We start from the raw sequence: 144179 nt of genomic DNA on the forward strand, positions 1-144179 counted from the left end.
TTCCCCATAGTCTGTAGGTAGAACAATGGCAATACATCAGAACTTTAAATGGTGGAGTCAATCATATAAGCTCAGGTGTGTATATTTTATATTTTCAACAATGCCACGTTCTACTTTGCTTACTAAATTATTAAGGCAGCTCATGTTGCTGTGTAGCTCAATTTCTATCTTTATTTTGAGTAATAACTAGGAGAAAGCAGCAAAATCAATGGATAGCGTCAAATAGATGGCCTAGAGAAGGAGGTGTTTGTTATGTGGGGGTTCAATTTATTTGTTTACAAATAGACAGAAAGCTTTCCCACTCCCTCAGAGAAATGCCTCTGAAGGATGTTGAGAAATGCGGCCTCTTTTTTTTTAAAAAAAAGGGCAATCTCTACCTTCAGTAGAGCAGGAACACTGTCACTGGTGTAGGAGTAAGGGGCTACTTTACCTCAATTAAGGGATATGTTACCAACACAAAGGCAGCTGGGGAGCACCTTTCCTGGTTAGAACTGGGGCCCAGATCACCCTGATTTGTAAGGAACAGGTCCCAGGCAAAAAAGGGGGTAGATGTGCGTATCTTCCTCTTTTCAGACACAAAGGGGCAGACAATCTGCTTTGGTCCTCTGGCACAGTAGTGATGACCAGTGAAGTGGGCAGAGGTGTAGGTATAATTAGTGCAGCATGCACAGGGGCCCAGGAGAGTGAGGGCCCAACCAAACCCCTATTATTGCGGCTGTACTTCCATTCCTTGCTTGTATTGGGTGGCAGTACACCATTGCTGTGCCAGTGTTGTATTGGGCATCGGACCAGTGTCCAAGAGGGGAACATTGAAGCAGAGGAGGCACCCTACCTTAGGCTTCAGAAAGGTGGCAGAAAGGAGGACTGAATGGGTTTAACAAGGGGCAGAGGAGACTGCCCGCTTCGCAAGGAAGTTGCTTTCCTTATTAAGGTTGATGCAGGGACACTGGAACCCTAGAGTCTGAAAGGCCCACTGCATCACCATTATGACTATCTTACTTTACAATAGTGACAAAGGGGAGAGCATTAGTGTTGCGGGGACTCATGTTGAAAAAAGCAGACAAAAAATGGTATCTCTTTTCTTCTGAAAGGGGTAGTGTCAGTTTCAAGATTGGAGTGATGGCCAGGCTTGGTGAGGGAAGAGTAAAACAGAAGTCTGCAACTCCGTGCCACATATATCATTCCTTCAGAATGTAGAGTTGCATTTCGGCCCAGGAGTGTAAAGAGCTCACGAGACCCCAATTAATGAGTAGTGTTTTGTTTTCATCTATTTCAGTCTTAAGTATTTGCTCTTTTAGAAGTCTTACATTTAGGGTGGGTTATGAGCAACTGAAAAGGTACTCCTGCAATTATCTCACAAGTACCACCTCCTCTGCATCATCCAAAGCACCTAAAGATAGCTCAGGTGATGTGTTATACAAGAAAAATCATTGTAGGAGAAAAGGTATTTTTCCACTCCCCTATCTCCTTTAGCAAAACAAGCTAACAATCCTTTAAGAGAAGCACCAACCATTTGAGGGAAAAAAAGGTTGTAATGTTGGGAAACAATTTGTCTTGGACACTAAAGGCAATACAAAGAACAGCACCTGCCTAAAGGCAATTTGTTGTCACTAGGACGGCAACTGACTAGCAACAGTTATCCTTAGTTCCTTAACATCAGCATAACAAGCGACTGTATGTAGGTGTGTTATGTCCCGTCTTGTGTGTAGTGCAGGTTAATGTCTGCATCCATCGTGTCTCCGATGTACCAAGGATCAGTGTGAAGGGGATTCCACCAGTCAGTTGCAAGGCTTCATTACTCCTATGGCTTTGCTGGTGTCTAGATATTCCTAGTGGTATTCTTTATACCTATTCCTGTAACTATGCAAAAGAAACCTAGCTGAACCCACCAACTAAAGTAGACTTTCGTAGCAATAGTGAGAATGGTAAATAACTATTTTCACCCACTTCAAGAGATCTAGGAAATAGCACCAGAAGCATGCTGAATGCTAACGGCTGTACTACAAGGTGAAGCATAGCAGACCGACATGCTAAAAAATTGTTCTGAACTTCATTCAGCTTGGAAGCATTAGTCAACAGAATTAATTTGTTGGCCTCAACACAAAATACTTCAAGGAGACATGCACCGAGATAAATAGCAAATATTAAATCCTAACCAGCCTTATAAGTAAAACATGTAATCACCATAGTATCTAGTGTAAGAGACCTGAACGTCAAAGTAATAAAAAGCCTGAAAGCGCAACACTAAACATTTTTCTTAAAACAGCAATCACTGTTCATTTCTTTTTAATGCAGGAAAAAAAGAATTCAAATAAACTATACATGCATCCTAAAATACTGCAAGGACAAATGCTTGCAACCGATTCCGAAAACCTGCATATCTAAGAAGCTGAGGCAGTTACAAGCCACATGACTAGCAGAATCCTGCAGAATTGTAACTTGTTTGGAATTCAAGGGTTGTACAAAAACTGTCTTGTTTCAACTGAATGCAACAAAGAGATATTGGAATGATTGATACGGTCTATTACAGTAATTTAGGCCTTTAACTTCGAGAAAAATGACAATCGCAAAGGATTAACGCTTTTCGGTTTCTGGTGAAGCTTTTGCAAATAGTTCAAGTGCGTCAAACACTTTCTTTAATTTTAACTCAAAGGTAATAATGGTTATGACCAACAAAGAAGAATTTATGTAAATGGCCTCATGTTTAAAATAAATTAATGTACCCTTATGCACAAAGTACTATATAAAATAAACTACACAGAAAAAGAGGGGTCGAACTGTTGCAGCCCAGTTAATGAGCCCAGTGCAATCCAACACTCTGCTCCTAAGTTGCAAGGTGGTGTCCATGTTGCATGATGGACTGGAGGTAATAGAAAAATTAGATGTACTCTGAATGAGATTTAAAAGTTTTCCGAACAAACTGCAATTCAATAAACTGCAAATTAATGCTGAAATAAATGGACTCAAATTTAAAACGTGCAAGAAGTTCTCTAAAATGTGCTATTGACTTAAATTGCAAGAGAACTCAGGTACAGTAGAAGAAGCATTTTAAATGCTTTAGGCTCAACCAAAGGATGGCAGATTGACCTGCTATTGTTTTGCCGTTTTCAATCATGTGGAGGAATCTGGCATCCAAATTATAACTCGTATTATTTCGTCACTTTCGCATGGAACCCTAAACTTGATTGGAATGCTGCCACGTTGCGAAAAGGGCAAACAACGTAAGAGGATATTTCACTAGATGATGCAATTTAAAACCAAGATACTAAAATCAGTGATACCTATTTAGGCGAAAGAATTACCCTATTGGGTTTACCTCTGTATTGTATTGCAAATATATCCGCTCCAGAGCGCAGACTGCATCATATTAAACCCAAAACAGGTTCTATGTCATGATTTCATAACTACGTTTTTAACACCACAACAAACCTAGAAATAAAAACTTGACTTAAATGGAGTGGTGGCAGACTTTGGTAATCTGTGGACAGAACTACCAAGAAGCAGAATTATCCGTGGAGGAATGTGGTCTATTTAACAGGGCATAAAAGGTGCGTCCCTTTTGGTGCTCGAGAAACACATTGAAGGTGGTAATAATGGGAGCCTAACCTTAAATCATGCTTTTAAAATAACAGGTCAAAAAGCATACCATTGTAAGACGTGCAATCTTAACTCCCAATTAAAAGAGGAGTCAACAGCAGTTGCATCCTTAAACAGCTGGATGACTCCAAATGAGAAGTACTAGAAGGATGTTTTGGATAGATCGTACCAAAATATGCACAATTAACTAAATATGTTGACTCATATTTGTTGAGATAAAACACCTCTATCATATACTGTCCATCTGGCTTCAGACGCACTATACTTCGGAAGAGGAAAGGAGATTAGGAGCTAGAAAAACAGCTTCCAATTCCAATATATTAGCAATTTTGTTCAGAAATTCTCAAATCTATCTTGGTAAGTGGTCTACAACAAATGCATCTAAAATAAGCTTCTGCAGAGGGGAACCACTTTACAGGTAAAAAATTTGGGCTCATCAAGCTATGGTGTTTTGAAGATGCAGCCATCTCAGATCATTGCCAAGCAGTCCATATCCAGGGAATGCCGAATTTGAGATTGTCCTCATTGTGGCTTGTAAGAAAGGGTTATATGTATGCAGTTATCAATCCTACGGTTATATGGAAAAACTGGAACTGTTGTCTTACAACCAGCATCAAAACAGTTCTAACCTGATATCTGGACAGGGCAACAGATAATACGTTTGGCTAGGACCATACGATCATCCTAAAACAAAGGAGCCACTTTAGAAAGGACAAAAACATAGGTCAGTTGTTCTCTTGTGGCAGTTAGCTGTGGTCACCCAATGCACCACTGCCATCAACGTGATAACAGAGATAAATGATTTTGACCGCCCTACAAGTAAGTTAGCCTTCTGAGATCTCCGCGCTAAAGCAGTAGGGAAATGTTAAATTATTATTGATTCCGAGTCCTAAGGCTAGTGAAACCGAAAGAGTCAGGTGTCGTCAACTGTGTTGGAAGTTACTCGAGTCTTTAAAATTAAGACAAACTGCCTGTGCAAACTGGAGACTAGGAATAGTGAGAAAACAGGTTCCCAGCAATAAAAAGAATTTTCAGAAGAATATTAAGATGTTTAAAAAAAGGAATGTTAAAGTATAGCGGACAAACTAAATAATTTTCAAACTGATAATTCCACCATCCCTACTTCATTAACAATTAGTTATCATTCACATTATTTTTGTAACGGCTTAGTGAATGGTTTGGAAAACAAACTCTTCCACTTGAATGTTAATAGTTCAAAATAGCCGCCTTTTTTCATTCGGTTGTATTTTATACCAAGGAAAAATATTTTGAGGATATATTCAATAATGCCCTAATCTGCTTTTGATTCTAAAAGAACCATGGACATTCCCCTTTACAAGGGGCAGTGGACAATCATAACATACGAAAGTACATTTTATTCATAACAAACTGGACAGTCAATACCCTTTCCATGCAATCTTTTTAGTGCCTATTTAATTTATGTTAGATAGTGGGTGTTAGGAGGAATTCACATCACACTATTTTGAAATGTAAACGTGGAAGTAAAAGAATTGCACTTTTATCAACGACGCAGAAATCCTAACAAATTATTTTTGTAGGAGGTCCAACAATATTTCAACTCCACTCTTTTCAATTGCTATCGGATAATCATCAAATAATGGATTAGTTTAGAAAAACTAACAGTTTCTTATGTTGAAAAGTATAAAATTCAACATAACATGAAACTAAGCATTTAAGAACCAGAGCACAAATGCTATAATGACTCTGGCAGTGTAGTTGACACGTTTTCTTGGGTCGACATTTATGAGCCATCAAGTGTCTGATCTTTAATCTTAACAGGTTTCTAATTTCTGACATGTATAAAAATTCACATCTAGAAACATTACAATACCATACAGTTATAATCAAACTGTAGATGGCATAAACACCAACCTAAAATGGGCTAGCAAGGCGTTTACTTGACTTCAACGAATGAAGCCAACAAAAATGGTGCAGAATAATATACTAATCATCAATTGAAACTGGGTCAAAATCCATAGTAGCACGAGTTTCTACTCTTTATTGATGAGACTTTAAACATGTGGGCTTAAAATGGTGAAGTAATAATGGAGATACTCTAGGTCGGTACCAGTATCTTTGCTATGGTGAGAACAAGTTATGGTGAAATTATTTCTTTAAAACTTACTTCAATAATTTTTTCTGCAAATAAAGGAAAATGTTACTTACTCTGTAACTATCATTCTGTAGTTTGTAGGGCTTTAGAATGAATTGCTTTGTGGACTCCTGACATATAGTGCTAGGAGTGGATGTTTGCAAGCTGTGTTTTTTTGAAGTATGACTTTCAGTTTGGAGAGAACTTTTACTTCCTCCCTGAAATACACGTTTCAGAACATAGACTTAACCTCAGATTATTTTTCCCCGTCATTGGGTTCAGATGCACTTCGAGCTCTGGGACTACTGAGCTACAATCAACATCATTTAACTCTAGTAGCCAGAATCACTAGAATCGCAAGTTCCAGCAGAGTCAAATTCAACACTATAAATTTCAAGGGGATTTGTTTTGGAGTGGGGGAGTAGGCATACATTGGCCAGTTAAGGAGAACACTTTATTCCAATTGTGCACTAAATTCAATTTGAGTTCCCATCGTCAGACCATCACAGAGTTTGAAAGGACTTCTTGCTTCAAATTGATTGGTCTGCTAGGATTTTAATAATTAAGACCATCTGTTGTAGAAGAGAGCATCTGTGGAAGTATAATAAAATACAATGTTACAACCATATAAAGTCAACGCGGAGCTTCAAACCTGAAGACCTCAAAGGCACTTTGATGAGGAAGGCCAATCTGACCTCCCAACTGGCCAAGAGGAACTAACTCCATAAACACTCTCCAGAGATATTAGGAAAGAACAAGCTTCGGGATTGAACAGATGCAGACTGTGGTGGAATTTGTGAAGTATGTCTGAACCAGATGGCAGAAAAGGAAAACAATCAGAGGTTAAGACTCTGTCTTGGTGCATGTAAGTTTTTCGAACAGTTCACAAATAATCTCATAACTAAAACTTGTGTTGACGAAAACTAACTTGCAAACATTCATGCCCAATACTAGAAGGCAGGAGTGTGCAGAGCAGGATTAGCCACAGCAGCACATACTACAAACTGGCGTCTTACTTTAAATCCTTTATAGGATTTAAGATTTTATGCCAAGGGTAAAGTAATGCTCAGATATGAACTGGACTACTGTATTAATCCGATTCCGTGGTCACAGCTTTTTCGAAAAATTATTTGAACCACTTGACAAAGCTCCACCTGCTGCACAATTTGTAACAAAAAAATGTTCTACCTCAAAAAGATCAAATAGTAAGTCAAATACTGCATGTGAAATTCATTAAGTCTATTGACATTGCAAAAGTAAGCGTCACCATTCATTTGATGATTACTATTTTTAGGAATTAGGGTGGTGAACATTTCAACCTGCTTGTCTTACTATCCATGAGGGATGATTTAGATAGGAAATGGAAAGGAGGAACCCTGCGTATGTATTCACTTTTATCCTTGCATGCAGTTCGTTAGCTGTCAGGGACCACTTTAGCATGGTTCAGAAGGGTTTGCTTTTCCTGAACATAACTCCAATTGAGTGTTGTTGACTGGAGGGTATGGCAGAAAAGTGCGGACTTAAATTTGTTTTCTATGTGCAACATTTTATAAACTTCAGATAAACTGCTTTATCAGGAGAGGTAAACAGGAACGTACTAATAAGTGGTCCTGTGTGTCCACTGAGAATAGGAGTTGGAAAAGTATATTTGCTTAATGTGTGAAGTTTTTATGTAAGAAGCCTTCATTCATCAAAGCAGTAGTTTCAATTAATATGTTTGAAGAAACGTAAAAGTAATTAGGTAAATAGGCCTTGGAACACGCCACAATTTGTCTAACAACAACATAATTCAGTAACGTGGTGCTGTGTTTCCTGCTAAAATCTCAATGGCCTGGTTATAATCAATGCAGCTGACCATTTGTTATTAAAGTGCACAAAACTGACAATTAAAACTTGCGAACGGCTTGAACCAAATCTAAATCCATGTTCGCTTCAAAATATAAATTGGTAATATGGAGGAAAAAAAGTGATTTTTTGGGAGAAAGAATTCACTTGATGTGACATGAGTGAAACTGATTTTTCTACATATTGCTGATGTGTATTAAATTGTTTGAGTTCCCAGCTGTTTTTAGATGCCTCTGGATAGAAAGGTCATGTCTAACATGCATATTCAGAGCGATCAAGCTGGATAAATCTTAGTTGCTATTCCAGAAAGAAAGTGAATGCAACCCTTCAAAGGCAATCAAGTAGTTTTTGGAGAACCTACTAAAAAATAATAATTTAAAATAAAAAACGAAAACAAAATTTGAGCAAAACAAAATCAAATTTAATGGTCTTAAATGCAAAAGTAAAACGAACAAAAACAAACACAAAAAAGCAAAAGAAAATTAACAAACAGAATAACTCAAAATTCAAGGCAATCTGCAGAAAATTTAGGGGATTATTTTTCATATCTACAAATCAAATATTTTGGTTAATAACTTGAAAGTTCAGAATGTATCATAGGTAAAACATTATCAAAACAAAAAGCTATTAAAATAGAAAACTAGAGCTCACAAGGGATGCGAGTGACACAATGCTCAAATGTTCATGAAGTTTTTTACATTTTACAAAATGGAACTATTCTTATGAATTCAAACTATTTTTGATCTCTGAAACCGTGACATATCTTGAAGTGTTGGGTATCTGATAGAAAACTACTGTTTGCAGCCGCTGGGCAGAGACAGCTCAGTCGGATTAGGAATCAAAATATCACACTTTGTATAGTTCAAATTGTGATATGGAACCTTAACGGAGTTTCAAAGAAACTTTGGTCCTCCCCTTCCAAAAAATGGGATAATGAAAATATTTTAAAACTTATGACAGGTAGGATGTTTACGCTTAGAGTAACCTACGTCATTCAATGAGTGATTAAGAAAAAATTAAACTGGCATGCTGCTTCTTACATGACCCTTCTTTTTAGAAAGCCAAAGCATCTTCTGAGACCACTACTGAGAAAGCAATTAACAGCCAATTGAATTCTTGGTGATGCAAAGACTTTTCAAGGTATAGAGAAGGAAAAACTAGAACAGAATATGCCAGAATAGCAAGTTCTATTTAAGTAACAAAAACTTTTCTAGTTTCTGAAAAACGCAATGTTCCATGGATCAACCTAAGAAGTCTTATAAGTTAAAGCATGCGTATTTTTACCACCATCAATATGGTATAATTTATGTGATCTACTCATTTCATTTTTCATACTTAAAGTAAATAACTTAAGGAAATTAAAATTGGTCTAAAGTTGTGGGATTTCGCAAACATTTGAACATGTAAGTTGCATCCCAGAGTATAAAAAACCTTTTCACTTTTCATTTAGACTAAGACAAACACGTGAAAATTGGCGCAAAATGAGTTTTACACTAACAAAAATTATCCAACTTATGTCAATCTTAATTCTTCAGTACAAAATGGACGAGCAGGTTATTTGTGAGATTTGCTGGTTTTGAAGGAAACCTGTAAAATTTTCTCTCCCAGGCGATAGCCATTCAGACTGGCTATTGCCATTGCAGCTTCGTCATAGTTTGTCATGGTCACAAAACCAAAGCCTTTGCACTTGTTGGTGTTGAAATCACGAATAACCTTCACATTGGTGACTGCGCCAAATGGACCAAACATCTGCCATAAGATTCCCTCATCAGCATCTTGGCCAAGGTTGTAGATGAAGATGCACCAGCCAGCTGTACTTCCTGGTACATTTACGTTAGATATTCCACTCATGTGATCTACTCCCATAGGGGAAAACCTATCAAAACAAAAAGATACATTTCACACAATTGAAAATAATATTTTTTTTAAAACGCCAATGAGTAGAAAATATTTTTTTTTAAATACCAATGAGTAGAAAAGAGATCTAAACGACTTATGAGCGAGGACGCACAAACAGCAGTATCACAGAAGAGGTAGTATTGGTACCGTCAGTACTGCCGCTCCTTTCGGGTGCTGGCAGCCACCCAGTGGAACAGCCTTCCTGCTGTGATCAGACTAGCCAAAACTGAAACTATGTTCCGGAAACTTTTAAAAACACATCTGTTTGCCCTCTAGGGATGGATGCCTCTGCCCTCTTGACTCTCGCTCCACAGCGCGGGGATACGCCGTGATGGCGTCACCAGGCGCTTTAGAAACCCCTTTATTATTATTATTAATTAGAGGTTCAAGGTCAGGTTCTTGGAGAAATCATGGCCCACCAAAATGCATGTGCTTTATCACAACTTAACCTCTCCTGCTTTAAAGAAAAAGGAAAAAGCTTACAGCATTCAACCTACAGACGAGTGCCCCACTGTGCATGCACTTTAGCTTCAAAAGAATTAAATAGTTCAGAATTACTTTCAATCAAGGGAGTTAGTTGAATCTCACTCATTTCTCTCGCTGGCTCACAACTCATAAATGTAATCAATGTAAAAAAAGTCTTGCTCAATGCAATTGCATCACTATTTATCCAGAAAGCCACTCAACTGCACAAACTTTCTAGCATTCTGGACTTTGAATTCCTGTCAACCTTCAGTCCCCAGGCACACGAAGATTGTACTGGGACTATTTTTCTATGTTGGTGATAAAGGTTAGAATTAACTCCAACATAATTTGCTGAAGATTGAGGATCACTAAACCTTAGCTGCTCAAGTCTTTTCTCCTTCCGATCACTTCTTGTCCATCTCCTCCCACCCTTTGTTTCAGTTACCCAGCTGAATAGTCATGGCATTCCTATATACCCACTGCTATCGCTGCACTCAACACAAGACTTCACACAAAGAAAATCCTTTTTTGGTCATCAAGTACTTTTCAAATGAAGTGAATGTGAGGTTGGAATTGGCTTTAACCACTGCTGCTTTGTTTTAGGCCCTATTAACTAAGCACGACATTGGTGCATAACACTTACATGAGGGTAAGAGTTTGAAGGAAATACTGTGAGATGCAAGCATTAATTGCTTTGCTCACTGTGGTTCCAATATGAAAACGAGAACACATTTGCAAAATGTAACAATCTGGGACTCTTCATGATGCTCCCAAAGTGCTCCTTTACTATATTCAATTACATGAAAAGGGTTTAAAGGAAACGATGGAAGAAGGCAGTTATCCTGTAACAATCAGTTTGTAGCTTGTACTGCTGGAGATTACAATGCTCTGCACAATCCAGCCATGTACTGTTCCACTCTGCAAGTTTTTTCTTCAAACTTTTTGTTGGGCCAAGAAATTGTATGACTCCTCCCTGAAGCCCAAAATACAACAGGACAACTTCTCCACTTCAGATGCCCCCCCTCACCACCGAACGAGCATGAATCAAGTGGAGTAACACAAAGCAGTGCATTAACTGTGTACAGGTCCATTATGAATGAATTTATGTGAGAACGACATGGCATAAGCATACAACAGGGGAAGGCTCATCTATACAATTACAATCTATGAACCAATATTCACAGATGAACATTTTTGGTTTGTAGCAAGTGTTGCTGTGGATCACATGCTGTGCATACACTATAAAGCCCTGCACGGTCTTGAATGTGGTGGGTAACACGCAATATGGAAATTAAGCTTTAAGCTGAGTTTGCCCAAGTTGAGCCTTATGCAGAATGCATACCCACTGAATGATACCAGTAAATGCGTTTGATTTCATTCGTTATATGGAAGACTCAGGGTACATCTCGGATTGGCGTCTTTTCCACTTCTAGCTCTTGCTTTAATATGAAGGAGATGACGTTCTTCTTTTTTAAAATTGAAGCGCTGGAGACCGGGTTACCAGGCAGGCGGCGAGGAGCTTAAACCACGGAGATAAAAGGAACCCTCTTCAATTTTAAAAAAGAAGAACGTCATCTCCTTCATATTAAAGCAAGAGCTAGAAGTGGAAAAGACGCCAATCCGAGATGTGACCTGAGTCTTCCATATAACGAATGAAATCAAACACTCCTACTACCAGCTATAGAGTTACTTTAAGGAACCAGCTTGATTATTAACAGTGGACAAAGAAAAAATTTCCATTTGGTTGATATCAACACAAGAAAATAAAACCCCAAGGCTCCTACTATAAAATACAAAGTCTTTTAAAGGAACAAAGCAGAAATATAAGAGTGGATAAGATTTATCTATCCCCAGGATTGAGACTGACAACGCAAATTAAATACTGCGAATTGAATTGAAGAAATTTGATTGTAGTCCTGAGGAAGGTGTATCATCAATCTTAAACACCGAAACGCGTCGACAACTTGGCTATTTTAACTATTGTGAATATATATGTGTGCAATGTCAATGTATTGTGACTGTTTTTACATGCAAAACTGTTGATCATATATGATGCTGTTTTTTGACTAAGTTTTTAATAAATTTGATTTTAATGAAAATTATGTTTAGTGGAGATAATTGTGGAACATGTCAAGATATACATTATTGAGATCAGAAATGTTTTTGGTGTCTTACTCCTCAAAGCGTTTGGCGCTTTAATTCAGGAACCACAGAAGGGAACCAATTCCCTTTTGATTCTTGGTGAGGATAATACAGAGGTTCCTTGTGGGGAACGAAGTTCAAGTTCAGAAATTTATATAGCGCACTACTCACCCAGAGGGTCTCAAGGCGCTTGGGGAGGCGGGTGCATTTACTTATCGAATATCCAAGTTTATAGTTGCTTTCTGAAGGAGAGGTGGTTTTGAGTAAGACGGAGGTGGGTGGGGAGAGAATTCCAGGTCTTGGCCGCTAAGTAGGAGAAGGATCTTCCCCACATGGTGGATCTGTGGATGCGCGGAATTGCGGCGAGGGCTTGATTGGAAATCGAAGTTGGCGGGTGGGGGTGTAGAAGGACAGTCTTGTATTGAGGCATTCGGGTCCTACGTCATAGAGGGCTTTGTGTGCGTGGGTGAGGAGACGGAACGTTATTCTCTTTTTGACGGGGAGCCAGTGGAGATCTTTCAGGTGGTTGGAAATGTGAGCTTGACGAGGGATGTCCAGTATGAGTCTGGCTGATGCGTTTTGGATGCGTTGGAGTTTTTTCTGTAGTTTGGCTGTGGTTCCGGCGTAGAGGGTGTTTCCGTAATCCAGCCGGCTGGTGACCAGTGCGTGGGTGACTGTCTTTCTTGTTTCAGTGGGGATCCAGCGGAAGACTTTTTTGAGCATGCGTAGGATGTTGAAGCAGGATGATGAGACGTCATTGGCTTGTTGGCTTGTCTGGTCATCGAGAGGGAGGAGTCCAGGATGAAGCCCAGGTTGCGTGCGTGATCCGTTGGTGTGGGTGCGGTTCACAGGGCTGGTGGCCACCAAGAGTCATCCCAGGCTGAGGGGGATGAGGACTTCCGTTTTGTCAGAGTTCAGTTTTAAACAGCTGTTCTTCATCCACTCGGCTACTTCTTTCATTCCTTCGTGTACGTTGGTTTTGGCGGTGTTCGGGTCTTTGGTGAGGGAGAGGATCAGCTGGCTGTCTGCGTAGGAGATGATGTTGAGGTTCTGTTGGCGTGCGATGGATGCGAGGGGACTCATGTATACGTTGAAGAGGGTGGGACTGAGTGATGATCCTTGTGGTACGCCGCAGATGACTTCGGTGGCCTCTGATTTGAAGGGGGGGGAGGCGGACTCTGGGTTCTTCCGGCGAGGAACGATATGATCCATTCCAGTGCTTTTCCTTGTATTCCGACGTTGCTGAGTCGTTGTATGAGGGTGCTATGACAGACTGTGTCGAAGGCTGCGGAGAGGTCAAGTAGGATGAGGGCAACTGTTTCTCCGTTGTCCAGTAGTATCCGGATGTCGTCTGTTGCTGCGATGAGAGCGGTTTCGGTGCTGTGTTTGGCTCGGAAGCCGGACTGTGAAGGGTCGAGGGATTTGTTGGATTCGAGGAAGGCGGCTAGCTGGCTATTGACTGCTTTCTCAATGACTTTGGCGGGGAATGGGAGGAGTGAGATGGGGCGGTAGTTCTTAAGTTCGGTGGGGTCTGCTGTGGGTTTCTTCAGAAGGGCGCTGAGTTCGGCATGTTTCCAGATTTCCGGGACGGTAGCGGAGTTGAAGGAGCAATTGATGACATTGCGGAGATGGGGTGCGATGATGGAGTCTGCTTTGTTGAAAATGTGGTGGGGACATGGGTCGGTTGGCGATCCTGAGTGGATGGAGTTCATCAGGCGGATGGTGTCTTCGGTGGAGATTGGGTTCCAGGCGCAAAGGTTGTTAGAGGACGGTGTTGGATCGGAGATGGGTGGAGTGGACAGATCTTCGGCCTGGTTTTCAAAGCGGTTATGTATTTCGGCGATTTTGTTGTGGAAGAATGAGGATAGAGAGTTGCAGAGGTCTTGGGACGGAGAGATGTCGTTGGTGCCGGTGGTGGGGTTAGTGAATTCTTTGACGATGTTTAATAGTTCCTTGCTGTTTTGGGCATTGTTGTGAAGTCGATCCTTGAATGCTGATATCTTGGTGAATCTGATTAGTTGGTGGTGTTTGCGGGTGGCGTTCTTGAAGGTGGCTAGGTTATCGGTGGTTGGGTTCAACGATGATCTCAAGAAATCCAAGAAACTATGCCGCTCCCTTGAAAAGGCCTGGAAAAAAGACCCATCCACCAGCAACAAGGACGCCTTCAAAAGCGCCACCCGCACTCACCACCAACTGATCCGAAAAGCCAAGAAAACAGCATTCAAGGATCGACTTGACAACAACGCCCACAACAGCAAGGAACTTTTCAACATCGTCAAGGAATTTTCCAACCCCTCGGCCAACTCCAACGACATCACCCCCTCTCAAACCCTCTGCGACTCCCTAGCCTCTTTTTTCCACAACAAGATCGCTGACATCCACAATAGCTTTGACAACCAACCCGGAAGCCAACCCACCCTACCATCTGCTGACCATCTCCCCCCCGGAAACACCCTTAACGCCTGGAACCCAATCTCCACTGAGGACACCATCCGCCTGATGAATTCCATCCACTCTGGATCCCCCACAGACCCTTGCCCTCACCACATCTTCAACAAAGCAGACTCCGTCATAGCACCGCACCTCCGAGACGTCATCAACTGCTCCTTCAACTCCGCCACCTTCCCGGAAGACTGGAAACACGCTGAACTCACCGCCCTTCTGAAAAAACCAACAGCAGACCCCACCGAACTCAAAAACTACCGCCCCATCTCACTTCTTCCATTCCCGGCCAAAGTCATCGAGAAAGCCGTCAACAACCAGCTCGCCGCCTTCCTCGAAGCCAACAAAGTCCTCATCAAGTCCGAGGCCTCTGAAGTCATCTGCGGCGTACCTCAAGGATCCTCACTCAGCCCCACCCTTTTCAACGTATACATGAGCCCCCTTGCGGCCATCGCTCGCCAACACAATCTCAACATCATCTCTTACGCGGATGACACTCAACTGATCCTCTCTCTCACCAAGGACCCCAGCACCGCCAAAACTAACTTACACGAAGGAATGAAAGAAGTCGCCGAATGGATGAAACAAAGCCGTCTGAAACTGAACTCAGACAAAACAGAAGTCCTCATCTTAGGTACATCCCCCTCTGCATGGGACGACTCCTGGTGGCCGGAAGCCCTCGGAAAAGCACCCATCCCGACAGACCACGCACGGAACCTTGGCGTCATCCTGGATTCCTCACTCTCAATGAACAGACAAGTCAGCGCCGTATCCTCTTCCTGCTTTAACATTCTTCGCATGCTCAGAAAAACATTTCGCTGGATCCCCTCCGAAACAAGGAAAACAGTCACCCACGCTCTAGTAACGAGCCGACTGGACTACGGAAACACCCTCTACGCAGGTACCACCGCTAAACTCCAGAAGAAACTACAACGAATACAAAACGCCTCAGCCAGGCTCATATTAGACATCCCACGCAACGAACACATCTCTGGTCACCTTAAAGACCTCCACTGGCTACCGGTCAATAAGAGGATTACTTTCCGACTGCTTACCCACGCACACAAATCACTCTACGACATCGGACCAGATTGCCTCAACTCTCGACTGTCCTTCTACACCCCCTCCCGCCAACTCAGCTCTTCCAGCCAAGCCTTCGCCACTGTACCTCGCATCAACAAGACCACCATGGGAGGCAGATCCTTTTCATACCTGGCTGCTAAAACATGGAACTCACTCCCCGCTTACCTTCGCCTCACCCAGAACCACCTAGCGTTCAGAAAGCTGCTTAAAACGTGGATATTTGATAAATAATCCTCCTCCCCTCCCTAAGCGCCTTGAAACCCTCTGGGTATGTAGTGCGCTATACAAATTTTTTTGACTTGACTTTGACTTGACTTCTCCAGGCTCTCTCGAGAGTACGACAGAGCTTCTTGGATTTCTTAAGGTCATCGTTGAACCAGGGGGCTTTTTTGCTACCTTGCTTGATTAGATGGTTTTTCAAGGGTGCAAGTTCGTCAGCACTCTGGGTGATCCATTGGGTGAGGTTAGTGGCTGCTTGGTTTGGGTCCGATGATTTGGTGGGGGGGGGGGGTTTTGGCGAAGCGATGTGAAGAGTTGTTCGGTGGTGATTTTGTTCCAATTTCTTCGCGGAATAGGTAGTGGGGGGTTGTGGGTCGTGGACTTTTTGTAGTTTAAGTGAACGCAGCTGTGGTCCGTCAAATGGAGTGCTGTGGTGTGATCGAAGGAGATGTGCTTGCTGGAGGTGAAGATAGGATCGAGCATGTGTCCGGCGTAGTGGGTGGGGGGTGTCTACGAGTTGTTTGAGTCCTAGATTGGCCAGGTTATCCAGAAGGGTGGAGGTGTTGCTGTCGTTGTTCTTTTCCAGGTGAAAGTTGAGGTCTCCCAGTAGAATGTAATTCTCGGAGAGGAGGGCATGTGGGCTGATTAAGTCAGCGATGTCTTCGCTGAATTGTGTGCGGGGTCCTGGCGGTCTGTAGATGAGGGTGCCTCCGAGTGTGGTTTTGTGGTCGGTGTGAATCTGGAAGTGGAGGTGTTCGGCGGAAGCGAGGTGGTCGCCGAAACTGGTCGTGATGCGGATGGTGTTCTTATGGACGATGGCTGGTTGGTGCGGTCTTTTCGGATGATCTTGTAGGTGTCCGGGATGGCTATGGCGATGTCGGGCGCCGATGAGGCGTTCATCCATGTTTCTGTGAGGAAGGCGACGTCCGGCAATGTAGAGTCGAGTAGGTTCCAAAGTTCAATGGAGTGTCTGTGGACTGAGCGGGTGTTGATCAGGATGCACTTTAGATGGTTAGTGTCGGAGCTCTGTTTGGAGTTAGTGGATTTGGTGTGGGTCCTGATGCAGTCGAACTTGCAGGAGTGGCAGGCGACCTGGGGCGGCATGGTAGCAGTTTGGAAGTCGGCCGGGGTTAAGGGCTGAGAGGGTAGCGGCGTCATAAGTAAAGCGGGCGGTATGGGATTTGCGGGGAGCAGGGGGTCTGGCGCTGGGCCTGGTCCAGGCGCTGACGGGCTTACCTTTGGCGCGCAATGGGCGCGACCGCTGCGCGTGAACGCTGCACGCAAAAGCATCTGTCATAAGAGGGAAGTGGAGGGCGAGGGAGGAGCAGCTGGGAGGCGGGAGCGGGGTGGAGACCCGGGCAGGGAGGCACAACAACAACAACAAAATGGCAGGCAGCCTAAAGCGAAACAGTAAGCAAATGCGATGCAAATGGCAGTGTCACCGGTACAATCAGGCACACCTCAAAATCTACAGGCAGCGCAGCACAAATGAAACTGTACTAACAGCGCACTTTGGCAATCTAGCGCTACGATCTAAAAATGATTTCAATGCATACACAATCAAGGCAATCTAGCGCTACGATGTAAGAATGTATAAAATGAATAAACAATTAAGGCAGTCTAGCGCTACTATGGAAATGTGCAAATTAATCCGGCAATAACAGCAGTCAGGCGGTGATGCACTACGATACCAGGCTGCAGGCGGGGCGGGGAGCAGCGTGGGGAGCGACCGTATTCCCAGGATATATACCTTGATAACTGGAATTTTGAACAGAGATCTACGTTGTCTGATCTGTATGCAAGTAGCTACTGCTGTAGTCGAATGGATGTGTATGCCAATGCACTGAGGCTTTATGGGTTCTGTTTATACAGTTAATGAACAAAATACTTCTCATCATGTACTCGGAGGTACCTAAACTTCAGATACTCGGAATTTCCTTGACGTTTGGATGTCTGTGTAGACCAGGGCCCGTATTACATAAGATGCCCTGGGGGGCGCAACGAGCACTTTGTGCGCCCCCGGGGCATTTTGGTATTATAGAAGGGGGACGTAGACGCTTGTGGGTGCCCTTCTATAATACCGATAGCGCTGGCGCATTTATAGCGCCAGCACTATCAACAGAGGGTGTTCCCTCATTTGCATAGGGGTGTGCCCTATGCAAATGAGGGAATTCCTTTGACGCTGCGCCCGCACCATATTACAGAGGCGGGCACAGAGTCAGATAAGCCCTCAGGAGGCGCACTGACAATGCGCATTGAAAAGGTGGCGCACTGTCAGTGCGCCTCCTGAGAACAGGCCTCAGCAAGGGGAAAAACTGGGTCCCATAAACCCCCCAGACATCCCCTTGCAGGCAGGTGCAGTCAATGACGGCACCCGCCTGCAAGGGGATCTCTAAACCCTGAAAGTGCAGGCGGGTCCTGCCTGCACTGTGAGAACATGTTGCAGCTGCTCTGTTTTCACATAAATGCGCTGATCCCATGGGGCGCATTGGTAGGGTTTGCACCCAGCGCACCTTTTCAAAGAGGCATCGGGGGCAAACAATGCCAATAATGCAACCACGCCAAAACATAATACGGCTCCATATGCTCTGTAGGGCAGGTTATTGTGTGGGTGGAATGATATTTCTAGAAGCACCAAGTACCAGGCCTGCCTTGCCCACATTGGTGCTACTAGTGTGACATGTAAGTCTGCTTCAACGTGCACAATACAGAGGGGATCAGAGGCAGTGTAGGAAAGTGTAAGCAAATGTTTGTCTACAGTGCAATTCCCACGTTCTGTGGGTGTGGATCCCTGCGAGTAATCTTTCAGCATGTTTGTGTTCTGGGGGTGGGGAATACATAATCTGTGGGAGTCTAAAGTTTGGGCTCTTTTACACAAAGAGGGTGATATGCTACAAAATGAGATGAGGCCTATTTTTCTCTTTTGTTTCTATGATTATGTTATTTTTTTTATTTACCGAGGCGCCCATTCCGACGACGGGGAATTATACAAAGCATGGGAATCTATGAAAGTTCCAATACTGGGGTAATGTGAAGGACCTGTGGATTTATCTTCCACTTGTGTTCTCCACCCGACAGATTATCCCCTAAGTTCTGTATCTGATTGAACTACTCTAAATGCCAGGTTATTTGAAACAATGCTACGAGCTGAGAAGAACAAGTTACTTACCTTTGGTAACGCTTTTTCTGGTACAGTATCTGCCTGTGGATTCCTCACCTTGTGAATATCCCCTTGTGTCAGCAACATTCGGAAATTCTTTCATAGCTTCGCGCCGACGCCATAGAGGCACGGCATCGCGCGCAACTCCGCTGACGTCACAGACACCATATTAGGCCCACGCCAGCATGATGACATGAGTTCCGCCCTTTTTTCCATGCCTTCGAGGCACACGGACGGACCGATGATAGTAGATATATACACAGTACACAAATGTCAACATAATACACACAGTGTGAAGCCAATGCAGGAAAAACATCTACAATAAAACATTTCCTTTGATATATATATATAGATATATATAGATATATATATATATATATATATATATATATATATATATATATAACCTTTGCTGAACGCTATTTTGTATGCACCATCCTGTTTTCACATGTGGGCACAATTGGAACTTTATGTGTTAACATATTTTAATGTAACTGAAACGGTTTAGTTAGTTAATTATTTTTTTTTTCCCATACCCATCGATGTCTTCCTGTCTATTCAAGTAGGACATCTCAGCACTCCCTCACCTTAAATAATTTTTCTTTGAACTTTTTAAAGCGGTATGGTAATACATTATTCTCAAGATGTCCAATATTTATTAAGCCATAGCATTGATCTCCAATCTTAATTCCACGGGTCAAGTGAAAGGATTGCAATAATAGAAGTCTTAATATGTCGAGCATTGCTAAAATGTGATAACCAATGGAATCTCTCTTTTTTCTAAAAATTGTGATAATTATCAACAAGGGTACTAGCAGTATATTGCAAGGAATTGATTTTAAAATTGTGTACATAAATGAAATTACAATAATTGTTTGCAATCGTATTTGTACAGATAATATGTTGCGTATTGGCACAGGAAAAAGAACCTTGCGTATTTGCACATGTAATATTTGCACAGGTACAGTATTTATGCATTTGCACTTTAGATCAGATATTTCCTTTTAATTACACCCTTGTCCTCAATAGCATCTTTTGATTCTTATGAATTGTTATCACATTAAGCGCTTAACAGCAACGACATGTTTTGGTTATATATATTGGGTTACCATTCCAAAATGGCTGAACTAATTGCAAGGTGCATCAGCACTGAGTTTACATTGTAGTCCTCTGTCTATGTCACTTGACCTCATGAGGAGGTTTTGGCGCGATGAAACAATTAAGTAATGTATTATTTAAATGGATTGTAAACCGCTTACCCGCTGACAGTGAGCAAGGGCGTTCGCGCCCGAAACGCGTCTGTTTGGCAGTGTGTTGCACCTCTGCACTTTAATGCAATAAAGGAAGAAGAATATCCTAAGTAAGTCTGGCTGTGGATTCATTCACCTGTGTCTGCGCACTGGGTTTTGTGTGAAGGCGTTGCACAAACTTTCCGGTTGGAATTTATATATATATATATATATATATATATATATACACACACACACACACACACACATACATATACACACACACACACATTACAATCACTCAGGAATAGAAGAGTGAACAACGGGGAGGTGGGTTGGTCAGTGAGGAATCCACAGGCAGATACCAGAAAAAGCGTTACCGAAGGTAAGTAAGTTGTTCTTCTGATAGATACATCTGCCAGTGGATTCCTCACCTTGTGAATAGATTCCCACAGCAGTCCCCACTCCCGGAGGAGGGTGTCCACTCTGCTATACCAAGAAATCTTGGACAGAGCGTGCAAAGTGTCCGTCCCTCCTCACCTTGGAATCCAAGCAGTAATGCTTCGCGAAAGTGTGGAGGGAGGCCCAAGTCGCGGCTCTGTAAATGTCCTCTACAGGCACACCTCTAGAAAGAGCAGATGTTGCAGACTTAGCTCTAGTAGAATGAGCCCTTATACCATCTGGAGGTTCCTTACCCGCCAGAGAGTAGCAGATCTCGATGCATAAATGTATCCATCTTGAGAGCGTGCGCTTGTGCACAGTCTTTCCCTTCGTGCAGCCAGCAAATCCAAAAAAACAGCTGGTCATCCGACCTGAACTCTCTCGTCCTGTCCAGGTAAAAGCTTACCGCCCTCTTAGGGTCCAGGCAGTGAAGTCTCTCCTCCTCCTTGGAAGGGTGAGGGGGAGGATAAAAGGTAGGGAGGGTAACGGACTGCCCCAGGTGGAAAAGGAGTTACCACTTCGGCAGAAAAGCAGCCCTGGTCCTGAGAACCATTCGATCAGCATGAATTGATAAAAACGGGGGCTTTGAACTAAGAGCTTGAAGCTCACTTACCCTCCTTGCCGAGGTAATTGCTACCAGAAAAACAGTCTTGAAAGACAAAAGCCCCAAGGGACACTTGTGTAACGGCTCGAAAGGCGAACCCATCAGGAAAGTAAGTACACGGTTCAAGTCCCACTGAGGCACAATAAAAGGAGTAGGAGGAAATTTATTGGTAAGGCCCATGATGAACCGTAAAGCGATAGGTGACTTACACAAAAAGGGCTGGTCCGGCAAACGAAGGAAAAACGATGTGGCCGACAAATAACCCTTAATAGTTGCCACCGCAAAACCCTGCTGGGCCAAGGAAAGAGCAAATTGAAGAATTTTGGACAAACGAGCCCTTAAAGGGTCAATGGACTTCTCCCAACACCAAGCAACGAACTTAGACCATCTATAGGAATAAATAGACTTAGTGGAGTCACGCCTTGCTGACAAAATGACATCCATCAAATCGTGTGAGAGAGAAAAGGAACTCTGGTTGCCCCGTTCAATCCCCAGGCATGAAAGTGTAAGGTCTGGAGGTGGGGGTGTAGAACCTGCCCCTCCATCTGGGAGAGGAGATCTGCCCTGTGAGAGACTGAGCGACGAGCACGAGGAGAGGTGGAGAAGATCTGTGTACCACACCCTTCTTGGCCAATCCGGGGCGATCAATATAACTTGGGCCCGGTCTTGGCGAACCTTCCTCAGAACCCGAGGAATCAAAGGTATGGGAGGAAACTCATAAAGGAGTTGCGAGTCCCAACTCATCTGAAACGTGTCCCCCAGTGCTCCTTGCATGGGAAACTGAAGACTGCAGAAAGACGGGCAGTGAGCATTCTCGCGCGTGGCAAACAGGTCCACCTTAGGGGTCCCCCACATCTGAAAGACAAAGCGAACCACCTCCAGGTGAAGCCTCCACTCGTGGTCGGCTGAGAACTGCGGATTGAGACTGTCTGCACGTACGTTTAGAACTCCGGCCAGATGATTTGTCATCAAACAAATCCAATGATCCTGAACCCAGGACCAGAGACGCAGAGCCTCTCTGCAGAGACACCGCGACCCTACTCCTCCCTGCTTGTTGACATACCACATCGCGGTAGTATTGTGCGTCAGGACTTGAACCGACTGACCGGGAAGAGAGGAAGGCCTTGAGCGCTAAACGTATGGCCCGTAATTCTAGAAGGTTTGGATTGAAGCAACCTTTCCTCTGGAGACCAAAGACCCTTGACCTCCAGATGAGGTCCCCACCCTAGAGTGGATGCATCTGTTACCACTGTGGACACCGATGGAGGCAGTTGAAAGGGCTTTCCTTGCGACAGTTTGCCCTCAACGCTCCACCAAGACAGATCCGCCGCAGTTTCTCTGGAGATCCTGACTGACTCCCTTAGATCTCCGTTGTGCTGATACCACTGCCTGCGGAGGCACCACTGGACAGACCCCCCAGGATATAGCGGCATGGATTAGCAAATTTAGCGGCACAAATATGGAAATTTAGCGGCACAAATATGAAAATTTAGCGGCATTTTTGCGGCACTTTATTTTACTCATAACCATTCATTCTCAGCCTTAAATCAATGGTGAGGTGGCTGCAAAAGCTGGGTAAGATACAGTAACTTGGCCACTGCAGCGCTCCGAAGCCATTCAGGCATAAAAGTAAGACTGTGTACTGCTTAAAAGTCAATTTGAGAAGGGTGCAATTAAAGAACAAACGATGGACCATGGAATCAAAAGAAGATGCATCCGGTGAGTGTAGCAGGGAAATGCATAAGTCTGTTTGACTTTTCTCTCTTTTACATAGTATTTGCATTGTGCCTTATGGCCACTTCGTTGTGCCATGCAACACAATCGAGTATGTTGTAATGTGAGTCAACTGATAACTAAATACATGGTGATTAGTAATGATTGACGAGGGTGATATATGGATGTTCTACATTTGTACTGGGTGGGTCAAAGATAGTCTTAGGGATAAGTAGATGGACTTCAGGTCCGTACAATGGCTTAGTTAATATAGTTCACGCAAAGCTGCATTTCTTGATGTCTATGCAGTGTGTTCCATGAGTACTGCAGACCATGTACAGCATGAACGGTGTCCTACTGAAGGAGAACAAGATAAGTGGCTTCTCTTTGAATGTAACAACATACGTGTAGCTTAACCTAGGCCACACTTTTGCGAGCTGAACCAGGTGAAGGAGCAGCTCTGCAGTCGATCTGCTCGGGCGTTGCGTCGTCTCCCCTAGGTAAGCCACGATATCACTGTCTGGTGATAAAGGTGTTGGATTGTTCGTAGGATGGGGTAGATGGCTGGGTGAATAAGGGAAAAATACTGATCTGGTAGTCCCTAACCCGATAGCCTCACAGGAGAACTCTTACTCCGCGGCGCTCCTTGGTGGAGAGCACCCACCCACCTGCATAGACTCCCAAGTGAGTAACTGTCAAGTGGCCCCAGTGCGCTGGGTTAAGAAGCAATATAAGAAACCACAGATAAATAGCAACGTGTTAGCCTACAGCAAACTGCATTATGGAGTTTGCAGTTACTAATATAAATCTATGCACATTTTCCTACCCACTGCTTCCATGGTATTACGTATACCATGGATAAGTGAGCAGTAGTCCCCACTCCTTAATTTGTAATGCTTGCATATTTTCCATCTACAATAAACCTCCGAAAAAGTATTGTGGCTCAAAAGTTTAGCATTCCCTAGGAGTGGGCAGTAGGTTAAACCCAAGAAAAGCAGCATCTGTCGTTTACAGAGGGCACAGGCCCTACTGGGATGCCCTTTTAAGTCAATAAACATTGTGTGGATTACTGCACAGTGCAAATCCCCGTGCGGGCGCCCTAATAGCTCATCAACAATCCGGTGGGAAATAAATCCATATTTTTCCAGATGGTCACAGCAGGGTACCAATAGCCCTGAAAGGGTAGCATTGAATATGAGCCTATGTTCCTTAATACCCAGTGGGCATTAGGGAACATAGGCTCATATTGCCCACAATACAGAATACAATTGAACCAATGGCATATGTGCTCCCCTAAAACAGGTCCTGTTGGAGGGACAACACACATTTAGAGTTGTCAATGTAAATGCCGCTTTTACAAGACACATTACTTTTGCAAACTCGATTGGATCAGACATCTCCCCCTCCCTTCAAGTGTGCATGCTTCTGGGCACCCCAGGGGACGGGGGGGATGTAAACTACTGAGTACAGACCTGCACAAAATTAAAAAAATACATGGGTTGATACAGGGGTGTTGTTTTTTGGCCGAGGAGTGGAGGCTAGCCATTGGAAGACCGAGGCGTCCGTCATTCTGTGAGGCGACTCGTGGGTGTTCCTGAGATTTTTTCTCATCCAGCCCCTTTGTGACGTTATTCCGGCGGTGGGCGGATGTTATTTTTTTTTTTCTCCTCCTGTTTTGGTCAGTTTCAAAGTGTCCTTTGCAGGAGTGGGCTGCGAGATTGAAGTTGCCAGGATGCGGTGGGCTGCGCGATTTCTTACCTTGCAGGTAAGCGGCATTTTTAATTATTTTATTTATCCAGTTTTTGCCCCCCCTCCCGTTGTCCGTGTGCCCGTTACCGCCCCCCTCCCGTTGTCCGTGTGCCCGTTCCCGCACCCCCATCCTGCTGTCCGTGCTTTTCCCGCCCCCTCTCCCGCTGTCAGTGCCTTTCCCGCCCCCCCTCCCGCTGTCCGTGCCTTTCCCGCCCCCCCTCCCGCTGTCCGTGCCTTTCCCACCCCCCCTCCCGCTGTCCGTGCCTTTCCCGCCTGTCTTGGTTTCTGTTGACCCCCCAATCTACCCCATGCAATCCCCGAATGTTTCCGCCTTCAGTGTTGTGAAGTACTAATGTAATGGGATGCTTGTTCTGACTATGTTGGGGCTGGTACGTCCGGCATCTGGGGCCGTCCTGGCCTTCTCCTCCATCCGCTGCTGTGGTCTGGTTCCTTTCCGCAATGTTATGGGGCTAAGCTCCCATCATACATCTGCCGGGCATACTTTTCTGTCCCCCACCCCCGGGCCCCCCCACTCCCCTATGCAGTACTGTCCTTTTTTCTTCTATTTGTGATTCCGCCGGGAGCACTCTTCTCACCGCTCTCCCCACTATCCTAAAAACAACGCTGTTCCTGCGTTCCTTAAAGACCCTATGTGGGTGTTCCCAGTTGGTATAAAATGCAGAAACCTGCTGTCTAATTGTGCGCACACGCTGTTACCGTTGACTGTCTGATTTGCTTCATTTGTGTATCTGTGCGCAATCTGTGTCGTCAAGGGCATTGGGCGAGCGAGTGGCTTTTCTTGCTGGGTTGCGACACATATGGGCCTTGTCGCTATCCTTTTTTTTTTGGCTCCTTATTCCTAATTCTAGTTCCAGCACGGGTGGCTTTTTACCAGGATGAGTTTTTGTGATTTCACTGCCTCAGTTTTATGGCAATTTGTTGAGGTTTTTGGAATTGATTAGGTGCCCCGTCTTCATTGGTTGTACTAGCGCCATGTTTTAGGTTGTGCTAGTTGTTGTATCTGCGCTGATGCTCAATCCAGTCCATGCGTGAGCGCTTGTAGTCCCAGTGCTGTGACAAGCTGCACCGATCTAATGCCAGCCGCCACCGTGCCACCGCCAGGAAATCGCAGCCTAATACCAGGAGCCAATCACTCACTGCATGTTCTACCGCAATTCTTTGTGGGTTCTCCGCTACTAAGCTTCCTCCATCCGCCTGGACTACTCCCTTGTTACAGTCAGTCAGCCTTGACTGTCTTTAACCTCTTCTCCTTTTGGCTGAGGTCTTTTAATAACCAATGTTTGAGCGCTTTAGGTTCACTTGGTCAACTTAAGTGCACCAGGACTACAACTCCCAGAATTCACTCTGTTCTTAAACTAAAACCCAGCAGCAGAGCGCTGTGTCCTCATTGACCGAATAATCTTGTAATCTTTTAATCAGGGTGATGTATAGCCTGGGGCTGCACATATCTACATAAAGTTCCTCGGGGAAGGCCTGGACAGGTGTGAAAACAAATTAGAGAGGAGGACAAGGCGCTGGTGTTAACTTTAATCCAGTCACTGCTCAATAGGGTGAAATTTACTCCAATCAGCTCAACAATAACAGGCACACGGAGTATTTGTCCATCTTTGCAAAATAGGTCCCTTTCATTTCTGCCAGCGCACACCAGTCCTTAATGTGTTGACTACTGTCAGCCAATTAGAAGCCACACGACTGTATCCCTGCACTATTATAATCACCTAACACTAAAATCTACACATAGCAAAGAAGGCCTCGTCAATGTAAACATTCTGGCACACAAGTCTCCATCCATACACGAACCAGCCCTATCCGGGGGGGTTCCCCGGGCCTCTCTGCTGCATACCGCACGTGCATCCTTCCATTTCTTTTTACAGCAGCGCCGATGGTTCAGCCCGGAGCCATCAAATCCAAATGTAATTTCTTTTTGTTAGGTCTCGCATTTGCGAAAGATTAAGCTATTGACATTGTAAATGACAATGCCATTTATTTATCTGTTTTCAAAACCAACACATAAATAAACAATTTGTCATTTGCAATGCCAATAGCTCTAACTTTGTCAAAGGCGAAACCGTTGCATTGTAAATGCTTGTTTCAAGCATGATGTCAAGGCCCCAAGGTGTTCAAATTTAAAGAGAACATTGATAAGGTGTTGATTGACTACTTGACAGAATCCGGATACCCTTAGCCATGCATGTCTATGTAGGGTGAAGCTGGGTGTTCACTTCCCTGGATTCAGTTTCATCTAAGGCACAACAGATGTTTGCGCTAGTCTTGCTCTCCTGACCCAACTCACTACTTCTTTTGCGTTATAAGCCCCTGGAAGACGCTTGAGAGGAGCCCTACCGCTTTGACTATAGGCCATTGTGTTGCTGCTCCCACAGCAACATCCTTTCTAGCATCAATCTTCTGACTCATCAAGAAGGGGGTGAATCTCTTGTGCCTTGTGCAAACACTGATTTCCGTGCTGTGTGTATAAATAATGGTTCAGAAGGAACAAAACTGAAGAAGGCTTAGAGGAGCAGCTGTGCCTGGGGCTCCAGATGCTCTGGCACAGGTGGGCGTAAGCCTTTAACTCCAGTCGGGAGGCAGATCCTGGGAGTCCCCTTGGAAACAGATGTGAACCACAGCAGACTCTCCCCAAAATCAGGACAGGCTGCCTGGGCCGCCTGCATCGCGCTGCTAGCAGTCCCAACCCAGAGGAAAGCAGCATGGCAATAGAATAGCAGAAAGGTGGGGCCTCCTTGGATATCAGGCACCAGCAGGCATCGTCCCATATTTCCAGTTGGGGGGGGGGGGGGTAAGGACCTAGGTTGCCCTGGCGAAGTCAGGGAGTGTTTGGCTGTTTCTGGTGCCGCTCCCTCCTGACCCTTTCCTGTGGGGCCCAGAGGGTCTTGAGGAGGTGAGCGTCAGCCCCATGCTCCAATCAGGAGGCCCCTCACACACACACACACACACCTGGGACTGCCAGTTACGGAGAGAGATTCCCATGCTGCCAGCTATGATGGCCCAGACCGACTTCTATCCTGCAAGCGATCCAAGACCTGCAATCCTTTCTAGAGGGGTACATTGGGGGGGGGGGGGGGGGGGGGGGGGGGGTGAAGGTTGATGTGTTGTTGCTGCGGCAGCATGAATCTTATTTCGACTACTGAAGGCACCCTCCACATGCCTTCCACTGTGGTCTCAGGTCTCCAAATAACAGTGCGCCAAATTGAGCTTTGTGCCGAGTAGAGTTGCCCAAGGCGCAATAATATCAGAATAGTTTGGATCCTGGAGGGTGTAGAGTGCTCATGCCTGACCCAATTTGGGACCAAGTGGTTTACCGCGTAGATATGGATACCGAAGGGGGAATTGTCGCCATGCTTCGTGGTGGAGAGGGCGCGCAGGTCTGTGGGGCAAAGCTGGGTGTGCCAACTCCACCAGTAAGTCCTCGTATCACTGACAAAATCCTTATCGCCTCTCTGCTGCAGAAGTCCTTGGTTTGTGAGTCTGCCTGGGTTATGATCTCTCTGGGCTAAACCCTTATGGTCAAACAACAGCGACAATTTGGAGGTCAAGTGGAAACTAAGTGCACATTAAATCCAATGCATGCTCTATTTTCCAACACGGTTGAAGGACATCTTCCAAAACAAATTGGTGTTCCTCGAGACACCTCAAGTGGCTTGGTCTTGGCTGAAGTAGCGATCATCCTTCTGGCGGGAGCCACCTTCTTTGCACACCCATCGGGGTGGGCCAGAACAGGGCAGGAGTTGGGGACAGCTGCTGCGCTGGGCCCCCGGTACATGGGAATCTCTGGGCCCCCGGTACATGCCGCTCAATCCGGCTTCATGCGAGAGTGCCACAAAGCACAACATCAAGCGTCTGCATAATGCCCAGGCTTCCGCTGGAAGATTTCCAGGTGCAAATGCACTTCTTTTGGTCAATTTCGACAAGGAGTATGAGTCTGTGCGGTGGGACTATTTGTTCTGCTTACTGCACAGAACTGTAAGTCGGTCCCAAATTTGTCAATAGGCACTACTACTGTGAGTTGATCTCCAGGCGAGGGTTAGGGTGGGAGGCTTGTTGTCCACCCCATTTCAGCTTCATAGGGGTACGAGGCTGGGTTGCCCATCGCACTTCTGTTCGCAATAGCGATTGAACCTTTGGCAGGGTGGCTCCCTGGTCAGGGGATTTGAGTGGGCCCTGGTATCTCGGATAGGATCGCACAGTTGTGGACGATGTCCTCATAATTCTTGATGATCCACAAGAGTCCAGGCCCTTGTGCTCTAGATACTGGGAGCCTTCAGGCCTGTATGCGGCTTAGTCAAAGCCAAGTCCTCCATTTAACCGAGCGTGCCCCCACCCGCCTCCATCAGCGCTTAGTTGGGTGGACGGCATACTTTTCTTTTGGGTGGGCTTCCAATATCTGGGCGTGTATGTACCGATAGCCCTCATTGAGCCTGGGCATGCAATATCCAACCTCACTTGGAACAAGTGTCATTAGGACTTTGGGTTTTGGGAGACACTGCAGCTCTCCCTATTCGGATGCGCAACTACATACAACATGACAGGTCCCTCATGGGCGGAGATGAAAAAAGCACAATTAAATAGTAACCTAATGAAAATCTGGCTCAACATTGAATTCTGCGTCGGAAAGAGGTGCACCGACAACAGACCTTCCTTTGAAAAATAACATGTCTTAACACTTAGCTTATGTGCAAATGACCAATTTTTAATCAGCAGGCTTTAAAATAGTTCCCATATATTTTCAGCCCAGACAACCCAAGAAATAATCTGACAGAAGCAACAAAGAAAGAAGTTGACTTTATGGAGAAAATAAACAGATGCACTAAGGTAGCTGCAGCACTAGTAAGCCTGGTGAAATCTTGATAGTAGCATAAAAAATACTCAATTTCAGATTTCAACCAGAGTTCTTCCTTAAAACAATGTGCTGTGAAAATCTGCAAGCCGGCTTGCTGGAATGTGATTATGGATAGGTCTTCAGTGGCTGGATTTCAATATATGAAAGCAGTGCATTCTTAACTTACTGAGCAATTTCGCCACCTATTGTATAAAATGTGTGTTTAATTTTGACAAAAGTACCAGTGATTCTGAGCCTGCCACTAGATAATTTATAAAAAATTTGATGTGGTAAGTTTATGGTTTATGAACTGAACATGTCCATAATGGCTAACATAGGATCCAGCAGAAATTAAAGTTCCAGCAACTACATAGTTTCGTAAAGATGTGCAATATCTTCATTTCAACAACCAAAACTTCAGAAGTACAATCTGTGTACACTACTAAAATTCCAAAGCAGCAACATTTCTACCTTGAATTTTATTCTCTTGGGTCTACTGTTTCTCACAATTTAAACATACCTGAACCTTTGGGCCTGGTGATGAACCGGGCCTCCAAATCTTCTAGCTGGTGACTGGTATAGCTGAGAAAGAAGTGCCATGTTCTTATTCTGATTGGGATTCGCTGCAAACTTCACAGTAATAGGTTCTGATGCGCCAGGTGGCTTATGACCATTGTAAGTCGAAATTGCTTCTTCCGCTTCACCCCTTTTGTCAAATCTGATAAAAGCTACCCCTCTGGATGAACCTGTTATTAGAGATAAGAGCAGGTAAGGGTCCATGAGCAAAGTAATGTACTAAAATCAAGTTACATGCATACTGAAATGCCTGCTCTCTCATATCTAAATATATTGGTTGTAGAACATCTTGGAAACCTCAAAACGCACTTTAGCATACACACCTTCGTAATGTAACCTTACCCTCTATTTACAATACAAATACTGCCTCTTCAGAGAATAGAAGTTAGACTAGAGCAGAGTACAGAGGGTTGCTACAATTCTGTTGGGAAAGTCTGAGGCAAGACAATCATGAAGAGGCTTTGTAAAGTGTTAAGCACTGAACATGAAGAACTATCCGTATGAAAGGGTAATAAACTACCATGACAAACCAAATACCAAGAGCACACAAATAAACATAGATGTGGAGTACAGCTCATTTTCGGCATTCACGTTTGAAAGATCCCCCAAAAACATCAGCAGTTATGGTATACAACAGACTATTTTTATTGAAGAATCCAAATTAAACAAACCACACAGAGAATTTAAGAGTGGATACAGTGACTGGTGATCTTAAAAAAAAGACCTCTGGTAATCTTTAAAATTCAAATTTACTTCCCAGAGAACATGTCATTTTTTTTACAGCAGTGTCGTAGGGTTGGGTGTAAACATCCAGTCTTGTATCAAGATGGCTACCTCTAACAGGATGCATAGAAACAGTGGTTTAAGAGACAGGTGATATGTCCCATGATTACGTCTTGATGCTTCAGTTTTTCAATTTTTCTACGAGGTAAAGTCTGCATGGTAGATGAAAGAACTGCAGAAGTACGTTTTTAGCTATGGGCTAAACCGACAAATTTTCTTCTAGCCTAAGGGCAAGACACCGGGAAATTATGCCATGGAAGGTGAATCTGAGGCAAACTAGCACCCAAAATTAAAAAAAATAATAATAAAAAAAGATGTACTGTGAAGGAACCCTGCCTCATGTTATTGACATGATATACTGCAACCCCTTTTTCATCAGCATATTTCTATCAAATGAAGAAATGTTAGTCTCTGCAAAAAATTCCACATTTAATATCACCTATCTGCACACAACAGAGAACATAGGAGAGTTAATTCCAAGTACATTATCAAAGTCCTTGTAGAAAAGTAAAACGGTTCTAAAAAATGACTTCTTTAGGCATGCTTCAGTTAGCATAACTGGGCTGCACCAGGCTACATTGGCAGTCATACACAAAATGCTTCAGAAAATGCATGTTTATTTAAGGCGTTTTAGCATTTCATGCGCACGGGTCTCTTCAGAAAATCAATAGAAATACAGCTTCAGCATGGTCTCTGTGCTTACGTAATGTATAATTTGTTCTGCTGGAGGAAGGATGTGTGCCTGCTAAAACTTCAATTTACCAATCTGTTGGTAGTTGTACCAATCTATTGTATTCCTGTGTTTCATAATGTAGGACTATCTCCTTAATTAAATATGTACAGCTATGACCATAAGATGCTTTAAGTAGGGGTTTCTAGTGGTGTTGTACTACCTGATAGATGTATTGGCTGTCATGAATTAAACACTTAATCCAACCATTATTATAAGTAATGCTATTCAATGAATGAGTGAGTCTTTTGTTCTTCAAACATTATAAAAGGTTTTTGGGGAATAGTCAATTTTTAGTTCATTTTGCTACTACTTGGGAGATCAAGAAGCAGTGATTTTCTGGGTTTTTATTTACAGGGCCTTTTTTGCCAGACTGCTAGCTAACACTTGATTCATTCACCAACTACTTTTTTTTCTGTAATGATACATTTTTAAATAAAATATAAGAGGCTAACTTTAGAATCTTGTCATTTGCAGATATTAATAATAGCCTTGGACTAAGTCTACGAGAGACTAAGTCCCATACATGCCTAATGACCCTTTAATGTCCTAAACTGTTAACATCCTCAATGCCTAAGAGAGATGGATATTTGGATATTTTTTGGAGGGGTATTTATAAAGCGCAGCGTTCGCTCCGGAAGGAGCATCATGGCGCTATAAGTCCTTGATACCAGATCACAGAGAGGTATGGGGGGGGGCTAGATTGAAGCTTTGGTCCAGTCATCAGAAAGATTAAAAATCCAAGTTTTGAGGAGTTTCCTAAAGGGTTTCTCGAGCGTCTGAAGTCTGAGATGTCTTGGCATGCTGTTCCAGGCTCTAATAGCCAGGGTACTAAGGGTTTTACCGCCTTTAGATTTCAGGTTGAACTTGGCAGAGGTCATGAAGTTTTCTTGTGAGGATCGGAGGGAACGACTCAGGTTGTAGTGAGGGAAGCGTCTGGTGAGATAAGAGGGGCCTGATTTGTTAAATGCTCGGAAGGCGACGGTGAGAATCTTGAAGAGTATTCTCTTGTGCAGGGGGAGCCAATGTAGGGTTTATAGGGCTGCGGAGATAGAAGATTTACGTGGAAGTTTTAGAACAAGGCGGGCGGCAGTGTGTAAAACACTTTGAAGTTTCGAAAGAGTGGACTTCTTGGTCCCTGCCAGAAGGCCGTTACAGTAGTCCACTCGTGAGAGAATGAGGGCCACTGTAACTGTCTTTCTGGAGTCGAGGGGGAGAAAATCAAAGAATTTTCGCAAGGATTTGATTATGCCGAAGCATTTTCCTGCTACGGACGCGACGTGGTGATCGAATGAAAGGTCGGAACCAAAAAGGACTCCGAGGTTTCTGGCAGAGGTGACCGTCTGAGGGGGAGCTACAGAGTTGTCAGGCCACCACAAGGCAGGGCAGAATGAGGCATTCTTTCCAATGGGGAGGATCTCAGTTTTATTTGAGTTGCAGCGGAGGTGGTTAGCGTCCATCCATTGGAAAACTGCAGTTAGGCAGTGTTTGAGGTTGAGCTCTGCCTTGTTGGAATGGTCGTCAAGGGGGATGATAAGCTGGGTATCATCGGCATAAGAAGTTACGGTTATGCCGAATGATTCTATCAAGGTGAGAAGAGGGATAAGATAAATGTTGAAGAGGAGGGGGCTTAGGATAGACCCCTGAGGGACTCCGGAGGACACCTTTTTCTCGCTGGATTGGAAGGAACCAAGGGTGACGGTTCGGGACCTATCGCTGAGAAAAGATCTAATCCATGATAGAGCTGAGTTGGAAATGCCGATGTCAATAAGTCTGTTGATCAGGATGGAGTGGGAAATGGTATCGAAAGCTGCCGTGAGGTCAAGAAGGATCAGAATCGCCTTCTTCCTTTGATCTTGTAAGGTTTTAATGATGTCGGTCAGTTCGATTAGGGCGGTTTCCGTTGAATGTTTGGACCGGAACCCGGATTGCTGGGGATGAAGTAAGTTGCGGGATTCCAGAAAGGTCTTGAGCTCTTTGTGGACTAGCTGTTCTGTTATTTTACCCAGAGCGGGTAGCAGGGTGATAGGGCGGAGGTTGGTCAAGTCCGTTGGGGAGACAAAGATGCCATAGTAGGTAGTAAGTCCTTTATTACTGACAGAGGGGTAGGTCAAAGATCAAAGCAGTTCCAACTCATCTATTCCAGTTTCTCCTCCATTTGCTTTCTGCTCTCCCAAGACAGTCTTATCTTGTCTTTTCTTAAGGATTTATGAAAACCAAGAGACCAATAATGTCACTACTAAAGACTAAGGCAAATGCATTATAAAGGTGCAGAAACCACTTATTGCACATTCATTGTTTGCTTTGCGATAAATATCTGCGTGTTAATTGTGGTCCATGAGGATTTGGAAAGGAGCCAGGGAAGAAGAGGCTGGTATTTACCAGTAACACGAGGCAAATGGTGAAGTAAGCACCAAAAGCCACATGTAATTCCCCAAAAGCTAGTGACCTGCAATAATTAGAGCACCCACAGAAAACTGAACACTTCAGTGATTATTTTAATTAGATAAAATAATGGGCAAGTCCTACTGAGAACCTAAGAGGAATTGGTCTATCGAGAGGGAATGGAGGGGAGCACCTTTCAGTACCTTGCAGTTTAAACAAATAGTTTCTTATCCGTCGGTGTAGTTTTGCAGCTTGAAGACTTTCTAGATTCACTATGCTGTGCATTATTCCGCAATCTAGTGGTCGGGTATGGAATTGTCTTTTTCCGTGGCCCAGGTATACGTCGACATACCACCGTTTAGTGTCCTTTGTGACGTAGAAGTGCTTCCTCCGGAAGCTCCCACCTTTGTCTCCATCTTCTGCTTCTTTTTTCTTGTGTTATTCTTGTTTTGCCTTTTATTTTCCAAAGTCTTTTCCATTTTTAATCCCTTTCCTCCAGTCTCATCTTTCTGGCAGAGGAGGGTGGGTTCACTAGTGAATCCAGAGAGTCTTCAAGATGCAAAAATATACCGAAAGCTAAGAAACTATATACGTTTTGCAGCGTGAATCTTTCTGGATTCACTATGCTGCGCATAGACTTTGTAGCGGTTTGTCCATATTGTGGTGGCTGGGTGGAAGATGAGCACTGGTTACTTAATGTGTTGTAAGACCTTCTGTCCCACTTGTGCTTCTTTGTTCATTTGGTTATCTACACAGTAGTGCTTAGTGAACGTGTGCCCTGAAGACCATGTTGCAGCTTGGCAAATGTCTTGAATTGGAGTGTTTGCTAGAAGCGCAATCGTTGCTCCTTTCTTCCTTGTTGAGTGAGCATAAGCTGCTCCTTGTAACAGATGCCCTGCTTGTTTGTGGCATAGTTGTATGGTTTATGTAATCTACAGTGCAATGGTATTTTTGGTAACTTGTCATCCCAAAAAACTGCTGGCGAAGGAAACCGAGTTGCTTTGTCTTTCTGCACTCCTTTGTCCTTTCCATATAGTGCATCACAGCCCTCCTGACTTCCAGTGTGTGCAGCGCACTAAACTGTTGGTAAACTAGGTATCTAACCTTCATACCAAACTCTTACTCTTAACTTGCATCAGGGTCCAAGGTATCACCATGGAGGAAATTCCAATTTTGGGTGAAGGGCAGTAACTGCAGAATCACATATGAAGTGCTACAGCATAGCCAAGCACCTCATTTTCGTTAACTTTCTTAGATGTCAAGATAAAAAAAATATATATAACATGAAAGGTGCATATACCATTAATAAAAAGGAGCTCAAAATTGGCAACAATAGGGTAGGTGCCGTATGCAAAGGAAATATCTGGTTTTTGACATGGAGGTAGCAAGCATTCCAGCTGGCCCTTGCCCTTTTCAGAGTCAAGCTTTGAAAGATATGCCGTCAACTATATTCTCTCATGGTTTTTAGAGTATATCTGCTCATTCCCAGAGAAAGATTAGACTGCACAACCACAACAAAGGACGGCTAATGGGGGTGACCGGAGTACTCCTTGGAATTCAGCTTTGGAAGAATAGCCAAGGCCTCATATTAAGAAACATGTTAACAGAGGAGTTTGAGTAGACATTAATGTACAGTAGTCCATTTTCAAATAAAGAAACATAAATGAAGCTTCATTCTATGACAGCACAATAGCCTCACTTCAACATTGGATCTTTAATTCACACTGCAGTAAAACCACAATGAAGGTATATTAACAGGAACACCTATCTCTGTAAGGTAATGCTGACAAGAAGTCCATGGGCCCTGGTTTCGTCAGCAAAGGTGCGACAAACCATTAACAATGAATGCTTTAATATATTGCCTTCCATGGCTAGATTTTGAAAACTTTTAAAGAAGACTACTTCTACAATAAAATGTAATACCTCTGAATGTCTTTAGTATCACTTGTTCATTGAGATGAAAATCAAACAATCTTTAGTATCAATCTCAGATTGGTGAGCACAATCACTTTTGTAAATATAAAATTTCATAAAAGGGTCTTTAAACAAAGACCAGTATTTTGCCACAGTACAGCTGAAAAACACAATGTACCGACTATCCAAGATAAACTTCATGCCAATCCTATGAAAGGGTTTAAAGAAATTTTCTTCAGTCTGCTTAGAATTGTATTCAGCTCCTATTTAGTTACTAGAAGTCTAAAAGCTAGGAAAATCCTAAATTAACAAGTTACTTACCTTTGGCAAAAAAATAATTGGTGGACACAGTATCTACAGGCGGAATTCTCATCTTTTGAAAATCTCAATTTGAAGCATTCAACAGAAACTTATCTTGACAGCTCTCCCACAGACAAGGGAGCCACAATGCACACGAGTACCTTAAAGGCAAACAGATGAAACCACCATGCCAAAGGCAATTACAGATTCTAAACTACAAATATATACTGGGAGGTGGGAGTTCAGTGAGGAATCCGCAGGTAGATATTGTATCCAGAAGAAAAAGCGTTACCGAAGGCAACTAACTTGTTCTTCTGATGGACACATCTTGCAGATTACTCACCTTTTGAATAGAATCCCCAAGCAGTCTTGCAACTGGAGGGGACGGCCTAGTACAAAAAAATCTTGCAGCCTTACAGATGTCAACTACAGGGACCGGGGTCGGAGGGGGGTAGAACCTTCCCCTGCGAGCGGAGGTCTGCCCTGTGAGCGAGACAGAGCATAGAACACAGGGAGAGGTGAAGGTCTGTATATAACAACCATAGCGACTAACCCAGGGAAATTACTATGACTTGGGCACGGCCAAGGCGATTCTTCCTCATAACCAGAGGAATCAAGGAACTGGAAAATGCGAAGAACTACTTCCAGATGGAGACGCCACTCGTGATCGGCTGAAAATTATCAGACTGTCCGCATGCACATTTAGCACTCTGGTCAAGTGATTTTCTACAATACAAATCTGAGCCCAGGACATGAGTCGTAGAACTTCTCTGCAGAGTGAATATAATCCTATCCTCCTTGTTTATGTACCACATTGAAGTCGTAATGTCTTAAGACCTGCACTGACTGCAAATGGGAGGAAGGCCTTGAGAGTCCGATGTAGCACCAGCACCAGCAACTGCAACAGATTGATACGACATAATCGTTCCTCTGGAGACCAAAGTTCTTTGATCTCCAGATCCCCAGATGAGCTCCCAACCCTAGAGTGGAAGCATCCATTTTAACGTTGGTCGCTGGAGAAGGGAGAAACAGCTATCCTTGAGACAGATTGCCTGACACAACCCACCATAAAAGATCTGATGCAGTGTCTCTGGAGATCTTGACTCCTTGAGATCCCCTTTGTGCTGAAACCACTGCTTGCAGAGGCACCACTGGAAGGCCCTCATGTGCCAGCATACATGGGTGACCAACAGAATGCAGGAGGCTAACCAAACCTAGCACACACCAAAACTTCAGGATTGGAATCATAGCTCCCTTCTGAAAGATCAGAATACTAGCCTGAATATCCAGAATCCTCTGAGGGGAGGCTCGATTCACTGTAGTGTACAGTACTGCCCCATATAAACACAGTGCGCTGTGAGGGCTCTAGGTGGGATCTGGGCTTGTTGAAGGAAAACTCTAGGTTGAACAACCACTGAGTTGGCAACTGCAAGTGATGCACCAGGGACTTGGCTTTGATCAACCAATCGTACAGGTAAGGGAAATACTGGCACTCCCCACCTTCTGAGATACGCTGCATCCACTGCCATCACCTACATGAAGACTAGAGATGTGGAAGTAAGACCAAATGGAAGGGCCAGGTTTAGGAACAGATGCCAACGACCGTCCTTTTTGGGAATCAGAAAATAAAAGAACCAGCATCCCTGACCCAGTTTCTGTTCGTGAACGAAATCCACTGAACCCTTTTGAAGCAAGGATTGGACCTCCTGAAGGAGGGGCAGAAGATGGTGTTCGAATAAGAAACTTTGTTCGAGCAGAAAGGGTGGGGGAAATTCCTGGCAGGGTAAGGCGTTCCCCTTTTCTACAATATTTAATACCCACTGTTCCGATGTTATGGATTTCCACTGTTGATATTGGCAAACCCATCCTCCCACTGGTAAAGCATGCACTAGGATGGGAAAACTAGAGCCGCTTTCATGTGATGTTCGCAGACGAGGGGGAAGGGAGACTCCTCAGCTGTCTACTTCTGTAATGCCCCCTATAACTTCTATAGAGGGGATTGGATGATTGCCTGGTACGGCTACTTTCCACAAAAGGAGAAGTTCCTGCCAAAACCACAGAACCTCCTTAAGTGTATGTAATACTTGGGCAGAGACTGAAGGGCCAAAGATCTAGTTGTTGCCTTGCTATCTTTATATGTTGTCATAAATCAAAGAGGGGGAGAATTAAACCCCAAATTCTTGAAACCAGAGTCTCAGGAATATGGTCTTGGAGACCCTCAACCACACATTCACAGTCTGTGGTGTATATGATCTCCACTTAATGTGGTTTGGTGGATAGTGTCATCATTGGGTCTGTCCCTTGAGTGTCCAGTTTTCTAAGTGACAGCAAAAACTCCACCAGGAGGGAGACAGGATGTTGACATTGGTGGGTAAATTAAAATCATCTCCTATCCTGTAGGTAAATGTTGAGGGAGGAAAATAAGGATAAGACTAAAAACAGGACGGTGTTATGTGGACGGGTCAGTGATGCAGGGAAACTAGTGGTCGGGTCGACATGTTTCGGCTTGGAACTGCCCATGTGGATCTATGGCCTTTGTCAGGACTGGAAGCAGGGAGACCTTACACTTTAGGACTACTTTGTTAGTTGTGCAGATAGGTGGGCCAACTCATCCGTCTTCGTCAACAGCACACTTTGCTCAAGACAGAATATGGCGCCATCTATGGCCTATAACTAGGAGGAAATTAGAAGATAAAAATGAATATTAACAGTTATGTATGGCTGAAAGCCAACTCATCTAGTGAGATACTAATACAAACTATAAGTAATGATATCACTGTTAATGGTATAGTGGTACTGGAAAAACATGCATGAGTGGGGGAAAAGGCTGTTAGTCCAAGGCTAAAGGACAAAGCGACTCAACCTCTATGTTTGGGATCAGTGTATAGTAACATCTCTTATTCTGGACTGCACACACCTTAAATATCTTATCGGTGAAGGACATTACATAGAAAGATAGTGAGTTTTTAGGTAAGGTCTCCCCAGACCATTCTAAGATTTGGGTAGAGATAGACAAGCAGCAGCTCTGTGAAGGACAGTTTTAAGCCAAGTGTAATTGACAGGATTTGTACTTGAACACTCAGTGGATCTTATTTATATATTGCCAAGTTTAACTTTACTCTCCCTAACTTACCTGCAAGCTAACACACGTGTCCTTAATCCTCCATTCCATGATTTAATTTGAATGTCTGCTTAAAGTAATAACCCATTTTTTTTTATCAGACATTGCCTATGTTTTTTAAAAACAGACCGTAGTTTCTCTCCTGCCCAAAATAAGGCAATGTGCTAGCAGACTTGAAAATTTAGTGAGGTCAGAAAACAGATCGAAGAAGTAAGAGCAGGATTTTGATGGGATACTGTTTAGCAAGAGCCAAGTTCGAAAATCTGTTGTATTGTGGCATTTGAGAATGTGGTGTTCAGGGTTCTGGAAGACAGCTGGCTGATGTTTCTCACGAAGGATGTTGGATGTTTCTCACGGAGGATGCAGGATACTAAAGGACATTGTTTACAGGCCTCACAGGTATTTATTAAGGCATATTGCTATCTGAAGATTACTTTGGTACTCCCAGATGTGTGACAAGCAAGGAGTCAAAAAAGTGAATCTTTAAAAGAGCCAATGCAGATAACGTCCTTCAAAATACTTCTAAAGTGTTAATCAAACTTGTGTTAATTTTATCTGTTTTGTGTACACATTTTTAAGCTTTATATAGAAAAAAATTAATTTAATTCAGGAGAGACCTCGTTGCAAGTACAGTATACTGCTCTTAATAGATCATAAAGCAATGTATTGGTAATCTATTACTTTTAATCATGATCATGATGGGAAGCACACTTCCTCAATTCATATATAATATATCAATACAGTACTCTGAAGTGAAGATTTCCTAGAGTGACGTGCCAAAAAACTCTACTTCATAGTTAAAAACTGCTACTATGCCATTTTCCAAATTAACAGTTTTATGAGCTTACCTGTGGCTTGATCTACAAGAACACGAGAGTTAATTATACGCCCAAATTGTGAAAACATGTCTTCCACATCCTTCTGTGTCATCGTCCTTGGAAGGCCACTAATGTACAAGTTGGCATCTTTGATATTTTCTGAACTGGGACGGGCAAATGACACCTTGAAAATAAAGTTTCAAATAAAAACTGCAAAACTAACTTGCAAAGATAACATTACATGCATGATTTGGATTTTATTAATACCATCTTTTTATTTCTACATTTTGCACAATTTCTGGGCAATGTGCGACCCTCATTGCACACAACTGCTATTTCCCACTTCTCATTTAGTGAGGGCTTTACATAGAATGTTAAGGGGCCATTTCAGTGAGTCAAAAAACAGCAGGCACCTTCAACGTAAAGCAATGCACTGCTGAGGTACATTTTCTAAAGATCGGGCTTATATGTAAGATTTCTGTAACCATGTTCTGATGTGGGTTTTAAAACTGGGTACTTGTGTACCACAGTTATCATCAATGCTAAGATTTTAAAAACTATTTATAGGTCTTTCGTTTCAATTAATCCCAGCAGTTTTCCAATGTGCTATTTTTCTTCTTAAACATTTTTCCAGTTTCATCCTAGAATTTGAGAAAAATACGAGCAGCAGCTTTTGGCAGCCTACAGTGCTTGAGCTACAAACTCTAGCTCCTCATGGACAGGATTCTATCCATTAGCAAATATGCCAGTTACTTTTAAATATAGTTTTGTATGTTACTCTTATAGACTGACTTTCTGGCCATAATTCAGCCACTCAGTAGTTGGTTTTGGAAGGGTATGTATTTTTTTCCCCTATGGGCAGCGACTAGGGTGAAGTCATATGGTTCATTAAGACTATGACCGGAACAAGACTTCCCTTAAAACGTTTTTGCATCTTCTCCCACCATCACCAAGTTGGAGAGTCACATTCTAATCTAAAAGCTTCAAGTTACAAACCATATTCATAAGTAACTGGTTTCGTTTGCAGTATGAAATCTCTTCTAAATTCACATGCTTGCAGAGATTATGAATGGTATCATCCGCCTTGGAGGAGTCTAATGAGTGACTTGTGCTAGATAACTTTACAACGGTCTGGCCTACTATGAAGTGGTTTTTGCTGGAAAGTCTACTCAATGTTTTGAGTTTGGTAGAAGTGTAATTTGTCGATCATGATGCATCATTACGAAGGTCTCATTGACATGGTCAATAAAAGCCAATATCAAATCTTTCTTCACGTAGCATAAGCCTTTAGTTAAATTTCCATTTTGCAACCGTACCTTTGTTATCTGGAGACCTGAAGTCGGGCCCAGTGGGGACGGGGCAACGGAAAAACTGCATTTATAAAATTTCCAACAATGAAGTGCACTACAAGGCTGATGCTTCTAATACAGTGAATCAGGGTACACCTTGAAACTATGGTCCTTTGTTTTCAGAATAATCTTTCACTAACTATTTCTACAACTTAAGTGCAAAGAACTTGTGCTCTGTTTAGAAGGCTTCTGGAAGAAGTCAGTTGACTGACTGATATACGCAAACACGTCACAATGTTAGGTAAGACGCATAAATGTTCTTACAATTTGATCAAGTTAAGCACATTGAGATTCACAAAGTCAAAATTCTGCTAATTCTCCAAGCACTCATTAAATCAGTTGAAGTATAGCACCAGTGAACAATACATTATAAAAGGAGTGCAGCAAACCAGTCCTAGCTAAATGAAACCCCTATTGGGCTACCGTTAATTCCTAGCAAGAGACTGAGGTGCCCATGACCATGGCTGCAAATACAACGCAAGTAGTTCACAATTTTGTGCACAACAGGCTTAAAATGCTTTGTTAAAGGATTTCCGGAGCCTGTTCTATAAAGGTGAGCTGGATTCAGATTTAGCATGTCACTTCATATGGATAGTAGACATGCCTTGAAACAATCCGCTGAGACATGTAACACTGCTTAGCTCTAGGTCTGTTCTGCTAAAGGAGTATGACACACCAGCCCTCCTGAACTGCTATTACATACAACTGGTGATTAAAATGTACAATGATGTGCTGCACTATTTGGATCAGAGAGCAGAACTGGCTATGTAGGTTCTTAAATCTGAGTGAGCTACAAGTCTCCGAAATGGAATACGGAGGTTGCAATCAGATTCGCATGTCAAATTCAGTATTCTGCATTAGAAAGCATGACACTGGGCCACAAGAGGAGATTGTGATCCAGTCCAGTCTACACTTATGGTTTAGTATGTCTGACATTCATGCAAAGGTTTCTTTAAAGACAATAAAAATCAAAACGCCTAATGGATGGAACAGTGTTTTCAGCATTAAAGAAAACATGGGATACTGAACCTACTTAAGAAATGACTGGCATCAGTCTGCAAATGGGAAAAGCAGAACTTAAGGTGCCTATGCCCAGTCCCACAAACTGCACATTGGTCTAGAGATCAATTAATATTGTTCCCAATTTGTAGAATAACTCGGATGTGACTAACCCAACATCGTCTGAAGGAAAGTCAGGATGTATGCCCTAAAAAAAAACATCAGCGCACATTTAACTGGTTAACTTAAAACTGTAAAACTCCTGAAGATCCTGTGAAATTGTATTAAAGATATGGGTATTATCCTCGTTCAAAGTGACCAGGATTCTTTTTGACTGACAAAATATTTTTTCCATTTGGATTCATTTGTTCAGATGCCTCAAAAAAGAGATGGTCTTTGAGATCTCATTACTTTTTGCCCCACAGCTCTGATAATGCAACACATCTATAAAGCATTTTAACAACATAATCTAAAGTGGTTCCTGCAAAAGTATTAAGTCTTTATTTTGACCCTTGACCTCAAAGAAAATGCCAACGCTGATAATTATCAAATAAATGAGACAGGCGGAGGTCTGTTATAAGCAGCCGTGTGGTGGCGGCAATTGTTGGTCTTCGGGAAGCCCATGTAGCATCTGTTTTCTAGAAGGCCCACATTCCAATAACATTTATGTAAGATGGATCTTACTTAGACCCGAAGAATTTGCAGTGGTAGTCATTAACATTAGTATCATTTGTCAAGCGGCATTTGACATTGAGGTTTGCTCAGAAAAAGGCTAACACCACATAAAAGCTGGGTCTATTTCAGTGAAGACAGCTTTGCCAATGCATGCCCAAACATTTATTTGTGGCACTATCATGTGGCATACTTGAGTGGTATGATCATATACAATACATGCAGGGATTGCATATAGTTCGTGTTGGAGCAACATAAGCATTAGTCTCAACTCTAATCTTTAGGAAGAACTTTACCAATTTCGGCAGGCGTTTTGGAAGGTCAAGGTAACCACACCCATGTTGTGAACATTATTGAAAAGACGCTTTGCCTGTACAAATCCGTTAACACTTGAATGAGGGTTTTGTACTGAGCTGGAGCAAAGTTGGCAGCGGCGCTTCCTTCAACATTTGTGGTTTGTGCCCATGAAATGTATGCCATAGGGGAGTAATGGGTATACTTTTACAGTCATGTTTACACACACACACACATACACACCACTGACATGGTTACCTTAAGACATGATGAGACCCTATTGTTGACATGTACTGTTACTAATTGACAAGATGAAAGTGAATAAAAGCTCTTTAAATAAAAAAAACACAGATGGTTACAGAATCATACCGCCGGTGGTTTAGGCACTAAACACTCACTACACTAGTAAACGATTAAGATTCAGCAGAATCAATTTCTTGTACACGGTGATTAAGGTTAACCTAAACTCTGTCCCAATTTTTTCCCTTGCTGGTTAAAACTGTTGGCAGAGATCAGAGTATGGAGAAAGAATTTGCATAAGCAAACATCTTTTTTTAGATACAATGGATGCCTTCAAACTTTGTTAATAATGCTGGGCAGCATATACACTAAAAAGGCATACCCTGCTTCTACATGGAACTCGATACTTTTATAGAAAAGGCTGGATAGCCTTATAAATACACTTCATAATCAAAAGGTTGACTGGAAATACTGTACACAGCTTATGCATTATGTAAAGTGCATTAGCAGAGCAAGCATGGAAAAAGGGGTGTGTAATTCTAATATTTGGGATGACTTCCTGGAAGGGTATACTTAAGAACTGAACAGCACTGCTCATGAGCCAGAGGATGTGTCAGAGTTGGTGCCAAAGACGGAGGACCTCTAGAGTACCCAAAAGAAGGGGTGTGGAACTGGTGCGAGTGGCTCAACTTTCATTTTGTTGTGGATTAAAGATTTTTTTTAACACGGCCCTTCCTGTCCTGTCTGCAGATCCAGGTATTTAACCACTCTGAGTGGATGGTAGAGAATAACAGAGGTCCAGTAGTAGAAGGATGGTTGAGAATACAGCCTATCAAAACTTCACTACTTGCACCACCACGGATGTTAGAAAATAAAATAAAATCAGACTCAAGAATGACCACTTAGTTTTGAAAAAACGAAAAGCAAGATGTAAGAAAACAATCTACATTATTCATAATTTTTTTATGAATCAGAATGGAACAAAGCATTTGCACATTTTATAAACAAAATTTGCGTCACTGGTTACCTTTATTGTCTTTGACTGAAGTCTCAAGCCATTCAAGGTGTTAATTGCTCTTTCAGCATCTTTTGCATGAAGATAGTTCACAAAGCCATAGCCAAGGCTGTGCCCTGTAGGGGGGAAATCTACGAATTAATAGATTAATAGATTGGCAAAAATTGTCCACCTACTGTTGCAGAATTGTAGGACTAACATGCACATCTTTGTACTAAAGGTGAATGCAGTATAGATATTCAAGGCATCGTTTTGTGTAAATCTATGTATCAAGTCAAGACAAAATGGTACTTAAAGCACAGAAAAACGTTTCTTTGCCATCTACATATAAATATATGAAAGGTTTAAAAACCCTCTGATGCATGTATGTAGCAAATAAGGGCAGTTTTAAAGCCCCTCAAAGACATGGATTAGGTACAGCACTCACAATAGTACATGTCCAAGCAAAACAATGCTTACTCCGGGCACAGCAGCCTAAATCTAAAAGTAAACATAACAAAACAAGAAAGAAAAATGTAGTAAAGTAAAATATCAATGAGCAAATTAAAGGAGCAGGACATTGTCCAATGTAAACTGACTCCAGGCCACAAGAAGATTAATATCTAGTTATGTAAGTGGTGTGTATAGACATGAGGCACTGCTTATACAAATAGCCACATACCAAATGAAAATGAATTAAACCTTGCCTACTTCAGGGCACTTACTTGAAAGGTAAAGCCACCTCTAAGGGCAGATGCACCACGTAAAACAAGCAAGAGCGTAGAACAGCAATGCAAAGACAAGCATTGGCATAGCCAATAGGTCTCGCCTTTAGGGCCTTACAAGTCTTTAGACAGATGTGCCTTTGTTAATTTCTTTAAGCTGTGTTGTAGAGCATTGTGAATGTTGTGCAGCATGTTTAAAAGTTAAAATAAAAAAGTGTTATAACCTTTTTTGTCACCCTATATATAACCAATAAAACATTATATACAACTGAACTACCCTAATAAAAACAGAACACAAATAATGTGTTCCCGTTTTTGTTCATGGCAAATGGCAAAATAATAAAGTAATACTATCACAGAATGTGCTGCATAATTTGCCTTTTCTTGCCACATAATTTACTTAACCCTGCTGCATAATTTGGCCCTCTCCTGCCGCATAATTCCAGTGGCCCTGCCTATGAGGTTCTCAGTGCGATATACTTTTCAGTCATTTGACAAAGTCTTTAAACAATGAAAACAGAACAATCAGGGAATCTTGGTAGCTGACCATTGGAAAGAGTAAAAGCCCTCACTCCCGCAAGAAACTAAAGAAAAGAAAAAAATTAAAACGCCATAGGTTTGCCATAGGTTTTTGGGGCCGAGACAAACAGTTCATTGCAGTATTCAATTGGCTGTCAATAAATATTTCTTTCACATGACGTTCCAAATAAACCATAAAATATGAAAAAATACGAGTAGCACATGTCTTATGGTCCAATAAAGGCATTGCCATGTTCTGGTCATCTTTGGCATTTGTTAAGTCACAAAAAATCTGGGTCCGAGGAAATTAATGAACGATGATGAACCAGTGAATGACCAGGTGTCTCTTCTCACTAGAAAGAGAGAGGCAAAAAAGAGGGTGATGGGAGAGAAGAGAAGGCGAGAGACAAGACAGAGGCACAGGCAGCTGGAGAGAGCGAGGAGGAAGAGACAGTGATAGGGGACAGAAAGTAAGATGGAGAGAATTGATTAGAAAGACGGGAACGATTAAAGCAAAATGAGCAAGTGCGCAAAAAACAGCATGAGGCTAGATTTACCATCAGCGCACAGACTCGACGCAGATTCGTATGCACAGTGCTGTTTGCCTGAAATACCTGTTCAGATAACAGTGTCCCCAAATGGCCCTCATGGTTCCTGCATTTCGCTGCCCAGACTGCAGTCAGAGACCCGTGGTTTCCTTGCTCTTACTAAGGTATGTGACGTGGGTCTTTACGGCACTGGTAGCAAACGTGTGTCTGCGTGCACCACACTTACAATGAGACCTCGGGCGGCGCATTTTTGGCTGTAGGGACCAGTTCTGTGAAAGGGGAGGGCCCGGGCCTTTGTTTGGTAACACACTGGGGAACTGTAGGGGGACAGTGGATGACAATGGGGGAATGCCACTAACAGCCGCGAGGTGTTCGGTATACACGCTTGAAAGTGATTAGCAATGGATGCCCCCTGGAGAAATGTGTGGCATCGGGTAGTGTATACATAGCAGCAGGGCACAGACGAACCTACTCACAGCTTTTCCTCAAGTGCTCAAGTTCAAACGGCCGACCTTGTTCCTTCGGATAATGAATATCACAACAAGTGCAGATTGCAGCCACATCAAAGCGTGACAGTGTGGTCATAGTTGGAAACAGATGGTGTCAGGAATGCAGTAGGCACAGTGCAGGCCGCTACTCGCTCCCGAGCTCCCTAGGCCAGGGGAGAGAGAAGGCGGGGCATGCACCCGCCTTTGGCCAATTGCGTGCGGTCTGTCTTTCTTAGAAAGACGCACGCAAAAGCCAATAGCGTTTGAGCGTTTGAGCAACAAAACGCTCGTGCGTGTGGTCCGAGTTGAAAGTGATAAATAGAAGCCTTGCAGAGCAGCGCATGCGCGCTGGCTCAGCAGAGACCTGAAAAATCTAACCAAAGAGGTGCATTGAAAAAGTCAGATTTTGTATTCCAGGAAGTCCTCAGGGCAAACGTGGAAGAAGAAAGTGACTGACAAACTAGCCTACATAATACCTGAAGATAGGAACTGTTGAAAAATCACAACTGTATGGTGTTCCAGACAATGAATGTTAGTCGGTAAATAATACCCGAGATTCAGTTATTCGCTGTATCAGAAGTCTTTATAGTTCATTGTAGGCTAAAGTTAATTTCTCATGAGTAAGACGGCGGCTCCGTCTAGCATGTATGCCCTCTTCAGTTTCTCAACCACAGCCAGCAGGATGGAACACTGACTGGACAAGGAATGGGATAGTAGAAAAAACGGTCATACACAGTGTATGTGTCAGAATAAGAGTTCAATCATAAGACCTTTAAGGAAAACATGACTTCTTTGTAACAATCGGTCTGGGGCTTGAAGTGTTGCAGAATAACTTTAAAAAAAGTAAATTAGTTGATTGCCAGCCCAATAACCATTACATCAACTCACATGTATGCAATCTCTACGTGTAGCATTCCCTTCATTGGGGGTGGATATTGCCTTCCTACACATGTGTATACATATAACAGTAAATGATGTAAAGCATTTGGTGGTAAGCACCCATAACTGCAGATCTTTTGACTACTTTACCAACATAAAATAGAACCAGGTGCATGAACAGGTTCATTTACATATGTCCCTAATCACCTTCATCACTGTACTGAGTTATTCTATCATATGCTACACATCACAGCTGTCCCATATGCATTCTCTCAGGCACTACACAACGATTTTTTGGAATGGCAGTAATGGCCACCTTATGTAAAATGTAAATTGTAAATGGAAATTGATACTTGTATAGCGCACTACTCACCCGCAAGGGTCTCAAGGCGCTTGTACGAATACCGCTGTGGAACCCATCCTTGCTTTCCCTGTGAGGTGTCCACTCCTGGGCACCCCCAAGGTGGAGGCCAGGCATCCTTAGCATTGTGGGGGCCGTTGTGGAGATTAAGCAAGCTATTACTCCATGATTGGAATAGGCACCGAGGCGAGAATTATCAGGTCTGTGGAATTTTGAGCCCAAGACCCGCCGAGGCGGGGAATTGAACCCTGGTCCCGGGCTAGACCTCTGCATCAGGGTCTGCCGCTCTAATCATTGAGTCACACTTCACCTTTACACTCCGCTATTAACAGACATGCCATACCGACTTCCCATTCTACAATAAATCCACTCGCAAAAACTCCATATCTGCAAATACCTGCCTTTATTTCATTCATGCATGGTGGTTTACCATAGCAGTTTGCTTCAAGTGTCAGTAAATATGTGACACATGACCGTATTGGGGTTCTGCCACCAAGTATTTAATTTAGTTTAAATTTCTGAAATAGGCAATTTCGGCAAGTCCTTAATCCACATAATTAAATTAGGTGACCTTAAGGTCTTCCACAACATGACTATATGCATTTTAATCAGTACCAACGGTAAGTCCACATGCATGTTAACCGGCTTGTCTTTTTTGATTTGTCCACGAATCCTAGCAAACACCAATGGGTCACCCACTATTATTTTCACTTTTACTATACCTTTAGACCACTGCTATAGCATATGATAAAAGTCTTAAGAATTAAAACCCCGGAAGTTAATACATGCATCTTCAAACGTGTGACCTATACGCTTTGGGGTAAGATAGGTCTGGTGTATACATAATTCAACAGAGTACATTTAAGTCTTGGTTTATCTACAACTCCTATATATGCACTGTTTGGCAGATGCCCATTGCCCGTCAATTCCTCCACCAACCTTTTCAGATCCTCTAGTCCAAATGCTTATGTTGTGGATATGCTGCTAATGCTGCGTACAATAATGTCACCGCCTTTTTACCACTGCGACAAGTAAGAGGAGCAGCGCGTGGACTCTTGCCCCAAAGTTATGTTGTATAGAAGTCATGGCGTTATACATGAAAATGGCCGGTGGCGAACCCTTAAAACTCTTTAGAAAACTTTTTGGGGGAATTGTAGTAGTATTCTGCATTCATACAAGTTCCCCACTGTCGTCACTCCTACCTCCTCCCAGATTCTCTTGTCTTGTACGGCAACCAGTGTTCTAATGTATACCAAGGACCACAATGGCATCGTTGAAGTCAAAGGGCACTGCCGCAATTTTGGCTTAATGTACCACTTTCAACAACACTTGACAATGTCAGCTAACTCGTCCAACATGTAGGATACAGAATGTAACCCCCCCCCCCCCATCACTGGCCAATGGTGTTGTGCAGCCGCCTAGTATAACTCATAACCTGGGGCATAACTTACATAGGGGCATGACCCTTTCTCAGAACTTCCCTCTTCCGCCCTGAGCTAGATATAAGTTTGGATACGGTAATTTCGTTTTTTAAAAAGCCTGTAGCAGGGGCGGATTGGCAAGGCGGGCATTCGGGAATGGGCCGAAGGGCCGGTGCCTCAGTGCCCTCTGTGGGCCGTTTTTTTTCTCCCCTGTCCCAGTCCACAGAGAGTAGACTAGGAAAGGGGAGAAAAAAAACCGGCCCACAGAGTGCACGGAGACGGAGACTGAGAAAATGAAAGCAGCCTCGCTGTGCGGCCAGACAGCGATTGTCAGCTGTGGGCTCTCCTTCACCCCTACCCTGCCAAGCAATCAAGCTGAGGCTGGGCTGGGGAGGGGTGATTGTTTGCAATAATCGGCCTCCCTGGGGGCCAGGTGTTTCTCAGGCCATTGAGCCATTTGCACCTCGGCCCCCTGGCACCCATGCAGCCCAGAAACGGTGGTAGTCTTAACACCTCGCCCACAGTCCTTCACATTCAGGGCATAGTGGGCGAGGAAGAATGGGTCTTGCTGTGGGGGCCTGGTGATGTTTGGAATTTTTTTGTTTTATTTATTTATTTATGCGATTTTATATAGCGCGGACTTTACCCGAAGGTGTCAGAGCGTTTCACACTAGGAACAGCAATAATACATGAGGAGAAAATTATAAGTGGACAAATTACAAAAGCAAACGTTAAGTTACATGAATCAAAAGTGACAATAGTGAGCAACCAAAATACAAGAGTAGCAAACGATACATTACAGGAGGAAAAAGAGATGTGTGCAGGTTACAAAAGCATACAAAATACGAGTAGAGGTATAATACTGCAATTAATGGCAGACACTCCAGCACAAGAACAAACGTTACGTAGGCAATGGTGGCACTTGTGCAAGTATCTAAAGCAAACAAAAGTGAGAGGTAACAGTGTGTTACAAGAGAAAAGTGACTTGCGCAAGTTACAAAAGGGTACCATACACAGGTACAAGGGTAATACTACAGTAAATGGTAAACACTCAAACTGCCAGAACACACTGGGAAGGCACTTCCCATGCACCAGCTTCACCTCAGCCTCCTCCCCCCTGGCTACCTGGCTACCTTGGATGACCCAGAAAGCTGTGTTTTGTACTCCCCTGCCAGGACATTTTCCCAAGGCCTGGAGGGTTGATTAATTTACTAATTGCAGGGGCCTTACCTCTGTTCATGTGCTCCTGAGCTGAAGGTCTCGGGAGGGCTGAGTAGGTTAGTAATAGCAGGGGCTTTGCTGCTTTTCAGGTGCTCCTGTGCTGGAGGGCTGGAATAATTTTGTGACAAAAAGGGGCCTTGCTATTTTTTTTAGTTGCTCAGCATGTAGGCCATTGTCACCTTGGCCCTGTGTCGTGTGCAAGAACAGTATCCTCCCACTTTCATTCCTTGTCTGTGCAAATGGTGTTTCATGAAAGGGCACGCCCCTTGAATGTGGGCCACGCCCCTTAAATATGGGCCACGCCCCTTAAATATGGGCCACTTTTTTCGTCAGTGCCCGGGCCGAATTGTGATCCCAATCCGACCCTGGCCTGTAGAACATTTCAGATGGTGAAATGATTGAAGTGTATGATAATCAAAGTTTGTAGAGGCAACAAGGAACAGAAATATCTGGTAAAATGGTTTGGAGGGTTTGTTTCCTGGAGCAAGTGTGTACAAATAGTTTCCAATTATTCTCATAAGCCTGTGGCTTAAAGGCTGATTATTAATTTGCATGTACTGTTTCAGGAGCTGAGGATCTCCAGACTCAGACTTCAGGTGCCAATGTGTAAGATTCATTGTCCTGAAGAGAAGGGTGTTACAATGGTCCGTGATATTCTGTGAGGAGGCTCGAGTGTTGAGGCAGACATTTGTTGTGGATGTACAGACTTATTCAGTAGCTTTGAGTACCATATTGCCTCGTCCAAGAGTGTACTTTGAAAGAGTCTCATGGGTGCTCATCTTATTTTCTTCTCTACATAGGGTGTCAGTGAGTGTGGAGGAAAAAACTGTCAGACAAGATAACTTACAGGGTATTAACTGCAGATTATGTGTACCTGGAGGTGGAGCTTTGGCATTTTGTATTCTCCCCAGTGGCTCCTCAGTTGATAGACCAGTAGAGTATCTCCTATTTAATTATATTGCTGAATTACAGGGTGTTCCTCTCCTATTCGTGTGTTTGTTGATGTGCCCTACTAAGCAGGTCAACAAGTTTGTCTACGCTCTGTAATACATTGCCCGGGCAAATAAGTACTGTTAATTATTGTACTGATTAAAGACTGTTTTTGGCCCGGGATTGTCAGTTGACCCAGATGCGCTCCCACCCACTCAAAGACTGTGCTCACCTACAAATGGTGGTCGAGAAACGGCCTTGCCCACCAACAAGGTCCTGATGTTGCGCTGTAACAGTCTGTGCCCAACTATGATCTTGAGAAAGCATAAGACACAAATGATGGATGGAATGCCGATGAATGCGGAACAAATAAAGCATTCACCCCCAGTAAACAGGTCTGGTTTAAATCCATTGTTCTTTTGCACACCATGCCACTCCAGTTTAGACCCAGCCGTAAGCAAATCAGTCTTGACCCTGCTCCTCCTGGAAATAGTCCAGCCCTTACTGCCAAGCCAAGCCCTCCCTGGACCAGAAACAAGCATCCTACGACCGATTTTGGGGTATCACCCCTCATCAGCCAGGCTAGCTTGTCCAGAGGCACAATGAGCCTGTGACCCACATCTGGGCATATCAGGTGCACTTAGGAGTTACCTCAGAAAGTGGCAAACCTTTAGGCACTACTAACTCCCACTCAGGGGAGGTATCCAATCCACTTGCATCCTGCAGACCTCCGAAATCGGGATACAACTCCACAATTTCACCGTCATGCTATTCCTGATCTCTCCTCTTCGAATAGCTTTTGTGCCTCCCTACGGGATTTGATTCTCTACATCGGCGGCTTCAAAGGCGGCATCAGTGACTTCGGAACTGGCATTACAGGAACATCCAATGGCTGAGTCGATGGAGCCGGTTGTGGATGAACCAGTGCCGGATCGGATCCAGACGGTGCTGGGGATTAATCATTCAACAAAGGATCACGACCTTTCTGCAAAGTCACCGGCAATCTATGTGCCGGAGGAGGCAAGGTCAAAGGAGACGTGGGCATGAATGGCAAGACAGGAGCCTGCTGGAAGTTAGGTGGGAAACCAAGCGAATAAAGTAGCAGACCCATGTGGCATGCGGACACACCAGTCAGGAATGCTGGATAGACCAAATCCCTGTTCGAGGAGTCCGGCACCATATGAGGAAGCACCAAATCGGAGTGAGTTCTCGGCCCTGGTGCTGGAGACTGAGTTAGATTTCATCTCTACGATGCAGTCTTGGACTTGAGCACACCAACTTTCGGAGACCCGCCCTTAGAAGAGCGATGCAGACCCCCATGGTGCCGCTTCTTATGCCTTGAAGTATCAATCAATCAGGACATTTGTAAAGCAAGCTACATACCTGTGAGGGTCTCAAGGAGCTGGGCGGGTGGGGGGTGCTGCTATTGGTCGAAGAGCCAGGTCTTGAGAAGTCGTATGAAGGCCAGGAGGTCTAGGGTCTGCCGTAGGTTGGTGGGGAGGGTGTTCCAGGTCTTGGTGGCGAGGTGGGTGAAGGATCTGCCTCCGGCGGTAGTTCTTCAGATGCGCGGCACTGTGGCGAGGGCGAGGCTGGCGGGTAGGGGTGTAGAAGCTGAGTGGTTTGTTGAGGTACACTGGGCCGGCGTTGCGGAGGGCCTTGTGTGCGTGGATGAGGGGCTTGAAGGTTATCCTCTTTTTGACGGGGAGCCAGTGTAGGTCTCAGGTGGGGTGTGATGTGGCTGCCGCGGGGGATGTCGAGGATCAGCCATGCCGATGCGTCTCGGAGCTTGTTTGATGATCCTGCATAGAGGGCATTTCCGTATACCAACCTACTGGAGACGAGGGCCAGGGTTACTGCTCTTCTCGTTTCGGTGGGGATCCACTTGAAGATCCTGCGGAGCATCCGTAGGGTGTTGAAGCAGGATTGAGGAGACGGCGTTGACCTGTTTGGTCATGGAGAGGGTGGAGTCTAGGATGACCCCCAGGTTGCGTGCTTGGTCGGTGGGTGTCGGGGCTGTTCCCAGTGATGTCGGTCACCAGGAGTCATCCCAGGCTGAAGGGGTGGATCCGAGGATGAGGACCTCCGTCTTATCAGAGTTCAGCTTCAGTCAGCTGTTCCTCATCCATTTGGCGACGGCTTTCATTGAGGTTGGTTTTGGTGGTGTGAGGGTCTTTGGTGAGGGAGATGATCAGCTGGGTGGCGTAGGAGATTATGTTAAGGTTGTGCTGACGGGCGACGTAGGCGAGGGGAGCCATGTATATGTTGAACAGCGTTGGTCTGAGGGAGGAGCCCTAGGGTACGCCGATGATCTCGGTGGCGGTGGAGCTGAAAGGGGGGAGGCAGACGCTATGCGTCCTGCCGGAGCGGAAGGATGTGGTCCAGTCCAGGGCCTTCTCTTGGATCCCGGCGTCATGTAGGCGGGTTCCTAGTGTCTGGTGGCAGACCGTGTCGAAGGCGGCTGACAGGTCCAGGAGTATGAGGGCTGCTGTTTCTCCGTTGTCGAGCAGGGTCCTGATGTCTGTGGCGGCGAGGAGTGCGGTTTCGGTGCTGTGGTTGCTGCGAAAAACGGACTGGGATGGGATCAGGATGTTGTTGTCCTCGAGGTAGCGGGTCAGTTGCTTGTTGACGATTTTCTCGGTGACCTTCGCCGGGAGCGAGAGCAGGGAGATGGGATGGAAGTTCTTGAGGTCCTTGGGGTCCGCCTTGGGTTTCTTGAGTAAGGCGTTGATCTTGGCGTGCTTCCAGCTTTCTGGGAAGGTTGCTGTCTCGAAGGAGGTGTTGATGACTTTCCGGAAATGGGGTGCGATGATTGTGCTGGCTTTGTTGAAGACGTGGTGTGGGCATGGGTAAGACGTGGGACGGAGCTCATGATTTTGATGGTTTCACCGTCGTGGACGTTGGACCATGCAATGTGGGGGTCGCAGGCATCCGCGATCCGATTGGATTGGTACCTAGATCTTAGATGACCCCTCTTCTGCTTCTTGGCCCTAGCCATAAACGTAGCCTCCCTTTCTTTCAAGGCCATAAGATTCATCTGCTTACACAATGAACAATCTTCAACGTCATGGTCTGATGAGCACCAGGGGTAGTCCTCATGCGGGTCTGTAATGGACATTTGTCCACCGCGTTCCCTACACAGCTTGAAATGTGACTTCCTCGGAGACCTCTTCACCAGCTACAAAAGGTGCAGCAAGAGAATGAAGAAATCTCCCAAAAATAGAGAGTCTGGAAAAAGTGTTACGAGTTGAAGGCCTGGAAAATAGTCAACGGACGTTAACACACAGACAAGGTCCTCTGATGGCGTCATGCAGAGTTGCGTGCGGAGCAGATGCATTGCGACGTCCTCATCAACCTGGGAGAGCTATGGAGAAAGGTTTTCATGGAATGCTGTGCATTGGGATAATTCAAAAGGTGAGGAATCCACAGGCAGATATATCCATCAGAATCAGGAGTGATAATAGCCGGTAGGGGCAGACAGTGGGTCTCGGTCCCGGCTTGGGCAAGACCACGATTAAGGCTTCTTGCATTATGTCAGGGAGTGTCCTATCGTCCTAGCCACGTTGAACATCTCCAATAAATATTGAGCAATATGGGCTAAGAGGGTGGCATACTACTCGATTGTCAGCCCATCTGTGCCCAGCGTCTTGTTCCGGGCAATTAGGGCATTTGCAACCCACATTTCTTCCAATTGAAGAGGTTCATCTAGGTCAGCCCTTTGCAGGGGGAGACGGGGGGGGGGGGGGGGGGGGGGGGAAATAAAGTCAGTGTTAAGTCTCGAAGAAACCCATGTGTCTGCTTTGGAGGTGGAGTGTCCACCATCTTGTACATCGATTGGTAATGACCACAGAACTGCGTTGATGGTCGCCTGCGCTGTGATCAGCGATCCCTCGTCTTTCCTAATTACACAGATCGATGACAGTCGTTGATCGTCCTTCACAAGCCATACTAGTAGCCTCCCCGAGCAGTCTCCCTCTATGTGGGACACGGTTATGCGCAGCTTATAATTGTGCTTTCCAAGTTGCGCCTCTGCTTCATCCTGCATCTTATACACCGAAACAATCTACTACAGTTCAGGAAAGAACTCAAAACCTGGTTATTCACTTGTACTAAACTGGCTGGTTGAATTCCCGGTTGCCCTCCATGGTAGTAAGCGCTAAAACGCCACGGCATACATGCGCTCTATAAAAACCTACATTTAATTTCATTGCTTCGTTTACACATCTGCTGAAACTGCTCGAAGTTGCAGTGCGGTTTGCCACCTGTTTCCAAAGGTCGCAATTCCCATTCAAGAGCCATCAATTCTCCCTAGTGGAGTCCCCCACGGTTGCCACACAGTGACCCCACATTACTTTTTTACATTCCACTCTAGTGCTCAGAAGTGTGTAGAGCCATTGTTTAAGTCAAAATATTGGGTAATGCACTTCGCCATGTCTTGCCTAAATGGGGGGTCTGACAGCGCTTCCATTTGCCTCTTTGTCTGCATCTTCCAAGTAGTTATCCTTGGCCGCGGCCTACCCCACTCCAGGGTAACCTGTAGGGGGGCAGTGATCCAAGAGGGTAAGTACCAAGTACTTCAATAGTAGCATTAGCGCACCCAGGTATGAATATCATGGACCAGAGAGTAAAACACAAATTCTCAATCTAGCGGAGGCCAGAGTCTCCGAAAACCATGGAGGTATTGCTGTGCCAGCCATCTTTTGAAGTTTTGGGTTGTGCAGACGCATGGAGCATTATGTGGGGCGGTGTTGACAGAGCGCTCAGTGGCATTATCTGCCCCCAGAGTTAGAAGAAGTCTGGACCGCAGGAGGGTGAAGAGATGTGGGCTGTGTTGTGAGGATGTCGCTACTGCTCAAGCCAGTTCTGCAGCTGCCTGGTCTAAGATTGGTCTTGCTCTGGCGTGCCCAAGTTTCCTGCTATACCTTTGGCCGAAAGGTCAGGATAAGCTGCAATCACTACATTTCTGTATTGTTGCAGGATTAGGTCTTGGTCCCTGTAACGGAGTAGCGGGTAGATGAGTTGTCGAGGAGGCGCTCGGGGTGGTGGCGGTCTGCCAGGGATACGGTGCACTCGCTCCAAGGAGCACATTTTTGGGGCTTTATTCTCCAGGACCGTGGTTATCAGCCAAGTTTCCATGAACAGCTGTACAACTGGGTCCCTCTGAGCACTCGGGAAGCACAGGAAAGTGATATTGTGGCGCCTCAAGCGTCCTATGCCCTACAATGGAACAAGGCCACCTCTTCTTTCATGGTACTCAATTAAGTTTGTAGTTCTCGGACCGTGGGGTGCATGGATGTCAGAGTGGATTCCACATCGCCTACGCGGTTCATTGGCTTACAATGGTCCGCCCTCAGGAGGTTCACACAGGAGACGGCATCTATTTTCGCCTTTGCGACGTCTTGGTTTCCATAATAGTACAGAGAATCTTCTCTAATAGGGCGCGCGCATTGAGGGCGACTCCTATTTGCTGCAGGGTACCCACTGCAGTGTCTGTGGAACCAGAGGGCGGCGTTGGTTCGCCATGACTGGGTGTCAATCTTTGTGGATCTGGGCTTTCCCATCATGATCACATTAGATGGAGAAGTGACAGCTAGATCACAGGAGGACTGTCCAATTTTCAGGTCTATTTTTCTGGCATTACAGAGGCAATCAGTGGAGTCAGAGGAGAGTATGCTGCCTCGGGGGCCTTCCCGCAGAATTATTGGTCAATGAGAGATCACCCGTCAACTAGTCGCCCAGAGTCAGATGCTTAGCTCGTACATCAACACAGTCTTGTAGGGCATTGCCTCTGCCTTGGCCCTGCAGTCCTTCGAGCCACAACTGTGGGGGTTAGGGGAGGGGGAAGCTGGACTTTGTTGGTGCAGGCAAATGGCGAGTTCTGGAAAATCGTCCTCCTCGGGCACTCGCACAGATAGCACCAAAAGAGGATCGTTGGAGCGTACATCTGATCCATCCAAAATGTTCTCCCAGGGGCAGGAGTGCGCAGCGGAGGTCTAATCCAGGTGAAGCAATGGCTAGGGCTTCCAACAAGTGCAGTGCCCCAGCCTCAAGGGGCCAGGCTCTCATGAAGTGCTAGGCCCCCACAGGAGTCCCCAGCCACCTGGCCACTCAGGTACTCTGCTAGCAGGGGCGATGCCAGTCCAATGTGGGTCTTCCTGCAGCTGTGGGGCCTCTCTGGGGCTCCTAAACACTCATTATTTAAGGATGGCCCCATGTCTCTTCAAGTGCTTCACTCAGCCACCAGCCTCTGCAAGCTCACTTGGGCACAGTCAAACAGTTGGAGGGAGAGTGCCCTACCATGTCTCTCTCAACCCCCCCCCCCCCAACCCAGCCACAAAGGTACCTCAAAGACTTGGGGGAGGGGTTGCTGTCCTTTCATTCCTTGATAGTTGGAGGGCCCACTCCAAGTATCATGCGCTGCAGGCATCCCTTCTGCAGGGCTGCCAGTCGTCCACTGCACAATCTTGCCGACGATCCAGTCACCACCTCTGCAGCACAGGGCTTTTGCAGCTGAATTTTTGGCAGGCCTCGCATGATTGTTGCACAACAAATCATGGCGTGCAAGCAAAGTTAACCCCCATGGTCAACACAAACTGTGCCTGCCCCGTGCAAAACCACCTCAATTAGTCTGGGCCCCAGGTACCATGCATCGCTTGTGATCCTTTTACAGAGTGTTTCATTGCTCCCACTACCAGCAGGTATTGTGGCTCCAACACATCCTCATGGTTAGACCCGTCCTAGGTTCCCGGATGTTGATCGTTCCGCCAACTGCAGCACTCTGGCACCCACATGTACTCAGTCCTGGGGAGGACCGTTTCAGGCAATCGGTGAAATCGGCAAGCTGGCTGGCCTTGATTGAGCAGGATTATCGGACTAACTCTGAGCTCACTTGAAGCCTCCGATATACCGCCATCTTGCCACACCCCCATGACTCTTAAGGTATTTATGGCTAAACAAGACAATAACATTTTTTTTATTAGATAAGCAACATGCAAATAACCACGTTTTGGGGGACTTTTTCATTAAATGCAGCATAGTTTTAAATAACTGGTGAAGAGAAACTGCACTAGGGAAATTTTCAGCAAAGCAGACAAAAATGATTTCAAAGAAAGAAAAAAGCATTTCAATAGGAACTCAAGCACAGCTCTAAACTATATCCACTGTCCATTATCCTTGCACAAAAACAGACGGTTTACTGTGTGGCTAAGCTTTGGATGGGAAAGTATGCAAAAGTCAGCCTCTGCTATGCAACAATGCTATCGGATCCTGCTCTTTTATTGTTGAAGAAAGTATGAGGACTTAAAAAGCCATTTTAATTGGACTGAACTTGGAAAATACCTTGTTTCAAGTTTTCATGCATAGCTGCAATATTTTATGACAAATCTTAATATAGAAATCTAGAATATCATGGGCGCGTTTAGTAACCAAGAGGGATTCTTCAAGGGGAGGCTTCAAATAAGATTTTTTTCCTCAACTCGAGCTCTAATATGCCTATTCATGAAGATATGCATTTATTACCAACTTTAAAGAATAATTACAACTCATATGAAATGATCCAGTATTATTTCAACATAACAGGTTGAAAATAGCAACCCAAAATCTTCCCATGTAACTGAATAATGGAGCGCAAAGTTGCAGAACAAATGAGGAATGTTTAGAATGTAAATATCTTTGAGGTCAAGCCAATCACAAAGTATGAGATATTCGGGATAAAGAAATTAGCATTGATAAAGCCAATAGGTCTTGCCTTTATGATGCTTTGCCAATGCTTGCTTGTAAATAAGTTAAAAAAAATAAATTCAAAATACCGCAGATCAAAATAATTTTTATGGTATCCTGCAACTCTCCGCTAAATTCAATTCTTACCAAAAGGTACAAAACTAAATTTAAAAAGAATAAGTGTCAGAATTTAAAGGAAACCCCTATCCAAGGTCTAATTTACTTTCCTCGGAACTGAAACAAATGCTAGCACTGTTTGGCCCTCAGCAGCAGCCAAGTGAACAGATTTACGGGCCTCCAGAAGACACATCTTTGCAGTCATGTTAACTATAACTTTAGCATCAAAGGCCAGTTATTTGAGAGCTGCTGCTCAATTTCCCCCCAGTACCATGAAGGCTGCCTTTGTGGTCCAATGAATGAACTTTAATGCAACAGGTGGAATGCAGGGGATAAACTCAAATAAATATATATATATAATGTGTGCTTTTTTGTCAAACCCTGCTTAAAATAACCATTTCTGTGCAGACGAGTTGGGAGGAATGGGGAACAACAGTGCCTAAGTGGTGGCGATGTGATGGGTGAGGTAGCACCTGCAGAAGAAAACACTTGCTCTCCCATTAAGTCCACTAAGAAAAATAAAAAGCATTTGTAAGGCAATAGGTCTCGCATTTGCGAGAGTTTGAGCTATTGGCATTGTAGATGACAATGCCTTTTATTTATGTGTTTTGAAAACTTGCAAGCGGTGTGTAAATACGCACTTTGTACTTATTGAAGCAAGGGAGGCAGTAAAAGAGGCGCAGTTACTGCCAGCCTTGCTTCTCGTAAGCAAGGACTATAAACACCGCTTGCGCGTTTTCAAAACACAAATAAAAAGCATTGTCATTTACAATGCCAATAGCTCAAACTCTCGCAAATGTGAGCCCTATTGCATGCTTGTTTAACTTCCCATGCTGTCTGCTCAGATGTTGGCTTGAAAATCATTAAGGTGAGTGCTAAAAGTCTCACAAAAATCCAAATTTTCTGTATTTTCCCCGATCCAAATTTTCTGTATTTTCCCCGCTTTAAAAAAAATATATACCGACAGGAAACATTTTCTGTCTCTATCTGTAAAAATCTGTAAAAACGGAAAACTGGGAGCTGTATGATTATAAAAAAGTGTGAATGAGTAAAAAGTGTGTTTCCCATCCTTCCACGAAGCTCCTGGGACTTCCCCACCCCCCTTTCTAAAGGACAGGGCCCAGAGAAGTAGAAAATGACCCCCGAGGATAAAGATTGAGTAACCCACAGGTCACGCCTCTTTTTTCCTCTCACTGGGTCACGAGGTTTGTAGTTGAATGGCTTTCTTGGATATCTCAGCTATATTATGCTACGGGTGTCTTTGAATCGGTATTTGTGTAGCAATGTTAACTGCTGAAAAAGTATAGCTTCAGACAGCTCGAGGTAATAAACTGCTGAGACCCCTGAGGTACAGATCTTAGCTCGTGATGCAGTCAGAAAATACTTCAGATGGAACTAGACAGTTCTGTTTAATGTTAGGATTGTTTAAAAGAGACAGATGGGATAATATGTAGCTGTCTCTTTAATAAAATCATGTTTTTCCTTCAGTAAAGTGAGGAACGTTAGCATTTATTAGCAGAAAGTGCATGAATCATACCATGATCACGTTTGGTACCCAGAAAGAGCCCATGGCGACAACTGCGCTGTCGCCGACTGTACCCCTGCGCAAACTCCCGAAGTGGTAGTGACAGCTCGCGCTGTTCTTCCAAACTCTGCTGCACATATCTCAGTGAGTAGCGTGTGCTGCGGACAGTGCGGATTTGCTGAACACGTATGCATGCTCCGCTTCAGGTCACGTGCACGGCAGGACAGAATGGTTTTGCTTCCCCAGGATGTGAAACGAGATGTCGTGTGTGGCGACTGTGGAGTGATATGGCATTCCTAGCTGGACCTAAAGTACGTTGGCCCGACTTTGACTCCCTTACTTGGAACTCTCGTCACTTCCTGGTGCTCAGGGGAGCAACCTTTTAAGTACGTGCATAAGATAAAATGTTCACATGGCGGTGAACGCTCACAAAGCGGCACCGGATTAAAAACTGAAAGGCTGCGCATTGAGGGCGCGCTATCAGGTGACAGCCTGTGGTGGTGAGAGCGTCACGTAATTGCTTTCGGGAAGGCGCGGTTGAGGTAGAAGGTTTTTAGGAGGCTTTTGAATTTTGGAAAGGAAGGGGTGGTTCTGATGTTGACTGGGATGGCGTTCCAGATTTTCGGAGCATTTCCTGCAAAAGAGCAGGCAGCAGTCTGGTTCACGTGTTTTTTGGGGAATGAGTAGGAGGAAGTTGGAACTCCTGAGGCTTCTTGCTTGTCCGGCTTTCTTGAGTTTGGAGGCTAAGTATTTCGGTTTCCCTGTGTGCAGGGCTTTGTGTGTGAGCAGGCAGTTTTGAAGCTGGCCCGCATTTCAACTGGGAGCCATTTAAGATCTGAGTGCAGGAGTAATGTGGTCAAAATTCTTGATTCTGGTGACCATTCTGGCTGCAGCATTGAGGGTGGTTTTGAGCGGGGCTAGGTGAGAAAGAGCTGTACCAGAGAGAACTGCGTTCCCATAGTCCAGTCTGGACAACACCAGGGATTGGGTGGCTTGCTTGAGGTCAGCGGGAGGGATGAGGGGTTTGATTCCGTTGAAGGGCTTCAGATTGAGGAAGGCGCTCTTGGCGGAGTTCTTGATGTGATTTGACATGGATAGTTTGTGGTCAAGGTTGCCAGGGTGAGATTTCCGTTGAGGGAATCAATGGCTTTCAACCATTCAACAATTTGCGGGTTTTCTTCCTTGTTGGAGACGAGGAGGATCTCAGTTTTTTCCTGATTGAGTTTGAGGTGGTTTGTTGATAGCCATTCTTGGACTTGGAGGGTATTGTTGAGTCTTTGAATGTCATTAAGGGAGGAGGTTTCCAGGTAGATCTGTGCATCGTCTGCATAGAGATGAAAGGGAATATTCACTTTTTTTTTAGAACGGAGGTGAGAGGTATTTAAGAGGGAATAGGGACGAGGTTGTGAGACGATGGCTTGGAGGAGGAGATAAATTTGAGGATCTCCGCTTCTGAGATGGGGTCAAAGGAAGACCAGGTTGTTGCTGGTCGCCTTTGAGGTGATTTCGCTTGTTGGAGAGCAATCTTTAAGGTCCAGAGAGTTCCATCAAGTTGATTTTTTCGTTAAAGAAGCTGGCGAAATTGTCGCATAAGGTTTTTGAGGGCTGGACGAGGCTAGTCGTTGGCTTGGATGTTTGTTTTCTAATGATGTCAAAGAGTTCTCTTGATCTGTTTTTGGCCTTGTCTAGCACGGAGCAGAAAAAGTTGGATTTTTCGTTATTGATATTGTGTTCAGGGCTTTCTAGCGCCGGTGCAAGGCGGAAACGCCCAACATAAACGTTCCGCAGAGGCGACATCTAATCCAATAAGCATTTGAGCTGCCGACTTTGGGAGCCAGGTTCGAGTCTCAGCATCAGCTCAGCACCCTGTAATTGTGGGCAATCACTTAATCTCTCCGTGCTTACTAAAAATAAATGTGTCCTTGTGTAGTGCAACCGGTGCTCATGCCGACTGGTAGGAGGAGGCAAATACAGCCCTTTCGTAGTGGTCTCGGACAAGCCGAGCAGACCTGCATCATGGGAACTCATCCGGACAGCGCAAACCGATGATTGCATCGGGCAGTCTCCACAGAATCCGATCCTAGTCACTCCCACACGCGGCTGCATCAGTGCACCATGCAAAGCCTCCTGACACTTTCCCCGCCTCCCGCCCACCACAGTCCCTGTGCCCCCATCTGCTCATCAAAGTGCATCAGCGCTTCACCTACTGAAGCAAGCGGAGTCTTCTTGTATCTGTGATAAACTGCCTTCTCCCCTTGGATTTTTCCCACTTTCGTTCGTACAAGCACGTAGCTATACTACTGGTGGTTGTTGCTTCATTTTTGTACTCCAGGTCAGAAATGCAAATACGACGTGTGTCGCATTGTGAACAAGGGAAAGTGAAATAGCACCATGCACGCGGGAGCGCGCACATCGGCGTGGCCTGCGGCTCGTGTCCAGTGGCAGCGCCTGCAGACTTCGCCGTACTCCTATGGGTGCTGCGCAGCTCGTGCGGCCCAGAGAGGGGGCCGCTAGGGCGCCCAAGGCGGGGACACATGGCACCTGTACTACCATCATAACCGCTCCGCCTTTCTTCCACCCTGCGCACCAGCTAGGCTCGGGGACATGGAGAATATGAAGCTTAAGTTTCCACCCCTGCTGCAGTCTGGAGAGGACTTCGAGGTAAGAACCCCAGAGGTGCTGCTGCTGATGATCAGGGGTGTTGTGGGTATTTGTGAATGATGCCAAGGTGTGCTGTGATTGCCAGAGAGGAGCACTTCGGCACGCGCCGACGGGCCGTGGATCCGGGGGGTGGGTAGAAATTAAAGTAACGCTTTATGAGGCTTGCGAGGACAGAAGGGCGACAGGAGACTGGCACATCGCGCTACGTGCGCGTTCATGGCGCGTTCCCGGCCTCCATTCGCCCTGCGCGTGCCCATCTCCTGTCCCCCTTCCGAGGCAAGTCGACAACAGATCTCGCTGGTGACGCAGCGCGAACAGGTGCGAGACCTTAAAAAGTAGTTCCCTGATGTGAGCCATAGAAGCACAGCAGGCATCCAATCAAAGGATGATTAAAATGCTATGCTTCAGGGAAGAGACCAACGAGGAGGAAGGAAAGCCACTGAATAAGGAGCACACAAATATGAGAGACAAGTCAACTAATTACAAGCAATGGGCTGACTTAACGTGTATTGGTATTGTTCGCAACAGGTCTTTTCAACCAGATGTAGCTAACAACTGTCGACAGGAGATACCTAAAAAGCATGATACACATGGATACATGGAGTTACAGTAAGTCTTGGTTCCTAGGACTTACCCCCTCCCCCACCAAAAAGGAATCCTACCCCTCCCCCACCAAAAAGGAATCCTACCCCTCCCCCATCAAAAAGGAATTGTCCTTCAAGCTGTTCTTATTTTCCTTATTCCTAGATGATTTTTGAAGCAATATAATTAGTTGAACTTTCAGCGCAAAAACCACCCTGTTCTTGGAAAACGATGCAAGAGAACGACTGGTGCCGCTGCTGCCTTAATGCATATACAATAGTATGTAAAAAATAAAATTAAAATTAAAAAAATGTGCCGACAATGCCTTTAAAAGCTTTGAGTAATCAACTTTTTGCTCATGAAATGTTAGAGTTCTTGAAACTTCCAGGTTTGGCTTCGTTTCCACCTTCTGGTTGTTTATGGTAGGAATTTTGGTGCACGATTGGGTCTTTAGAATACTGTAACATATAATGATATGTTACAATATGTTAAAAAAAATATTCACACCCCAGCTTTCTAGAGTCAGTTATTTTGTGCTGTATGGTTGGCCTTATGGTAGTGGACAGGGTGCTCAGAAAAAACCCACTGGTACAACCTGACTTGGATATAGTGGTCACTGTCAAATCAGCAAAAACTGTTCATTTCAAGCTTTGAAAAGCACAACCATAGCTGTCCAGGTTCGTGACAGTGTCTCACAGTATACAATCTACATGGAGACAGCGAGAACATATTTTAACACACATTTGGTGGACTGAGCACAGATTGCTCCTTGGAGTCTGGGAAGAATCTTTTACCCATCATAGAAAGCAAGGTATTTCCGACACTGTACTGATAAGTACACTTCTTGTGACATTTCCTGTCACAGTCTACCACATTCAAAACAGCGCTAGTTCATCCAGGGTGCCATGCCATGGAACGTGCAGTCATCTCGATGTCAAAGGACTTTTCTATACCTCCAGTGAACATCGCTAAAGGTAAATCGAAGGGCATTGAAAAAAGAAAGGAAAATAAAGTTTCCTCCGATGTGACGGCAGCAAAACCATAAGGTTAGCCAAATAACAGGCTTTATAATTTGTAATTCCCTGCAACTATATCAGTTTAACAGACTGAACTGTAGCAAGATAACATTTCTGTAAGTTTCGTGCAATTTGGTGTTTCAGGCTTCATGAGTTTAACACGAGTTGAGAAGACTCCCTTGTTTTTTGTGTCTATATACTTAATTCCTGGAACTACTTTTCAGAGTGTTTGTGTAGAGGTAGAAGTAAATCGTTAAACCAGTGGTGCATTTAGGTCATAGCGAAGTAACATTTATGAGGCACTTCCTTAAATGTTGATGGAATCACTTTATCAGAAATACTTTTCAAGTGGATAGTTTTAGTAATAATACTGGAAATCAGTTTATACTAGTTGTTGTTTATCTTGTTTGATAGCATTATCTGCTTAATTTAAAACTGGCAGAGGTCAAAATGGAAAACTATTACAGCACCACGGCCTGTTTTTAACGTCTCCTGGGGAGTCCCCACTCAAATTGAGGAAATGGGAGAATGTTTTTGGTCATCATACCTAGTTGTGGGGAAGAAAGGTAAAGCCAGAGAAAAAAAACAATTTTAAGGACGTTCTGATAGGGAGCAGACAGGTAACTTATTTTTACAACTTACCCGATCTTTCAACAGAGGAAGGTGCAGATGTGAACGTACAATCTTCAACTGCAGTCATTTGAGAATGAGGAGACAAAAGGAGGGTGAAACTATGAAGGTGTATCCTACAGTTCTCAGGAAATTATGCGCACTTTTGGGTCATCAACCGAGGAACGTATCAGCGATCAATTTATGTTAAAGTAGACTTTGGATAAAGTCCATGAACTACATCTAAAAGATGACCTATCAACAAGTAAAGTTTTAACCACTGTAAAGGGGAAGAATTTGCTCATTTGCTTATATTCATAAATCATAGAGGAACAGACAACAAGGTAAACATAAAATCTGTTTATATTAAAACCAAGGATCTAGAAAAGTAGAGATACTCAAAATCACACAAATCCCCATGCTTTCGTTGCGAGTTAGTTGGACAATGGGAAGATAGCAAAGAATGGGCAGTTCTGGACTCAATTTATAATGCTTGCAGCAAAAGGTGACATTAGGTTTGTGAAAAGAACATATTGCAGTGGAAAATGGTAAGAATGGGAATCATCCAATTGAAATTAGGGAAGTAGAATAAATTCTAGATTTTTTGTGTGTAGTTTTATGTAGCGCAATCTAGACCCGAAGGTATCAGACAGTTTTACATGAGCACCAGTTACTTTACAGGCAGACATTCATTTTAGTTGCGCACTGGGAGATTAAGTGATTTGCCCAGAATCACAGAATGTTGAGCGCCCCTTATGACATTCGAACCAGATTCCCCAGCTCAGTCGACCACCCTAGCCGTTTGGCCACATTCTCTCCCCAATTATAGAGTCTTGATGCCATTTCAAGGTTAAAGGGTCTGTAGAAGATCTGAAACCTAATGTATGTCCTGGGGGTTAAGGGTAAAACAGATAGGATTGCAAGTCTTTTTTTAAATTGCGAACATTGAGTTGAAAGGTTAATGTGAAGAGTGCTAATGTGCTGGGGTGGCCACTTCAAACAGTTAGGAATGGTAATAGACCATACTACTGATCTGCTGGTTTGAGTATAGGTCAAGATCCAAGGAATAACCAGGTGGAGTTTGTCATTGTTCAATCTAGTAAATTTGTATGCAAGATAGTTCCATGGCATTTTCAGCAAGACTCTTTGGCGTTTTACATGGGTATGCCCATAAAATAAATCGAAACATGTGTCGGTTCCCTAGAGAGGTGTGCTCTATTTTTGTTGAGGGGGGAGCCATGCCTGCAGACCTGAAAAGCTTCTTCGATGCTGGCTTTATCGAGGCATGTGAAGGTACAGACTTTTGTCCTAGCGATGCAGATAGGTAAACCATCTGGAAAGATGTTTGTGTTTACCTACGTTCTCTCAACAAGACTTAAACATTTCTTAAAAATAATATCTGTTGGCAGGTGCAAAGTTCTTTCCAGCCTGTATTTAGCATCGACCTGCCATGAGCTTAATCAAAGAGTCTCAGGTGTTTTATAGCCACCTTTTGGGTAATACAATGGCCTTCTGCCTCCTATCAGCAGCGTTGGTGTTTTAAATGGGGAATGGAAGGCTTTTTTTTTAATTGACATGAGGGATTAAATATTACCAAGATGGCATTCTGAATTTATGGAATTAATGAAGAACAGCATTATCAATGCCACTGAAGTTCAACAAATGGCATTAGACCAACAGAATAGTTCTATTAGAGTAATACCAACACCAAACTAGGTGGAGGTATTGCTTTTCCTAGGAATGTATAGATCTGGCTACTAGAACAGTACCCATGAAGGATTAAGGAAGAAGAGTTTTACCTCAGTGGGGATCAATGCATGTTCAATTCTTTGAAGATGGATCTTAAGGTGGCAACAGGTTTTCAGAGTGTAAAATCATCACTGCAACACTATGATTACATAGAACACATGAGGTTATGTAGTTTTACATCGAAGAGGAATGGGGGTGACAAGACTATAATCTTGTGAATTTAGGAGACTTGGAGGAAGTTAAAAGTATTCCTCTATTATCAAACATGAAGCTCTGATTGTATTTTTGGTGGTTTAAAAACTCCATTTGTGGGGTGCAATTTTTAAAATGGAAAAGTCAAAAATCTTAGCCTTCATAAAGAAAGATTCTTCAAGAATAAGTAGATGATCGTGGTCTTATAAGAACAGGATTTCACAGAGCAACATGTTCCAGGAATTTATAATCAAACTACAGATGACAGTCTTGGTCGGTGACGAAAGGCGATCTGGGTTAGGACTGTGATGTCTTCTACAAGTCATGCTGACACTTTTGTCATGACCGATGGAGACCTATTTAAAGAAACATGGGAGAAAGAGCTAAAGGACAACTTGTTGCAAAAGGTAAGTGATCAAACAGTAAAGGTTGGGGATAAGAAGTGTACCCTTAAAATGGTAGGATACTGGATGGCCAATGAAGAATTGTCAGAGGCTGGTATTTATATGAGAATGCACTTAATTCTCGTTTCTTCTGCAAGAGAAGGCTATTTAAATCACTCACGAAGGACACTATAGGTTGAGCTAAAAAGGATTTTAGAATGCTATTGGTAGCCTGTGGTAAATTTTTAATGTGTAACAGATCTCCGAAGAACCAGTTTCTTAGCCAAAAAAAACTTTACCTGCAATGTCACTGAATGGTACAGCAGCAATGCTTAAAAAAAAAAAAACAAGCAATAGAGCTCCAGCGTCGACCCAGTCAGCGCTTCTTTTTTAGGTCTTGGTTAGTCACTGCATGCGCCGGAGACATTTTCTTTACATACTTTCCTTCCACTGCTCCCATTTTAGAGCTACTTTTACTTGTGCACCAGCACTTAATATGCTAGTGTTTATAAATGGCTTGAAAAATATTTAGAAAAATATGGAGTAATGTCATCAGCTTTCAGTCATGATGTTGTACAGCATAGTTAAAAGACACAAAAGCCATTAGCTATCATGTAGGTGAGACCTATTGACTTTGCCAATGCTAGTTTTATTTGCTTTCAAGCTGCAGTACAATATGGCAAAGCTAATAAATCTTGCACAGAAGAGACCTATTGGTTTTGTTTACCAATGCTTTTCTTTTAACGTGGCATAAGTCACTTCTTGTCTGGTCTTGTGCTCCTAAATCTGCAGCCTCATTTAAAGTGAGGGCAACTAAAGAAATGTGGCGAGAAAAGAGAACAAAGTAGGGCTGGGCGTTGCACTTTCCTCTCCTGTTATGCCTTTGACTGACTGGTATTGTCCACCAGTGTCAGTTATAAAAGCTGTGGCTACTGATGGACATGATGAATTGAACAGTTAATTTTTTGGGTGAAAATGAAGGCCCAGGAGTCCAAATTCAGGTGCATTTATCTGGACACCTTGGGCGTATTTGACAAATTTTGCAGTTGCAAAACAAAACTGGAGTCAAAAAAGCAAAGTTTGCGTTATTTCTCAGACAGGCACAAAATGTTGGGCGGGAACTGTAGGAGAGGAAGAGCGGAAATTTTAACTCCCACTTGGTGTATGCAGAGGGGTTGGGAGGAAAAAAGGTGAAAGGAGGTGTGATAAAGAAACTGCCACGAAGTTCGCAGAGGTGGGATACAGTGCCACACCTTGGGAACAACAAGCAGGAAATTGTGTGGAGCAGGTGGGGACATGGCTACAAGAAACTGAGCAGTGGCCTGTGTGAAAAGCAGGAAGTCAACTGCCAGGGAGCAAAAAAATACCAACAATGAGTAGGTTGTGGCGGGAGAAATGAGTGTGGTGGCCAGAAGAAGTCTCTCCAAGTGTTGGCCTGGCTGCTTGTTTAAGCTACATGGAGTAGCTCTGACTTCAATGCGTTTAATGGCATCCCAGGCTACGCAAGGCAGGAGAGAGAATGAAAACTGCTCTCAGGTCCCAAAAACCCTGTCTGTCTACCCAATTTGCCCCAGACAATAAATGGTTTATTTATCCTAGATAGCAAACAGTCCTGGAAATTAAAAAGTGGGAATATAGTTTAGTCGTGGCAGGTGAAATTTAAGGTTCACATTACCAGATAGATGCTGGTTTGTAGAATGCAAAATCGCATTCTCCCTTTAAGAATCCAGAGAAGATGGCCCACTTCATAGCATTATGGTACAGGAAAGCTGAATAATAAAACAAGAGCACCTTTAATTTTGAAACAGATCAGGGGAACACCAAGCTCAATGCGTGATCACTTATCTGAACACTTTAATGACATGAAGTATTGAACAAGTTACTTATCTTCAGTAATGCATTATCTGGTAGAGAGACTACCAAGCTGCAAATTCCTTACCTTTGAGTTTCCAAGGCGTTATGCTGGATCTGGAAACGTTTGCGTGAGCAGTACTCCCGAGCGCCATATGGTGGTTCTGCACGACGGAGTTGTCGGTAATGACATTGCAGTCACTTATATAGGCGCCAACCAGGCGTGTGGCTGGCAGTTACTTTTCACTTTTCCTTGCCAGAAGCGCATAGCCATGAAGTGAGCGGACTTGTGTGGGTCATACCTAGGGCCCTGAAAAGGAAGTAATCCTAGTCCTATCAAATGAGCCCGCGGAATGGGGAGGCATGAGCGAGTTTGTAAGGAATCTGCAGCTAGATATTGCCTCTACTAGATAATGCGCTACCGAAGGTAAGTAACGTGTATGATAAGACTTCAAGCTGTAGATTCCTTACCTTTGAATAGATACCCAAGCCATACCATCCTGGTGGTGGTCTGCGGAGAGATTTTCTAAACTAAATTTAATGCAGGACCAAACGGGAAAAATGCCGCTCCTGTGGACCTGACTGTCCAGGCATTAGTTCTTGGCACAGGTGTGCAGAGTCACCTACGTGGCAGCCCGGCAGATGTCCAGGACTAAGATACCACAAGCCAACGCGGTGGTCGCAGCTTTTCCCCTGTTACAATGGGCCAGTAAGCGCTCAGGAGACTGCTTCCTAGCCAGGGCGTAGCATATTTTAATGCAGATAACGACCAAGCGCGAAATGGTTCTTTTCTGTACTGTTCGACTTTTTTTTTTTAGCTCCCCGTAACCCACTAAGTGTGGATCAACCACCAGATCTCTAAAGTGCAGTTAATGTAGAACAGAAACTTTCTTTTTGGGTCCAGATGGTGGAGACGCTCCTCTTCCTTAGAGGGATGCGGGAGAGCAAAAAAGTTATGCAGTGTGATTGATGGAATGGGGTTACCACTTTTGGTAAGAAGCAAAGCACCACCTTATTCATAAAAGTCATGAAGTAGGGAGGCCTGCATGATAAAGCCTGTAATTCACTCACCCTTCGGACTGATATCGCCACCAGAAAGGCTGTCTTCATGGAGAGCAGGACAATTAAACAAAATAATTAAAAGAAGCACTCATAAGAAATGTGAGGATCAAATGAAGGTCTCACTGTAGCATGACAACTGGGGTAGGTGGAAACATATGTACATGCCCTTTTAAGAACCTGTTTGCAGCAGGAGACTTGAATAAAGATGGCTGGTCCGGCAGCTGCAAGTTAGCATACAGAGCAGACAGATAAACCGAGAGTACCCACACCACAGCAGAGCCCTGCCAGGCAAGGGTAAGAATAAAAAGAAGAATATTAAGGTCAATAGTCTTTCTGTACAATTTTTTTACAAATTTTTACCAACGGCAGGCATAGGTAGGTAGAGGAGGGCCGCCAAAATAACATTACATACATTGGAAGAAAGGTCAAAAGCTATCAACTGTCACTGCTCAATCTCCACGCAAGGAGGCAGAGAGTTGATGGGGTTGGAGGAGGACCCTACCCTGCTGCTGCGACGGAAGATCCTCCTGAAGGGGCAGCCTGACCGGAGGACCTATGTTCATTTGAAAAAGCTCTGGATAGCAGACTCTGCAAGCGCAGTCTAGAGCTACAAAAATGATGGCAGGAAGGCGTACAGGAGGCCTGAGCTCCACTCGCAACAAAAAGCGTGGCCGAAGGATAGCTGCTTTGGAAACTCCAGCGTGCAAAACTGTTGATATTGCGTGTCCTCTTCAGAGTAACAGATCTAAGCAAGGCTCATCCCACGGCTGAAAGAAACCTTGCGCTACCTCCAGCTGGAGCCGCCAGTCATGATCTACTAGGCATAGATGGCTGAGTTAGTCCGCCATAGCCTTCAGAGACCTGCCATGTGTTGAAATGCCAGGGTAATAGCCTGCTGTTCCAGCCACGTCCAGAGATGTGGGGCCTCTTGTAAAGGGTCTACAACCCCACCCTGCCCCGCTTGTAGCAGTACCACATGGTGGTGGTGTTTTCCTTGACCACCTACACTAACTTTGCCTTGACAGAGGGAAGAAAAGCTTTTAATGCTAGTCAGATCGTCAGAAGCTCCAACAAACTGATGTGGCGCCCTGATTCCTACAGAGACAAGTGCCTCCAGATCTCTACATCTCCCAGATGGCCACCCCTTCCCAGAAATGCCACATCTGTCACTACTGAGAGATCTGGTTGGAAGAGGGATCTGCCTCTGATGCAATCGTGGTTCGTCAACCACCACCACAGATCACTGCCATCCCCTCGGTGAACAGCCGAGGGGCGCTGGTAAGGTCAAAGGAGAGCACAGTGAATTGAAGGTGTTTGTGGCCTACCTTAAACCACAGGTAAAACCTGTAGGCAGGCAGGATGGGGATATGAAAATATACATCCTGCAAGTCTAATGCAACTAGCCAGTCTCCTTGGTCTAGGGCGGACAAAACATGAACCAACGTGAGCATCTAGAATGTCGCCTTTTTGAGGAATAGATTGATATGGACCCAGATATGGAATCGGAGGTCTAGAATAGGGTATTAGAAAGTAGTGGAAACAACCACTACCTACTTCTGAAATTAGAACCTGCTCTAAAGCTCCCTTAGCCAGGAAACCTGAAACTTCCTCTTGGAGTAATGCTATATGATCCTACGCCAGCTGTTCTTGAGTAGGCTGTAAAGGGGGGGGAAGAAAAGAAAAAAGGAAGAGAATATCCTTCCTGAATGATCTGCAAGATCCATTTGTCCAATGCTATGGACCTTCAGCGGAAGAGATAGTGTTGAATTCTCCACCCGACAGGAGTAACATGGCCTTGCAGAATCAAACCGGGATTGCTTGGAGGCGGCAGCTGGGTGCGTGGCAGACTACTTCTGGCTACCATTCCAAGGTCTGAATGAACCGTGTCCACATCCTTGCACAACTTGGGGAGTCTGTGCAGGACAGTGGATGGGATATGGCTGACAAGGTTGAAAAACCCCTCCATTGCCACAAAAGGGGCGAAAGCTAGACTGGCTTCGAGGTATAACAGAGATGGCCCAGGACTCTTTGAAACTCCCGAAAACAGAGTCCGATTTCTCACCAAAAAGACTAATCCAGTCAAAGGGCATGTCCGTGAGGTTAGCCTGGACATCACCCACAAAGCCAGATGTTCTCAGCCAGGCGTGGCGCTGTAAGGCCAGCGTTGACTAAACGAGTCAGTCGTGTGCAAACCACACATAATTCAAAATTTTGCTGCATCTCTCCCATCCTTCACTGCCTGGGAGAGCACGGCCCGGGCCTCCTTCGGGACTTGTGTAGCACTTGCTTAACAGTTTCCCAAAGGGAATGCGAGAAGCAGCCCCAATAAGCATGCAGTATTCAACCGACCGCAATGCCAGGCTGGTAGAAGAAAACATCTTCCCAAGTGCTTCCAGCCTTTTGGATTCCCTATCTGGAAGAGCGGATGGGAATGCTCCAAGGGATATTGAAGCCTGAACCATTAAACTCAGGGGTGGGGTGTAGGTTGAGGAACCTTGGATCGCACGGTGCAGGCCAATGGCAGCATGCAATTGTCCTGTTCACAGGAGCCCCTGTGCTAGACTTGGAACACGTTTTTAGAAGGACATTTGTTAGTGGTTCATTAACCTGTTAACCGCTGCGTCTGCAGTTGAACGTGCGCAGCACCAGCCAGGTAGTGCTCCGGATGTTTAACGGCCGACGGCAGCACTTAACGGGTTAAAGGGCTCAGGCATGGAAGCCACGGGCTGAAGCATCTCGGTTAGATTAGTCCTGACCTGCATAGATGGTAGCTCCAGGCCAAAGACCTCTACTGCCCTCCTCACAACCAAGGATTGTCCCCTCCTCTGTAACCACACTAGGTGGAAAGAGCATACCAGTATCTCTAGATATGTCCAGTCCACTGGCATCCCCAAGATCCTCATACCAGTCCAACCGTTCCATAGGAACGACAAGTTGTCGTTCTAAAGGGTCCATAGGCTCCTCTAAAGCCTCACCCATGCCTGAAACTTCCAAAAATACAGAGGCAACAACGTAGAGCCTCTGGGCTCTGCCAGCACCAGCGAGCTAGCGAGCAACATCAGAGTATTAGGCATCGACCTCGGGTCCAATGACTGGGAAGGTCACATTGGCCCTCCTAGCAATTTACCCAGATATGGAATCGGATCCATGAGACCCCACCGGCAGTGACCGGAGCAGATTGCTGGTGGGGCCTCCTCCGAGCTGGCATGACGAAAAGGCGGTATTGGCCTGCTCAAATACAGGGTGCATGGCCTGGGGGGGGGGGGGGGGGGGGAGGGGGGGGGGGGGGGGGGGGGGAGGGGAGGGGAGGGGGCACGCCAGCTTCCAGAAACAGGAGGAAGCATGGAGTCGAATCTGGCTCCCCGGAATCATGCCTAGAGCATCTAGGCTCCTTATTTGTCTCATTGACGGATGACAGACAATGTGCAGTTTGAGTCCGTTTGGGCTTCTTTTTTTGTGCCTCTTGCCAGAGTGTCCCAAGGACCTCCAGTAAGAAGAGGACTTGGGGCTCCTGAGCGGGTCCCACGACCTTCTCTTACTTGAACTGGACCTCCGAGGAGTCGCTTTAGCCGGTGTGACTGTCGGGCCGCAAAGAGCTTCAAAGCCTTTGGAGCCATGGCCCAGCAATCCGAGCAAGACATTGTGTTGTGGTGTCACTCGAAGCACCACAAGCAGACGAGGTGGAGGTCTGTTACTGACAGACCCGCCTGTACATCTAGATGACATCTTTGGCACACAAGATGTCAAAAAACTGACAGAGGAAGCTCTTCCTCGAATCAGCGCTTAACTGACGTGGAAAGAACGGTCTGCCGCAAACCAGGGTGGTGCCTACTAGGTGACCGCAATGTCATAAAAGATATTAACATCGCCATCATGCAGAGTCGAACTGAGCCACTCGACGTGAAAGGGGTACTGCACACACAAACGTTTCCAGATCTGATGCCTGGGAAATTCAAACATATGGAATATGCAACTAGAAGTCTCCATCAGATAATGTGTTACTAGAAGTAGCAGTTACTTCAATATGTGTAGTGTTAGAGACTATTTCTAAGAGCGCACTTTTAAATTTCAGAGCAGAAGGCCAACAATTACAAAAGATGAAGACTATCATCCTCATCAGCTGGACTGCTTGATGTACACTGAAAAAGGCATTCTCGTAGGGGGAAGGGGGGGGGGGGGGGGGGCAATATTAGGTTTAATATATTTTTTTATATTTAGAAATACCTTTAATAAATACCTCACCGAAAGAGGATTACTGCCCAATAAGATACATGGCAAAAGCCTAGAGGGAAACATCACTTACAACGCAACTTTTACCACGCAGTGCCTTTACGACGCAACTTTTACAACGCAAACCATTACAACGCATTGCGCTGGGGGGCGCTCTAGGATAGGGAATAGGTTCAATTTACTGTCCAACACCTTCCCTACTATCCACGGGGACTGGAGTTGGAATAGTAAATTAAACTATTCACTATCCAGCGCCCCAAAGCACTATGCGTTGTAATGGTATGCGTTGTAAAACCCGCGTTGTAATAGCATGCGATGTAAAAGCATGCGTTGTAATGTTGTACATCCAAGCCTAGAATATTGACTGGAAAGGTTTGTGACACATCTCATATTAAACGTTTAAGGGGCAAGCACCCTTTCTTTTAATTCTATTCATATATTTATATGCACACAATTGACAACCACTTAGTAAGTAGGAAAGGCAATGAGTGTCAGATGTCTATTCTAGCCAGCAGATAAAGTTGATGGCAGACATTAATCTAAAATGGATTCAGAAAAATTGATATGGTCTACGTTTGTTTACAGGCATCCCTTCTCCTGAAGGTCACTTTTTTGTTTTAGAATCTTTAAAAACTATTGAGCATCCAATCATCTGGAAAAAAACCAATATGAAATGATCCCTGGTTAAAAAAAAATAAATAAAAAAAAACACAAGAAGCACCGGGTATACCACAAAAGGTGCTGCGCAATTATGGATTGTGTGAAAAGGAATGTTGAGTCTTCCAGCACAACACAGTGTATGTACAGCAGAATCACGTATACTTTGCGTAGAGAAAGGTGCCACGGGTAGAACAAAAAAAATATATGCTATAGAACATGCACGGAATTAAGTTAAATGTAAGCAAAGTAGATCCATTGGTGTAGCTAGACATAGAGCAAAGAAATAAGTGTGGTTGTCCATAATTCCCATCTACTAGGAGTAATATGCCCATATCCAGCTGGCTAACTAATGCAAAGAAGCATGTAGGGCCTCATTGTGATGCCGCTCGGTCCGCACACCGACAGACCAACAAGGCCAGCGGTCGGAGACACAACGGTCCGGTTGGGGTGGAGGTGTGAGTGTTGGGGTGGCGGTCGGAATTATATTCCTGAATTGCACCACCGTTGGGATTACGATATGCCATTGACAGCATTTTTATGTGGGGAAGAACGCCATGAAAAGGATGCCGGAAAAAAAATGTAGATCCCCGAACAGAACCCCGTCCATCTTAGGCCACTGTAAAGTGGCCCTAGGGGCACATGTAGCACCCCCACTCACCAGGTGCCATGCACGACATGGTGCATGGCACACAGTGCATGGAGGTGCTCCATACCACAGCGGCTTGTGCTGCGGCCCATTTCCTTGGCCGTAGCACAAGTCGCCGTGGAATGGAGCACTTTCCGAATGACAGCACGGCGGTCATATAATGCAGCGATCCGACCGATGCATGCTTCCCGGGCGGTCTCCTGACTGCGGCAACAGCGGGCGGCAGTCCGACCGCCGCCATTGTAAACGGCCACTTAGCTACCGATTGCCTTAACTTCCAACACAGCACTGAAATGCTAAGCATAGTGGCGGAGTGTACACTGAAAGTATTACCAAGTATTTCAAGGTCATCTTTGTGCTCCTCCTTCGACAAGGGCTTCTAGGTTTAACTGGCCAGAGCTTTAATAGATCAGCTCCTCATCATAACTGGAGATTAGGCGTTTGCCTGATGAACATTAAGCAGAAACATGACACCCAAGGAGGGATTTGGTGTGTCCTCAATCAATCTCACATTAGATGGAACTGGTATCTTGGACAAAGAAATGTATGGACAAAAAAAAAAAGCACCCTCAACAGAGAATACAAATTACATCATAACAAAATAAACAATCGCATATGCAAAGCAAAAGTCAAACACAATGAAAATATAAGAGGGGACTTCATTGGAAAGGCAACTGACACTGCTCTGCAAATAAAGTAGGTCATATACAGCATGAGGACTCTATACCAAGAACTTTAAATCTGCTGACGATCCTTTCATAAACCTACTCAAAAGTTAAGGATCTAGGAGTACTTCCCAGTACCTCTGCAATATATCATAAGCCAACATTTAGATAAATGTGTGACTGGTTGTGACTGGTTGAGGGGGCTTCAAATCTGAAAATCCCAAAAGGTAGTGAAAACTACAGATGCTAGCACTATAAGTCATACAATAATTACTGTGAAATATTACTAAGCTATGTTTATTTAGGAATGTGACCATCTTACTCAGACACGTTATATATCTTCCCAGCAGACATCCCTACATTTTAAACATTTATAGTACAGTCTGGTATAAGGTGTAGTTAATGGCTAAAATATTACTTGACAATCTAAGAGAATTATACGGGTTGCCGGCACATGCCGGCACACTCTCCTCAATGCATTACAACGGATACCAGTATGTGGGACTTGAGGCAGTGAACGGCCTCTAAAGTATAGTGCCCATAAAATGGGAATAGCACAGAGGAACTAGATATCGGCCTCACATTTTTCATGCCCGCTTTAGGGATGAATGACACTGTTGTGCTAAGTAGGTCGTGTGCCTTTACACTTAAAATAGGAATTTTTAATCTGCTGCAATTTCGGATTTAATCAAAGTTACGGCCCTAGACAGATTACAAGATAATTTACCGGAGGTCACTACTATGGTCTTTTTTTTAGAGAGTACTTTTTTTGTAAAGGGCTCACGCTCTACAGTGGACTATCACATTTTTAGGAGAATGTTCTTTATACTTTGTTTTTTTCTAAATATGTAGCACATAGGTGTTTTAAGGCAATTACCATTGTGCCTATAAGAACTCACTAACTTCAGCATGATTAAATTGCTATAATTCAGAATTAGCCCTATTTCTTGAAGCCGGAGGATGCAGAACCGTATTTAATAAAAAAAAATTGTAATGGAGTAGTATTAAAATTCTTGCCCTAGGACACCAGAAGCAATACGCTTTTGAAAATGGAGAAATGATCTGGAAGATGCACATTCATATTTAACAGACATTACCCAATTGCCATTGCTAGTCCTGAAATCAGTGCCAGGACATGGTTATCTGACTCGTGTACTTCAAAATTAGATTGCAACCTCAAATGAAACGGAGGTTAATCCATTCATTAGCTAAAAAAGATAAAGGGGAGTTGTTAAAATATCAGTTACAAGCTGATCAACTGTAGTTAGCTATCATAGGTTGTGATCAGTAGAAGTTAAAGGTAGAGATCCTTTTTGGAAAAAAAGATCTGTGGAAGCTTTGCCAATCAGGCCAGATAAAACATAACGCATACCATAACACAAATTGGCAGAATGGGCCATGCACACGAGATAAGTGCCAGGTCATGCCCACATGCACAGCTCCCAGTTGTTTTAAAAGTTATGACTATGAGAATACGACAGACTTAAAAGAAAACTTTCAATGTGTAAAGGCTCATAGGAGAGAACCAAGCAACCTATTCAAATACCATGCCAAAACTCAACTTATGGCTGTCTCGTGGTTGACCTACACCTAACTATTCCTTTGGCTCATTTTTCTTTTCACTATTTGAAAAGCGGCAGCTGCTAACAGTTTGGAAAGCACTTCCATGTCTACTATCTTCTACTCAGGCTTTCTAGTTAGAGTTATGTAATCTAAACTCGTATTGAGATAGAGGCCTGAAGTACCCCATGAGCCTAACACGCTACATAAATCCGATAAATAAAATAAATAAAATAAAAATACCTGCAACTTTGTCCCGTATAAGCTTTGCAGATTCAACTTCACCAATACTGCTAAAGAGACTACGCAATTCATCCTGAGTCATATTCTGAGGGAGGTAGTTAACAATCAGATTTGTTCTACTCATATCATCCATGCAATCTTCAGCCATGTGATCCTCATAACCGTTAGACATTTTATAATGTACCTGAAAAGATAAAGGTCTCCATTAAGGTTCATTTTATTATGTATGCCAAGAATAAACACTGTTTCCCAAGTCATATGAAGATACAGCCTCGTAATCCAACCGAAATAAGTAACAATGTCTTCGGAAACCGGTTACATTTTTCAATTTTTTGCAAAAAACAGTTTTACATATTTCATTGCCATGATCGCCCAGTTTGTTATTAAAAGGGAGGTATTTCAGAACAAGCATCTCCGTGCTTTTAATACTGAAATAAGGTGTGTGTAGGGAACAAAATGGAAATGAGGGACTAAATCTTCTGCACTCACAATTCGAAGGTGACATACTTCTTATGAGAAGTCACACTGATTTCCAAGCAACTATTTTACAATTCAAATAACTAAGCACGGGAATATCAAATTTCAGGAAATGGATTGCTGAAGATGTTAAACCCGTAATGCATGTAATTTTAATGCAGAAACAATACCTAAACAGTTTAGAAAGCGCAACAGACAGTGGCTTAGGAGATGTACCGATGACATTTATTTTATAATGTGCTTTCCCAAATCATTACAGTACATAAGAAAACTGATTAAATCAGCTTAATAAGAGAATTAGATTTTTTTACTAAAAAACACTAGTGCTTTTATGCAAAAAGATAAGGCACATGAATATCACAATTTAATCAAAATCTCAGACAGCTTCTATGGTGGACACAAGGGTGGGGATGATACTGAGAAACCAAAAAGTGAATGAAGAGGTTCTACACAACACAGTACTTAACTAATTTCATCCGAATATGATTTTCTGCAAACTTCATTCAGGGCAGGGAAAAGTATGATAAAAAGCCAAACATTAAAAGGGAAACGTTTGACCAAAGTTGGGAACTGGCATTCAGAACACAATGCACTGAAAAGAGAATGCAAGCTATGAACTTACAGTAATTCTTCAGAAAGTCTCAGTCCATTTTGACATTGACGACGGCATTTGATAAGCCATTAAAAATAAACTGTGTCCAGTCTTCTTACGGTGAGTCCGATTATGGTGCAGATTCCTCTGTAGATCTGCATAAATGCAGTCTCTCAATACTCCCCCATCTCTATAATTGTTCAATGTGTAGATGAATAATTTGTTGATGACCGGTGAATCAACAGTCTCAAGGACAGTTACCTGTTTATTTCAAGTGGGTGGATTTGGGTGGGCTGGAAGTAGAGTTTCGAAGACAGTTATAGCTGACTCCAAGGTCCTGCCCTTTTTTTTTTAAGTTCATACATGAAGGCAGCAGGCACAGCCTGAATACCTGCAACAAAAGAGTGTTGCTGCTGGTGCGTTTGATCCTTTATTTAACCTTTCATCGCACAACCAATCGAATTACGATGGTTGCAAGATTAGTATTTCCATGGCAGAGTGATCATCAATGCCCAATGATGCTGGAGGTCCAGGCTTGACTGACTAGATATCATATTGTCATGCATTACAGATTGCAATTATGAGTTTAAGAACCAACCGCTTCACTACAGCTTCGTTATTTTTAGGTTCACATTTGAAGTGTTGTGTGTCAATCTTTGTAGGGGATTCTAGGAAGATCATCAGTTGCCTAATGGAAATTCTGAGTTATACAGCTTAAGTGGTGGAGAAATTCAGGCACAGAGACCAAAGCAGTTCGATTTTAATGGGAATCCACAGATTGTTCATTGGGCACCAGGTGTTAGCAACATCTCAGGAAAATAATGACTGAGGTCAAAGGCAAACTACATCTTCTGAATACGAAGAACTCCACTGTAGGGTATAAATATGTTCATGTGGCAGCAGGTAGGTGATGTCTCTAATTTCAGTGATATATCCACGTTTTAGGTTATTAAAAGTACGTTATCTCACCTCATTTAGTTCCTTGCCTCGGTAATATCAGATTGTAGTTCCCGATCGATACCTTCCCATGTACGCCACTGTATAAAATTAGTCAACCTGAAGTACTTTGGAATAATTTGCAGTGTCTTACTGCACTGAAATTTGACCAGCTCAATTGAAAGACTAAAATAATCACCATTGTAACACGCTGGGCATTAAAATACAGTTGACAACATAATTTAGTCACTAACTTGCCACCCTAGGAATCTGCTTTATAAGTGTACACTTATGAAACATCCCTAAGAAAAGTGACTGGTCAAACATCAGTGTGTAGAGTCAAACATAAGATGATGTAGTTCAATAACCACACGGTATATTCACTACCTCGCACAAATGAAAAATATCATAGGCCACGAAGCGGCAATAAAAATAAAAGCATTCAATCCAAAATGAATCTCCAAGGCCCTTCTAGTGCCACTAGTATATAATGAAGTGAAAGGCAGTATTTCTACACTAATAACAAAAAGCCTTTTTAGGCCCAAGTCTACCAGACAGCAAAGCGGTCTGGTTAAGAAAAGACATTTTGGGGACATTCTAAAATGCTTTTAAGTAAAGGCATTTCACTCTTTGCTTACCATTGGCTTTGTGGTTTGTAACTCACATTTGCTAGCTTTCTATTGGCTGTCTTTTGTTTGTGTTAGGCTGCCCAGCTTGTCTTTATCCCTCCATGCAGCATAGCCTTAACCATTGTTCCTTGCATTCTTTTACGAGTGTAAACAGGCCTCTAAATTTTGTTCCTATCTTGTCACATATCCTGTGTATTCTAAGTTAGGCAAAATCAGGCTCGGTCTTTCTAGAAAGCTTGGTGTTTACTTTTCTTTCGCCGACTACAAAGTGAAAGGATTTATGTGACAATCATGCTGGATACTGGAGGTGGGAAACTAAAAAAAATGTTCTAGCACAGAACAAACTGGAAATGAACTGTGCAAATATTTAAGAAAATATCACAATAAGGAAAGCACTTTTTTGTAATTCTGAAGTCTGCGGAAACATTTTAATATAATCAAAATAAAATCAATACACTACGTGATGCCACTTCACTTTCACACATCATTTGAGTGCTGAATAGTTTTACCAGTAAAACTGTACATGCAAATGTAATGGTCATTCCAACTGAAACTGTGTCTATAACAGCAGTGCACTAGCATACAATGCATAATTCACTTTATGCCATGACACTACTTCACTTAATACCACTCCTCTCCACGACACTAACGTCAAGCTACAATAAACAGGAGCTATGCTTGTTCACAGCATATCAAACACATCTGCAAAGCCAGCAGCTCTTTCTTAGATTGGACCTACTGCCCTTGACTAAGCTTGTTTTAAGAAGTCAATCTGAATTAATTATGCATGGTCAGCCAACAATAATTTCATACATAGAAGAGCATACATACCATAATTTATAATGGAAGATTCAATGACAAATTCAATTTATCAATGTATCACAATATTAAGATAGCTATGTTCAGTAATGTTACGCAACACTGGCTATCTGGTTTTCCAGCTTATCAAGAGTACACACTGGTTCTGAATATCTCTAGGTGCGAGACTGGATCAGGAGAACTTTGAGCACATGCCTGTCGGTGAATCCGTATTGCTTTATGATAACTCTAAAGCCCACCCTCACTCTTTCTCCCGTCAAGGAACCTAACCTGTAAATTAAATTTTAAAATGGATCAGAAAAAAGAAAACTCATAAAGCAAGACTGCTATAGCAACTGCCTCATCACACACCAAAATGAAATTATATATATATATATATATATATATATATATATATATATATATATATAGCCATATGAATCAAGCAGTTTTTGAATCGCAAAGGCCGAAATTCGCAGAATTTCGGCCTTTGCGACTCCCAAACGGCCATTTTGCAATGTATGAAGCATTCCCAAAATAAGGAATTGCAAACTTGCGCGATTCCTTATTTTACCATAGCATTTAGGGAATCGCAAATTTGCGATTCCTTAAATGCTATGTAGGTAGCAATTAGCTTGCAAATTTTGTTCAAGAATTCGCAAATTACCACCAACTTTCAGTTGATGGTAACTCGCGAATTCTTCCAGAAATGCACAAATTGGCATTTTTAAAGGTGGCATATGATGCGCACACACATGCCCATAGGGCATGTATGTGCGCCATATGCACGCACACATGCCCATAGGGCATGTATGTGCGCCATATGCACACACATGTTCTTTTCAGAGGTGCAGCGGGGTGTCTTTGAGACACCCCTGCACCCTTGCAATAATTCTCAAATTGCGATTAGCAAATTGCGAATTCGCAATTTGAAAATTATTTTGCATTCATTCCTATGGGCCTCCTGGCCGATAGGAATGCATTGGAAATTATTCCTTAATTGCGAATTCGCAAAATGCGAATTCGCAAATAAGGAAGCTTAAGGAATAGCAAATAAAAAGCGATGTTGTTCATAAAATACCATTTTGCATTTCCTAAATAGCGATTCCTTAAAATTCGCTATTTAGGAAATGCAAAATAGTTTGATGATACATATGGCCCATAGTATTGTGCTCTCAAGTTTGAGAATGCATATTAAGCTGTTCCAAAGTTATATTGGCAAGTCACGTTGGGCGTGGTATGGCTGGGGGCCATCAGATCTGCGCAAGCGTCAAATTCAGCCGCACCACAGCAGAATGTGCGCCGCGGCGCAGCGGTTAGGATACCGATCAGATAAACCATGGTTCCCGAAAAAAAGAGCCCTACTGGACCAGTGTTGTATGGCATACTGGGTAGGTCTTTGTTTTCGAATATAGAAGTCCAAAAAGAAGGGTCCTTTAGCTATTGTGTTGTCTTTTCACACAAGGACTTAACCCAGATCACGAATGGGGTGAATGTTTGATTTGTTCATCATTTCGCCCATTTGTTTGCGCAGCACTTTTCCTTCAAAACCACATAGCGATCATGATATTTTCACCACCTTCTTCTAGGGCCAATGGTATAAACTAAAGAATGTCATAAAGGGATCAGTTAACCCTTCCTTGCGTTTGTTGGACAACGGCAGTCGCAAGCACTACCTCTGTAGTGCTGCACACACCTGATGGCTGCCACGGCCCGGCCCACTCCGCTGTACTGCGGCGGAATTTTTGCCGCGTTTAAACACAGGATTTAAACGATAGTAAGAGAGAGTGCATATAAGCTTGGTTAGATACAAATTTGCTTTTCTGCAAATCACAATCTTCCATCAAAAAAAGGCAGGGAAGAAAAGAGAAAGAATTTGAGAACCAGAAACACAAATTAAAAAAAAATACAAACGCTTAGTTCTGGAATGCATATGGCTGTGATGAAGGTTTGGTCCTAATATGGGACCAACCAGAAAAGTTTAAAAAGTCTGGGCAACTACAAAAAAAGGAAGAAAAAAAATAGTACTTTTTTTCTTAGGTCAACCAACACAAGGACGGACAGAAATTAAATGGAGATTAGAATGGACTGTATCCTGGGACACACCATTCTTCCCTCAATTTAAAGCATACTTTATGCTACCTCAAAGTGCAAGAGACATCAAATCATATCGCTTCCATTCAAAGAATCCTACAGTGAGTGCCCAGTCAGGCTTACATGCCCTTCTCCACCTGCCGTCGAACATAAAAAGCAGTTAGGAACAGGCCACTCATCCCACTGTCTAGCATCCCCGCCCGCCCCAACAACAAAAAAAAAAAAATAATCACAGAATTTCTGACAGTCAATATTAAACAGAAATCAGAATACAGCCAGTTAGTGAGAATGTGGATAAAGTCATCAAGTAGACATCGAGAATCTTTAATGTCAAAGTCCATTTATCAGTATATCCCCTATGACTACTACACAAGAAAGAGCCCAATCTTTACGAAACACCTGTTACTAAATGCTAAATAAGTTACTGATAAGGAGCTTCTCAACTTCCACAACCCAATATAATGCGAAAAAAAGGTTCCCACCGGTCACCCTATTGGCACACACAAACATGAATCATTTACACTACAGCCTAGTGAACAGTACTTCCATGTTAGCGAGCTTAGATAGACACATACAAGCATAGAAAGATAAGCCAATACTGTATGGATGACTGGTTGCCTGTTGGCAACTTCCCCAATTGTGTCATGTTCAAACATGTTTATACTATCTAAGATTTAGACTTGCAACACCATCCTGACCACACCTTTAGCTGTAACAAGACAGGACAGTAGAACCCTGAAAAGAACATGATAATGGCTGAAAAAAAACATTTGATCGCAGTAGGACTTTTATGGGGAGGGAATAGATTTACATACTCCTCAGATCTATAGGGAATCCAATGGTTATACCATACCACTGTATTTGCAATTTTTTCTAATATACCTTTAATCAGGATGATTGTCCATAAAATAGCCAGCAGGTCAGTGACTGCTGCCAAGCCCTTTCGGGGGAAAGGTGATAGCACTCATTTTCCCTGCCAGTGTCTGTGATGGAATAAAAGACTGGTGGCGGGAAAATGCACACAAAAGAAATGCCCCCTACAAGCTGGGTGAAAATTCCCTGGACATTGCGCTATTTTACTTGCAGCTAAGAGACCGCTACATGGCTGGCAGGGATCTCAATAAGGCGGATGCTACAGGCTCCATCAACCTGATGGACCGTCTAACAGGGCCTAAATGACCCAGTCCAAATATCGACAAGATGCATATTCTTTTCACCAATCAGAAGGTGATGGAAGGAATTCTTGCAAACTGTAAGTCACTCACAATTGCTTTGGATAGCATTTCAACTCATCATTTTTCAAATGTATTATTCCAGACTACAGCCTGCGTCATTAGAAGCAGTTCGGATTAATATAGACCAACAGTCCAACTCAAATTGGCACCTGAGGCCTCCTTCCAAAGGGGAGCACAAGCAACCCAAAACCAGTTTCTAACTTATTAGCGGACGCCAGCAAGTTATAGCTTGGCAACAGTGCCACAGTAAGCAAGACAACCATACGTCTGGTAATAAACCATCGACACTTATGAGGTAACATCAAACACAAAAGGTGATGGGAAGAATTCTTGCAAACAGTCTAATCTATTGTCACTAGCTCCAGGTAGCATTCCAAACCTTTGTGGGTTGACAGCCTTTCAACTCACTTGCCCTCGCCCTTCAGTCTATGATTGCCCACCATACGGTGGAGTACTTATGATGCAGATATAGGGGAAAACATTTATACCGCAGCCATAGAAGGCATGAGATGGCATGACACATGAGGGTTTAGTGGTTGGGTTGCGCAACCAATAGTAGATATGAAATCTTATTGTGATTCGGAAGTGTAGGTGGAACTCATCATTAGAGCACTAAAATGAACTTGAAGTTTATTATGCAGGAGAAAACCATCCTTCAAATCACAATAATATACAGAACAAGTTATCCAGCCCTTATTGTAGGATGCCATAAATGGTTTTCTGTCACCAAATGTCAACATTCCTGATGACAGTCCCTAATTAACTTGTTTGTTTTCAATTTTTTATTTCTAAAAACTTTTAATGATACCCCCAAATCATTTGGAGAACATACATAGTCAGACCCTCCAGGATATCGCGATTTGCCGCGAAATCGGCACTTTTGCAAAAATGCCGCGATTTTTACAAAAGTGCCCGCGAAATCGGCACTTTGGTTGAAATCGCGGTATTTTTACAAAAGCTAATCCAATATCCTGGGGGGTCTGACTATTGACAAACGTCTAATTCAACTTCCCTAGTTTATACAGGAAATGCAGTACCTCATGTTTAAACATGTTCTAAATACCGCCTGGATAATGTCTTGCAAATGTTCACTTCAAATCATGAGATGGAACCAAAATAATGCTACCGCTGCATGGAGCGAATAACAAAAAGCGTCCATTTCACTGTGCCTAATTTTGCAACTATTTTCAAACTTACGTTTTGTAGAGTATTTTTGTACAAGTGCATTAAATAAATAGGGGAACACTGTTTTCTGTAAGTGTACCCTACAGAAAACGAGTACATTCTAATTGAATAAGAAAGGATGCATACTACATGCACTGTCATGATTTTCATGTGGACGGATGTGGTAGAAGAGATTACTTTGTTCGATTCACATGGGATGCCCCTATAGCATACAGTGTCAATTATGCTACAACGAATAATTAGGTGAAGTGACGACACTACTTCCTGCGAGAAAAGTAGAAACATAAATTACAAACTGCTGCAGCTGTCAAGCTTATGATCGAATAGGAACATTCATAAACACATACTTCGTACAAAATAACTGCGTTTATGCAAAGTACCGACATTTGAGTGGGGAAAAGTTAGATGTGACTGTTGTTTTCATCGGTGCCTCTAGAAAGGCACAGTCCAAACAGTTCTCACTGACAAAGAGAGCCTAGCTCTTAAATTGGCTGCCTCGTGAGCTCAAGGAATCTCCCTGGTGCATATGCTTATGCTGATGGCGCGTGTCCTTCCCTAACCTTCCATAAACACTTAACGCAAACCCAGAGAAAGGACTAGAAAAAGATAATTTTCAAAACAAAATTTTTTTTAAACGGGTAAAGCGAGAAGTGCAGCAAGCTGCCTGCCGTCCTCTCCATCACTGAAACGCCATGGCATAGTCTTTTGCAGCAGTGGCAGTGTAGGTATTAGATCGCCTTGTCACATAAATACTGTCAAAAGTCATGGCATGTCACTTACTGTGGTGCAATAGGTAATCAGACCTTCCAGGATATCGTGCGTGCCCAAGTACCACCCTATACAAGTACCACCCTATACTCCTGGCCACATCACTACATGTGATTTTGCAGGTGGGGTGACCACAATGCAAGTTGCACTGTCACTGAATACTTATTTTATTTACATATATTTAAATTGTGTGTACCGGATGCCTGAATTGCTTCTAGGGGCAGAGAGAAAAGAGAAGGATGCAAGAAAGTGTGGAACATGTTCTTGAAGAGATGCGTTTCCAGCAGTTTCTTTAAAGTGAGCAGGTTGTTTGCGTTGCACAGGTGTGGGGATTGGTAGGGGCGGGCAGCTACTTAGAAGAAACTTCTGGATTCGCCATTGGACTTGGGAATCCATAGGGAGTTCTGCATGTTGGGAGTTTAGGGGTTAGGAGAGGGTGCATTCACAGTACACATATAGCTGCAGAGAACCGAAAGTGCACCGTGCATCACAACAAGGCAGAAGTAGGGCTGTGAGCCAAAGAGTGTGCATCACGGTGGACTCGGGTGAACTCTGCATTTGACATCTCACTCGGTCACGCCATCACCTACTACAGGTCTGGTTCGACAACAAGCAGAGCACGCACTTCAAGAGACCAATGGTGCTGACTGTCCAAAGACGTCACGCCCCTGGAATACTTCACCACTTCATTTCCCCACGACCAGCACCAAGATTTGACACGTTGAGAATTCCCAAACCATATCCAGAGATACACTTGAATATCTGTACATGCTTTGAGGGAAACAAAGTGTCTACATTGTAATTAAACCAAATATTCATAGCTTCATGTTAAATAACTAAAAAAGCTAAGATATCTGTGTTTGTTGTAGGAAAAATGGCCAAATAAAATGCCGCAAAATTGCCACTAAATTTCCATTTTTGTGCCGCTAAATTTGCGAATCCATGCCGCTATATCCTGTTGGGTCTACATAGTGGTGCTACCATTGGGATAGACCCATCAGAAACTTAGCACAGTATGAGTTGCCATTTTATACCTACAACTCTCCATTGTTTATTACTATAGTATATTCGAAGCACTAATCAAAGCCCTAGGTGGGCGCATGTTTATGGACCATTTAATGGTTTTATATGCTATTCAGGAAGACTATTTGGAACAGTGACAAAAGAGTGCGGATATTTCCTTATGAAATGATTTGTGTTGGGTTACAAAAAGTTATTTATAGGGACTTTTATGTAGCACAAACGTATACCGAGGGAAACAAAGCTGTGCAATTTAGGAGAGTGTTAATTGGCAAAAAAGTATTTACAGAAGCCATTCGATGTTTCACTAAAACTTTTATATACATTTATAAAGTTCACGGTACATTGTCCTTTACTAGTTTGACTGATTGGGATTATGAATTTTTGAATTATTTGAGGGGTAAGTTAGTTTGCAGAACTATGTGCTAGGGTCCATTCTACAAGTGATCCGCATGTACCTAGGTCCAAGCATGTTCAGTGGCTTGTGTTGATTATACTCGGATGCCCTCCGGAGTCGAAATGGTCATTCTAGTTGTAAGGACTCTACAATTATCTTTAAGTACTTGGTTGATCAGTTTGTATGAATTTCCGGTGGACTTAAAGTTCCACACCCTCCGTAATTTTTCTTTTTTGAATTTCGGCGGTTCCAGATGAAGTGAATCTGCGCTCGAGTGCCTGATGTCTTCAGGATCACTTCAGTTTTTTCCTAGGTATTTTAGGGTATCTCGATGAGCGGTGTGTTATGGAGGTGGTTTGGAGAATAAAGGTTTCTATTGTTTGCCACGCCAGGTCTTGAAAGAGTCAATGTGATGTGGTCATAACTTTTCTGTCCTGAGAGATATCTGGGTATTCTGTTGAGTGTTGCTTTCACAGGGGTGCATTGCCTTTTGGGTGTAACAGTCAACGATGCATTCCTGTGGTCCAGTCTGTATTAACACAATGGCCAGAAACACGTTTTTTAGATCGTACTCTACAATTAAAGGCGTGATCTTCTGGAAGAGCTTTAAATAATACATGGCATTTCTTGCTGTGGTGGTTGAGTCTTTGGTGATTTCTAGATAGCTAGAGTTATACTTAAGTTTCTCGTTCAGGGGAGGATGTCATTTGGCCATGAGATTTTAACCCCTTCGCTGCTGATGACGAGCTCAGCTCGTCATCAGCCACGGGTGGCGTGTGCTGATGACGAGCTGAGCTCGTCATGTAATGTGGTAATTAGAAAATAGCCGCACAGCGCAAAAATCGCCGCAGCAGCGATGCGGTAAAGGCAAAGCTGTGTACCATCTACAGAGAGGTGGTAATTGAGGATGGATTCTTTGAGGATGGAAGTCTGATGTTGCATACAGAGGTTGAATTAAGTGGAGGGCAGGATTGATCTTTGTGGTATGTGTTGGTTGACTGGGACACTGTTGGAGTGAGTCCTTCCATTTGACTAATTGTGAGCGCCTGTTGAGGTATAGATGAGCCAGTTCAAAACATTCTTTGATTCCCATGCGTTTTTCTAGGGTGTTATGTAGTGTTGCGGGGTCCACTGTGTCGAAGGAAAATAGGTCTAGAAGAATTGGCAAGCATGAGTTCCCAATATATGTCAGCAATGACATTTGGGATAGTCGTTTCTGTGATGCAGCCTTCTCTGAATCCTGACTGAAGTATGTCGAGAAGGCTGTGGTATTTCTTTTACGCGTTGAGCGAGCTGGGCTTTTGCTAGAAAAGGTAGGTTACTTACCGGACAGAAGTTGTTTAGGTCTTTAAGGTCGCCCCTGCTTTCTTGAGGAGCAGAGTTATTTATCTCAGTTTTATGCTGTTTGCCACTGTAAGTTGAGTAGCTGATGAAGTTGGTCCAAGCTACTAATATATAATTGAGTTTTGATTAGTAGTGATGGGAGTGGAGCTGTAATGGATTTCGCTCGGATAGGATTTTGATGAGTTCATTCCCTTTTAGTGTTTTCAATTCTTGCCATGCTGCGTTGTTCTTCATGGGTACATGGGGTGGGTGTGGTGCAGTTACTTCGTTCTTGGTCATGTTTAGCATTTTCTTTGCTGCTCTAAAGCTCTGTTGCCTCAGAGAGCAGAAATGCATTAATATACACATTACAGTGCGCAGTCTTTGAACACCGAGGCAGGCGAACGCGGCCTGATCAGTCTAACTTTAAATTTCTAGTACAACAAACGATGGGTTGCACATTTCAGACTGACAGGATCAGTAAAGCGCAATCTACACATGTTTTTATACTACAACAGCTATGTGATGCTCAAATGTGAGCTTGTGTGGGAGCAGAAGTATTCCAGTGGCCGGTTAGCTCAGTTGGTGACAGTGTGGTGCTAATAACACGGAGGTCGCTGGTTTGATCTCCATACAGGCAAAGTATTTTTTCTTCTTTTTATAGTTGACTATTCCAATTTTCATGAGGGTTAACTTTACTTCTAATTGTTTTTGATAGATGTATTGTTCCATTCAATTCACCTTTTTGGCAGGACAGGATCACCCCAAATGCAATGAAAGTAACCCTCCTTAAAAAGCAACACTTCCATGTAGTACCAATAAATCACCCTCTCTGCAAACCTGCATTACCTGCCAAAAAACAGTGCTCTATTTACACCACAATCACAAGTTAAGGGCTAAATTCTGACCATTCTACAAAGGTATTCAATAGAGTTTGGAATTACAAGTTAAGTGATAGTGGTCAGGACCTTGCAGTTTTATCCTGAAGGATTCGGACAAGTCGATCCTGCCCATTTGTTTTTTGCTTATATCAGGACAAGTCAGGAAAAAAAGAAATCATGCATTCCTTCCAGGAATTATTGCTTTGCGTTCAGCTGCTACCCTGCCTTCCCAGTCACATTTACAAATGTTTTTAAAACGTGCTTTATGAGCTTTTGGCATCTGCAAGGTGGTGCTGGGTTCTTCCTTTCTTTAGAATACTCTGTTGTGTGTCTTTCTGTTTTTTAATATACAGCTCCAAAACAAGTGTCCACCCAGTAAGGTTCTGGTATGGGTGACTATTCTTTGTTTATGAAAAATACCAGTGGGTGGAGCGTCAAAAATCACTGTTTTTATATTATTCCCGTACTTCGGCAGCAAGTTTGCTTTTACCAACCAGTTGTCCTGGTCTTTAGGTGTGCAGCAACTGCTGCTAAGCACTTTGTAGGAGTTCGGGGTGCAGGTTTGATTTTGAATGATAGGTCTCTGAATTGGTAATGTTTTCTGTCTACAAAAAAGCACAAGAATTGTTTGCGCTTATGGTTCATTGGAATGTGAGTACATCTGTTAGATGTGTGGTCGCCATATAGTTTCCCTGTCGAAGCTGCAGTATGACGTCTTGCAGTGCTGTCATTTTGAATTTGTGTCTTTAATAACTTGATTAGGAAATGGATGTCTAGTATAGGAATTAAGATCGGTCTATCAGAAATATGATGGTCAGTTTCCTTGGTTGAGCTCCTTCCTGGGCACTCTCTCAATGGCCTTTTTCTGTAGCAATTCTGTCAGTTCTCGTTGTAGCCAGGTCTTTTCTCTTGTGTGGGTGTTTTTTTTGGTCCTCGCACTGGTGGGTGTTTGACCAAATTCTTTGTTGTGCTGGATGATGTTGAGTATCTTGCATGAAGTGACCATATTCCATTCCTGAAAGACTGCTTCTTCCCCTCCCCTACCCCAAACAGGTATTTCCCAGTGGATGTTTATCTCTAGGTCTTCGGTGTTCTTTCAACGTCAGCTGTTTCCTTTTAGACTGAGCCTGATCCATCGACCAGGTTGCCTTCCTCCTCGCTCGACAACCCTAGGTGTCATCTGTGGAGTCTCGTTCTGCCCCTGCATGGCACAGTGCGCTTGCCTTTGTATCCCTTTTGCTTAGAAGGTCTTCAGTTTGAATTCTGCACAGGCCTCACAATTGTCTGTACTGGGGTCTCTTGGTGGACAAAGGTTGCACAGCTAATGGCTGTCCTTCTGGGCAAATTTGCTATGACACTTCGGGCAGAATCAAAAAGGTGAATTTTTCTCATCACAAGAAACAGGGGGCCCTTGTCAGTGCATTCTCCGGTATTTTCTGGATGTAAAGTCTCTTACTACTGCTATTTCTTGCGCCTTGGATCAGTGTCAACAGTTTTTCTCTATAAGGTCAGCGATTCGCTTGACAAACTTTTTAGATAATGTTTCAGCGACTGGAGAGTCTTCAGCAATGCTTCCCAACACAATGGCAGGAAAACGAATCTGAAGATGGTGACGACGTGTTAAGGTTTCCAGGGAGGGGTGTATGGAGTCATGAGAGGTTGGACTAGCCACCAATGGTTGGGACAGTCGACGCTCAACAACAAAAAGAGGCAAGAGAAGGACTAATACACAAGGAGAGAGTTCTGGACCCAACCACTAGATGGCGGAATATAGTACAGTATGGGAATCGAGAAAAGATGCACGCTGCAAAACAATTACACCAAGGAAAACCAATATTTTGTGAAAGATCCGGGCCCTCACATGTGCTGAAGATCCTAAACATACTTAACACGCTGAGCCTCAACACTGTCCTACGTGTTTTCGTTTCAGGGGATAGAAAAGGAAATGCCTAGACAGTTACTTTCCTTTGCAATGTTTACTTTGCCACTGTTCACAGTCTTTATACCTGTGGCATCTTCCTTTACACGGATCTACTTCAATGGACATGTGTATACAGAATATTACTAGCAACTACAGGTAACTTTAAAGATTAAGGACCTTGAGTGGGCCGACACCTGCCACTCCTCCAAGATAAAACCCACACACAATACAAATCCAAGTATGCTCTCTACATCTTTAGAGGTACCGCCTCTTGTTGGGACAAAATGTACAGGTACTTGGGACTGTTGCCACAAGTATAGGACAGTGATTAATTTATTTAGAGTTTTATATAGCGCGAACAAGATCTTTGCAGATATCAGAGCGCTTTACAGAAACAGTAGGTAGGAAAACAAACTTTTGAAAACAGTGTAATATACGGTAGGGAGTGAGTTGCAAAGTAGGGTAGTACTTGCACAAGAGTATGCACACTAATAACAATCTAGAAGCAATAATATTGAAGCCGTGCAATGACGATTCGAGTAAGATTATAGCACCCCAGAGGGTGAGTAAACACACTGTTGAGAACGGAATAATAGGCAGTAGTAAATGGATTGCAAGTTAGTAGGGCACTCAGGTCAGAGTGTACATCCCTAGTAAACAATCTGGAAACAAATATTAAGGCATCCGTGCTATGATTTTAGTCCAGTAGCAGTCGTATAAGAGTCTAATATAGATAAGCAATCAGGTAGCCGGTAGACTAGGAGCCCTGTACTGTCATTGATCCAGTAGCAATAGGGTTCAGGTGAACTTAGCCATAAGGATGGCTTTTACCTCTTTCTTGAAAAGTACAGAGGAGGGGATAAGCCTAGTTTCTGGCGGGAGTGCATTCCAGATCCTGGGTGCCATTCCTGAGAAGGAGCGTTTGTATGTTTTTTCCTTCCGGAATCTGCGAGGTTTCAGGAGGAGATTCTTTGTGCTTCTGTTGGATCTTGAGCCTCCTGATATAGTCAGTTTGTGAGTGAGGTAGTTGGGTGCCTTGTGGTGTACGGCCGAATGTGTCATACAGGCAATTTTCAGCTGTACTCTGGCTTCAAACGGCAGCCAGTTCAGGGCTTTTAGGTCAGGGGATATGTGCGAGTGTTTTCTTGAACCAGTGATGAGCCTTGCGGCCGCGTTCAAGGAGGCTCGTAGGGGCGCCGTTGTTGTTAGGGGGAGCCCGCTGAGAGCCACAATTCCGTAGTCTATGCGAGGAATGACTAGGGCTTGTACAACAGTTCGGAAGTCCTTGGGTGGTAGGAAGGGTTTGAGTTTTCTCAGCGTGTTGATTTGGAAGTTGGCACCCTTGGTTGCTTTGCTAATATGCTGCTGCATGTCGAGATTGGAGTCAAGTGTGATGCCAAGGGATTTCGCCGAGTCCACGATGGTGGGGTGGACATTTAGTGCGGTTAGATGATTGAGCCAGGTTTGGGTGATGGCCTTTTTCGCAGGAGGTGAGATCAGAAGGAACTCAGTTTTCAGAGCATTTAGTTTAAGGTGATTGTCGGCCAGCCATGCTTGAGTGTTTCTTAGTGTGGCATTCAGAAGTTTGATGTCTTCAGGGGATTGAAGTTTGAGGTAGAGCTGAGTGTCATCTGCGTACATATGGAAGTGTACATTTGATGCTTGAAGCAAGGTGGTGAGTGGTTCCATGACGAGGTTGAACAGTGTGGGCGATAGGGAGGAGCCTTGTGGGACGCCTAGTGTTACGGGCACAGGCGAGGACAATGCATTGTTGATCTTGAACTTCTGAGACCGGTTGTGCAGAAAGGAAGTGAACCATTTGAGAACCGTCCCAGATATGCCCATTCTGTTTAACAGCTCCAGTAGATTCTCGTGTTTGACCGTATCAAATGCGGAGGAGAGGTCAAGGAGGATGAGGAGGCAGGACTCGTTGTGATCAAGGATTTGGAGGGTGTCATCAATTATGTGTGTCATAGCCGTTTCCGTGCTATGTTTTGCTCTGAATCCTGATTGGTGAGGGTTGAGGAGGTCAAACTGCTCAATGTGTTTTGTCAGTTGGAGTTGTACACATTTTTTTTAGCAATTTGGCCAGAGTGGGGATATTGGTGATAGGTCGGTAATTGTTTAGGTCGGCCGGGTCGGCTGTGGGTTTCTTGAGTATAGGCGTGACCTGCCCTATTTTGAGGGAGTCTGGGATGACTCCTTGTTGCAAGGAACAGTTGATGATTTTAGTCCGGAGTGGGAGGAGCATGGGGGTGAGGGCTTTAACAGCGTTGGCAGGTAGGGGGTCTGTGAGGTGATTGGCGGGTTTCAGGTTGCCGAGCAGCTTGTGAATTGATTCTTCAGTGTAGGTGTCAAAGGACGTCCATGAAGCGTTGTTTTTAGGTTGAGTGTTAGTTATGCCTATGAAGCAGGAGTATCGACTTACGTCGTTGATGAGATCATTCTTTATGTTGTCGGTCTTTTGCTTGAAGAAAGCAGAGAAGTCTTCGCAACTTGGAATATCCTTTGCTGAGCTGTTAGGTTGTGGAGGCTGCGTCTTGGTTTGGGTTTTGACTAGCTCGAACAGTTTTCTTGGTCGGTTTTTTGCTTGGTCCAGCTGTTGGCTAAAGAAGCCTGATTTTGATCGTTTGATTTTTCTGAAGTAAGCGTTTCTCTTACTCTTAAGCGCTCTAAAGTGCCGTGCTGAGGGGTCAGATCTCCACGTGCGCTCTGCCATGCGCATAGCACGTCTGTCCTCATTGAGTCTACCATCATACCATGGGTTCGAGTTCTTGGTGGCGACTCTCTTCATTTGCAGGGGTGCGGCTTCATTGATTATTGTAGACAGTGTTTAGATAGTGGTCGGTCAGTGAATGCACATCAGAGACGCCCGTCTCTGATGTGCAGATATTCAACTATCTCCAAGGCAAGTCTGTGGTCAGACCTGAAGATGACAGGGCAGTGATTCTATAGCCATTTTACCTCACTAAAGGCACTATCTTCCAATATGAAGATCCCATAACCTTAAAAGTAGCAAGAATACGCAGTTTGTATCATAATGCATGTTAGAACACTATTTTCAGATTAATGTCAGATTTCCTTAACCCTAATAAAGATATGCAGACTTTTTCTGTATGCGAAATCACATCCAATAACTTTCGTTGCAGCATCCATTTTAATATACAATAAAGGTGTCTTTCGGACTTCAAAAATGCATACCCTACAATTTCAGATAGAATCTTCAACGGATGTGGCATTTCCACTCATTTAGAATAAGCCCATTCATTACACTTATGGCGATCCTGAGCAACAGCAAGAATTCCAACTAACTTATTCATCAAAGCCCGCTTTGCTAGAAAGTGCTTCAAAACAGCTACCAAGTTTAGGCACCAAACTGTAGTTTTTGTACCATAAGTTACTGAAAGCATGCAATTAGTGATTTTGTAAGCAAAATTAATAAGCCCTACATCCTAATTAGCAATTTACCCACAGCAATGCACAAGGGAACTATCAAGAAACTATTATTCAAGACAACCACTGCTCAGAATGATGAGCGGACTATAAAGGGCTTTCAGATAATAGCAGGTTTGTGTTAAATAAAGATGCAGCCAAGTGCAATCAAGTCCCTTGTGTAATTTTTTTTATTAATCCCTTTTGGTTGAAACTATATGAAGAACGTTGCACTGGGAGATGCCCAATGTTTTCCACATAACTTTCAAAGGAATGAATCCTATTAAGAGTTCAAAGTCCCTGCTTACCGTGTAAATTTTGGCAGGTCTCTTGAAATGTAGATTGTCTGTCCAACAGGGCCACTGTGTTCTTCAGTTGAAGGAAGCTGTACAGCGTCTGGGGGAGTCTGTTAAAAATAATAAAAAATAATTATACACACATTGTCGAAAGACCAATACATCCGCCTACTAGACGTCGGTAGACATAGGGCGTCACAAAAATATTGATGTAACGTGCAAAATAAGAGCCAAAAACTAAAGGGTAAAAAAGCAACCGTCACGGTCAAAAAAAGAGTCAACAAGGCGTTGGTCACAAAATTAACCTTGACATTCAACATCTAGGGAGTGGTTTGATAAAAATAAGACAAAACGTGCTTGGTAACGTAAAAGGATAAAAAATAAATTACAAAAATACACATATCAAATCCAAACCTCTCAACCATACGTTGCTCCCATGGACGTCGACTGTCCTTAGCCACAACCAAATTCTTTTTTTAACTCTCCCCAAATGCATCAGTACTTTTGTTTCTCTTAGTACTAATGGGGTTGCTACTGTTTTCCCTGATAGAAGAGTTGTGGTTGTTGTGCCTGTTGTGGTTCCTGTCACTGCCACGCTGACGGCAGTCTTCCTAGCCTTTGTGGCTGCTCTAGTCAGTTGAATGGTTTCTGCTGGTTTTGTAACTGTTGTGATAGATCTGGTTGCTGCTGTAGTTCCATGCTGAGGTTACAGCTGGGGGTGCAACTAAAGTCTATACTAGTAGGATACCCTGTCACCAATGTGGTCTTATGTAGCAACTGTTGCTTCTAAGGTCACAGCAGTTGGACCTGCCCTTGTGGTAGCTGTTCCGTTTGTGTTGGCAGCTATGGTCTTTGCTGTGCGTGCAAATATAGCTACTATGGAGCTGACTGATCACAGATGTTGCTGTGGTCCCTGCCATGACAGAAACCATCATTAATTAGTGTTGGCAGATCTGGGGGGGGGGGGGGGGGGTTCTGGTCCCTGCCACTGTCGCACATGCAGTGCCTGTTGAGTTTGCAAGTGTTGTTATGGCAGCGGGCACTCCGTGGTAGAAGTGCTTGTAACAGCTCTTAATCATACTGTCATGACATCTCCTGCCCCTCATGGTTATTATTGAAGTTACTGTCCATGACTTTGTGGAAGTAGTTGCTGATGTGCTTCCAACTGTTGCTCCTGCTCTTGTGGTCACTTCTATGGTTTCTGCTATCACTGTTGCTATGGGTCCATGCCACGGTGGTGTGGTGGTAGTTGCCACTGTTGTGCTTACAATGGTGTTGGTTGTCCATGCTGTTCTGGAAGCAGTTGTCAGTTTCACAGTGATTGCTGGGATTCATGGCGAAACAGTGGCTATGTTTATGTCTGATGCCACTGTGACATCTGCTGCTGCTTTTGTGGTCCCTCCTGTGGTAGTTATAAGAAGCTGCTGCCCCCCCACCACCCCCCCAATTATCACTAGGCCTTTCAAAGGAAGTAGTATATCATCAACTTCGAGGGAAAATATAATCCTCTATCGGGCATTAAAACTAATGAATTTAAAAAGCATGCGGTTCACCAATACCCATTGAGACTTTACAACACCTACATCCCAAGTTACCTCATGCGCTTCATGGGAACAGTCCAGACCGAACTGCCAAGCCAGGTCCTCCCTGGATCGGAAATTATCATCTTGGGACCGGTTTCGGGGTATGCCACCCTTCATCAGCCAGGATAGCTTGAATCCAGTGGCACAGTGAGCAAGGGACCCACGTCTGGGAATACCCATCCCACTATGGGCGAAAATTGTAACGGCAACAAATTATGGATGGCATGCTGAATGATTCAAACATTCTCGCCCAGTCAATAAATCTGGGTTAAATCCTTCATTCTTTTGTGCACTACGCCACCCCAGTTTGGACCCAGCCAAATGCAAATCAGTCTTGACCCTGTGCCTCATGGGAACAGTCCAGACCGAACTGCCAAGCCAGGTCCCTTGGCATACCCACCCCACTGTATATGGCTGAGTCCAAACTGGAATGGCATGGTGAGCAAAAAAAACGATGGATTTAGCCCCATTTCTCTGCACTGGGGAGAATGTATGACATTGTTCTGCATTCTGTCCATCAATTGTTCTCTTTGAATTTTTTAATTGCAGCCAAGAACAAGGGGATTGGGTGCATGCGTGCTTCGCATGCCCCACTTTATATAAACTTTTGCTGTAGAATACTCATTATATCAGTAAGTAGGCATGGACAAAGTCAGGTAAGGCCAGGACCTTTAGAGGCACTGTTTGGTATGTAATCTCCATCAAGACAAGCCTCTAAGTAAATGTTTGTTCATAGCCTTGTTGGTCACCCCACGCTTCCCAATTCTGCAGCTAAGGAATTTGAATGGGGATTTGTAAAGCGCGTAGCTACCCTAGGGCGTCCCAGCGCTGAATTGACATGTAGTTCCAGAGGGGGGAGTAGAAGAAGTGAAAGATTATGGGAAGAGACAAGTTTTTAGTTGCTCACGAAAGGCCAAAAGTTAGTGTTCTCTACGCATGGCAAGTGGGAGAGCGTTCCACAGTTTTGGGGGGGAAAAAACCAATCAATCAATCAATCATAGCATTTGTATAGCGCACTACTCACCCGGAGGGCCTCAAGGCGCTTGGGGGAAAGGGGAGGGGGCTGCTATTGCTCGAACAGCCAGGTCTTGAGTTGTCTCCTGAAGGCGAGATGGTCCTGGGTCAGCGGGAGGGAGTTCCATGCCTTGGCCGCCAGGTAGGAGAAGGATCTTCCTCTGGCGGTGGCTCTTCGGATGCGTGGTACGACGGCGAGGCTTGTCGAACGTAGCTGGCGGGTGGGCGTGTAGAAGGTCAAGCGGTCACTGAGGTACTTGGGGCCCAGGTCGTGGAGGGACTTGTGTGCGTGGGTGAGGAGTCTGGACGTGATTCTCTTGCTGACGGGGAGCCAGTGCAGGTCCCTCAGGTGTCCGGAGATGTGGCTGCGTCGGGGGATGTCCAGGATGAGTCGGGCTGAGGCGTTCTGGATGAGTTGGAGTCTTTTCTGTAGCTTGGCTGTGGTTCCGGCGTAGAGGGCGTTTCCGTAGTCCAGTCTGCTTGTGACGAGTGCCTGGTTGACCGTCTTCCTGGTTTCGGTCGGGATCCATCGGAAGATCTTACGGAGCGTGCGTAGGGTGTTGAAGCATGATGAGGAGACGGCGTTGACTTGTCTGGTCATCGAGAGGGAGGAGTCCAGGATGAAGCCCAGGTTGCGCGTGTGGTCTGTTGGCTTGGGTGCGCTGCCTAGGGCCGGGGGCCACCAGGTGTCGTCCCAGGCGGAGGGCGATGGTCCCAGGGTGAGGACTTCCGTCTTGTCCGAGTTCAGTTTCAGGCGGCTGTTCATCCATTCGGCGACGTCTTTCATCCCTTCGTGTAGGCTAGTTCTAGCGTTGGCGGGGTCACTGGTGAGGGAGAGGATCAGTTGGGTGTCGTCGGCGTAGGAGATGATGTTGAGGTTGTGTTGGCGTGCGATGGCTGCAAGGGGTCTCATGTAGACGTTGAAGAGGGTGGGGCTGAGTGATGATCCTTGCGGGACGCCGCAGATGACTTCGGTGGCTTTGGATCGAAACGGGGGGAGGCGGACTCTGTTCTTCCGGCGAGGAACGAGATGATCCATTCCAGAGCCTTCTCCATGGACACCTGTGAAAACCCCTGAAGCACCTAATTTTGAATCATGTGTGCATAAGATGCAGATGGCAGAAGGGTAATTAGTGGAAAAGTTATATGCTCAGAGAGTTGGGGCACTAAGAAAAAATGGAAGGGGGGGATGCTCAGAGAGTTGGGGCACTAAGAAAAAATGGAAGGGGGGGAGGGGGGGGGATGGAATAATACGGGGCTAGGAAAAGTTATGAATTTCTTCTCATTATTGATATGGCTCATAAGGATTTAATCAATTTGAAATGTTTTGATGTACTGTATGGAAAATGTCCCTTTTGTTTTGTCCCCCCTTTGCCTTCTGATGGATAAAAAAAGGCACGTGGTGCAAACAACAAGCGGTAACGACAGGAAGGGGTGTAATGTAAACAACAGGAAGGGTTCCGGGTGCAAGCAACAAAAGGAAGGAGAATGCAAACAACAACATATAGGAGCATGGCTCGAAAAATCCCAAAAAATGGTACTAGTCCTGCAGGCCTAGTACCTTGAAAAATCTCCTCGGCCTACTGTCAACCTACTTGACCTCCGCCTCTGAAAGCGGAGCAAATGTGACAAGATAAGATTTAAAGTGATCTTTATTGCTCATTCACTTTGTGAGTAATAAAAATGCCTTGTAAGCTTGTCACATTTGCTTAGTTTTCAGAGAGAGGACAAAAGTTAGTTTGCCTTCCTACTCGCCAGAAAGGGCGAGTAGGACCTAAGAACAGCTCGCCCTCATTAAATTTAGCTCACAAATGCAAGCAGATTTTTTCGAGCCCTGAGGAGGGTGTGTGCAAAAAGATGGTAACTAGCCTGATGGCAGCAACAATGAAGAGGAAACTAAGCGGGAACAAGTACCTGAATACGAGCAGCGTAGAACACTAACCATGCAGTTAATCAGTATTTGGTCCATGCTCCATCGAAGTGACAAACACTCAAAGAAACGGTCACGTGGCAACAAACAATAAAGGAAAGATGAAGACAACCAATAGTAAGTAATTGACGGCTCTAAGTTTCACTTAAGTTACCGAAATATATATTTTAAGAGTGCTGATCGCACTTTGCTGTGCTTGGGTTCTACAGAGCTATATAGAAGTAGGCTGATGGAATTAAGTTTACTTATTTCAGTAATGCCTTCACGAGTAGCTTGGGAGATATATGGCAAGGCTTGTATCGGTACATGCTGACTGTCACATCCCAGCATCATATAATTAAATGCAACGAGCTCTTTGCTGGACAGCACCAATCACAAAATAAATGCCACTAAGAAACAGGAGGTAAACAAACCCTTTTCCCTCTGTATGGGAAGACATTTTAAAATATACATCAATGCATATTCTCAAGCAATGTAAACCATTAAGCCGGTCCTCGGTTTAAAATGTCAGTATTCTGATACGTTTTATGAAACCACGTCTTAGAGCAAAGTTTTATTACTATACGAAACGCTTGAGTAGAGCTGCTTTATTGGTCTCAACTATGGAGAAGAGTGTACAACAAATATTAACATTTTGTTGAGAAACTTACTTCTACACGTACCAAGACTGCAAGGTATCGCCACAGCGATTAGAATACTAAGTCAGCGATCAGGACCCTCAAGACAACCTACGGCGCTCTCCGCCATACTTCACAAAACATTTCTAAATACGAGCTCCTTTGCAAAGACCGCGCTCTGTCGGACAGCATCCCTAGCAACAATCTCCTTCTGATCCTTCAAACTTTGATTTATCGAAAAGAGCACTCTCGCTATCTTACTACAGACAAATCCATTGACCCCAAGCTCATCCAGCTAGAGGACCAAAGAGGCAGAAGCGCCCCGGTATCTTGCGCACAATACATTCCTAGTAACCATGGCAACTCCTAAATATGCTAAGACTGCTCGCAATCCTACGGACTTAATTAGTACTAAACACCAAGCACTACCCAAAGTCTTGGACGAAATAAAGCAGCGATGTGTATCAAACTCGTGTTGTACCAAAACACCACGACCTTCTAGTTTGACCACAACTCGCTCTATTTTCCATGGCAAAGTTCTACAAGTTCTCACTTTCAACTCTGATCTTGCCCAAACCAGGGCCGTGAAATTACCATCTCTGTTTCTATAAATGTACAGCTAAGATCCTTTCAGTTGTAAATCACCCAGTGCCATCTTTACTTCCTCCTCACGTCTTACCTGAACTTCCCTCAGTTCCGGTCTCAACCATGTTTCCGGACGACTTCTCATCTCAACAGTGCCATCGCTATACACGACCCTTCCCACTTGTGGTTTTGCCTAGACAATATCTAGTCCTGTTCGTAACCCTTTCTATGGTGACACACTTATACTGCCATGATAAACGGACACGATCTATAAAGTGCGATTGTGGCGACCACCATCGCTATGCCCACGCCCCCAAATTGGAAATAAGGCAGGTGAAATCACAAGAGAGTCCCCTGGGGCGAGGGAGACAGGGCTCTTGGTGCACTGGTAGGGATCCAATGTTTTACTTCGGGTGTGAAAGGTATGAGCGTGCTCCAAGGCCCACGGTCCAGCTCCGCGAAGGCCCGCACACAGGCTCTGATTTTTAAAACCACCACACCCCCTACGGCGTCTACACTAGGCTGCACTAAAGTAGAAGAACCCGATTTGCCGTATACACGGTAAACACTATACCTTTCGTTCGTCCGACCTAGGCCGCAAAGCGAGCCTCGGTCTCGCTTGAATACCGTCGCTCTGCCCAGTACCTCGGGTCAAGAAACCTCGTGCCCGAGCGCCCGGCTTGGGACGCGGCCTCCTCGGCGGATTGTATTAACCGCTCCCCTTTGTCTCCTTACCGCAACCCCGCTCCTCCGGACTGCCGCAGTTTAGATCTCGTTTTCGGTTCGGAGTGGACGTTCCAGCGCAGCAACGGCTTCACCGACCAAAAAACACCAGGCGCGGACCCAAAAGGCAGATCACGCCCATTGTCACTGCCATTGGTCCAGCCGAGATAGCGCTGAATTGCCATTGGAAAAGGATAATGCCCGTCAAAGAGTTCGGCTACTCAAACCGTCCCACCGAACGTCACAAAAACCAAGTCTGTCCCTTATTGGTTCCAGGGAATCCATGCCTACTTTGTATTGGTTATTACCGCTGCCGCTCTATTTTCAGTGCATCGTAGTTACTTATCAAAACATACAATTGGCTCCTCGTTATGCACTCTCCCGTTTCATTGGACAGAAGGCTGGCTTTCAATCCCCAATACAGAAGAGCCTAGTTCTACGGAACTTCCTCCATGCTCTAGGAGGTCATGGAGATGAAGGAAGGACGAAAACGGCAGTACTTCTAGAACTGAGAGCCATCTTAGAGTGGTAGAATTCTAGTCACGCATTTGCTGTAACAAAATGGAAACATAAACACCAAAACTATGGACGTCAGTACTCTAAATGGGAAGGTAGTGTCCAGAACCGAGTACATGCAGTTCTTTAATGTGAAAAGGAGAGCAATACATATAATAGGTACATATAATGGGAAAGTACCAGCAATTCTCAAGAGTAAACAAGTACTGTTAAGAGTGAGCGAGTACCTGCAGTTCTATAGTTCCATTTTAGGCACTGGTGGACATGATTGAAAAATTGCCAAGATATTATAAAGGAACGTTTCAATTCGATTAATGGCCTAGAGGTGAGGATTGAACTTTCATTACTAACTTCACAGCAGCCAAGATGTCAAGTCAATAAATTTATATAGCGCGCTACATACCCAGAGGGTCTCAAGGCGCTTGAAGAAGGGTGGGGAATTACTTGTCAAATATCCACGTTTTAAGTTGCTTTCTGAATGCTAGGTGGTTCTGAGTAAGGCGAAGGTGAGTGGGAAGTGAGTTCCAGGTTTTAGCTGCCAGGTAGGAGAAGGATCTACCTCCCATGGTGGTTTTGTTGATGCGAGGTACAGTGGCATAGGCTTGGTTGGAGGATCGTAGCTGGCGGGAGGGGGTGTAGAAGGGCAGTCGTGTGTTGAGGCATTCGGGTCCGATTTCGTAGAGTGCTTTGTGTGCGTGGGTTAGGAGCCGGAAAGTAATCCTCTTATTGACGGGGAGCCAGTGGAGGTTTTTCAGGTGACCAGAGATGTGTTCTTTACGCGGGATGTCTAATATGAGCCGGGCTGAAGCGTTCTGGATGCGTTGGAGTTTTTTCTGGAGTTTTGCGGTAGTACCGGCGTAGAGGGTGTTTCCGTAGTCCAGTCGGCTCGTGACCAGAGCGTGGGTGACCGTTTTCCTAGTTTCGATGGGGATCCAACGAAATGTTTTTTTGAGCATGCGAAGAATGTTGAAGCAAGATGAAGAAACGGCGTTGACTTGTCTGTTCATCGAGAGTAAGGAATCCAGGATGACGCCCAGGTTCCGTGCGTGGTCCGTCGGGATGGGAGCTTTTCCAAGGGCCTCTGGCCACCAAGAGTCATCCCAGGCAGAGGGGGAGGTGCCTAGGATGAGGACTTCTGTTTTGTCTGAGTTCAGTTTCAGGCAGCTGTGCTTCATCCAGTCGGCTACTTCTTTCATTCCTTCATGCAGGTTGGTTTTGGCAGTGTTTGGGTCTCTGGTGAGAGATAGGATCAGTTGAGTGTCATCGGCGTAGGAGATGATGTTGAGGTTGTGTTGGCGTGCGATGACCGCGAGGTGGCTCATGTATACGCTGAAGAGGGTGGGGCTGAGTGAAGATCCTTGTGGTACGCCGCCGATGACTTCAGTGGCCTCTGACTTGAATGGTGGAAGGCGGACTCTTTGGGTTCTTCCGGTGAGGAACGAGGTGATCCATTCCAGTGCTTTACCTTGGATTCCGACGTTTCTGAGGCGTTGTAAAAGGGTGCTATGACAGACCGTGTCGAAGGCTGCGGAGAGGTCGAGGAGGATGAGGGCGACTGTGTCTCCATTGTCCAGTAGAGTTCGAATGTCGTCTGTTGCTGCGATGAGGGCGGTTTCAGTGCTGTGCTTGGCTCGGAAGCCGGATTGTGAGGAGTCGAGGGATTTGAAAACACACATTTGCAATGCAATAGGTCTCGCAGTTACAAGAGTTTCAGCTACTGGCATTGTAAATAACACTGCCTTTTACATATGTTTTTAAAACAAAGATAAAAGGCATTATTATTTGCAATGTCAATAGCTCACACTCACGTAAATGCGAGAACTATTGCATTGCAAATGCTTGTTGTTATTGGCTTCAACATGATGGCCTGACTGTGGCGCCGCTTGATGCTTATGTATTTTGGCCTGGCTTTATCTTGTGTAGGTGTGGTGCCCCCTAGAGTTCTAAGCGCACTGTAGTTGGGTTACCTGTGGAGGGGATCTGTGATGGTTCCTTTCTGTAGGTATACAGCCTCTCATAAACTGGTGGGAGGCATTGCTTAATGGTGTTGGGACCAAGCGTCCTTACCTTGGTGTCTCGATGTTGCTCCAGGCTTTAAGGTCTCTCTGATATCTTCCCGGTGGTGAAGGTAACCAAACCGGGCATTAAACACCACACAGGTACTAAATAGTGAAATACAAGTAAGGAATAAATAATTCTATGTCAGGAAGCGGAGGCGAGGATTATGCATCATCTTTCTTCATTTATTAAACAGCAAGTTAAAAGTGAAACAAAAAAACACTCTTAGAACTACATCTCCCATGAACCCAACCGGTAACCATGGGCACCAAGTAGCCAATCCATATAAGCAATGGTCCCTCGTAGTCCTTCCTCTTTCTTCATTGCTGCCCCCGTCAGTTAAGTCCCTTCACACATTCCTTTGACTTGGGGACTTGGCGCGTAGGGTGTTTCCTTCATACTGTTCCAATTTAATGTTTCTGGTTCTTGTGTCCGGTCGGGTTTTCTCCCGCTTCTTTGGCAACGTGGTAGGCTTTTGGCCTGAGCGTTTGTTATTTCCTTCGCACGAGTGCACAGTGAGGTGCCGACTCGTGCTCCTGTGTTTCTCTGTTTCACCATAGCGCCCTTTCCGCGTGTGTGGTTGAAATGCACAGGGTAGCTCAGCGCTTCTAGTTACATTGTTTCTCCCCTCCCTCCTTTGCCTGACACCGCGTGTGCGGTAAGACTGACGGGCCTGGCCTATTATTTCTTTAGTTTCTCGTTGCTCACAGTTCTTTGCCAAGCAGTGTTGTGTGATATTCTGTGACTGGGCACTGGTGAAGGGGGGAACCCTTTGGTATTTTATTGGATGTTATTCTTGGCTGGGTGCCCGACCCTCTGTGGATATGCAGACTCATAAGGAGCATGATTATGTGGCCTTGCCCTCTCAGGGGGAACAGCCTTCCCAGGGACGCCCTCCTGCAGAGGTGGACAGGCTCCTTTCTTCGGCAATTGCCCAGGCGCTTGCACCCCTGCAGGACAGCGTCAATTAACTGTCAGCTCATGTTTTTAAAAATAGCGCTGGCATCCTGGGTGATGTTGGGGCTGGGCCTTGTGGTATTCATTCTGTGATGCCACGCAAGCCCGTTAAGCGAGACGCGGGGCACCTGGAGGGCTTCAGTAAGCTAGCTGAAGCCTTCCATAAGAGTGCGCGCATGCTGAGACGCGCACCCTACCGGGAGGAACAGTTACCCGGGAATACTGGTGACCTTGTCACCCCGGAATTTGACCATGAGGGACGGTTTCCCGATGGCAGAGAGGGTGATGATGATGATTTTGATGACGGAGATGATTCATCTGATGATTTGCAGGATTCTAGCAGGTCTTGGCGTCCCCAGTCTTCCTGTTCGGATGTGGGGGATGGAGAATCTCTTGCTTCGGATATGTTTGATCCGACCTGCATTTTTCGTCCGTGTTTTTTGGATTGGGTCCCTGATAAGAAGGAGCGGATTATGTGGCGCAGAAAATTCAGCAACCACTTAATCAAGAGGTTAGGTCCCGTCTCCGGTCGAGGTACCCAAGGCCTTCTCTTCCCAATGGTGTCACAGCTATCCCGGAAATTGACCCGAAACTATGTACTTTTTTCGTGAAATATGTGAAAGAACCTAAAACGGGCATAGATAGGTCTTGGAGGGCTTGCCAAGACAAGCTATTAGATATAGTTGGTCCCCTCACTAAGATTATTGATCTGGCAGAAAGGTCACGCGAGTCTGGTCAACCTCTCCTATGGATGATGTCGCCGGATGGGCACAGAGGGCTATGTGCCTTTTAGGCAACGCCAACTGTGCGCTTTCGGCTGAACGTCGTCGCTCCCTGTTGTTGAAAATAGATCCAAAGCTAGGAGAGTTGTCATCTTCTGAGGCCGGACCGGTGGCTCAGGGCTCCCTTTCTGGTGACCCATTTGTAAAGGAATTAGGGAAGTTTGTCGCCACTTTTTCAGCTTTAGACAAGGCACAGGCTTCAATGAAGAAGATATTCCCCAAAAAGGTTTTTGGTGGGGCTGGACGAGGCAGGGGTCGCTCTTCCGGGCGACAATACAGTCAAGGCCCCAACAGAGTGCAGCCAAACGCAACAACGGCTGGAATGATGGTCGTCAAGCCTCCCCGTGGAGGCAGAGGAAAGAACAGAGGACGTGGTGGAGGTCAGGCCAATTCCGTAGGATACAATGGTAAGCCTAGATCTTCTCTCTCCTGTTCTGTTAGGGGGAAGGCTTTCTCTGTTTCTAGCGGAAGGGGCGTTTCTCACGTCAGATCCTTGGGTTTTGGAGACGGTCCAAGGCTTTCACATAGAATTCTACGGTACCCCCGTTCAAACTTACCGTCCTTGTCCCTTAGTATTTTCAGCCCTAGAAGAGACACTCATAGATCAGGAAGTTCAAGATCTTCTTTCCAAAGGGGCTATTTCTCTTTCTCATCTTCATCCTCGAGGCTTTATAAGCAATATTTTTCTTGTAGAAAAGAAAGAAAAAGGCTTCCGACCTGTTATCAACCTCAGGTCTTTCAACGAGTGGCTGGTGTACCCTCACTTCAAGATGGTGGGAATTCACCTCCTCAGAGATCTTTTCCTCCAAAACGTTTGGTTAGTTCGGTTGGATATCAAGGATGCTTACCTCTCGGTACCCATCTTTCCTACCCACTCCAGGTTCCTTCAGTTTCAGTGGAAGCATCAGATATTCGAGTTCAAGACTCTTCCCTTTGGTCCTTCCTCAGCGCCTTGGTGCTTTACCAAACTTCTCAGACTGGTAGTGGAACATCTACGGACGAAGGGCATCCGATTGATCATTTATCTGGACGATATCCTTTTGATAGATCAGTCCAGGGACCAACTTCTCCTCCATCTACGGACAACCGTTTCTCTTCTGCAGAATTTGGGCCTCACCATCAACACTCAGAAATCAGATCTTGTTCCCCAACAGAGCATGATATTTCTGGGCTTTCGCATCGACATGCAGGATGCTACCTTAAATCTTCCGTCTCAGACGATTTCCAAGATCAACAAGCATTTACAATGCAATGGTTTTGCCTTTGTTAAAGTTAGAGCTATTGGCATTGCTCTTGACATTATTATTTTTTTTCTTTTTTTAACATAAATAAATGGCATTGTCATTTACAATAGCAGGGCCCAGGGAAGAAAACGCGGGAACGCCCCCGAATCTGGTCCGGCCTTGACGGACAGATCCGGCTTCCAATGGCTAGCCTCCATTTATGGAGCTAGCCAATGGGAGCCGGGGGGGTCATCGATCCCACATTATACTCATACGGTTTTTCTGCGCATGCGCACTACGTGCGCACTTGCAGGCAAAACCTAAAAACGCCACCACAGGTTGCGCAGTGGCAGGCTTGTGTCACTCAGAGACAGGTCCACTTTCAATTGCTGATAGCTGTACTGAGATGTTAAACGCATATTAATGAGGCGAAGCTTCTGACCATACAGTGTTTACAGGTGTAAAAATAGTAAACTATTAATGTTTAAAAATGTGCCTCATTTCGCACCTAATTTGCTTTGTCCTACCACATAATTAAGTCAACCGTGCCACTTAAATTGGTGCTACCCTTTTAAACCTGTTGCATTACTCTAGTTTCCCTGCTTATTACACTCCCTAAGCCCCATATGTAAGCATGGTATTCTTTTTCCTTTTGCATCCTCTAGTGTTATGGATTGTTACCCTCGCATTGGGGCTTCCTCTAATTTTCTAAAGTCCTGCGTGTTTTGGAAGTCCCGTTCAAGCCTCATTCTGGCTCTCCCTTGCATTGACCCCAGAACACATCCCAAGCCCTGTTAGAAGACACGATGCCACTTCTACCATGATACGGTCGCCTGGACCTTCGTCTCCGTGTTCCCCTCCCTGGGGCTTATACTGTAGATTATGCACACTGCATAACAATGCAACCGCAGTTCTCTCGAGCTATAAAGCTCCTAGAAACAATGCGGTCACGGAGTGCACGCCTTATAGGCAAACAGACCTACGAGCATCACATTCAGCAGGTCAATCATGCTCTAGAGGTACACACACAGAACAAGGAGCAGCACGCACACCGAGGCATGCACTAGTTACTAACAGAAAAAGCAGTAGCACACTCAGTAGGCACACAAGAACAAGCAGAGGCACACACACTAGGCACACAAGAACGAGCAGCAGGTCTGATACACACGCGAGAACAAGCAGCACAGACACACTAGGTACACACCGAGCAATCTGAAGATCACATGCACACACACATGGGAGCACACAGAACAAGCAGTGGCATAGACACAACACACGCACAGTATATACATATATAGAACAATCATAAGTACAGGCACACACACGCAGTAGGTGCACATAGAACAAGCAGCTCCAAAGGCACGCACACCCACAGAGATACATTCTAGGTACACAAAGAACAAGCAGCAGCAGAACACACACAAACATACACTGTGACTTGGTACACTATGTACACACACAAGAAGTAGTAGCCAGGTACACATACTTTGCACTCAAAGAACAAGCAGCAACACATGCACACAAACACACACTGGTTACTCACCGAACAAGCAGCAGCACAGACGCCCCCCCCCCAAAAAAAAATTAAGCAGCGCACACAAGGTACACAGACACACACATACTAGGTGCACACAGACCAAGCAGTAACAACACATACACACAGACATTAGGTACACACAGAACCAGTCTACATGGATGCATGCCTTTAGCATGGCCCAGTGACGCATGCGTGCGCACCAATGCACATGGATGCATGCCTTCAGCATGGCCCAGTGACGCATGCGTGCTCACCAGTGTACATGGATGTATGCATTCACTATGGCCCACTGAAGCATGCGCGCGCACCAGTGTACATGGATGGATGGCTTTAGCATGGCCCAGTGACGCATGCGTGCGCACTAGTGCACATGGATGCATGCCTTCAGCATGGCCCAGTGACGCATGCGTGCTCACCAGTGTACATGGATGCATGCATTCACTATGCCCCACTGAAGCATGCGCGCGCACCAGTGCACATGGATGCATGCCTTCAGCATGGCCCAGTGACATGCGTGCGCACCAGTGCACATGGATGCATGCCTTCAGCATGGACCACTGAAGAATGCGCGCACAATAGTGTACATGGATGCATTGGATGCATGACTTCAGCATGGCCCAGTCTTCCATGCGCGCACCAGTGTTTGCTGCCGGCGCAATGACGGATTTCTCTCCCATCCTAACCCTGTGTTTGGCCAATAGCAGCCCCGAGTCTGTAAATGTACTTTCATGTTCTCTCTTAGCAGAGTATGCAGATCTTTCCAACTTTCAATCCGGGTTGTATTGGATACCAGACACCCTTAATAAAAGTGGCCCACATTTGCACCCTGCGCCTTTACGCAAAACACGGCTTCGGTGCTTGAAGTATTATGAAAAGAAGAGAAGGGGGGTGTCTAAGAGAGGCAAGATTTCTTGACTTTCCTGAGTTTGAGGCCCCCTGCCCACGCTGCATCCATTAATGGGCGGTCCAGGGAGAGACCGAGAATGACCCCCCCCCGTGGTAAAAAGGAGGCAATAGAGGCCGCTCGAGCCCCCACTGGGCCGGCGGCGGCGCCAGAGCGGCACAGACACAATCCACATCGGCCCCTCCCCTACCAAAGAAGGGCCCATCGCCCGGGCTGCCCTCACCCCCCCTCCCGACCCCCCCAGACCCTGCACAGTGCCCCTGTCTGCACGGCTGGCATCGCTGATGACGCTACCAGTGTTACCCAGACCCCTGCAGTGCTCAGTCACCCCCTGCGGGCATAGCTGGCATCCTCTGGGGGCATCGGGCACCGTCCGTTGGTCGTGCCACAAAGTTTACTCAGTCTTGCGGCGCGAGGTGAGTTTGGGGCCGTGATTTGGCGCAGTTGCCTTTGGGGTCTGATGTCCCCCCCAAACCATCAAGCCTTGCCTCTTTTAGATGGATGCAATATCATATCATTTGCGGGCAGAGTACATTGACGGTCAATTTCTGCACTCGAGGCCTCTGGGACACCATAGTGTCTAAACCAGTTTGGATGGGTCTATGGCAATGGGTCTATGGCGCAACGAGGGGGCGGGGCTGGCCCCCCTTAGCGTCCTCCACTGAATGAAGCAGCTGCCCGGGGCCCGACGTTCACCCTATCCACATGGGGCCCCTTCAGTGGGCCACAGACCCCAGCTGCTTCACACGTGTTTCTGTCCATGCTGAGGGCCCCACTTGCCGCCCCCCCCCCCCCTATGCACTGTTTGTGGGCCCGATGTGGCTCGGCCTCGCACTCCTCAGGGCAAGGTAGATTGTGTGGGGAGGTGGGGGCGACCATTAACACCCTGCGGGGAGGGTCATGGGGGGGCAGCAGCCACACTGTCGCTGCAGCTATGGGGGGCCTCGTTTGTTGTCTGAGTCACCATCACTGCAGGCCCCTCCCCTGGGCCTCGCATCACCACACAAGTGCTGCGAGGCCCATGTGAGGTGTGAACCCCCCAGGGCCTCTTAGCGCTCGACCAGGGCTGACATATGCAGTGGAGCGGACATCGGTGCATTATCGGCACCAGCACAACAACAGCGTACGCCGGCAGGGCCCAGCTCGCGGCCGGCATTACGGCGGGGGCGGGGGCGGGGGGGAGGCACACGGACAGAGCAGCAGGTCTGATACACACGCGGGAACAAGCAGCACAGACACACTAGGTACACACCGAGCAATCTGAAGATCAAATGACACACACATGGGAGCACACAGAACAAGCAGTGGCATAGACACAACACACGTACATCGGTGCATTATCGGCAACAGCATACGCCGGCAGGGCCCAGCTCGCGGCCGGCATTATGGATGGGGGGGGGGCACACGGACAGCGGGAGGGGGGGGCGTGTACGGGCACACAGGGGTCGGGAACAGGCAAGAGGTATTAGCACTTACCTAAAATAAAGAGTTCTACTGGTACTGCCGAGGATCTCACGGTTGGAGAGGCACTTCTCCGGTCTCCCCGCGGGCGCCGCCATAGTGCTTGCCGTCTTCCTCTCCTTCTTCCCCGGGCTGCGGGGGGGCGGGCACTTCCGGCCGGCCGCGCTAGGATTGGCCGGCCGGCCAGTCACGGGGCAATGCAATCGGGGAGGAGGAGACTGGAGGCCGGCGACGGAGGAGAAGAGACGCAGTAGTGCCGGCAATGCCGGACCAGACACGGGGGCGTTCCCGGCGTCCCGTGACGTCGGCAAAAGCCAAAGAATGTCGGGAACGCCCCCGTGTCTGGTCCGGCATTGACGGACAGGCCCCTCGTCCAATGGCAAGGCTCCGTTTACGGAGCCAGCCAATCAAGGACGAGGGCCGAACAAAAGCCACACTACAGTTCTCAACAGGATTTCGCCTGCGCGGAAAAGCTGCGCAGAGCGCAGCTTCCGCTAGGCAAAACCTAAAAAGGAGATTCGGAAAGTTCTCCGGTGGGACAGGATCTCCTTACTGCAGTTGGCCAGGATTGTTGGGTTGTTGTCATCTTCGATACCAGCCATTTTTCCGGGGCCTCTGCATTACAGAGCTCTTCAGAGATTGAAGGCTTCGCATCTTCGGAGGGGCCTCACCTACTCGGAATTGATCTCTCTGACATCGGAAGCCAGGTCAGAGCTTCAGTGGTGGATAGACCACATGGAAGCTTGGAATGGGAGAGCGATTTTTAGTTCCCAGCCGGATCTGGTGATAGAGTCGGATGCCAGTGACCTCGGCTGGGGAGCCAGTTGCGGGTCTCTCTCAGTGGGAGGAAGATGGATGGAGGAGGAACTTCTTCTTCATATCAGTTGTCTGCAGCTCCTGTCGGGCTCCTTTGCCGTCCGACCCTTCACAGCGAACAGGGTCTCTTGCTGTGTTCTCCTCAGGATGGACAGCACTACGGCGGTGCGATACATCAACCGTCTGGGGGGTACTCCATCCAAAATCCTGGTGGAGCTTGCCAAGGATTTTTGGCATTATTGCCTTCAACGTCAGATCTCGGTAACAACAGAGTATCTCCCAGGGGATCAGAATTGTGTAGCTGATTGGAACTTCAGACATTTCAGGGATGCCAGCGACTGGAAACTGGACCCTGCGGTGTTCCAGCAGATTACAAGCCTTTGGAAACCGGATCCGGGGAGCGGAGGCTGTAGACGCTTTCCTTCAGGATTGGTCGGGTTTCCGGGCTTATGCCTTTCACCCCTTCCTATTCATCCAAAGAGTCGCAGCCCAGGTTCGTCGACAGAGAGCCTCTCTGATCCCGATTACCCCAATTTGATGGGCACAGAGTTGGTTCCTTTCCCTTCTGGAATTGTCATGAGACAGGCCGCTTCGCCTGCCGTCGTTCCACCGAATCCTGTCGGATCCCCTGGGTCACCCTCACCCCCTGGTTCTCCAGGGCCATCTTCATCTTATGGCGTGGTGAATTTCAGGGGACGACGGACTGACAACTCGCTTTCGAGACATACTGAGTTCCTTATGCAGCAGGCCTGGGCCCCGGGTACTACCAAGCGGTACAGATTCGCCTGGAGGAGATGGGTTTGTTGGTGTATGGAGAAACACTTGGATCCCGTGGGCAACAGCTTTGCTGAGGTAGCTAACTTCCTGGCGGACTTTTTCATCAGGGCTTAGCTTACTGCACCATTAATTCTTTCCGGTCGGCCATTTCAGCTGGTCATTCTTTGGTGTATGGTGAACATCCCTGGGTTTGTAAGCTTCTGAAGGGTATTAGGCTTTCTCGACCCCCGGAGCCTCGTTATGCCGGTCTTTGAGATGTTAACTTGGTTCTTCGTTTACTGACTTCTTGGCAAGATAACGATTTCCTGTCCAGGAAGGAGATCTCGTCTAAGTTAGCTATGCTTCTTTGTCTTATTTCCTGCAAAAGAGCATCTGATGTCAGAGCTCTTGATGTTACAGCTCGGATTTTTACCCCAGAGGGGGTTACATTTAACATTTCCAGGAGAACTAAATCAAGTACACGGTCAGTAACTTATCCTGCTTTCCCTGATTCTCCAAAATTGTGTGTAGTCAGATGTTTGAAATCCAATGAGGATATGACATTGGAGGTTCGATCTCTTGGTGAACGGCAACTTTTGATTGCCATTAAAAACCGTTCAAGGCGGTATCTTCCCCGACCATTGCTATGTGGGTCAAGTGGATTATGTCGGTAGCCGGCATTGACATCAGGTAATATGGTGCACATTCTACTAGGGTGGCTATGGCTTCCAAGGCTGTCCAGGTAGGTGGCAGGCTGGAAGACATTATGAACACGGTGATTGGTTTTCGGAATCCACTTTTAAAAAGTTTTATTTCAAACCAATTCACGAAGTCGCAGCATTGGTGGTAAGTAAGCTTTGAACATGCTTAATCCTCACCTCCCCTTCCTGACATAGAATGAGAAATTTCCTAGTTAGCACAAAGGAAAGTTTCAATTCTATTAAGGACGCGGAGGCGAGGATTATCCCCCCACCAGGCAATCTTCTTTGCCTCCCACCCTGACGATCTGTCGGACTTGGACATTCTGATATATATATTTCTATGTATCAGGGAAGTACTAGTGAAACACTCAAAAGAACTTTGGTACAAGTACACACGCTTGATGAACTGCATCCACCATAATGCTTAGGGGCGAACCCGCTGGGAGGTGAAGCAGTGTGATCCCACATTTGTTTCCTGTGTAAAAGGCTCCCTCGAGCCGCTTTGAGCTGACGAGCTCAAGGAGAGGCACTTGCGCGCCTGGAGAGGTACTGTGACCCAAGAAGACTTTGCAGCCTGCTCAGCAACCCCAAATAATTGTATGCCTAATCTCTACTGATGACGGATAATAATCCAGAAACACGTGTCTAGAGACGGCCAGCATTGATCTGCACCAACCTGGTAAAACTCTCAGGATTCAGATTCCCCTCGCACCTACCTATTGCCGAAAACTACAAGTCCCATGATCCTTCACTGGGGGAGGTACTTAATGACCTCACACGCTGTAGGGAATGCAAGTAATTCTGTGTGTTTCCTGCTTCTTGGGATGCGGTCAGCGCTTTCAGATCTCTTGTCTCTCGTTGGCTTCCCGTATGAGAATCCTTTCTCATCTTGGTCCTTCTTCGTTCACCGTGGTTGGTGAGTTACACAGAGCGGCAGCACCTTCCTTCTATTACCGGAACGCTGTGTGTCGGCAGACCACGCGTTACCGGTTACTCTTTGTATCTCTTGCTGCTGCCGTACTTGCCGAGTTCTTCAGCGCCTTGGGGATTAACGGAACACGGTGTGTCGGCTGGCCATGCGTTACCGTTCGGCACTCTGTCATCTGGTTGATCTGTTGCGGAACATAGTGGTGTTCTACATGTTGCCGTGACGTCGGATGCTTCATTCCTGTTTGCGGAACGCAGTGAGTGTCTGCCACACGTTACCGTGTATGATTAATCATATCTACGTTTGTAGCGGAGTAAGGTGTGTTTGGGGACCACTTACTGCCATGAATCCGTGCAAGTCCTTTTTTCCTTACTTTGGTACAGCAGAGAATTGTGGTGGCCACTACATTCTGCCGTGTGTACAACGTACTTCTTTGAATTAAAACTACTTATCCTTATCCTAGTTGGAATTTGGCTATACAATATTCCAGGAACTAGGAACCTTGTTACTATCCAAACTTTACTGGAGGCCTTTGTTCTTGCTGAACTCCTTATGGGTATAGAAAGTCAGGAAGTCTCACCTATTATTGAATACAGAAGTTTCTTGTTCAAGAGAAGAGAACTGATCTGATTCGTTTATTTTGTTTCTTTTCTTGATCTGCTGAATGCTGGTTGGCTCCTTGGTTAAGGTGTGTTTATGGGTCATCAGACTGTTTCCTCATAGCGAGAATTTATGAGAGTAGCTGTTTCACTTACATGCCTTGCATAACCTTGTATTTTGTTCTTGTGTCATTTCAGAGCCTTTGTCCCAGCAGATCCTTCCCCTTCCCTTTTTTGCCTTGCCTAATGATTCAAACTCCCTGTATTCTAAATCAGGGTTTTGGTAACATTTGGAGGTGGACCCCTAATAGCAACAACCGGATCCTGTGGAGCGTAATCTTGACAGAATTACGCGCCCACGAATTGTGCTCCACCCGATCCGGTGGTTTTGGGGACCATGGCCACCATGGATGATGTGCTTCAGGCCTTGATATTAGTGCAACAGGAATTGATTTCCTCAAAAACAGAGACAGCGGCTTTGCGTGACAAAGTAGATAGACTAACTAGAAGCCCTTTTGACGCCATGGCTGATGCTCCTCAAATTCAGGTTACAGTGCCTCCTCCCATACCCTTGTCAAATCCGGAGAGGTACTCTGGTGACCCGATAAAGACACAGGTTTTCTTAACTCAAGTAATGATGCATTTCTCCCGCAAGCCTTCTTCTTTCCCTTCTAACCATTCACGGGTAGCTTTCGCAATATCCTACTTGAGCGGTGATGCAGCCAATTGGGCAGTACCTTTAGTACGGAATGACGATGCCATTTTATCTAATTGGACCGCATTCCGTGCTGAATTTGAAAATGTTTTCGATAGAAGGGCCACCACCTTTAGCACTCACAGAGAGTTGTTGGAATTAAGACAGGGGAGACAGGATTTTGTTTCTTATCTTACAACCTTTAATAGGTTGGTCGCAGAAACGCATGGCCTGAGGAGAAGAGGATGTCGTTGTATTACCAAGGATTACGAGAGTGTCAAGGTTTCCTGAGGCTCTTCGGGATCCGGGTGATGCTCTAGAGCATGGGTACTCACAAACTTTCTCTCGGGGGCCAAATTTACAGTTTGGTTTGTGTCCGAGGGCCGCATCGGTGGGGGGGCAGGGTCAGTGGGGGAGGGGGAGGGGCTAGAGCAACAACATAAAACTGACCATGAGGTTGATCATAGGTCCCTGTAGCGGACGCCTTCGTCCACTGAGCCGTCCCGTCATACACACATCTCTCTCGGTCTTCCTCCCTCTCTCTAGCTCTCTCTCCCTCTCACCCTCCCTCTCTCCTGTCTTCCTCTGTCTCACTCCGACTGTCTCACTCCCTCTCTCTCACTCCCTCTCTCTCACTCCCTCTCCGTCCCCCTCCCTTTCCCTCCCTCTCACTCACTCTCTGTCTCACCCCCTTTCCCTCCCTCTCCGTCTCCTTCCCTTTCCCTCCCTCTCATTCCCTCCCTTTCCCTCCCTCTCTGTCTCCATCTCACTCCCTCTCCCTCCCTGTCCGTCTCACTCCCTCTCCGTCTCACTCACTCCCTCTCCCACTCATTCACTCTCACTCTCTCCCTCTCTCTCACTCGCTCACTCCCTCCCTCTCACTCCCTCCCATTCACTCCCTCCCTCTCACTCTCACTCACTCACTCCCTCCCTCTAACTCACTCCCACTCACTCACTCCCACTCACTCCCTCCCTCCCACTCACTCCATCCCTCTCACTCACTCCCTCCCTCTCACTCACTCCCTCCCTCTCACTCACTCCATCCCTCTCACTCACTCCATCCCTCTCACTCACTCCATCCCTCTCACTCCCTCCCTCTCACTCACTCCCTCTCACTCACTCTCACTCCCTCCCTCTCACTCACTCACTCCCACTCATTTACTGACTCCCTCTCACTCACTCACTCTCTCTCACTCACTTCCTCTCACTCTCACTCACTCCCTCTCACTCACTCACTCCCTCTCACTCATTCTCACTCACTCTCTCTCTCAGTCACTCTCTCACTCCCTCCCTCTCCCTCCCTCCCTCTCTCTCTCCCTCCCTCCCTAACCCTCCCACTCCCTCTCACTCACTCACTCCCTCCCTCCCTCTCACTCCCTCTCACTCACTCACTCCCTCTCATTCACTCCCTCCCTCTCACTCACTCACTCTCTCTCATTCACTCCCTCCCTCTCACTCCCTTCCTCCCACTCACTCCCTCTCACTCTATCCCACTCACTCCCTCTCACTCCCTCCCTCCCACTCACTCCCTCCCTCCCTCTCACTCCATCCCTCTCACTCACTTCATCCCTCTCTCACTCCTGCTCACTCACTCCCTCTCACTCACTCAACTCATTTACTCACTTGCTCCCACTCACTCCCTCTCCCTCACTCACTCCCTCTCCCTCACTCACTCCCGCTCCCTCACTAACTCCCTCTCCCTCACTCACTCCCTCTCAACCCCTCTCTCTCCCTCTCACACTCTCCATCTCACTCCCACTCACTCACTCCCACTCACTCACTCCCACTCACTCACTCCCACTCACCCCCACTCACTCACTCCCACTCACTCACTCCCACTCATTTACTCATTCTCTCTCACTCCCTCTGTCACTCACTCCCTCTCAGTCACTCACTCCCTCTCAGTCACTCACTCCCTCTCCCTCACTCCCTCTCCCCCTCTCCCTCACTCCCTCTCACTCTCACTCACTCACTCCCTCCCTCTCACTCCTTCCCTCCCTCCCTCTCTCACTCACTCCCTCCCTCTCACTCACTCCCACTCACTCACTCCCACTCACTCACTCCCACTCACTCACTCATTCTCTCTCACTCCCTCTCAGTCACTCACTCCCTCTCACTCACTCCCTCTCACTCACTCCCTCTCACTCACTCCCTCTCCCTCACTCCCTCTCACTCACTCACTCACTCCCTCCCACTCCTTCCCTCCCTCCCTCTCACTCACTCACTCCCTCTCACTCTCTCTCTCTCTCTCTCTCTCTCTCTCTCTCTCCCTCTCCGTCCCCCTCCCCCTCCCTTTCCCTCCCACTCCCTCTGTCACCTCACCCTGCCTGTGCGCCAGCCGGGGCACACACACAGAGCCGCACCCGAGCACTTCACAGGTCATTAAAAGACCATTTGCATGTTAATGATGCCTTTGTATTTCACCTCTGCTTAGGCCCCTGCAGCTTTACTCTGGCCATTCCTAGAATCGCCCGGCCGGCAGCCCCAACAAAGCAGCAAGAGTCTCTCTCGCTGCTGCAGACACTTTAAAAAAAAAAACTCGGGAAACACAGGTATGATGTCTCGGGGGTCCCGGGCCGCCAGGGAAGGCTTGCCGGGCCGCCACTGGCCCGCGGGCCGTACTATGAGTACCCCTGCTTTAGAGGGTCCACCTCCGGATCTCCCCAAGCCTGGTCTATATAGCACCCAGAGCCTAGAGGTGATCCGGCGAGGGAAAAATAGAGGGGCCGGGGTGGTGCTCTGCGGGCTGGCGCAACCTGAAACAATAAAGGACAGACTGTTATCACAGGCCGGCACTCCTTCCCCATAGCTCCTATAGCTCTCGTAGAACCCCCACCTACCTTGGTAAGCTACCGCTAGCGACAATGATGGAGACGCACTCTGGGATCTCTCCTATCTAGGATCTGCTGGTAACTATATGTATCCTATGAAATAAAAGCACAGATTAATTCCTCTAATCAATAGCCTTTTTCACTCAGTGCTTCCTGTGCATATCTACTAGGTACATACCCGGTCGTTATACCAGGCTCCGTTAAAGAAAAGAATGTCAGCGTGCCAAAGTATCTCTGTCAGCTCAGCCCTCTATAGTTCAGCATCCAACCCTCCTTCTGTTCACCTCACAGGAGCAAAGAAAATGTTATGCGCAGAACCCCTCCCAAAAGCAAAAGACAAATATATCAGGTATTCCTGAAAGGATAATTCCCTCCGACGCCTTACCGCCAACGGAAGTGAAGTCAACAACGTTTTTGGGCTTCTCCGTTCTCGTGGCGTCCTTTCGAAGTAGACAACACTCCCAGCAGGGATAGACGAAACCGGAATCAAACAATCGTCGTTTCTCCTCCACTAGCCGGGAAGGTTAACCGGGTGTCCGTGTCTTCGCGCTATGGCAGCGAAGCACCACTGCACCCACAGAATGAATCAGCCGATCCACTCCTTTAGGTTCTCAATAGCCTGGACCAAAGCGGGTCTGTGTCTTCGCTGAATGTGTACCGGCGAAGCACCTTAGAACCCGTTCCCATGAGTCAGTCGACTCACAGCGTCGATACAGCTCGGAGAGAGCGCGCTTCCTCCCCTGCACCGACAAACCATGCAGAGAGTGTCCGTGTCTTCGCTGGTCCTAGCGAAGCACCACCGCACTCAAATGAAACAGCACAACGAACACCGCTGCTACAACGGTATGAACACGGAATCCAATACAACCCGACTTCTGGGTTCAGTGAGTACTTATAGTCCCAGCCTACTGCCGCACGGACCCCTGGAACTCGTAGTCCTTAGTTGTTAGGCAGGTGGACTACCGTACCGGATTCATCTCCTGACAGAGAGGGCTTGAAGGATGTTATAGCCCAGTTTGACCCTCAACCCCTCACCTGTTCTGACATGATTAACCTTTCTCTGAGACTAGATAGGAGGCTTACAGAAAGAGGGGGTGAAAGACGCAAGGCAGAGAGAGGGTACTATAGATCGGACTATTCTCGGGTAGCTTTCGCAATAGCCTACTTGAGCGGTGATGCAGCCAATTGGGCAGTACCTTTTGTACGGAATGACAATGCCATTTTATCTACTTGGACCGCATTCCGTGCTGAATTTGAAAAGGTATTCAATAGAAGGGCCACCACCTTTAGCGCTGACAGAGAGCTGTGGGAATTAAGACAGGGCAGACAGGATTTCGTTTCTTATCTTACAACCTTTAATAGGTTGGTCGCAGAAACGGCATGGCCTAAGGAGAAGAGGATGTCGTTGTATTACCAAGGATTACGAGAGGGCTTGAAGGATGTTATAGCCCAGATTGACCCTCAACCCCTCACCTGTTCTGACATGATTAACCTTTATCTGAGACTAGATGGGAGGCTTACAGAAAGAGGGGGTGAAAGACGCAAGGCACAGAGAGGGTACTATAGATCGGACTATTCTCCTCTTAAGACCAGCAACCCCGTTGAGGCAGGCAGTGAGCCTATTGAAATAGGAGCTGTTAGGGCACCTTTGTCGAGAGCAGAAAGAGAAAGTCGTAGAGTTTTAGGCTTGTGCATGTATTGTGGGAGGAAAGGTCATTATATCAAAGACTGTCCCACGAAACCTAAGCCTTCAGGAACTTGGACCAGAAATAAGAAAACTGCAGTGTCCTCTATTACTACTGATGAAACAGCACAGGCGATAGTGGAGGAACCAAATTGGAAACTCCCTTCGCTCGCAGCCTCGGTTATACAGGAATATGAATCCCACATAGTGCTTCCCATGACCCTAGAAAGTCAGGCTCATATTCATCAAGTAATGGTGATGGTTGATTCCGGAGCCACAGGGAACTTCGTGGATAGTGGTTTAGTCTCCTCATTTGCTCTGCATAGGGTACGTAGAGATAGTCTGGAGGAAGAATGGGCGGTGGATGGCCAGCCATTAAAATCTGGTCTCATAACGGAACGTACGGAAGATATAGTATTGTCTGTGACAGTAACAGGGGGGGCTCATCGAGAAGAGTTAAGCCTGAACATTATAGAAGCACCCCAATATGAAGTGATCCTGGGTATGCCGTGGTTGAGCCATCACAATCCCTCTGTCGATTGGAGGAACAAGACCTTGCGATTTGAAGATCCTAGTTGTAGGGAACATATCCTAATCGAACAAAACCCACAAGTGACAGCGTTATTGAGCTCACACTGTATAGCAACTGCAGCGGAAAAGGTGGTGGTCCTGCCTCAGTGCTATCAAGAGAACAAGGATGTATTTAGCGAAGTTATAGCGGAGCAGTTACCTCCACACAGGGAATACGATTGTCGTATTGACTTGGTGGATGGGGCCATAATTCCTACTTGTAGAGTCTATGCTTTATCTTTCCCGGAAACAAGTCACCTAAAGGACTATTTAGAACACTACATGAGAATAGGCTTTATCAGACCTTCCCGCTCGCCCTCAGCTTCTTCTTTGTTTTTTATTTCGAAGGCTAATGGTGAATTGAGGGCTTGCGTGGATTACCGCAAGCTCAACAAGATCACTATTCGCAACCGATACCCTTTACCCCTCATTACTGTGTTGTTGGATCAGGTTCGTAATGCGAAAATTTACACGAGACTAGACCTCCGAGGGGCATACCATCTCGTTCACATCAGGGCAGGGGACAAGTGGAAGACCGCATTTAAGACCCATTATGGCTTGTATGAATATCTTGTCATGACTTTTGGGCTATGCAACGCCCCTGCTGCATTTCAGTTTTTTCTGAATGATGTGTTGAGAGAGTACATAGACATCTGCGTAGTGGTGTATATTGACGACATCTTGGTCTACTCAGAGGAGGTGGATACACACACAGCTCAGGTCATCATGGTGCTCCGGAAATTGAGGGAACATAAATTGTACTGCAAGTTGAGCAAGTGCGAGTTTGGAGTGGATTCCGTTGAATTTCTGGGGGTTATGTTACACCCGGAGGGTTTGCGTATGTCTGATCGTAAAGTTTTAGCAGTCCAAAAATGGCCTACTCCCAAGACTGTAAAAGAAGTGCAGAGCTTCTTAGGATTTGCTAACTACTATAGTTGCTTTATAGTGCACTTTTCTCAGATGGCAGTACCCTTGACACGTTTGCTCTGAAAGGGAGCAGGTTTTTGTTGGTCACGAGATGCTGATCGTGCGTTTGTGTGTTTGAAGGAAGCGTTTACCTCCGCTCCAGTATTGGCCTATCCTAAGCCCGAGTTGCGTTTCATCGTGGAAGCAGACGCTTCAGATGAAGCGCTTGGGGCCATTCTATCACAAAGAGATCCGGAGACTGGACAATTACATCCGGTTGCCTACCTTTCCAGAAAATTGAACCCGGCTGAGAAGCACTATACGATCTCAGAAAAAGAACTCTTGGCGCTAAAAAGAGCTTTCCAGGAATGGAGACAATACCTTTGGGGGGCTGAATACCCCGTGACGGTGTATTCAGACCACCGTAATCTACAGTATATGCAAACAGCCAGACTTCTGTCTCAACGCCAGATGAGATGGATGTTATTTTTTCCGGAATACAATTTTGTCATTACCTTCAGACCTGGTTGTGAGAACAGGAAGGCCAATGCGCTGTCTAGACAAGAGGAGGGGAATCCCTCGTCTACGCCTGTTATGGAATCCATAATAGAACCCACGAAGGTGGTTTGTGTTTTGAGCGTGGAGACATTCCTGGATAAGATAAGGAACGCTAAAACCCTACCTCTTTGGGATTCCTGGGCTGCCAAGGACAGTATAAGGTCCATGAAACAGGGACTGCCTTTCGTTAACGCTCAGTTGTTTTTGCCCTCCGTCGCCTTACAGAAGGAGGCGTTCCAGTGGTGTCATGTGGCTCCGCTGGCCGGTCATCAGGAGCGCTTAAGACAATACACTTGGTTCAGAGACACATTTTTTGTGGTCAACACTGCGAAAGGATGTTACATTATGGGTAGCCCAATGTGATGTTTGTGCAAGATCCAAAAACGATGGCGGAAGGAAGAGAGGGAAACTGATAACCATGCCAACGCCTAGGAAACCCTGGCAAACACCCAGTCTAGACTTTGTTACGGGTTTGCCACCCGATCAGGGTAAGTCAGCCATCCGGTTGGTGATTGACAGCCTAACCAAACTTGGGCACTTCATACCCTGCATCAATCTTCATACGGCTGGTCAAACGGCACAATTGCTCCTCACGGAAGTGATTCGTTTGCACGAAGTACCTGAGATAATTGTGTCTGACAGAGGCCCCCAGTTCGTTGCCAGTTCTGGAAACATTGGTGCTCAGCATTGCAGATTAAGACTTCGTTATCCACGAGCTTTCATCCTCAAACAGATGGGCAAAGGGAGAGGCTGAACCAGACTCTGAAGAAATATCTTCGTTGTTATGCAACATCCGCACAGGACTCCTGGGTGTCGATATTGTGGATGGCTGAATTAGCTTACAACAATGCATGGCATTGTTCTGCGGGGGTGTCTCCATTTTATGCAACCTATGGAGTTGACGCCAACATCCTTCCTGTAAACATCCCTGAGAGTGTATCTGATCAGCCCACTGTGTATTGCAGAATGAGGAAACTACACTCTGTACAGAACCAGCTTACTAAACATCTCATCAAGGCTAAGGTGGAGTACAAACAATGGGCTGATGTGCATCGTAGGGATGGTCAGGATTATCAGGTAGGGGACAGGGTCTGGCTCTCTACTAGAAACATCCGGTTTAAGCTGCGCAGTGTGTTTCATCCACGGTTCATTGGTCCGTACGTCATCATAAAGAAAGTGAACCTGTGGCTTTCAAGTTGAAGCTACCTGCTAGTCTTCGAATACACCCTGTTTTTCACAGTAGCCTTCTGAAACCTGCTTTGTCCTGTGTTCGGAGAGCCGCTCCTCCTGTTCTGGTCGATGGAGGGGAGGAGTACGAAGTGAGATGTATACGAGACTCAAGGTGGAAGCGTGGTCTTCTGTGATACTTGATTGCTTGGAAAGGATATTCTGCCGAGGATGACACCTAGGAGCCCTGTCACAATGTCCATGCTCCTGCTGCTGTGCGTCGCTTTCATGCGAGATTCCCGGCTAAGCCTGGTCCTAGGAGGCGCTGAGGAGGAAGACCTACTGTCAGGATTCAGATTCCCCTCGCGCCTACCTATTGCCAAAAACTACAAGTCCCATGGTCCTTCGCTGAGGGAGGTACTTAATGACCTCACGCGCTGAAGCGAATGCGCATAATTCTGTGTGTTTCCTGCTTTCAGATCTCTTGTCTCTCATTGGCTTCCCGCATGAGAATCCTTTCTCATCTTGGTCCTTCTTCGTTCACCGTGGTTGGTGAGTTACACTGAGCGGCAGCACCTTCCTTCTATTACCGGAACGCTGTGTGTCGGCTGACCACGCGTTACCGGTTACTCTTCGTATCTCTTGCTACTGCCGTACTTGCCGAGTTCTTCAGCGCGGCTGCGCCTTGGGGATCAATGTAACGCGGTGTGTTGGTTGGCCACGCATTACCGTTTGGCACTCTGTCATCTGGTTGATCCGTTGCGGAACATAGTGGTGTTCTACATGTTGCCGTGACGTCGGATGCTTCATTCCTGTTTGCGGAACGCAGTGAGTGTCTGCCACACGTTACAGTGTATGATTAATCATATCTACGTTTGTAGCGGAGTAAGGTGTGTTTGGGGACCACTTACTGCCATGAATCCGTGCAAGTCCTTTTTTCCATACTTTGGTACAGGGGAGAATTGTGGTGGCCACTACGTTCTGCCGTGTGTACAACGTACTTCTTTGAATTAAAACTACTTATCCTTATCCTAGTTAGAATATGGTTATACAATATTCCAGAACTAGGAACCTTGTTACTATCCAAACTTTACTGGAGGCCTTTGTTCTTGCTGAACTCCTTATGGGTATAGAAAGTCAGGAAGTCTCACCTATTATTGAATACAGAAGTTTCTTGTTCAAGAGAAGAGAACTGATCTGATTTGTTTATTTTGTTTCTTTTCTTGATCTGCTGAATGCTGGTTGGCTCCTTGGTTAAGGTGTGTTTATGGGTCATCAGACTGTTTCCTCATAGCGAGAATTCATGAGAGTAGCTGTTTCACTTACATGCCTTGTATAACCTTGTATTTTGTTCTTGTGTCATTTCAGAGCCTTTGTCCCAGCAGATCCTTCCCCTTCCCTTTTTTCCTTCCCCCAATGATTCGAACGCCCTGCATTGTAAATCAGGGTGTTGGTAACATTTGGAGGTGGACCCCTAATAGCAACAACCGGATTCTGTGGAAAGTAATCTTGATAGAATTACGCGCCAACGAATTGTACTCCACCCGATCCGGTGGTTTTGGGGACCATTGCCACCATGGATGATGTGCTTTCAGCTGTATTTGTGTATTTGACTGACCCTCGCAGCCTAGAAGCGCTTTGCTCGCGCAGCGCCGCACTATTCTATTTAATTAATTAATTGCTAGCGCGACCTTGCTGAGGCTGGCTGAATTAATTTTGGTACACTGAGGCTTGTGTGTTTTCTTGCAATTGTCCTGCACACTCGGCGCTGTAGTGAATTTGCTGCCCCTGGCTCCATTAGCCTTTGACCCTCCATTTTGTTGTTTGTTTTCCCCTGGTCCGCCCCTCCTCCCGCCACCGCCTCCCAGCTGCTGCCCCTCCCACCCTCCGCCCCCTCCACCATCCATTTATGAGCAACCTCCCAACGCGCAGCGTCCACGCGCAGCGTCCACGCGCAGCGATCGCGCCCCATTCGCGTCGAAGGTGCGCCAAAGGTAAGCCCGTCTACGCCCGTCCGCGCCTGGACCGCGCCCAGCGCCAGACCCCCTGGTCCTCGTAATGCCCACCCCACCCGCATTACTTACACTGCCACCACCCTCCTAGCCCTTAACCCCGGCCGATCCCTCACCTGCGTCCAAGCCGCTCCTGGCCACACCCATGGACCCTTTTCCTGCAACTCCTGCAAGTTCGACGCCACCAAGAACTACTCCTCATCTACGAACACACAACAGATATCCGACCCCAACCACCTACAATGCATCCTGCTCAACACCCGATCGGTCCACAGGCACGCCATTGACCTCTGGAATCTACTCGACACCATCTCTCCGGACGTCGCCTTCCTAACAGAAACATGGATGAACGCCACTTCTGCCCCAGACATCACCATTGCCATCCCGAAAGGCTATAAGATCATTCGCAAGGACCGCACCGGCCACACAGGAGGAGGCATCGCTATCGTCCACAAGAAATCCATCCGCATCTCAACCAGCTCAGACATCAATCTCGCCAACTCTGAACACCTTCACTTCCAGATCCACATCAACCCCAAGACCACACTCAGAGGCACCCTCCTTTACAGGCCACCAGGACCCCGCGCACAATTTAGTGAAGACATCACGGACTTCATCACTCCACACGCGCTCCCCTCCGAGGACTACATCCTTTTGGGAGACCTCAACTTTCACCTTGAAAAGAACAACGACCGCAACACCTCCACCCTTTTGGACAACCTCGCCAACCTCGGACTTAAACAATTTGTCACTACCTCCACCCACATCGCAGGTCACACACTCGACCCTATCTTCACCTCCAGCAAACATGTTTCCTTCAGCCACACCACAGCTCTCCTTTGGACTGACCACAGCTGTGTTCACTTCACCTACAACAAGCCCACATCCAACAACCACCCCCAACCCACTCTGCAAAGAAACTGGAACAAAATCACCATCGACCAGATCTCCTCATCGCTTCTTCAAAAGCCCCCCGCCCATTCCTCAAACCCAGACCAAGCAGCCACCAACCTCACCCAATGGTTATCCAACAGCGCCGACATCCTAGCACCACTGAAAAAACGACAAATCAAACTAGGCAGCAAGAAGGCCTCCTGGTTCAACGAAGACCATAAGAAATCCAAGAAACTCTGTCGCTCCCTCGAAAAGGCCTGGAAAAAAGACCCAACCACCAGCACCAAGGACGCCTTCAAAAACGCCACCCGCATACACCACCAACTAATCCGAAATGCCAAGAAAGCAGCCTTCAAGGACCGTCTAGATAATAACGCCCACAACAGCAAGGAATTATTCAACATCGTCAAGGAATTTACCAACCCCTCAGCCAACTCCAACGACATCACCCCCTCCCAAGCCCTCTGCGACTCCCTAGCCTCGTTCTTCCACAACAAAATCGCAGACATCCACAACAGCTTCGACAACCAACCCGGAGACCAACCCTCCCAATTCCCTGCAGGAACCCCACCCCCCCTGAACATCCTCAATGACTGGAAGCCAATCTCCACTGAGGACACCATCCGTCTGATGAACTCTATCCACTCTGGATCCCCCACTGACCCTTGCCCCCACCACATCTTTAACAAAGCAGACTCCATTATTGCACCGCACCTCCGAGACATCATCAACTGCTCCCTCAACTCCGCAACCTTCCCGGAAAGCTGGAAACATGCCGAACTCAGCGCCCTCCTGAAGAAACCCACAGCTGACCCCACCGAACTCAAAAACTATCGCCCTATCTCACTCCTTCCATTCCCAGCCAAAGTCATCGAGAAAGCTGTCAACAACCAGCTCGCCGCATTCCTCGAAACCAACAAATCCCTCGACTCCTCACAGTCCGGCTTCCGAGCCAAGCACAGCACCGAAACCGCCCTCATCGCAGCAACAGACGACATTCGAACTCTACTGGACAATGGAGACACAGTCGCCCTCATCCTCCTCGACCTCTCCGCAGCCTTCGACACAGTCTACCATAGCACCCTTCTACAGCGCCTCAAAACATCGGAATCCAAGGAAAAGCACTGGAATGGATCACCTCGTTCCTCTCCGGAAGAACGCAGAGAGTCCGCCTTCCACCATTCAAGTCAGAGGCCACTGAAGTCATCTGCGGCGTACCTCAAGGGTCCTCACTCAGTCCCACCCTCTTCAACGTCTACATGAGCCCCCTCGCGGCCATCGCACGCCAACATAACCTCAACATCATCTCCTACGCCGACGACACTCAACTGATCCTATCACTCACCAGAGACCCTAACACGGCCAAAACCAACCTACACGAAGGAATGAAAGAAGTAGCCGAATGGATGAAGCACAGCCGTCTGAAACTGAACTCAGACAAAACAGAAGTCCTCATCTTAGGTTCCTCCCCCTCCGCCTGGGACGACTCTTGGTGGCCAGAGGCCCTTGGAAAAGCACCCATCCCGACGGACCACGCACGGAACCTGGGCGTCATCCTGGATTCCTCACTCTCGATGAACAGACAAGTCAACGCCATTTCTTCATCTTGCTTCAACATTCTTCGCATGCTCAAAAAAACATTTCGCTGGATCCCTACCGAAACTAGAAAAACAGTCACCCACGCTCTGGTCACGAGCCGCCTGAACTACGGAAACATCCTCTACGCCGGCACCACCGCAAAACTCCAGAAAAAACTACAACGCATCCAGAACGCCTCAGCCAGGCTCATATTAGACATCCCGCGTAAAGAACACATCTCTGATCACCTGAAAAACCTCCACTGGCTCCCCGTCAATAAGAGGATCACTTTCCGGCTCCTAACCCACGCACACAAAGCACTCTACGAAATCGGACCCGAATGCCTCAACACACGACTATCCTTCTACACCCCCTCCCGCCAGCTACGATCCTCCAACCAAGCCCTTGCCACTGTACCCCCCATCAACAAACCACCATGGGAGGTAGATCCTTCTCCTACCTAGCAGCTAAAACTTGGAACTCACTTCCCACTGACCTTCGCCTTACTCAGAACCACCTAGCATTCAGAAAACAACTCAAAACGTGGATATTCGACAAGTAACTCCCCACCCTTCTTCAAGCGCCTTGAGACCCTCTGGGTATGTAGCGCGCTATATAAATCTTTGACTTGACTTGACTTGACTTCAGGCCTTGATATTAGTGCAACAGGAATTGATTTCCTCAAAAACAGAGACAGTGGCTTTGCGTGACAAAGTAGATAGACTAACTAGAAACCCTTTTGACGCCACGGCTGATGCTCCTCAAATTCAGGTTACAGTGCCTCCTCCCATACCCTTGGCAGATCCGGAGAGGTACTCCGGTGACCCGACAAAGACACAGTTTTTCTTAACTCAAGTAATGATGCATTTCTCTCGCAAGCCTTCTTCTTTCCCTTCTAACCATTCACAGGTAGCTTTCGCAATATCCTACTTGAGCGGTGATGCAGCCAATTGGGCAGTACCTTTTGTACGGATTGACGATGCCTTTTTATCTAATTGGACAGCATTCCATGCTTAATTTGAAAAGGTATTCGACAGAAGGGCCACCACCTTTAGCGCTGACAGAGAGCTGTTGGAATTAAGACAGGGGAGAAAGGATTTCGTTTCTTATCTTACAACCTGTAATAGGTTGGTCGCAGAAACGGCATGGCCTGAGGAGAAGAGGTTGTCGTTGTATTACCAAGGATTACGAGAGGGCTTGAAGGATGTTATAGCCCAGATTGACCCTCAAACCCTCACCTGTTCTGACATGATTAACCTTTCTCTGAGACTAGATGGGAGGCTTACAGAAAGAGGGGGTGAAAGACGCAAGGCAGAGAAAGGGTACTATAGATCGGACTATTCTCCTCGTAAGACCAGCAACCCAGTTGAGGCAGGCAGTGAGCCTATGGAAATAGGAGCTGTTAGGGCACCTTTGTTGAGAGAAGAAAGAAAAAGTTGTAGAGTCTTAGGCTATTGCATGTATTGTGGGAGGAAAGGTCATTATGTCAAAGACTGTCCCACGAAACCTAAGCCTTCAGGAACTTGGACCAGAAATAAGAAAACTGCAGTGTCCTCTATTACTACTGATGAAACAGCACAGGCGATAGTGGAGGATCCAAACTGGAAACTCCCTTCGCTCGCAGCCTCGGTTATACAGGAACATGAATCCCACATAGTGCTTCCCATGACCCTAGAAAGTCAGGCTCATATTCATCAAGTAATGGTGATGGTTGATTCCGGAGCCACAGGGAACTTCGTGGATAGTGGTTTAGTCTCCTCATTGGCTCTACATAGGGTACGTAGAGACAGTCAGGAGGAAGTATGGGCGGTGGATGGCCAGCCATTGAAATCAGGTCTTATAACGGAACGTACGGAAGATATAGTATTGTTCGTGACAGTAACAGGGGGGGGTTCATCGAGAAGAGTTAAACCTGAACATTATAGAAGCACCCCAATATGAAGTGATCCTGGGTATGCCATGGTTGAGCCATCACAATCCCTCTGTCGATTGGAGGAACAAGACCTTATGATTTGAAGATCCTAGTTGTAGGGAACATGTCCTAATCGAACAAAACCCACAAGTGACAGCGTTATTGAACTCACACTGTATAGCAACTGCAGCAGAAAAGGTGGTGGTCCTGCCTCAGTTCTATCAAGAGTACCAGGATGTATTTAGCGAAGTTATGGCGAAGCAGTTACCTCCACACAGGGAATACGATTGTCGTATTGACTTGGTGGATGGGGCCATAATTCCTACTTGTAGAGTCTATGCTTTATCTGTCCCAGAAACAAGACACCTAAAGGACTATTTAGAACCCTACGTGAGAATAGGCTTTATCAGACCTTCCCGCTCGCCTTCAGCTTCTTCTTTGTTTTTTATTTCGAAGGCTAATGGTGAATTGAGGGCTTGCGTGGATTACCGCAAGCTCAACAAGATCACTATTCGCAACCGATACCCTTTACCCCTCATTACTGTGTTGTTGGATCAGGTTCGTAATGCGAAAATTTACACGAGACTAGACCTCCGAGGGTCATACCATCTGGTTCGCATCAGGGCAGGGGACGAGTGGAAGACCGCATTTAAGACCCATTATGGCGTGTATGAATATCTTGTCATGCCTTTTGGGCTAAGCAACGCCCCTGCCGCATTTCAGTTTTTTCTGAATGATGTGTTGAGAGAGTACATAGACATCTGCGTAATGGTGTATATTGACGACATCTTGGTCTACTCAGAGGAGGTTGATACACACACAGCTCAGGTCATCATGGTGCTCCAGAAGTTGAGGGAACATAAATTGTACTGCAATTTGAGCAAGTGCGAGTTTGCAGTGGATTCCGTTGAATTTCTGGGGGTTATGTTACACCCGGAGTGTTTGCGTATGTCTGATCGTAAAGTTTTAGCAGTCCAAGAATGGCCTACTCCCAAGACTGTAAAAGAAGTGCAGAGCTTCTTAGGATTTGCTAACTACTATAGACGTTTTATAGTGCACTTTTCTCGGCAGTACCCTTGACACGTTTGCTCCGAAAGGGAGCGTGTTTTTGTTGGTCACGAGATGCTGATAATGCCTTTGTGTGTTTGAAGGAAGCGTTTACCTCCGCTCCAGTATTGGCCCATTCTAAGCCCAAGTTGCCTTTCATCGTTGAAGCGCTCGAGGCCATTCTATCACAAAGAGATCCGGAGACTGGACGATTTCATCCGGTGGCCTACCTGTCCAGAAAATTGAACCCGGCTGAGAAGAACTATACGATCTCAGAAAAAGAACTCTTGGCGGTAAAAAGAGCTTTCCAGAAATGGAGACAATACCTTTGGGGGCTGAATACCCAGTGACGGTGTATTTAGACCAACATAATCTACAGTATATGCAAACAGCCAGACATCTGTCTCAACGCCAGATGAGATGGATGTTATTTGTTCCGAAATACAATTTCGTCATTACCTTCAGACCTGGTTGTGAGAACAGGAAGGCCGATGCGCTGTCTAGACAAGATGAGGGGAATCCCTCGTCTACGCCTGTTATGGAATCCATAATAGAACCCACGAAGGTGGTTTGTGTTTTGAGCGCAGAGACATTCCTGGATAAGATAAGGAACGCTAAAACCCTACCTCTTTGGGATTCCTGGGCTGCCAAGGACAGTATAAGGTCCATGACACAGGGACTGCCTTTCGTTAACGCTCAGTTGTTTTTGCCCTCCGTCGCCTTACAGAAGGAGGCGTTCCAGTGGTGTCATGTGGCTCCGCTGGCCGGTCATCAGGGATCGCTTAAGACAATACACTTGGTTCAGAGACACTTTTGGTGGTCAACACTGCGAAAGGATGTTACGTTATGGGTAGCCCAATGTGATGTTTGTGCAAGATCCAAAAACAATGGCGGAAGGAAGAGAGGGAAACTGATAACCATGCCAACGCCTAGGAAACCCTGGCAAACACTCAGTTTAGACTTTGTTACGGGTTTGCCACCCGATCAGGGCAAGTCAGCCATCCGGTTGGTGATTGACAGCCTAACCAAACTTGGGCACTTCATACCCAGCCTCAATCTCCCTACGGCTGGTCAAACGGCACAATAGCTCCTCACGGAAGTGATTAGTTTGCACGGAGTACCTGAGGTAATTGTGTCTGACAGAGGCCCCCAGTTCATTGCCAGATTCTGGAAACATTGGTGCTCAGCATTGCAGATTAAGTCTTCGTTATCCACGAGCTTTCATCCTCAAACAGATGGGCAAACGGAGAGGCTGAACCAGACTCTGAAGAAATATCTTCGTTGTTATGCAACATCCGCACAGGACTCCTGGGTGTCGATGTTGTGGATGGCTGAACTAGCTTACAACAACGCATGGCATTGTTCTGCGGGGGTGTCTACATTTTATGCAACCTATGGAGTTGACGCCAACATCCTTCCTGTAAACATCCCTGAGAGTGTGTCTGATCAGCCCACTGTGTATAGCAGAATGAGGAAACTACACTCTGTACAGAAGCAGCTTACTAAACATCTGATCAAGGCTAAGGTTGAGTACAAACGGTGGGCTGATGTGTCAGGGTTCACACACGAGGCTCCTGATGTTTCCTCCTTGGCAATGCACGCTCCCAACTCCCCTATGAATCAACCAGTCAGCAAGGAACGAAACTCTTGCATGGTTGATTAAACCACAAGGGAAAGGGGAAGTGGATGAGAAACAAGACAAGAAAAAGAAACACTGGGTATCTTCCTTCAGTGTCTGTGCTAACGTCTGCTTCTCTTTGAGTGTTCAGGACTTCTTTCGTAGCACCTTTTCAAAGAACAATAACCATAACCTTTTAGATATCACATTAACAACCTTCTGTGAACTTCTTGAATCATGACCTTTTTTAGTACATACCAATATAATAGAAGTCCTTTCCTACACTCCTATTTGCCTGGCTTGATCTTACTTGTTTTCAAACCTTAAAATGCAATACAAAGTATTATCTTTCACGAATTCAAAATGTCAAAGCTTAGAACATTACTCTATAAAAGCAACACTCTTTAATATTAGTTAACGAAGTTAGTGAGGGGTGTTTAGTCACAAAACAAACTTGCCTGCCTGGCAAATACTCAGTGGTTTCCTCAAAAAGGGATTCTGTAAAACAATGAAATGGAAAAGAAACAACAAGATTCTCTTGCAGACTTTTGGGTTGCTAAACCTCTAAATGAAGAGAACGTGGATTCAATATTGAAACAACAATTCACTTTCAATATTAATTGAAACATAAGTACAATCGGTATTATCATACAATTCACTAGCTCCTTTTAGTCTATAGGATTATTTGTCCTTGCCAATGCTTTTTTGAGCAGTGATTTACCTACTCCTGGTTTCAGTTTCTTTGAAGATTTAAACAGGTTACTGCGTGCGATTGTCTTTTCTCCATTCCTTTCTTGAAAACAGAAGAATTAAAAATTGCATTTACCAGTGCTTTTATTGTCCTTTAGTTGCCTGGTTACCAGATATTTCTTACTTGCTTTTTCAGGGAGTCGGAACGCTGTTCGGGGACACCACCGCTCGGGAACACCACCGGAAGAGCGGGGAAGAACTTAGCTGCTGGACTGCACCGGAAACTCTGAGGAAATGCCGATGATGCAGAGGCTGTCCGGGGAACGAGGAACAAGACGGAGTCAAGATGATGCAGGTAAGGAGAGGGAATCGGGAGGAATACAGGGCTGCTGGAACAACATGGAAGTCAAACGGGATCAAGGCTGAAGGAAGAGAAGTCTCACGGAGACGGCTGGGCTCAGGAACCCTCCTGGTGAACAATCGAAGAAGCGAAGCATTTCTGAGATTGCCGCGCTGATATTTATAGTCTGGGTCTCGCTTGCTCACGTGTAGAAAATAGGCAGTTTAAACTTGAGAGCGAGAAGTTTCCTTCAAAGCGCAACACACCCTAAAACCTCTGCAAACACTTCAGAAAACAACCATTGGTACCAACAAGAATCACAATGAGTGTGTTGCAATTATATTCAATAAGCATTGGATACAATAATGAATCTTATGATTTTAACACAGTTCTTTCAGCAAGGTTTTTGAACATAAATTCAATACAGGGAATTAACCATTACAGGGGATTAACTAGTGATCGCCAAGGGACCCATGACATGATGTGCATCATAGGGATGGTCCGGATTATCAGGTAGGGGACAAGGTCTTTCTCTCTACTAGAAACATCCGGTTTAAGCTGCGCAGTGTGTTTCATCCACGGTTCATTGGTCCGTACATCATCATAAAGAAAGTGAACCCTGTGGCTTTCAAGTTGAAGCTACCTGCTAGTCTTTGAATACACCCTGTTTTCCACAGTAGCCTTCTGAAACCTGCTTTGTCCTGTGTTCGGAGAGCCGCTCCTCCTGTTCTGGTCGATGGAGGGGAGGAGTACGAAGTGAGATGTATACGAGACTCAAGGTGGAAGCGTGGTGTTCTCTGGTACTTGATCGTTTGGAAAGGGTATTCTGCCGAGGATGACACCTGGGAGCCCTGTCACAATGTCCATGCTCCTGCTGCTGTGCGTTGCTTTCATGCGAGGTTCCCGGCTAAGCCTGGTCCTAGGAGTCGCTGAGGAGGAGGACCTACTGTCAGGATTCAGATTCCTCTCGAGCCTACCTATTGCCGAAAACTACAAGTCCCATGATCCTTCACTGCGGGAGGTACTTAATGACCTCACGCGCTGAAGCGAATGCGCGTAATTCTGTGTGTTTCCTGCTTCTTGGGATGCGGTCAGCGCTTTCAGATCTCTTGTCTCTCGTTGGCTTCCCGTATGAGAATCCTTTCTCGTCTTGGTACTTCTTCGTTCACCGTGGTTGGTGAGATACACTGAGCGGCAGCACCTTCCTTCTATTACCGGAACGCTGTGTGTCGGCTGACCACGCGCTACCGGTTACTCTTCGTATCTCTTGCTGCTGCCGTACTTGCCGAGTTCTTCAGCGCGGCTGCGCCTTGGGGATTAACGGAACGCGGTGTGTCTGCTGGCCACGCGTTACCGTCCGTTATGGAACATAGTGGTGTTCTACATGTTGCTTTGACGTCGGATGCTTCATTCTTGTTTGCGAACGCAGTCAGTGTCTGCCACACGTTACCGTGTATGATTAATCATATCTACGTTTGTAGCGGAGTAAGGTGTGTTTGGGGACCACTTACTGCCGTGAATCCATGCAAGTCCTTTTTTCCTTACTTTGGTGCAGCGGAGAATTGTGGTGGCCACTACGTTCTGCCGTGTGTACAACGTACTTCTTTGAATTAAAACTACTTATCCTTATCCTAGTAGGAATATGGCTATACAATATTCCAGGAACTAGGAACCTTGTTACTATCCAAACTTTACAGGAGGCCTTTGTTCTTGCTGAACTCCTTCTGGGTATAGAAAGTCAGGAAGTCTCACCTATTATTGAATACAGAAGTTTCTTGTTCAAGAGAAGAGAACTGATCTGATTCGTTTATTTTGTTTCTTTTCTTGATCTGCTAAATGCTGGTTGGCTCCTTGGTTAAGGTGTGTTTATTGGTCATCAGACTGTTTCCTCCTAGCGAGAATTTATGAGAGTAGCTGTTTCACTTACATGCCTTGTATAACCTTGTATTTTGTTCTTGTGTCATTTCAGAGCCTTTGTCCCAGCAGATCCTTCCCCTTCCCTTTTTTCCCTCGCCCAATGATTCGAACTCCCTGTATTCTAAATCAGGGTGTTGGTAACATTTGGAGGTAGACCCCTAATAGCAACAACCGGATCCTGTGGAGCGTAATCTTGACAGAAACACTCGAAAGAACTTTTGTACAAGTACACACGCTTTATGAACTGCATCCACCATGATGCTTAGGGGCAAACCCGCTGGGAGGTGAAGCAGTTTGATCCCATTTTTGTTTCCTGTCTTCAGGGAAGTACTAATGGTCTCATGATATTTTGTTTTCAGTTCATTTGCATTATTGTTCTTCTTCTCTGTTTGTATAATTTGAATCATATTATTTTTTCAAATGTACTTCATTCATGTTTACATTCTTGATTACATGTTTTTTTCTGCCTGATAGTCCTTTGATCTCTGTTTATTCATGTGTTTGCTGGACCTGGATATTATAGTGTTTTCTGTTCTCATAGGATCTGATCCCAAAGCGGAATAGGAGGCGGATGGCTTAACTTCCTGCAGCAACAAAAGAGGAAGGACTACGAGGGACCATTGCTTATATGGACTGGCTTTATGGACTGTGATTGGCTACTTGGTGCCCATGGTTACCGGTTGGGTTCATGGGAGATGTAGTTCTAAGAGTGTTTTTTTGTTTCACTTTGAACTTGCTGTTTAATAAATGAAGAAAGATGATGCATAATCCTCACCTCCACGTCCTTATTAAAATTGAAACTTTCCTTTGTGCTAATTAGGAAATTTCTCAGTCCTCACTAAATGCCTACAGACAAGCCTCCCTAGGGTACAATAAATCTGTCTGAGTGGTCTAAGTGAATTTTTTCTCTTTGCAATGACTGGTCGGAGTAAATGCCTTTTTTTTGCACTAGAAAGACGATTCAAAAGTGCATTTAACAGTTGCAGAATTATTTACTTAATTATTCAAAATTAAGTATTATAAAAATGTATTCTGCTGCATAACACTTACATACCTTTCGCCTTTAAAAAAATATATAAATATATATTTTTTAAGTTTTATATAGCGCTGGCTTAACCCGTAGGTATCAGAGCGCTTTACATACACACAATAAACAGCAGAAGGACATTACATTACATAGTAGGCCGGCAGTAAGGAAGTAAACCAAAGAAGAAAAAAAATACAGCATGGGAAATAAATATGCAGGGCAGCGGAGGGGGAGAGAGCAATAAAAGAAACAGGTGAGAATGACATAGTCCGGTCACCCACTATACTTGAATGTCCAGGGAGAGAGGAGACAACTCGGATATAGTAGTCTAGGTAAGTTGACGGTCCTGAAAGTATTTGTTTAGGAGATGGAGTTTCAGGTCCCTTTTGAAACAGGAGAAGGAGGGGTTGCATCTGAGGACTCCATGCAGAGTGTTCCATATCCTGGGAGCGTTGCCAGAAAACGATTGTTTTTTTTTTTTCTTCATTTTCGGAGGAATAAGAAGGAGAGAGTTGGAGCTTCTCTGCATTCTGGATTGCCCTGCTCTTATCAGTTTGTTATTTAGGTAGTTCGGGGCAGGAGAGTGAAGGGTTTTGTGTGTGATGCAGGCTAGTTTATAAATACATCTCCCTTCCATGGGAAGCCAATTGAGGCAGTTGAGAGCTGGAGTGATGTGTTCAAATCTATTAACTCCAGATACGAGTTGAGCGGACATGTTCAGCACTGCCCTTAGAGGGGCTAGGTGAGCTTTTGGAGTACCTGTAAGGATGGCGTTCCCGTAGTCGATTTTAGAGAGAACTAGGGATTGGACTACTGTCTTGAGGTCATCATGGGGTAGAAAAGGTTTCAATTTCTTAAGGTGTTTTAGAGAGAAAAGAGCACTTTTTGCAGAGTTTTTGATGTGGGCCTCCATTGATAAATTCTTGTCAAGGGTGATGCTTAGAGACTTAACTGGGTCGGATAGGGTAAGGGGGCAGTTTAGGGCAGTCAGATTCTTGAGCCATTCTTGGATTGGGCGATGGTTACTTTTTGGAGACAATATGATTAGTTCCGTTTTGTCTGGGTTGAGCTTTAAGTTGTTAACATGGAACCAAGATTGGATCTCAGTTAGGGTGGTATTGAGGAGTTGGATGTCGCATTCTCAGACACCGCTCACCCTGCACACTCACACAATTCTCATTCTGCAATGAACACACATCAATCACCATGCAGTTAGGCACTTTCACCCTTCACTCAGACACTTATCAAGCTTCATTTATGCACCACTCACCATCCACATAGAGCACCCTCACCACTCTCCCTGCACTCACCCTCTTATTATTAATCCCATTGACAAAACCTAATGCATTTAACAATGCTTGATAAAAAAACAGTGCTTTTAATGCACATTTGATTCCATCTTGTATAAACCTGCCTGCTGCATTCACTCCCTCCTTATACTTTCAGATTCTAAAAGGGCTTGGGCACACCTAGCACGCAGGCAACCATTTTACTGCAATTTAACAAGAAGGCATGCTTAATTTCAGCAAATGCAGTAGAGTAGTCCAAAAGTGTTACCAAGGCTACTTCTAATCATAGATATATACAGAACGTAAACACAAACATTGGAAAATCCAATTATGCTAATAATCAACGCCCGTGTTATGGTATAAGATAAGCATATTGGAGCTGAGGCATTTGTGTAGACGAATGCATCTTTAAAGAACCACTGTGGGGGCATAGCTAGCAAAATGATACAGCGCAATGCAGCTGGTCAGCCTCTGGCAAAAGCAGCATGTTGGATGTGTAAGATCAAGAAAAGATACTAAATAATGATAGTAACAGCAGTGGCGTAACATAACTTGAGGGGCCCCCTGCAAAGTATATTGTGGGCCCCCCTCCGACCTACTGAGGTGAGCTCATGCCAGTGTACTGTGCTGAGGCGGGCACTGGAGCTCGGGGACCCCTGCACTAAGGGAGGCCTTTGTTACGCCCCTGAGTAACAGCGAAAGCAAGTCAAACCACAGTTGTGAATTTCAGTGGAAGAAAACACTGGCCACTTTGAAGGATGGTGGTGTATCACTGTGTATTATGGATGCACCACCCACTAGCTTGTGGGGTGCATGCAAGGAGACATACTGTTGCTGAAACACTTGCGGATGTCGCCAGGTTTGGGGTGGGGCCGGGTGGTACTTCTAGTCTAGTCAGTCGTAAAGAATCCAGTGGACAGAAGGCAGTGGGGCAAGCCGTGAGGTATCGCAACACACACGATGCGCCCAATGTGCCTAATATAGAGAATGAAATATCTGTAGTTAAAGTCTCAAGAGACATACAAGACAGACCCACAACGTGAAAAGACTTCACGGCAGGCAGCAGGTTGTCAGGCCATCTCAATATCTACATTTAAAGAAAAATAAACAAACAAGTGAAAGCAGACACCAACAGCAAAGATAAAAAATGAATCAAGCGGCACTGAAAGTGATCGCGAAAGCGATCCCTATTGTAAAAAGAAAAAACACACCCGCGAGTGGTGTGCGCACGCGCCACTGCGAGGCATATGTTTTCAATTATCGCGCCCGTTTCTGGGCACAATATTAGAAAACATATGGGCTTTGATGCGCGTAACAGATACCAATAGGCCGCGGGCAGAGCAATGCGCCCGCCTTTGGCCTATTGCGTGCTCTGTTTAAAAATACAAGCACTCAAAGCCCAATAACAGAAGAGCAAATTAAAAACACAAGCGTGTACAATTCCAAGGTCCATTTCAGAACCCCTGAGGTTCCGTAATTCTGAACCCGTTTCGTAAAGGTCATGGTATCGTTACGATTTTGGTAGTAGCGAACCGCAAATGGCGAGTGCGGCAAGTACGAGTGTTTTCGTCATGTTCGATCGATGGATTCACTACGTATTTAGAGATTTCGTTCTGAACCTTCGGGTTCCATTTTGTGTACAGCAGCCATTTTGTGGTTGCCCTCACATAGGCCGATGACTACGGCCGAACGAGTCTTTGGGACACGTACACCTTTAGCTGACTCTTAGATGACCTGAGCGAACTGACTCTGTTGCCTGAAGCTAACCTTGCCGAGCCAGTTCCTTGTCCGGTAGCTGGTCGAGATAGAGATCAAAGAGCAGGACATTGCTGAGTTTATGTTACACGCACACACCCCTATATCTTGCTTCACATCTGTTTCTGTTCCTTCTTTTATGGCCTGTTTATGGTTTGGGTTGTGGTCCTTTTTATTATGGGTTTGTCCGGCCTGTCCGAGCAAGAATGTTGGGCTTTCCCGTGTAATTGATGGTGGGCTGGACAACTGAAAAGTGGGATTGTCGTTATGCGATACCTTTTGCAATGTCACCTATGATTGAATAGTTTGTAAATATGGGTGATTGTCAGGAATGTGATTTTGAGCATAAAAGACGATGTCTCGCAATATGAAAATTGAGCAGTCTCTAACAAACCTACCAGTGTCGTACTTCGTAGATATCTGTTCCTGGTTGCAGCCAATAAATTTGATCTTTGACGTCACCGAGAAGTAACCCATGTCTCTGTGTTTTCTAAGACAGGTGAACTCGAAGATTTTGGGCGTGCCCCTGGCGCCGCTGGGTTCTAAAACCCCGTTCTTCAGTTGGCGCCCAACGTAGGGCGACTTCAGTGGTGCCAGTCCAAGCCTGAATATCGTGAGGAGCTTCGTGAGAAAATTCTGGAGGAAGGCCAACCACTTCATCGACCCTCGTATGTCGTCGTGGTCCGAAGGTTTTTGCTGCGAGGTTCCCCACTTTCCGACGGCTACAAAGGACTGCTGCCCTGACTGTCGCCCTGTCTTGGACCCTTTGATGATTAGTAGAGCGAGACGATAGACGGGTCTTCTGGCGACGTAATCGATACCTCAGTTAAGTATGAGTGGAGCGTCTCCCAGTCCTTAGTTTTTGGGTATCCTTCGGGAACTTGCAAGTCCCAAAGCCGAGGGACTCGTATATTTGCAAGACTATCGAGTTTGGTAATCCCTTGAAGTTTGAAGCTAGAGTAGTGAGCGAAGATGCCTGGTCTCAGCAAACTTGGAAAGATATTTTGTTGTGGTTGTAATAGGGATTTCCGATTGGAGGATTCGTGTTCGATACCTCCGGTTGGAACTCCGACTTATGAGCTCTATTCGAAACATGGTGTGGGCCCCATTACGTATAACGAAGTATGGATCAGATACACTAGGAAGGATGGTGTCCTAAAGTGGCCACAATATGGTAGATATGACACGCAGATTTTAGATAATTTGGAAGTTAAATTATTTAAGAAGAAAGCCCGGCCGGCGATGTTTGACTCTTTCTGCCTTTTGCGAAAGTAAGCCAAACAGAGAGAAATTAAACTAGCGAAAAGGAATAAAAGGGAGAAGGGTATATCGATAATGCAGGCTGCTATACAGTTTAAAAATAATGAAGAAGAACAAGCGAGTGAGCAGTTGCACAGGCAACGTAAAATGGCTATCGATAAATGTTATCCAGCTTTGTCACCTCTTCAGCAAGGTGCAACGAAGGACCTTGAAAAGGATCCTTTGATGTCACATTTATTGAGTTCTCCACCCCCTTATGTGCAGAGTGCTACAGCACCTCCGCAACCCTTACTTGCGCAACCTCCAGTTGTGCCTCCGATTGTTGTTTAACCACCAGTGTGCATATTGTAAAGAAGAGGGTCATTTCAAGAATAGTTGTTCGGTTCTGTTGCAGCGTATAAATGGTGTTTCTGGTGTGAGAGGTCGAGGTGTTCAGAAAGCTCCTAGAGTTAGAGGACGTGGTGTGGTCCCCCAGAATACACAATCCTTTCCTCCACAGAATTCTATGAACTGTTTTGACCAACAGAATGTTGCGTCTGGTAGGACGACTCAGTATTATGCTGATGACTACTATGTTGAAGGTGAGAATATCGATGGTAATGATTGCTAGGACAGCCATAGACAAAGAGAGGGAGTTGTGTCAGTTCCAATAGATCAGAGTGGACCTTATGTTGAAGTGATTGCATCAGGTGTGTCAGAGCCTTTTCTGTTGGATACTGGTGCTGCGAAGAGTTCTATTATGCACTCTAAACTCCCTGGCACACCTTTGTCGGCTTGACGAATGTTTCGGTAGGTTTTTCTGGCGCTCCAGTTTGTAATCCGGTTTCTAGTCCTTTGTTTCTTTCGGTTGGACCTTGTGAATTTGAAGCACCCCTCATTCTAACGACAAGTTGTGGTGAGAATTTGTTGGGATTAGATTTGTTGAATAGATTGTATGCAACACTACATTGTTCTCCTTCAGGAGTACAGCTTACATTGGGTAAGAGAGCGATCTCTCCGATGTATTTGTCTAAAGATCGACTTCCATTCTCTCCCTGATACTCTTTGGGCTACTGGTCCTAATGATGTGGGTCTTTTGGAGATTCCACCATATGTTGTGACGTTGAAAGCGAATGTTAGATTGCCACGTATTCCTCAATATCGGATTTCTGTGATGGTGAAAGAGCGCTTTTAGCGATCATTTATGATCTAATTGAGAAGGGTGTGATTGAGGAAGCTAGAGGTAATGTATGCAATAGTCCGGTTTTGCCTGTTCTGAAACATACTGATTCTTCTCAGCCGCCTGTGTATAGATTTGTGATCGATTTTCGCGATGTGAGCAAGATCGTCGTACCGCAATTTCCTGTTGTTCCGGATATTACTGCTTTACTGACTATGATTCCTGCTTCTGCTACCTGGTTTTCGGTGATTGATCTGAAGAATGCTTTCTTCAGTATCCCGATTGCAGAGGAGAGTAGAGATAT

General features: G+C 45.3%; 1 protein-coding gene across 8 annotated transcripts; it reads right to left on the reverse strand.

Annotated features, from left to right (window-relative positions):
* Positions 1-7954: 7954 nt before the first annotated feature.
* Positions 7955-103967, reverse strand: ELAVL1 (ELAV like RNA binding protein 1). 8 transcript variants are annotated; one of them, XM_086947294.1, is made up of 8 exons: positions 103742-103893; positions 97290-97387; positions 79294-79477; positions 66086-66133; positions 44768-44871; positions 40217-40370; positions 30080-30305; positions 7955-9431 (listed from the first exon to the last, which is right to left on the reverse strand). In XM_086947294.1, exons 3-8 carry the CDS (start codon positions 79463-79465, stop codon positions 9110-9112), a joined length of 1026 nt encoding a protein of 341 aa, XP_086803420.1. In that variant the 5' UTR covers positions 79466-79477; positions 97290-97387; positions 103742-103893; the 3' UTR covers positions 7955-9109. The 8 variants fall into 8 exon arrangements, with proteins under 8 accessions (XP_086803420.1, XP_086803418.1, XP_086803421.1 ...); XM_086947292.1 differs by having other exon boundaries at positions 44768-44886; positions 103742-103853; XM_086947295.1 differs by having other exon boundaries at positions 103581-103851.
* Between the last annotated feature and the right edge of the window lie 40212 nt (positions 103968-144179).

This window comes from Lissotriton vulgaris, chromosome 12, assembly GCF_964263255.1.
Source record: "Lissotriton vulgaris chromosome 12, aLisVul1.2, whole genome shotgun sequence".
Lineage (NCBI taxonomy): Eukaryota > Metazoa > Chordata > Amphibia > Caudata > Salamandridae > Lissotriton > Lissotriton vulgaris.

What these genes read in the sequence shown, in the direction of transcription:
- ELAVL1 (XM_086947292.1), bottom strand. Translation starts at nt 79,465, where the DNA reads ATGTCTAACGGTTATGAGGATCACATGGCTGAAGATTGCATGGATGAT. An exon ending in TTCAGTCAAAGACAATAAAG is followed by an intron (nt 40,371 to 44,767) that starts GTAACCAGTGAC and finishes TTTATTTTCAAG; the next exon opens with GTGTCATTTGCCCGTCCCAG. An exon ending in CACCAGGCCCAAAGGTTCAG is followed by an intron (nt 9,432 to 30,079) that starts GTATGTTTAAAT and finishes TTGTTTTGATAG; the next exon opens with GTTTTCCCCTATGGGAGTAG.